The 144,179-nt window shown below is 39.9% G+C and overlaps 2 protein-coding genes across 9 annotated transcripts; one reads left to right on the top strand and one right to left on the bottom strand.

Moving 5' to 3' along the window:
* Nucleotides 1–8,023: 8,023 nt before the first annotated feature.
* Nucleotides 8,024–103,385, top strand: RUFY3 (RUN and FYVE domain containing 3). 7 transcript variants are annotated; one of them, XM_040237023.1, is made up of 19 exons: nt 28,951–29,789; nt 48,349–48,402; nt 68,081–68,254; nt 69,031–69,148; nt 69,972–70,073; nt 74,921–75,044; nt 76,076–76,137; nt 77,398–77,463; nt 79,499–79,568; nt 83,783–83,875; nt 86,065–86,148; nt 88,380–88,547; nt 89,259–89,356; nt 93,709–93,828; nt 95,541–95,640; nt 96,615–96,679; nt 99,130–99,157; nt 99,938–100,009; nt 101,941–102,423. In XM_040237023.1, exons 1-19 carry the CDS (start codon nt 29,612–29,614, stop codon nt 102,082–102,084), a joined length of 1,920 nt encoding a protein of 639 aa, XP_040092957.1. In that variant the 5' UTR covers nt 28,951–29,611; the 3' UTR covers nt 102,085–102,423. The 7 variants fall into 7 exon arrangements, 6 of the variants coding, with proteins under 6 accessions (XP_040092959.1, XP_040092956.1, XP_040092960.1 ...); XR_005720535.1 differs by lacking the exons at nt 28,951–29,789; nt 48,349–48,402 and adding an exon at nt 8,024–9,356 and having other exon boundaries at nt 93,709–93,894; nt 101,941–103,385; XM_040237022.1 differs by lacking the exons at nt 28,951–29,789; nt 48,349–48,402 and adding an exon at nt 8,985–9,356 and having other exon boundaries at nt 101,941–103,385.
* An 8,718-nt stretch (nt 103,386–112,103) lies between these two features.
* GRSF1 (G-rich RNA sequence binding factor 1) lies at nt 112,104–134,161 on the bottom strand. 2 transcript variants are annotated; one of them, XM_040237029.1, is made up of 10 exons: nt 133,730–134,161; nt 131,146–131,302; nt 129,857–130,012; nt 129,331–129,474; nt 126,842–126,977; nt 125,071–125,255; nt 124,040–124,161; nt 122,579–122,714; nt 122,162–122,237; nt 112,104–117,539 (listed from the first exon to the last, which is right to left on the bottom strand). In XM_040237029.1, exons 1-9 carry the CDS (start codon nt 134,087–134,089, stop codon nt 122,188–122,190), a joined length of 1,446 nt encoding a protein of 481 aa, XP_040092963.1. In that variant the 5' UTR covers nt 134,090–134,161; the 3' UTR covers nt 112,104–117,539; nt 122,162–122,187. The 2 variants fall into 2 exon arrangements, with proteins under 2 accessions (XP_040092963.1, XP_040092964.1); XM_040237030.1 differs by lacking the exon at nt 133,730–134,161 and adding an exon at nt 133,462–133,565.
* Between the last annotated feature and the right edge of the window lie 10,018 nt (nt 134,162–144,179).

A 144,179-nucleotide genomic window follows, 5' to 3' on the forward strand; every position in this document is an offset into this window, starting at 1 on the left:
TTGACTAGATGGACCTTTGTTCGCAAAGTAATGTCTCTGCTTTTCAATATGGAGGGAAGAGTGAGTGTGGCAATATAAGGAATGTCAAACAAGTTAAACATTTATCCAGAGGCAAGGGTGAGGCAAGGGTGGTGGGTGTGTGCTAAATTGCTTCAGTGTTGTCAGATTCCTTGCGAGCCTATGGATGTCTGCCAGGCTCCTCTGTCCATGGGATTCTCCAGGCAAGAATACTGAAGTGGGTTGCCATGCCCTCCTCCAGGAGATCTTCCCAACCCAGGGATCGAACCTGTACCTCTTGTATCTCCTGCTTTGGCAGGTGGGTTCTTTACCACTAGTGCCAAAAGCAAGGGTAGGAAGATAATATGGGAAAAGTGGGGGAGGGTTAGATCAGTAATGATCTTAAGGAGCTTAAATAATATTCCTTAGATAATATAGAGAAGGCAACCACGGTTTTTAAGAATCAGTCCAACATAATTAGATCAACCTTCAGAAAAGTAAATTACTCATTCTAACTGCTGTACACCAATGGAGTTAGATTAAAAATAGGGGGATGAAAACCAGCTAGGAGTCCTCTGCAATAACACAGGCAAGAAGAGATGAAAATTTCAATTAAAACAGAGGACAGATTCAAGGAAAGATTTGAGAGAAATTTCGAAGGAAACTTGGAAAAAAAGAATGAAAATTGGAACAAAGTGTGGGAAAAGCCACAACACAAAGTAACAAAGGTCAGCAAAAGCAAGTAGCCACATAGTTTCACCAATTCTATTAAGATATTGAAAATCTAAATAGATACAAAATAATGATAAGCTGCTCTAGGGTGCCTCTCAAGTTCCACAATATACTCAACACAATTTTGCTGTGAATAGATCATTAAAAAGATATAATTATCAATCTATTAATAAAATAGTCATTCAACATTTTATTTCTATTATAAAAGTAATATATTCATTATAGACTTCCTAAGAATGCAGAAAAGGAGAAAAATGGAAAAATACATCCATATTTCTACCACCCAAAGAAAAGGGCCATTGTTTGATCTTGATTAAATATATTGCTTGGGTTTTCCAAGTGGCACAGTGGTAAAGAATCTGCCTGCTAATACAGGAGATGCAGGTTTGATCCCTGGGTTGGGAAGATCCCCTGGAGGAGGAAATGGCAACCCACACCAGTATTCTTGCCCCCAAAATTCCATGGACAGAGGAGCCTGGTGGGGTATGGCAATGGGGTCATGAATCAGTGGGGTCAAGAGTTGGACATAACTGAGTGATGCACAAATATATTGCTTAAGAGAAATATATTTCTTTAGAGTCCATTGTACTCTTAATAAACAGGGTGACAATATACAGCCTTGACGGAGTCCTTTTACTATTTGAAAGCAGACTGTTGTTCCACGTCCAGTTCTAACTGTTGCTTCCTGACCTGCATACAGATTTCTCAAGAGGCAGGTCAGGTGGTCTGGTATTCCCATCTCTCTCAGAATTTCCCAGTTTATTGTGATCCACACAGTCAAAGGCTTTGACATAGTCAATAAAGCAGAAATAGATGTTTTTCTGGAACTCTCTTGCTTTTTCCATGATCCAGCGGATATTGGCAATTTGATCTCTGTTTCCTCTGCCTTTTCTAAAACCAGCTTGAACATCAGGAAGTTCAAAGTTCACGTATTGCTGAAGCCTGGCTTGGAGAATTTTGAGCATTACTTTACTAGCATGTGAGATGAGTGCAATTGTGTGGTAGTTTGAGCATTCTTTGGCATTGCCTTTCTTTGGGATTGGAATGAAAACTGACCTTTTCCAGTCCTGTGGCCACTGCTGAGTTTTCCAAATTTGCTGGCATATTGAGTGCAGCACTTTGACAGCATCATCTTTCAGGATTTGAAATAGCTCCACTGGAATTCCATCACCACCACTAGCTTTGTTCGTGCTTATTTAACTTCTATGCTGAGTACATCATGAGAAACACTGGACTGGAAGAAACACAAGCTGGAAACAAGATTGCCGGGAGAAATATCAATAACCTCAGATATGCAGATGACATCACCCTTATGGCAGAAAGTGAAGAGGAACTAAAAAGCCTCTTGGTGAAAGTGGAGAGTGAAAAAGTTGGCTTAAAGCTCAACATTCAGAAAAACGAAGATCATGGCATCCGGTCCCATCACTTCATGGGAAATAGATGGGGAAACAGTGGAAACAGTGGCAGCCTTTATTTTGGGGCTCCAAAATCACTGCAAATGGTGACTGCAGCCATGAAATTAAAAGACACTTACTCCTTGGAAGAAAAATTATGACCAACCTAGATAGCATATTCAAGAGCAGAGACATTACTTTGCCGACTAAGGTCTGTCTAGTCAAGGCTATAGTTTTTCCTGTGGTCATGTATGGATGTGAGAGTTGAGCTGAGCACCGAAGAACTGATGCTTTTGAACCATGGTGTTGGAGAAGACTCTTGAGAGTCCCTTGGACTGCAAGGAGATCCAACCAGTCCATTCTGAAGGAGATCAGCCTTGAGATGTCTTTGGAAGAAATGATGCTAAAGCTGAAACTCCAGTACTTTGGCCACCTCATGGGAAGAGTTGACTCATTGGAAAAGACTCTGATGCTGGGAGGGATTGGGGTCAGGAGGAGAAGGGGACGACCGAGGATGAGATGGCTGGATGGCATCACTGACTTGATGGATGTGAGTCTGAGTGAACTCTGGGAGTTGGTGATGGACAAGGAGGCCTGGTGTGCTCTGATTCATGGGGTTGCAAAGAGTCGGACACGACTGAGTGACTGAACTGAAAGAGTAGTGAGCTAGGAGAACAACCTTAACATTAGCAGAGAAGATTTCCCACAACTAAAGACATAAAGAAGGAGCCACAGTGAGACAGGAAGGGTAGATATGCAGTATAGTCAGGACCCATATCCCCTGGGTCTGGTGACCCACAACAAGAGGAATATTTTAATCACAGAGGTCTTTCCCCAAGAGTGAGGAGTCTGAGGCTTGCATCAAGCTCCCCAGCCTGGTTGTCATGGATCAGGAAGATGAGCCCCCAGCATTTCTGGCTTTTAAAACCAGCAGGGCTTATGTTCAGTAGAGCCAGAGGCTTATAGGAAACAAACTGGACTTTTAAAGGGCATGTGCAATACCTCACATGTTCCAAGTCCCAGCACAGAGGCAGTAGTCTAAAATGAACCTGGATCAAACCCAGTTAGTGAGGCTCAAACCTTGGTGAGGCAGGAGGCAACTGGGACTTCCCTTTGAGATAGAGACACTGGCAGCAACCATTCGCGGAGCTCGTTATACTGTGATAACATCGGTGCTGTTAAGTTCAACTTAGGAATCCTCCCTCTAACTTATTAGCACCAGAGACCCAGCCCTGCCTTACAGCGGGCCACAGCAGCCACACACAGCCTTGAAGCTGAATGGCCGGGGGCCAGCGCCTCCAACCGTACACCCGCAGGAGTCATTTAGAAGGGCACACACCGTCCACGTGGAGCGGGCACCGCTAGAGCGTTCTGGTGACCAGAGGGGAGCATGTTGTTGGACTTCACATGGTTTCTTTTACAGAAGGCCACTTCTCAGAGATCAGGAAATGCAGGGAGCTCCCTGGTGTCCAGTGGTTAGGATTTGGCGCCTTCACTGTCACAGCCTGGGTTCAACCCCTGATCGGGGAACTGAATTCCACAAGCTTCACTACAAGGCCAAAAAAAAAACAAAACCAAGATCAGGAAATTTAACAACCTACCTGACACATAGGAAATAAGCATAGGGAGTTGAGGAGACAGAGGCAAAATGAGGAGACAGAAGCATATGTTCCAAACAAAGAGGCATAACCTCAGAAAAAACTAAGTGAAATAGAGATAAGCAACCAACCTAATAAAGTGTGTGTGTGTGTGTGTGTGTGTGTGTGTTAGTTGCTCAGTAGTGTGCCCATGGACTGTAGCCTGTTAGGCTCCTCTGTCCATGGGATTCTCCAGAGAATACTGGAGTGGGTTGCTATTTACTTCTCCAGGTGATCTTCCTGACCCAGGGATCAAACCCAAGTCTCCTGAATTAGCAGGCAGACTCTTTACCATCTGAGCCACCAGGGAAGACACCAACCTGGTAAAGAGTTCAAGATAAGACCACAGAGATGCTCACCGAACTGGGGAGGAGGGTAGAGGAACACGGTAAGAATTTTAACAAAGAGAAAACATACAGAAGACCCAAACAGAGCTGAAGAAGATAATAACTGAAATAAAAATATGCTAGAAGGAATCATCAGTAGATCAGATGATACAGAGAAATGGATGAGTGATCTAGAGTAGTGTTACTCAAGCCAAACAGAAAAAAAGTTTTAAAAATTAGGATACGTTAAGAGACCTCTATGACAGCATCAAGCATACTTTTATAAGCATCCCAGAAGAAGAGAAAGGGGCAGAGAACTTACTTGAAGAAATAACAGCTGAAAACTACCCTAACCTGGGTAAGCAAACAGATATTCAGGTGCAGGAAATAGAGTCCCAAACATGATAGGCCCAAAGAGGTCCACACAAAGGCACATTAAAATTAAAATCCCTGGAATTAAAGATGAAGAGAGAATCTTAAAAGCAGCAGGAGAAAAGTAACTAGGTACATACAAGGGGACTTTCATAAGGCTGTAAAGTTTTTCAACAAAAACTTTGCAAGCCAGAAGGCACACACACACACACACAAACCTACAACCAAGAATACTCTACCCAGAAAAGTTATCATTCAGATTTGAAGAAGAGATAGAATTTAACAGACAAGCAAGACCTAACAGAGTTTACCACCATGGGAAATAGATGGGGAAACAGTGTCAGACTTTATTTTTTGGGGCTCCAAAATCACTGCAGATGGTGACTGCAGCCATGAAATTAAAAGATGCTTACTCCTTGGAAGGAAAGTTATGACCAACCTAGATAGCAATTCAAAAGCAGACACATTACTTTGCCAAAGAAGGTCCGTCTAGTCAAGGCTATGGTTTTTCCAGTGGTCATGTATGGATGTGAGAGTTGAACTGTGAAGAAAGCTGAGCAGCGAAGAATTGATGCTTTTGAACTGTGGTGTTCAGTCCTGGGTGTTCTGGGTGTTCTTTGGAAGGAATGATGCTAAAGCTGAAACTCCAGTACTTTGGCCACCTCATGCAAAGAGCTGACTCATTGGAAAAGACTCTGATGTTGGGAGGGATTGGGGAGGAGGAGGAGAAGGGGACGACAGAGGATGAGATGGCTGGATGGCATCACTGACTCGATGGGCGTGAGTCTGAATGAACTCCGGGAGTTGGTGATGGAGAGGGAGGCCTGGCGTGCTGCGATTCATGGGGTTGCAAAGAGTCGGACACGACTGAGCGACTGAACTGAAATGAACTGAAACCAGTTTTAAAAGAAACCTTAAAGGGACTTCTCTAAGTCAAAAAGAAAAGGCTGCTACTACTACAAATATAAAAAGTATGAAAGAAAATTATCTCACCTACATGTACTGAATGTGTGAGAATGGAAAAGGTATTCCATTCAAATGGAAATTAAAAGACAGCTGGGGCAGCAACACCTGTATCAGACAAAATAGACTTTAAAGCAAAGACTGCAAAGAAGGACATTGAGTATGATAAAAGAATCAATCCAACAAGAAGATGTAACAATTATAAATATATATGCACCCAACATAGGAGCACCTAGATATATAACCCAAATATCAACATACAAAATGAAAAGCTGACAATAATACAATAATACTAGGGGGAATTTAACAACCACTAGGGGGAATTTTACGTCAATTGACAGAACATCCAGACAGAAAATCAATAAGGAAACAATGGCCTTAAATGACACATTGGTACAGATAAACTTAATAGCTATTTATAGAAGATTCCTTATGAAAATAGCAGAATATACATTCTTTTCAAGTACATATGGGATAGATCACACGCTAAGCTACAAAACAAGTCTCAATAAATTTAAGAAGACTGAAATTTGAAAAAGAATATCATCCCTCCCCAAGTGATATCTTTTTTCCTATCACAGTTCTAAAAAGCTTAGCCTCACTTGGACTGCAAGGAGATCCAACCAGTCCATTCTGAAGGAGATCAGTCCTGGGATTTCTTTGGAAGGAATGATGCTAAAGCTGAAGCTCCAGTACTTTGGCCACATCATGCAAAGAGTTGACTCATTGGAAAAGACCCTGATGCTGGGAGGGATTGGGGGCAGGAGGAGAAGGGGACGACAGAGGATGAGATGGCTGGATGGCATCACTGACTTGATGGACGTGAGTCTGAGTGAACTCCGGGAGTTGGTGATAGACAGGGAGGCCTGGCGTGCTGCGATTCATGGGGTCGCAAAGAGTTGGACACAACTGAGAGACTGAACTGAACTGAAAAGAACATCCATGACATTGATCTTATAAAATTTTTAATATATTCTGTGTCCATCCTTAAGATCACCAAAAGGTTTCAGAAAACCGAACATGAATAACTAAAAACAAAATGCAAATAAAATTGAAAAACACCTTTTGCTTTATTTCACAGCAAAATTAATAGAACTTGATTCTTACAGTGGCTTGGATTTTAAAACAGTATAGGAAGATGTTCACTTCAGAAAGGAGCATCAAGATTAGCCTCATTTTTATAACCTGAGCTTCCCTAAATGTTCTAGCTAACTCAGCCCTATATGTCACTAATCCTTATGTAGACCTGTGATTATAATATTGATCCAAAAGCATAAGAAACTAGGAACCTGAATATCATCCACCTTTAAAGAAAATGCCTATAAACAGTCTTGCCTGTAAATTTTAAAGGACTCATATGTCAGCTGATTTCTATATTCATTGTATATAGAATGTACATGGTGAACTCTTTTAGCTAATTCATTGTAATTGATGACATAAAGCATAAATAGAACTGTTTTAAAAGTAAAGAGGCACAAAAGACTCAATATACTGCAAGATTCCATAGCATATCAACGTTTCTAACACCTGTAGGTAACCTGGCTAACTGGAAAGGAGAAAGCTGGTAATTTAGACTAGATAACATTTTATAGTTTGTTAACTTGGTGACTCCCTTGGCTACAACTGGCCTTTCTCAAAAGTCTGATCTCTTTTCTTCTACCTACAATGGGATTGGTATATATTCTTGTTAAATTCTTTACTGAAAAACTGCAAAATATCTTTGTGAAGGAACCTGAGAAGAATATGATACTTATAAATTTCTGCATGCAAAAACATGGTAAGAGAGCCAGGTAAGGATCATTTTGTTATACAGAAGAAATGAGCACAACATTGTAAATCAACTATATTTCAATTAAAAAAAAAAAAAAGCAGTTAAGAATGGGTAATAAAATATCTGGAATGTTATAGTTTTTCTCTTCAAGGTATTATAGTTTATAATTCCTAAAAGGCAATGTTATTTTTTATCAAGACTCCACCCTCAGACAGAAAAGGAAAGGCCCAGCAAATTTCCAAAATGCTACAAATAGGATGAAGACGCTTTCACCCATTTTGTTTTTATTATTGCAGGTTGTATGCTGTTTTAATAAAACAATAATACGTAGTTAATAATAACAATTATTTCACCCTATTCCAGAACAGGAATCCAGGTTCAGAGGACAAATAATTTAAGTAGGCAGTAGTAGCACTGGAATCAACAGGTCAGGAAAATGCCAGAAACTGAAAAACTACTAACTTCTTGAAGTTACCTTATAAACACCTCCTTTTAAAATGTTTTGTTCAAAAGATTTGGTGACCGTATTAGAAGTCTCATGATAATTTGTCGTAATTTTAAGAGTGATTTTCAGAGAATAACAACAACAATAAAAAGGTTTACTTTCCCTTTCAGAGAGGGATAACTACAGAGGGAAAGGCAGACCAGAGAAAGAAGGAAAACCAGGTGGACAAAATGTTACACAACAGTGATTTTTAATTACGAGTCAACATGGATTCTATGCCAGCATTTTGCAGCCTGAACACAAAGCTAAACAGCTGGGAAATACGCGGGCACGTTCACGGAATCTAGCGTAAGGAATAACAATAGTAACTGGAAATTGTCTTTATTCAAGAAGGAAACGTTTATTTATGGGAATTACTGGATCAGTAATCGTTGATTCAGATATTAAAGATAAAGCAACAGTGGCCAATTACTATCGAGACACGGGTGATATGAAAGTGAGAACTGTCGACTTGTAATAGACGCTTGTCATATAAATTCTAAGCTGTTTGGTTTAAAACGCATTCATGCGCACCCGGAACACCGGAAAACCAGGGAGTTAAAGTCAAAGCAAATACAAGATTTTTATACAGGGCACATGACAGCGAACAATAGAGGTGGGGGAAGGTGGACACCCACCTCTGGTTTCTCACATAAAAATCTCATAAATCAAAACCTTGAATGGACGGTTCAAGTTATAGTATGTGCAAGGCAAAGGGTACCGTTTAATAAGAGGGTGGGGGGGGGAGCGGGTAGGTTCCTATTTAAAATTAGCTCTCGCCTCTTCTTCAACCCAGATCTTTGTGCCTCCGTGCTACTGATGAAGTTGGGCGGTTACACATACAAGCGCCGCCAGCTATTTCGCCGGGTCTCGCATCGTTCAAGCACCGGGGTTACACACACCTGACCGCTTAGGAGGGCCGTGCCGGGGGCGGGTAAGGACCGGGCTCCGGGCGCCGTCTCCTCCCCCGGGTCGGGAGGGAGCTCAGCGCCGCGGGAGCCGGGCGGAAGGTGGGCACTGGGAAGAGGAGGAGGTCGCCCCCTAGGGGAGCCGCGCCGCAGGCCCGGGGCCGGGGCGGGAGGGGCGGGCGGGAGGAGGAGGCCGGTAGGGAGACCGCGCCGTCGGGCGGGGCCGGCCCTCCAGCTGGCTCGGACCCCGGCGGGGCGGGCCGTAGACGGAGCGGCAGGGCCCGGACGCCGGCCCGTAACCCAAGGAGAAAGGGGGCGGCGGCGCGGACGGGACGGGGCGGCGGCTGCCCGCCGTGACCCTCTGCTCCCCCGCCCAGGTCCGGACGCGAGTCGGAGGCGGCGGCGAAGGAAGGAGCCAGCATGGCTGAGACCTCGCCGCCGCCCACCGCCGGCGCGGAAAGTTGTAGCGAGGAGCCGGCGAGGGGTGGGAAGCAGCGGCCGGAGGAGCCGCGCCGCGCTCCAGCCGGGGGTGCGGACCGGGAGGACGAGGCGGGGCCGCCGCTGGCCTCCCCCGCGGGGCAATCGGAGCCCGGCTCTCCGGTGGCCGCCCCCTTCTTCCTGCTCTACCCGGGCGATGGAGGCGCCGGCTTCGTAGCGCGCCCGCCGCCGCAGCAGCAGCGCTCCTGGAGGACCCCGCCGTCGCCGGGCTCCCCGCTGCCCTTCCTGCTGCTGAACTACCCGAGCGGGGGCGGCGGCGGCGGCGGCAAACACCGTGAGTGGCGGCGGGGAAGGGAGATGCCGGCCGGGAAGGGAGATGCCGGCGGGGAAGTGAGATGCCGGCGGGGAAGGGGGGCCTCGGCCGTGAAGGGCCAGTCAGGCTGCGCGGAGCTCCGCCTCCCGCTGGCTCCCCGGAGCGGAGCGGGGCGCCGGGCCAGCGGGGAGGAAGGGGCGCTGGGGGCGGCTCTCGGGAAGCTCGCGTCCCGGGGTGCAGGGGTGGCGGGGGTGGGGGGGACGGCCGCGGTCCGGGCGCCGGACTGTTTACCTCCGAGTCTCCCCAGGCCGCAGGCTCCCTCCCGGCCTCCCCACCATTCCCCTCCCGGGCCGGGCGTTAGTCCTTGCCAGCCTCCCACGTGCTCGCTGATCGCAGCCCCGGGTTTCGGGTGGGAGTCGTCCCCGGAGGAGTCGAGGAGGGGGCGGCGCCCGGAGCCCGGGCCGCGGGCAGGTCAGCCGGCTACGGGCTCCCAGCGCCGCGGCCGCCGAGTAGGTGTGGCTGCTGAGCCGCCGCCGCCGCCCGCGTGGCCTCGGTTGGACCACTGAATTTTTTACGAGCGTTCAGTCTACACGCGTAAATATCACAGATCTGTCCTCCCACAGTGGGAAGAGAAATCAGGAACTGTGCGCGGGGTGATGAGAAGGGAAAGTGTGGCTTGGGGAGGGCACCTCTCGGGATGATCTCGTTTGACAGGAAGAGGCCTCCACCTTTTTAAGAACACTGTCACCGGAGCCCTGTGAATGCAGAGGACCCACTTTGTGCTGGATCGGTCCAGAAATGTCTGGCGCTCCTTGCTAGTGAGCGCGGCCCTAGAGTAGGCAGTGTGTACACAAGACTTGCGGGAGTGTGAAGTCTGGTTTAAGACGACAGGATCTTAGAGTGTGAAAATGAGACTGAGGAAACAAGACATGAAATAATTGCCGAAAACTTGGCTTGTTTGAGTTCTGAAAAGGGAGACTTGCCTAAGGCGAAGAGAGAATCAGTCTGTGTCTGTCTCAGGTCTGTCTCAGAGCTAGAAATTTCTTTTTTAGCACCAAAGCAAACAGTTAAAGTTCTGCACTGCCAAGAAACCCTGACATTGCCCTTTCTCCCTCCGATCCGTCCCCTAGAAAAAGATTAACATTAGTTGAATATTTTCTGTGTGCCTGTGCTGCGATGATCATAGTTAACCCTCACATCGCTATAAGTCAGTATGCCGCTTTTTCAGGTGAGGAAGCTGAAAATCAGTGTGTTTAAGTGATTTGTCCTAAGTAACAGTGTGAGAGAAGGAATGAAGTTGACCAGGTTCTTTGCCTACCGAGTCCAACGCTCTTTGAGCGAAGAACAGATGTCCAAAACTGATTGGATGGTTCTTTCCTAAATTAGGGTCCATTGGGTTCACCTAGAGGGAGTCCTTTGTTAGCGTCTCTGTTTTACTTACCTAGAATGGGGGCCAACACTAACCATTGACTAAGAGTCTTAGTAAAATCTTCCTTTGGGTGTTGCAGTAATCCACTAATCTCCAAAAGGGAGTGTCTAATATAACTAATATTGTCAGAAATGAGTCTTTTTATAAGCAGAGGAGGTGAAGGTAAGAATATTCTCAACACTAATTTTCATCTTCTAAGTAATCTGCTTTCTGATTTGTTCTTTAAGCACTGCCTTCTACTTCCTAAAACTGTATTTTTGTATACTGCTTATTAACCACTCATTGTAGAATAAAGATCCTCCTCTCAGTTCTTTATAACTCTGTGTTAACAGTTGTGGTAGAAGGTATAATGTAGAAAAAATTTTCAGTTATTGGCCAGTATCTGTTATGGGCATTACCTGAATTTCAGTTGATTTTTTGGATTCCTTCCTCTTACAAGGGCTGACTTTTTTTAAAAGTATTTTTGGAAAATTGGGGCCTTAGCTTGATCAAGATCAGCAGTGAGAATTTAAAGCTTAAATTTTGTAACTGTGATTCCTTGGTCCCTACCTTACAGTAGGAGATATGTGGCATAATTTGTCCGCACATAAAGTTCTCCTGGTCTTAATTTCTGAAATAGTTTATACATGTGTAAATACCCAGAAAAATTATTGGGAAAATATGTGTCCCACTTAACACTTTTTATAGACCAGTCACTGAGGGACAGTTTATATTGTAAAAGATCACTGATACTTACATTATTCAACTATACATTATCTTAAAGTGGTTCTTATTTTGTACTGTTTTTATTTTTACCTGTTATTTTAATATATACTTTAGAATACACATACTTGGAAAAAGGAATACCCTAGCTATTAATAAAAATACTTCCTTGTTGCTATTCTATAGAGTCCGTGCAGTATTGCTTTGTGTAATGTACTTGGATATCAGAACCTGGGGTCTTCTGATCCCTCATTTGAGCAACCTCAGACCAACTGTTTTTAAAAGACTTCTCACTTCAGTTACCAGGGCAAGTACTTAGACTCAACCTCAACCTCAACCTAATGAATATTTGCCTCTTAAACACCAAATTTTTAACTCTTGCTAATGTATTTGCCAGAATTGTATACATATACAATAATCTTGACAGGGTGTGTATTAAGATATTTTTTTTTTCTTCATTTTAGAAATCTTGACTGTACTCAGAGATTTAAAAAATTAACCTTTACGTTTGTGTTCAGGAGCTTTGTTGTAAATGACACCGATGAAGAATAGCAAAAATGTGTGCAGAGGAAGTAGCCTAAAATGTGTAGGAATCATGATATATAAGGTTTCAGTGTAAAATCTTGCAGGATATATGGTCTATAAAATAACTCAATGAGCTTAAATGCAATATGAAACTTTTCTGATGAGCCTTTTCAGATTGTGTCAGATTCTGACTCTGTGTGCTAACAATCTGCTAAATTTTTATCCTTCTAGCTTTTAAGTCTCAAAATTCTATCATGCCTTTTTTTTTTTAAATAAAAATTACAAGTAATGCATGCATCTGTTCTTACTCTTTAAATGTTTGATAGTGCAAAAGTACCTTGAGCACCAAAAAAATTAAAAAGTACATTGAGCACGAAGTGAACTTTCCTCTTGTGGGCCCTTAAGCCCTCCTGTCCCCCGACTTCTTCCGTCAACACCATAGTTTATTATCAGAGAATACCACCTTTGAGTTTGGTGAGTCTTCTTCCGGAACTTTTGCAGGCATTCACAAAACTGTGTATGTTCATATTTCATGGGGCATTCTCCCCCTTGGCATATGACTGTTCATTCCAATTTTTCATCAGCTCTCTGAGAAGGAGCTTCTTGCATGCCACAGCCCAATATTTTTGAAACCGAGTCCCCCTAAAACACAGTTCTTATGCTGAGCTTATGGTTAAACCCTCTATTGAAGATTTCATTCTCTTTCTTGTCCCACAACTGTTCCCCTCAGGATTAAAGAGTATCAAAGAAAAGGGGGGATTGAAACCAAGCAGGACCCTATGGGGCCTTTCCAGGCACAAAAGTCATTCTGTGTCTCCCATTTCTTGTTTGTAAAAAAAAAAAAAGCCTTTAGACTCTTAGGCCTTTCCTGAGTGCCAAAGAGCAGACTCAACCCAAGGACAGGTTAATGAAGAGGCCAGTAGAGTCACAGGATTCCATTCCTAGTTTCTCCTGAAGGGATATAGGTAACAATCTGACACATACCTTTGAATTGTTCTGTGGAAACTAAGACCCCCACCCAGGTGGAAGATGTCCACCACATGCAGATCTCAAGCATAGTAGACCCCAGACTGGTTGGAACCAGAAGGTTGAGATTCCTGAAACAGAAGCATGTTATCAGCCAATCAGAAGAAGGTTCTTGAGCTGATCATGCATCCTGTGACCCTCTCCTCTTGCTGAAAGCCATCCAGGAGTTCAGGTCTTGTGGGCATGAGCTGCCCATTTTGCTTGCTTGGCATCCTGCAAATAAACCCATACCTTGTTTCAAACACCTGTGACCAGAGTTTGGCTTTCTGTGCCAAGGGCACACCAATAACACTTTTATTTTTATTTTATTTTTTTGGGTTTTTTTCCTAATAACACTTTTAATGCCTTCCTTTTCCATCTTAACTTTTGAGTTGTCTTGTGGGTAGACAGAATGGACAAGAGATGGCTTCTCCTTCCTTAGTCGGAAGGAAAAGGCACCCCTGCCATCTGCATGGTTATCAGCTTCTGCTGACAGCTCTTTTCCTCTTTCAGCTCTCAGAGCCACCACAGACATTTGTGTTTAAGGCAGTGCCATGCAAATAGCCCACATCTCTGCCTTTTTCTCTCTCAAGTACAGCAGGGTACAAAAAAAGTCACACTCTCATAGAAGCAGTTTTCTTTCTGTATTTGTGTGTGCTGTTTTGAGATGGGAGGAGGGCTAGGAAAGGAATAGAAAGAAGGGAGAAAAAGCCTTGGGGAGGACTGGCAGTGTTACTATGACTACCCACTTCAAAGTTGAGTATAAGTAACAGTGAATGCCTTGGTTGAGCCCTGGAAAGTGCAGAGGATGAGGCTTCTAGAAGCATTCAGCTGTTTTTCACAGAGGCACTTTAAGAGTCCATGATTTAGGGAAGGAATTTTCGTATTTACATATAAAACCAGGAATGTGTATTTAAGGGGAGAAAGTCAATTTTATGTTCCTAGTTTCGTACACACATTTACTGTATAAAGATATGTATATATTATATATATAAATGTGCATATATACATTATTTGTATATGTATGTATTCATTGACTTTAGTTTATTCAATACGGATATTTCTATTATTATGTCTCTCTCCTGTTTTCATTGTTCAACAGTACTGTAGAAAACATTATACCTGGTTAGGAGTTGAATACACATTAATCAGTTCATCTGGTTTTTGCTTTTTAAACTTTGAAAAGACAAAAGTGCTTTTTCTGGTTTTGCAAATATAGAGGCCTCTGCCCCAAATGCAGAAGTATGAAGGGAAGGGTCCAGCTATGAGAACGGAAAAGTTTTGCGCATTTACCTCATTAGTAGGTTTTTGCTTGATTTGTGACTTTTAAAAAGAAGCCTTTTCTTATAATCAATGTAAAGCAGTGCCTTTCTTTACAGCCTTGTAATTCACAAATCTGTAACCATCAGCTCTTTTCCAACTGTGTTCAGAATGCAAGGAGCCACTTTCTGATCTATTAAATGCTGTTTTGTCAAATGGCAGTTATAAGGACTCATAAGAAAAGGGGGAAAACCTCAGAAATGCAGCATCTTCAGTGTGTAATTGTTTGTAGCTTGGTGACTACCAGAGACCTGTAGTTTAACTCTTGACCTTGCTCAGTTGCTGAGTCCTGTCCGATTCTTTGCGACTCCATGGACTGTAGCCCGCCAGCCTTCTCTATCCATGGGATTTTCCAGGTAACAATACTGGAGTGCGTTGCCATGCCCTTTTCCAGTTTAGTCCTAAAGAGTATCTATTAATAAATCCCAATGGGTCCTTTCTACACACAGTTGAAATGACCTGGGATCTTGAGCATTTCAGGCACTGGGTTGTGCCCCAGTTCCTGCCTCATGACTAAATTAGCTGTCTGTTGCCTCCTGATGTAACTTTCATCACCACTGCTGCCTAGATTGTCACAGTTGTCTCCCCAGCCATCTTCTCCCCTTCTTTTTGCCTACTTTCTTTTCTTTTACCTGCTCTTCTGGCCTGGCATTATCAAAAAATCCTGTTAGGCTTTTAATGGACAAAGCAACAGTTTCAGAATATTAGATGTAATCTCTAAGCCTTTGACTTTGTTTTGGCTGCTCTGCTAGTGGTAATTGTGGGTTCGTTCATTCAGAGTTTTCTTATTTCTTAGTTCTGATCTTAGCTTCATTTATAGGATCCTAAAAGGCTGTTCATTAGATGACAAAAATTTTACTGTAGTTCTATAACCCAGACAATTATTATTATTTTTATTCTCCATACCCAGACAATTTTGAATAAAGAATGTGACTAGCAAGATAGTCATGGTACTTGCTGCTGCTGCTGCTGCTAAGTCACTTCAGTCGTGTCTGACTCTGTGCGACCCCATAGACGGCAGCCGACTAGGCTCCCCCGTCCCCGGGATTTTCCAGGCAAGAACACTGGAGTGGGTTACCATTTCCTTCTCCAATGCATGAAAGTGAAAAGTGAAAGTGAAGTTGCTCAGTCGTGTCTGACTCTTAGCAACCCCATGGACTGCAGCCCACCAGGCTCCACCATCCATGGGATTTTCCAGGCAAGAGTACTGGAGTGGGGTGCCATTGCCTTCTCCGAGTCATGGTACTTAGTGGCTACCATTTCTATGAACAGAATATTTTTATGTGCTAGGCAGGCAGGCAGATACTTCACATGTATCAGTACTTACCAGTTTGGGGGGTTATATTTATGAGGTATTTCTTAGAATTTCCATCAGATAGAAGAGCCAATACACACTCACTTAACAATGAAAGCTGAAAAGAAAAAATGGGGAGGAGTAGTGCCTATAGAATTCATACAGGGAGATAGATGGGTGCAACAGATGTTTGTCATCGGAGTATTTGACTCAATCTCTTAAGTGCCTGATCGAAACTATTACATAAAATAAATTCTGATAGTAACCTTGGATTTAGAAGATTATATTCTGGAGATACTGATTTTTTGGTTTTAGGGAGCTTATCTCAAACATCAACACACATCAGAATCACCTGGAGGTCTTGTTAACAGAGATTTCTGGCCCTGTTGCTAGAAGAGAGAGAGAGAGAGAGAGAGAGAGAGTGTGTGTGTGTGTGTGTGTGTGTGTGTGTGTGTTGTTTTCTGTTTTTACTGAGGTATAATTGACATTTTTTTATTTTATTATATTTTTTTATATTATAGTTGATTAACAATGTTGTGTTAGTTTCTGGTGTACAGCACAGTGATTCAGTTATACGTATACGTGTATCTGTTATTTTTCAAAGTCTTTTCCCATTTAGATGATTACAGAATATTGAACAGAGTCCCCTGTGCTGCACAGTAGGTCTTTGTTGATTATCTGCTATAAATATGGCAGTGTGTACATGTCAATCCCAAACCCCCAATCTAACCCTCTCCCCACCCATCCTCCCTTGGTACCTATTATTGACATGTTAGTTTCAGGTACACAACTTGATAATTCAATATTTGTATATATTGCTTTTTTTTAAAACTGAAGGATAGAGAATGAATTCACATTCCTGAATAGTCTGGGTATCCAAAGCTCATGTAGTTAATCACAGTATGCTCCCTCACCAAGGCCTTAAAGAAACCATTTTGGAGAGAGGGCAGTAAAAAAAGTTTCTGGGTGGGAGCGACAGCAGAGGAAGGGTGACAAAGAAAGCAGCTTTTCAGACTGAAAGAATAGTATTGGCCTCAAAGCATGTTCACCAGAATGTATTTTGTCTCACATCTTTTCCCTTTGTGATTTTTTAAAATTTATTTATTTTTAAGTGGAGGATAATTGCTTTACGATATTGTATTGGTTTCTGCCATACATCAACATGAATCAGCCATAGGTATACATATGGCCTCTCCCACTTCAACCTCCCTCCCACCTTCAGAAGCTAAGAGAGCATATTTTTCTAGTGTAGGTCATAGGTAGTAAAAAGTCTAGGTGGATGATGATAAGAGTTTAGCCTTATTAACTGGATGAAATGGTGATAACTCCTTGTCAGCTAATATTTTTGAAAATTCCTGAAATAATTAAACAAGTTGCGTAAAAAACATGCTGCTTCTCTGTCATTGCACAGGCAACTGGTAGCCATCATAAATAAAAGTAGAATCACATTTTAATGAACTTTGCAGAATATCACACCTGTCACATTTCTACGCAAATCTTATTAACATTATAATGTCTTCTACAGTGCAAAGTAGCTCAAATATGAGCTTTTAAATTTATTCTGGGAATAATTTAATAGTATACCAAAGCATTAAAGAATTAACTTGAAATTATGTGAAAAGAAATGCTTTTAGATTTACAAAAGTAGTGGTACTTGAGAGGGTACATATCAATATGGTCGTGTCCTCTACTGTAGGTATTTGAATAACTGTGCAAAGTTAATTCATAGTCTTCCTAAAACATAACAGATCAGGAAACAGGCGCTGCTGGGCCAAGATCTTACTCTTTGCAAAGAACATCTTAAGTGTGTGGTTTTAGACTTGCTCTATACAGAGTAGATATGAAACTCCGCATGTGTCGGGAGAGTGTCGTGAATGGTGGGGCAGAGATGGGAAGTTCTGAAACCTCACAATCCATAAGGAAAGGAGAGACTGGCAGACTGTGACAAGTGGCACATAGGAAGCAGAAGAAATTAGTTGGTTCAGCGTGTTACCTTTTAAAATGAGGTTCCTCTCTCTAACCATACAATTGTTTAGGGACTCTCCACAGACATTTACCTGCTTCCCCTGCCTTTTTTTATGAACTTAGGAGATACAGTCACTGGATGTGAAGGCTTGGTAAAACTCTGACCCCTCTCCTCTTCCTTCCTCAAGGCTCAAGAGATACCCTAGCATACCCTTTGCTCAATCACCTTTTTACTTTCCTCTACCTTAGCCCCTTGAACATTGATCCTTACTGACTTTTATTTCATGTGATGATAGGTTTTTATTTATATTAGAGTATAATTGCTTTACAGTGCTGTGTTAGTTTCTGTTGTACAATAGCGTGAATCAACTATGTATATACATATATCCCCTTCCTCTTTTTTTTTTTTCCCAGAACTCTCAAAGGCAAAATCACTTGTGAAAATGATGATAACAGCTGCCATGTACTGACTGTCTGCTTTGTGCAAAGTGCCATGCTGAGCATTTTACTTACGTTACTTCATCTAACTCTGAAGTAGTTAATAGGAGTATCCGCATTTTGTCAGTGAAGAAACAGGTGCCAAAACAAATACGTTGCCAAGGTTACTCAGCTTCTAAGTGGTGGACTAGGATTCACTGTGGGCATTCTGACTTGAGTTCACATGCCGTCTCCCATAACTGGAATCACATTCTAAACTGGAGGCTCCTCCTTAGGCAGCAGTGGCCCTCAAGTTTCTTGTTATGCCCAGCAAAGCCCTATTTACTAAAAAAAAAAAAAAAAGAATGAATATGAAATTCACAAGATACCAGTGTGATAGAAAAAACGGTTATATATGTAAGTAACACTGAATTAGCCACATGTGTGACAGGGACTTCGGAATTCCTTAAACACCCATAATTTTCTGTTTCTTGTCTATTGCCTTTGTTCTTTCTTCATATCCATAGTGACTAGCACATAATACCTTATACATTGTATGGCATCATCGACTCAATGGATATGAGTTTGAACAAACTCCAGGAGATAGTGAAGGACAGGGAAGCCTGGCATGCTGCAGTCCTTGTGGTCACAGAGTTGGCACAACTGAGCGACTGAACAACAACAATACTTGTTAAATGACTGAATTTGTTATGTATAAAGGAATAAAGCCTGTGTTATAATGAAGTATCTTTTGGGGCATAAATATAGCTTGATTTTGTAGAACTTGGGGTTTTCATGATTGAAGTGAAACAGGAGGGTGGAAATATACCATTGCAAAAATATAGAGTACTTTAAAGTTTCATATCTATACCAACAAGTATCTGTTGAGAGTCTGGTATTGGGAAGGTACTGTTTTAAGCAAGTGTGTAATGGTGTGCAAAACAGGCCAAGTTCTTACAAAGCCTGTGGTCTTCATGAAGCTAGTTATTTCCTTTTTAATACCTAAATAAATTGAGATAAGAGGAGGATAAAATTCTCAAAATGGCCTACTAAGCAGTTGGTAGCTTTATATCTGTAAATTATTACCTCCTGCCACTTAGCCATGAAATCCACTTTAGTTATTAAGGCAGGAGTTATTTTTGTCTTATGTTGGTTAATTTTAACAAGAAAAATGGGCATTGTAATATTACTCCTGGTGGTGTTTGGCAGTCATAGTCTGGCAGTCATGACTCAGCTTCTCAGGTATATTCACTGTATATAATATCATTCTTGGCTAATATCTAACCAGGTAGTACTGAGCTTGCCAAATGCATAAACCTAAACTTGCAACAATCTCAACATTAGCGGTAAATCTAACGGAGCTTTGTCTGGGAGAGGGAAGGAAGTGGAGGGAGGATGGGAGCATGTGACAAAGTCATGATCATTCAATTGGATAATCATAATTTAGCATAAACGTCTTGTCTTTCCCACGTGTCATCATGATAATAATTCATCAAGGAAACGCTTTTGTGCTAACAGCAATCAGTGAAATTTGAGGGAGGGTAAAACATTTCTTCTTAATTTGTAAAACCATGACCCAGGAAGCCTTGGAAAACAGAACTTGTGAGCTTTACAAACTGATTTAGTTGCACAAGTTGATTAATTTTAAGAAGCGCTATTGTGTGTAGAACAGGAACTCCGTAATAGGAGTAGTCAGCTAACTATAAAAAGAATAAGTGAAGTGTTCTCTTACCTTCAAAGCTGTTGGAGAAGAATTGGCATACCTACTAGAAATCTATTTCTGAAAAGCATCTAAATAATATCATTTAAAAATGAAAATTTATTAGAAATAAGCCAAATGCTCACCAGCGTGAAAATGGGTAAAAAATTGTTTATATATAGGATGGACTATTACCTTATAATCAGCAGCCCAAAAGGTAAAGTACAGCTACACACTACAATATGGATACATCTTAGAAAATGCAGTTTTGAGTGAAAGTGTATAAATCGTTCAGTCATGTCCAACTCTTTGCAACCCAATGGACTGTAGCCTGCAAGGTTCCTCTGTTCATGAAATTCTCCAGGCAAGAATACTGGAGTGGGTTGCCATTCCCTCTCCAGGGGATCTTTCTGACCCAGGGATAAACCCCCAGTCTCTGACACTGCAGGCAGAATCCTTATGGTCTGAGCCACCAGAGAAATCTTAGAAAATGCAATATTGAGTGAAAGGCTTAGATTATGTATAGTAGGAAGCCCTTTTTGCTGAATTTAAAAAACTGAAGCTGAAATACTACTTGAAAGAAAGTGTTAGTTACTCAGTCGTGTCCAACTCTTTGTGATCCCATGGACTGTATGACCTGCCAGGCTCCTCTGTCTGTGGAATTCTCCAGTCCAAAATCCTGGAGTGGATAGCCACTACCTTCTCCAGGGGATCTTCCTGACCCAGGGATCGAACCCAGGTCTCCCACATTGCAGGCAGATTATTTACCATTTGAGCTAGCTGGGTAACCAAGATATTGTTTAGGCATCTATTATTTGTAAGAATAGTTTTAAAATAAGGTAATGGTTTCGGACAAAGCTAGTGGAGGTGATGGAATTCCAGCTGAGCTATTTCAAATCCTGAAAGATGATGCTGTGAAGTGCTGCACTCAATATGCCAGCAAATTTTGAAAACTCAGCAGTGGCCACAGGACTGGAAAAGGTCAGTTTTCATTCCAATCCCAAAGAAAGGCAATGCCAAAGAATGCTCAAATTACTGCACAATTGCACTCATCTCACATGCTAGTAAAGTAATGGTCAAAATTCTCCAAGCCAGGCTTCAGCAATATGTGAACCGTGAACTTCCAGATGTTCAAGCTGGTTTTAGAAAAGGCAGAGGAACCAGAGATCAAATTGCCAACATCCACTGGATCATCGAAAAAACAAGAGAGTTCCAGAAAAACATTGATTTCTGCTTTATTAACTATGCCAAAGCCTTTGACTGTGTGGATCACAAGAAACTGTGGAAAATTCTGAGAGAGATGGGAATACCAGACCACATGACCTGCCTCTTGAGAAATCTGTATACAGGTCAGGAAGCAACAGTTAGAACTGGACATGGAACAACAGACTGGTTCCAAATAGGCAAAGGAGTACGTCAAGGCTGTATATTGTCACCCTGTTTATTTAACTTCTATGCAGAGTACATCAAGAGAAACGCTGGACTGGAAGAAACACAAGCTGGAATCAAGATTGCCGGGAGAGATATCAATAACCTCAGATATGCAGATGACACCACCCTTATGGCAGAAAGGGAAGAGGAACTAAAAAGCCTCTTGATGAAAGTGAAAGAGGAGAGTGAAAAAGTTGGCTTAAAGCTCAACATTCAGAAAATGAAGATCATGGCATCCGGTCCCATCACTTCATGGGAAATAGATGGGGAAACAGTGGAAACAGTGTCAGACTTTGTTTTGGGGGCTCCAAAATCACTGCAGATGGGGACTGCAGCCATGAAATTAAAAGACACTTACTCCTTGGAAGGAAAGTTATGACCAACCTAGACAGCATATTGAAAAGCAGAGACATTACTTTGCCATCAAAGGTCCGTCTAGTCAAGGCTATGGTTTTTCCTGTGGTCATGTATGGATGTGAGAGTTGGACTATGAAGAAAGCTGAGCGCCGAAGAATTGATGCTTTTGAGCTGTGGTGTTGGAGAAGACTCTTGAGAGTCTCTTGGACTGCAAGGAGATCCAACCAGTCCATTCTGAAGGAGATCAGCCCTGGGATTTCTTTGGAAGGAATGATGCTAAAGCTGAAACTCCAGTACTTTGGCCACCTCATGAGAAGAGTTGACTCATTGGAAAAGACTGATGCTGGGAGGGATTGGGGGCAGGAGGAGAAGGGGACGACCGAGGATGAGATGGCTGGATGGCATCACTGACTTGATGGACGTGAGTCTGAGTGAACTCCGGGAGTTGGTGATGGACAGGGAGGCCTGGCGGGCTGCGATTCATGGGGTTGCAAAGAGTCGGACATGACTGAGCGACTGAACTGAACTGAACTGAATGGTTTACACAAAATTCAGAAGTAGTTGTCTCAAAAGGGGAGGCAGAAATTCAGAAATTCAAAAGAGAAAAGTGAAAGTCGCTCAGTTGTGTCCAGGCCAGAATACTGGAGTGGATAGCCTTTCCCTTCTCCAGGGAATCTTCCCAACCCAGGGATCAAACCCAGGTCATTGATTAGAACTTGGTACTTTCACTGCTGGGACCTGGGTTCAATTCCTGATCCTCAGAATAAGATCTCACAAGCCACACTCCATGGCCAAAAAAAAAAGAGGGAAAGAAAAAAGGCCCACTTGTTAAAAACCTAAACTAGCTACATAAAGGTGACTAAGTCATGCGTTGGAGAAGGAAGTGGCAACCCACTCCAGTATTCTTGCCTAGAGAGTCCCAGGGATGGGGGAGCCTGGTGGGCTGCCGTCTGTGGGGTCGCACAGAGTCGGACACGACTGAAGCGACTTAGCAGCAAGTAGAATATATAGTTTGTAAAACATTAAGGTGTAAAGTATGAAAGCTGATAACATTTTTCTGTTCTTCAAATCTTAACTTTGTTGAAATTGATGTTTAGGAAATTTCAAGAGTACCTTGCCTGTGTTACTTTGTTTTTGCTTTTATTTCCTTTTATTTTCCCTGTGATCCTTGGGGTGAAGTGCTGAAGTTGCAAAGTATAGAAAAAAACATGGACTTTAGGGGCATTCTAGAAGCCGCTGGAAATCCCAGATCTGCCACTTGTTAATTGTGTGATCTTGGACCAGTTACATGGCTCCACTTGGCTTCCTTGAATGTAAAGAAGGAATATCAGTATCTACTTTGCAGGAGTCTTGTGAGGACTTGCTATAATATTTATGTATGAAGCACCTAACAGAAAAAAGAAATCCAATAAATGATAGTAACTTCAGTTCAGTTCAATTCAGTCGCTCAGTCGTGTCTGACTCTTTGCGACCCCATGAATCACAGCACACCAGGCCTCCCTGTCCATCATCAACCCCTGGAGTTCACTCAGACTCATGTCCATCGAGTCGATGATGCCATCCAGCCATCTCATCCTCTGTCGTCCCCTTCTCCTCCTGCCCCCAGTCCCTCCCAGCATCAGAGTCTTTTCCAATAAGTCAACTCTTCGCATGAGGTGGCCAAAGTATTGGAGTTTCAGCTTCAGCGTGAGTCCTTCCAATGAACACCCAGGACTGATCTCCTTTAGGATGGACTGGTTGGATCTCCTTGCAGTCCAAGAGACTCTCAAGAGTCTTCTCCAACACCACAGCTCAAAAGCATCAAATCTTCGGCGCTCAGCTTTCTTCACAGTCCAACTCTCACATCCATACATGACCACTAGAAAAACCATAGCCTTGACTAGATGGACCTTTGTTGGCAAAGTAATGTCTCTGCTTTTCAATATGCTATCTAGGTTGGTCATAACTTTCCTTCCAAGGAGTAAGCGTCTTTTAATTTCATGGCTGCAGTCACCATCTGCAGTGATTTTGGAGCCCCCAAAAATAAAGTCTGACACTGTTTCCACTATTTCCCCATCTATTTCCTATGAAGTGGTGGGACCAGATGCCATGATCTTCGTTTTCTGAATGTTGAGCTTTAAGTAGTAATAATTTTTCCACATTATATAACAGGGACACTGGGCATGACAGATCAGTCTTTGTCTTAGGAGCTGAGTAAATATACTTTAAAGGAACATAACTACTAACTTTGAAAAATGAATCTCATTTGCTTTCAATCATAATGTGGAAAATTCGAGCTGTGCAAGCAGCTAGAACATAGGTATTATTCAGATCATTATTTTGAATTTAAACTTTACATAGTCTTGTTAATTTTGTTTTACAGCCACAGACTGTACCCCAGCCCCTCACAACTATTTTACAAATATATGCTGTTATTCACAAGTGCACTCACAAATAGTCTAATACAGCTTATAAGTAGTATGTTTATGAGAAAGAAGTTCAAAGTTTGTATGTCTTGCCAATGACTTAATATTGCCTTTATGTTCTAAGCTAATATGTTTACATAGTAAAGACCCAAATGTGAAAACATGACTAAGCAATAATTTAAATTACTTTTATTTATTGGAGAAGGAAATGGCAGCCCACTCCAGTATTCTTACCTGGAGAATCCCATGGACAGGGGAGCCTGGCCTGGCAGGCTACAGTTTGTGGGGTTGCAAAGGGTTTGACACAACTGAGCGACTGAGCATAGTTCTCTATAAATTGTGCTGGTTTTCATAGTAAATGTATTGCTTATGAACAATGAGCAATTGTCATGTTGAAGATTCAAGAGTGTTTACCTGCAAATAGGTGTAACTTTGTAGAAGTACAGGTTTTCGTGCCCATCCACAGTTCTTATTTCTGAAATAAGTGTTAACACCTCCTCAAACTGGTAGATATGGGAAACTCAAGGGTAACCAGTACAGATTTTTCTCTCCTGGGCAAAAAGCTTTAGTTGCTTTGGACTTCGCTCCCTGTGTCCTCCACCTGAAGAGAAGGACCTTGGAAGGAATGTTAACCAAGGTACTCTGCTTGTTGACATAGATGTTCTTTTTTTGCTGCTCTGTTGTAATCAGGCCAAATCTCCTGTTCAGGGTTAAATAAATGCTTTATTGTTTGATTGATGGGAAGATTGTCCGTCACTGTTTGTGATCTGCTGGATTCATATGTTGGTGTACTGTGCTTAGTCACTCAGTCATGTCTGACTTTCTGCGACCCTGTGGACTGTAGGCTCCTCTGTCCATGGGACTCTGCAGGCAAGAATCCTGGAGTGGGTTGCCACTTCCTCCTCCAGGGGATCTTCCCCACCCAGGGATCAAACCCATGTCTCTTAGGTCTCCTGCATTGGCAGGTGGTTTTTTTTACCTGCTGGTACCACCTGGGAAGCCCAACACAGGCAATCCCAGAGCATTCAGATTAACTTATATATTCACTGTCCTATGTTTCAATAAGGTATCAGTGACCTAGAATCTTGATGTCATATGTACAGATAGCCAGGGCTGTTTGATATTGTGGTTCCAGGAACAATTTAGTGTATCTTTGAAGATTTTCTATTCAGTTCAGTCACTCAGTCATGTCTGACTCTTTGCGACCCCATGAACTGCAGCACACCAGGCCTCCCTGTCCATCACCAACTCCTAGAGTTCACTCAAACTCACAGCCATCAAGTCGGTGATGCCATCTAGCCATCTCATCCTCTGTCATCCCCTTCTCCTCCTGCCCCAGTCTTTCCCATCATCAGGGGGTCTTTTCAAATGAGTCAGCTCTTCACATCAGGTGGCCAAAGTTTTAGAGTTTCAGCTTCAACATCAGTCCTCCCAATGAACACCCAGGACTGATCTCCTTTAGGATGGACTGGTCGGATCTCCTTGCAGTACAAGGGACTCTCAAGAATCTTCTCCAACACCACAGTTCAAAAGCATCAATTCTTCTGTGCTCATCTGTCTTTATAGTCCAACTCTCACATCCATACATGACTACTGGAAAAACCATAGCCTTGACTAGATGGACCTTTGTTGGCAAAGTAATGTCTCTGCTTTTGAATATGCTGTCTAGGTTGGTCATAACTTTCCTTCCAAGGAGTAAGCACCTTTTTTTTTTTTTTTATCCATAACTTTCCTTCCAAGGAGTAAGCGTCTTTTAATTTCATGGCTGCAGTCCCCATCTGCAGTGATTTTGGAGCCCCCAAAATAAAGTCTGACACTGTTTCCACTGTTTCCCCATCTATTTCCCATGAAGTGATAGGACCAGATGCCATGCGTGATCTGTTTTCTGAATGTTGAGCGTTAAACCAACTTTTTCACTCTCCTCTTTCACTTTCATCAAGAGGCTCTTTAGTTCCTCTTTACTTTCTGCCATAAGGGTGGTGTCATCTGCATATCTGAGGTTATTAATATTTCTCCCGGCAATCTTGATTTCAGTTTGTGCTTCATCCAGCCCAGCGTTTCTCATGATGTACTCTGCATATAAGTTAAATAAGCAGGGTGACAATATACAGCCCTGACGTACTCCTTTTCCTATTTGGAACCAGTCTGTTGTTCCATGTCCAGTTCTAACACTTGCCTCCTGACCTGCATACAGATTTCTCAAGAGGCAGGTCAGGTGGTCTGGTATTCCCATCTCTTTCAGAATTTTCCACAGTTTCTTGTGATCCACACAGTCAAAGGCTTTGGCATAGTCAATAAAGCAGAAATAGATGTTTTTCTGGAACTCTCTTGCTTTTTCCATGATCCAGGGGATGTTGGCAATTTGATCTCTGGTTCCTCTGCCTTTTCTAAAACCAGCTGAACATCTGGAAGTTCACGGTTCATATATTGCTAAAGCTGGCTTGGAGAATTTTGAGCATTACTTTACTAGCGTGTGAGATGAGTGCAATTCTTTGGCATTGCTTTTCTTTTGGATTGGATTGAAGATTTAATGACTCCTTAACTACGTTTAAAAGTGTTGCATGTCATAAAATTCAAGCTGTAAACTATCTCCCTTTAAGTTTTAATATATAAAGATGGAAAATTGTCTGGCTAGAAAGGAATTGTGCTATAATCAAATGTGAATGTGTTAAATGAAAGCTTATATTCTGCATTTGGAAATTAAGTTTAGTCTCTAAGTTGTGTCCAGTTCTTTGAGACCCCATGGACTGCAGCATGCCGGGCTCCACTGTCCTCCACTATCTCCTGGAGTTTGCTGAAATTCATGTCCGTTGAGTCAGTAATGCTATCTAACCATCTCATCCTCGGCCGCCCCCTTTTCATTTGCCTTCAGTCTTGCCTAGAATCAGGGTCTTTCCCAATGAGTTGGCTCTTTGCATCAGGTAGCCAAAGTATTGGAGCTTCAGCTTCAACATCAGTCCTTCCAATGAATATTCAGGGTTGATTTCTTTTTGGATTGACTGGTTTGATATCCTTACAATCCAAGGGACTCTTAAGAGTCTTCCAGCACCGCAGTTTGTTGGTACTCGGCCTTCTTTATGGTTCGACTCTCACATCTACAGATGTGATATACATGACTACTGGGAAAAAACCATAGCTTTGACTATCTGGACTTTTGTCAGCAAAGTGATGTCTCTGCTTTTTAAAAAGCTATCTAGGTTTGTCACATGTGGCTCAGCTGGTAAAGTATCTGCCTGCAATGCGGGAGACCTGGGTTCAGTCTCTGTTCTGAGAAGATCCCCTGGAGAAGGGAAAAGCTACCCACTCCAGTATTCTGGCCTGGAGGATTCCATGACTATACAGAGTTGGGTGTGACTTTCACTCCCACAGATTTGTCATAGCCTTCCTTTCCTAGGAACAAGGGTCTTTTAATTTCATGGCTACAGTTTGCTTCCTTGAAAAAGTGATCTTAAAAAAAAAAAGAAAAAGTGTTCTGATCTTACTGCTCCATACCAAGTGCCTGCCATGTGGAGTACTCTTAGTGAATATTTACTGAATGAATGAAGGAATAGATCTGTTCCAGATGTAGAGGTAATGTTGGAAGAGATTTAAACAGAAAAGAATAAACCTACCTGGAATATTTTCTTTTCCTTTTAACTTGCTGATTTTCTTCCTGATTATAAATAAGTATACTCGTATATGCATTCTTACATTTTGCCACTTTGCCTTCCCTCTAACAGTGTGAAAATGCCTGTTTACCCACAGAATCTGGTTCTTAGTATTTTTTCCTTTGAGTTCAATCTCAAATTAGGGTGGAGGCATTTACAAATTTTTTTGTATTTGCTGTAAACACTTTATTCCAATACGGCTTTCCTTTTCATTTACTTTTTAAAGAATTTTTGTTGTTGTTGAAATATAGTTGAATTGTAATGTTGTGTTGTGTTCAGATATACAGCAAAGTGATTCAGTTTTTATATATATGTAACATTTATGACATTTTAATAAACTCAAGAAGATATTTTTCTTTCAGTTGTTAGATATCCCTCTCATTAGAAATCCTAGAACAGAATAAATTATCTTGGGACATATTTCTTGAAATTGTATGTTCCTTCTTAAAACCAGACCCTCCAGCAAAAGAAAAAAAAATTGTTTTCAACCATCCAAAGCATTTTCAAAGAAAATCTCTGTCATCCCTTATCTCTTTGTTATTTTTGTAACTCAGAAAACAAGTACCTAAGTTTTCACTTCCAAGGCATAAAGGCCTCATTAGATAATATAGATATGTAGATAGGTAAACTGGTTGATTGGTTTAAGATAATATGATAGGACTTCCCTAGTGGTCCAGTGGTTAGAACTCCACACTCCCAGTGCGGGGAGCACAGGATCAATGCCTGGTCAGCAAACTAAGACCCTACAAGCCTTGTGGTGTGGCCAAAAGATAGAAAAATAAAATATGCAAAATAGAGACCATATGATAATGTGCGCTTAGGATGTTCCAGGGTGGGAGAAATTTTAAGATATAGCATAGTTTTATCCTCTTATTAGAAACAGTCTAATGTAGAAACTTGGTGAATACAGCAGTGTCAGAAGTGAAGGAGGGACTGCCATAAATCAGGAAGGATTTAACTTCTATGTTGTTGGTTTTTTTTTCCTGCACTTCTGTCCAGTCTGAAAAATTAAGTCTTTGTACTTTGGAGAAGAAAATTATGAATGCCTGAAAGTATATTTAAATAAAAAATCTGCTTTAGTTTTTTTTAAAACACCACCTTTAGCAGAGCAAAGAATTTTGATAGCTAAGTATATAAAGATAAAAGAAGTGAATTATGTGTTTGTTAAATTAATCTAACTACCTCTTTTACCATTTTTGCTGTGCAGCGTTACCCAGTATTAATTGTCCTCCTGTTACCCAGCCCTTTTATCCTACAGCAAGGGGAATTGATGAGAATACGTGCATTGTGTTATGTCTGATCACAGTTTGACTAGCACAGTCTGGAAGTGGGTTGTGCACGATGAGAGCAGGCAGCCTAATTGCTCTCCCTGCATCAGCAGCATCTATAAAGCATCCTGGGAATTGCTCGCCCTACGTTCAGAGCAGCTGGTCACATGAGCTTGAATTTTCAGTTCAGTTCATTAGTCAGCCATTTTGGTCAACACCCTGCTTACTGCGCACAACCAATCCTATTAGAACTCAGCATCCCGGCTCCTCTGAGCAGATCCTGGAAGTGATTTCTGCAATTCAGGATTTTTTTTTTTAAAGCTAAACAGAAAATATTGGTTTATTTTTTGTTCATTTTTTTCCTTTGTATTTTTTTTTTCTGTAAAAAGAAGGAGGATTTTTCACTTTCTCATACAGAGGCCAGTTTTTTTTTTTTTTTTAAAGCCAACTAAGGTAGCATCGACTGTGCAGGATTTCAAGCCTCTGCCTCAGCTGAAAAAGGGGGTAGGGAAGGGAAGATAACAGGAGAGAAGCTGGAAGAAGATAAGCATCATCTTATTTTGCTATGTGGTAGGAACTGCCTCTGAGAAAACATAGCATAGAATTATTTATCTTGAACACTTGGTGCTTAAAGGATAGGTATTTTTCCGTCTTTTTTTTTTTTTTTTTAACCCTCACCTGCCCCTTTTCTTGAGAGCTTTGTTGCAGAGCTTTGGATTTGGGGGTTTTTGTTGAGGAGGGTTTTTATTTATTTTTGTTTGGTGTGTGTGTGTGTGTGTGTGTGTGTGTATTGTGGTCCCAGCTGAGTCATCATGTCTGCTCTGACGCCTCCAACCGACATGCCAACCCCCACCACTGACAAGATCACACAGGCTGCCATGGAGACCATCTACCTTTGCAAATTCCGAGTGTCTATGGATGGAGAATGGCTCTGTCTGCGAGAGCTGGATGACATCTCACTTACACCTGACCCAGAGCCTACCCATGAAGGTATGGTCAGAACCCGTCCTCCAGTATCTCACCAGCATCCTCATTGTTAATCAGGCTGGGAGGGTCAGGGAGAGGCAGGAGGAACCCATACTCTAAACTAGCTAATGGCCCTGAAAACCTTTCATCCTTAAACCTACCACCAGCTCCCCTTCTCTACTTTACTGGGGGAAAATATTTTTTCCCTGCCCTCTGAGGTATCCTTTCAAAAGATGCTGGTGCTTGCTTAGAGTTCTTTGTCTTGAAGGCTCTAAAGAACATTTGAGATCACTTATCACATCTGACCTAATCAACCAATGGAAAAGCTATTAATTCTGATTAGATGCTAACATTATAGAAATTATAGTTATTTTTAATAGAGTAAGGTAAAATTGCATGACTAATTAATTATAGGAGTGTACGTGATATAGTTGAAGCACTCACAAAGGGTATCCTATCATCAGGATATAATGTTAAACAGGCTGTGATATCTAGAAAATACATGGTCAAACATTCTTTCTTTAAAATAATATAGATTGTAAGATTAGATGAGAAAGCAGTTTTACATTCAGTGCTTATTTAATGAATATGGTCTCAGAAAAGCATAATACCTTAAAAGGTTAAGCATGATTGATAAGGTAATTCCTACCCATGGAACCTATTAGGCATTGCTTTTTATAAGTTGTTTGTGGTAACTGTTGACCCATGTGAAATCTCCACCGTCAGTCCCTTTGAGACCTTTGTAGTCTCTTGACTTGTGACTTTCTCCCAGAACCTTTTCTAAATTCTGAGAGGCTTTTATCTTCTACCCCTAAATTTTGTGAACTTAATACCATAAGGAAGAAAATTAATTTGAATCAAATTGTTTTGTACTTTTGTGTACTGGCCTCTTAGCTAGGGTTTGTTCTCTACCGTTAAAATAATGAAGAAAGAAATGCTCACATATGAGAATAAATTTTACATAAAATCTGCCCAGTGTTTAGGCATACTGCAGGGCAGAGGGCACAAGGTCAATTGCACCTAGCAGTTGGGTTAGAAAAAGTGATTCCTTGTCCTTGACCAAGCATTGCAATCTTATCATGACTCAGATTTCACTCTTTGTGTCTGAAAAGGATTTTATTTTCCCAGTTAGCCGCTTTTAGGGAGGGTTAACATCGAAGCACAAAGCAGTCATTTGGGTGTGTCTTTAAGGGCAATGTTTAAGTGGTTTCTAAGGCCCTTTGCACCCTTTAACAATTGGTTTGTCTGTTGGACAGCTTCCTTTGGTTCTGAGTTTCAGAATGTGCTGCATGGCGGTCAGGAGACATCAGCTGGAGGCAGTTACAATGCCAGTACTGTTTAGAACAGCCTCTCGAGCTTTAAAAATCTTTAGGGAATAAAAGTACATTTTGAGAATGCTACCAAGAAGTCTTTTCAGCGGATGCCTCAGTCTGCATATTTTGTTTTTTAAAATATTTATTTTGAAAGTCACACAATATCATATATTCCCTTAATTATAAAATTTAGTGTGTCATTGTCTTTAATTTTGAGCAAACTTAATCATTTGAATGGGCTTCCCAGGTGGCTCAGTGGTAAAGAATCTGCCTGCCAATGCAAGAGACACAGGTTCAATCTCTGGGTCAGGAAGATCCCCTGGAGAAGGAAATGGCAACCCACTCCTGTATCCTTGCCTGGGAAACCCCATGGACAAAGGAGCCTGGTGGGGTACAGTCTTGTGGGGATCAGGAAGAGTCGGACTCTACTTAGTGGCTGAACAACAGCAACAATCGTTTGCATACCTATTTGTTTTTTGAGCAAGATTCCTATGAGTAAGCAAAAGTGAGCTGCTTGGTTCACGTAAGCATTTGTAGTGGTGCTGTTTGAATTTTCTGTGGAGAAATCTGTAATGGAAACATGAGGGCTGCACCCTAAGCTCAAGTGACACATCCTTGGGTTAGAGGAAACAGACAAATAGAAAGTTTTCAACACCTTAGAATCAGCTGGAGAAGGGGTGGAGGAAAATAGAGAGAGGCTGGCAATGAATTTTGGAATTCTGCCTTCAACTGGGTAAAAGAAGCAACAATTTCAAATTATTAGTACTAGAAGTAATACAAGAAAGTCCAGGCCCGAGAAAACATCCATAGGTTTAGTGATCTAGGAAGGCAGGTAAATAAAAGACAGGGATTTTATTCTACGGGCTAACTCTGGATGTCTAAACAGTGACTTAAACCCAAGAAATGTCTGCCTTAATAGTAATGCTAGAGACAGTTGTTGAGTGTAATTTAGCTATTAACCTGTAAGTGGTGATTGCTGGACCAGTGATAACAGGAACCTGACTGTGTTAACAAAAATGGAGCACTTGGTGCTCAGACACAGAGAGTGTGCACAGAACACTCCCCAGTTGGTTTGTAGACAGAAGGAAGGACATTTGACTGTGCACATTCCGCGCCGGGGCCCCGACTCCCATGAGAGAAAATGGGCAAAAACGTCATGTATCTTCTTAAGACGATAATCTCACTGTGGCCTCATTAGTAGAAGCTTTGAGTTTTCCAACTTTTAGTTTTCTGAAAACAGCTCTTGTCATCACTCTGCTGCCCACAGTGTAGACCAGACCCAGAGTTTCAGCCCACCTTAACTCTTAAATACATGGGAATAAAAACTCACTTCATTAGTTCAGTACTTACTGGTGGTCAAGGAGATCAGCTATCTCTCATTTCTTTTAGTACACTTTGGTAAAAACCTGGAACAAATGTCCAAATCATTGATTGCAAGAAGAAGGTTCAAGAAAGGCTTCATCCAGGAAGTGACACTTGGACTAGGCTCCACCTTGTATGATAACTGTAGAATCACAGGCAGGTACTGTTATGGGTGGGGACTGGAAGGGACATTTCAAGCAGCACACAGTGAGATGCTGGGCTGGACTATAGTACGTTGTTTGGAGTGGTAGCCACAATAGTAAGTTAGGAGCATTAAGCAAGATATTTAATGTAAGTTCAGTTCAGTTGCTCAGTCATGTCCGACTCTTTTGCGACCCCATGAATTAGCACGCCAGGCCTCCCTGTCCATCACCACCTCCTGGAGTTTACTCAAACTCATGTCTGTCGAGTCGGTGATGCCATCCAGCCATCTCATCCTCTGTACCCTATAAATGTTAGTTATTTGTGTAATAGTTATTCATGGGGCAGTGGTTTGAGCTTCAACAGTTGTAAGCCCCATTGTTAGATCTCTTGCCTTTTTAGTATGTATTTCTAGTTTTGTTTCTGTTTTTGTATCTAACCGTTTGGAATAGTCTAAGCTCGTTGTTTGCCGGACAGACTAAAGGTGGTTAGTAGCTTAAATTTACATTTCAGCATTGCCCTTTCTTGGGCCTTTGCAAACAGGAAAACAATTAGTTAAAAACAAAAGTCAGTTATCAAGAAATACTTGTTTTCCCATTAACTTTCTTTTAAAGAAGAGGAATCCGACATTGAGAAGTGAAACAGATCAGTTTAGTACAGTAAAATAGTCCATTTGGTTACAAAGGTAACTCTTAAGATTTGAATTATTTTTTGACTTAGAAAATACCTTTTTCAAATACAGATAGTAAGAGGCAGACTACGAAGAAATGATACAGCAGCAGACACATTAAGAAGAGAACCTCTGGTCAAGACTTTGATTTTCAAGTTACAGCCTGTGTGTGATGACCAACTTCAGACACACTGTTACTGCATAAGTGTCCAGTTTTCCCCTGGTGGTCACATTTTGCTTTCGTGTTCATTTAGAGTATCTGGCACTTACACAGTAATGTATAAGGAGTTAGCTTGTATGTAACATCTGTGACTGTAGTAATGGTACTGTGCTACATGTAAGGATCCTGTACTACTGTGCTATACGTGTTTAGTCTGTCAGTTGATCAGAAATATTTATTGAGCATCCCTTGATGCAAAATCCAGTTCTAAAGACTAAGAAATAATGGCCCTTGCCCTGAGTGAATTCACACTCAAGGAAAAAAGATGAAGCGATGTCAGAGGCTGCTGTAAAACAAGTATGAACTACTTAGTTGCAAAAGGACAATCATGTTTTGTAGGAACTGGACATGGAATTCTAATCCATAGTGACCATACTTCCCAAGGGACAGTATGGGTGTAGATTTCAGATCAGACTTTCCCATATAGTAGGGAATAATCTGCTGATTATAATAAGCAAGGAAAATAATCCCCTGAAGATGAAATAGAAAGTGTTTGTTTTTGGTGACTACTGAAAGTGTCTGGTTCTGAGATAACTACATTGACATTTACTAATGTATTTTTACTCATTAATATCATTGCACAAGAGTAAAACCCCATTCTGCCTGGGAACTGCATATATTTTAATGAAACAAGTGCATGACCCCAAATGGCTGTTGACCAAGAAACTTCATAGCATCAACTCACTACAGTCTAGTGCAGGGCTTCTAAACCTGGGAAGATGATCTGGAAAATTATATATGAAATTTTTTATCTGTACTTTATTTTTCCTGGGGAAGAAAAAACCTTAGGGACCATTAGAACCCCCAAAGAAAATAAATGTTTAGAAAATCATACATAATTTTAATCATAAGATCAGACCCTCGGCCCTTCATTCAGCACACACTTAAGTATCCCACCTATAATTTATGCTCCATGCTATGCTAGGTCCTGAGGTATAGCACAGTGCCCAAGCCTGCTACTCTGTATTTTCTGAGCTTATTGACAAGCAAGAGGTGGGGTGCTTCAACAAGTATTGATAAAATGGCTTCTCAGGTGGCTCAGCGCTAAAGAATCTGCCTGCCAACACAGGAGATGCGGGTTTGATTCCTGGGCTGGGAAGATCCCCGGATGAGGAAATGGCAACCCACTCCAGTATTCCTGCCAGGAAAATTCCATGGGCAGAGGAGACTGAAAGGCTACAGTCGATAGGGTCACAAAGAGTCGGACATGCCTGAGCATCCATGCATGAGTGCTATGGTATAGAGCCAGGCATGTTTTATTAGGAAGGTCCAGGGAAATTTTCCAGTTGAAGTAAGTAATGTTTGAACTAAGACCTAAAGGATGTGCAAGAGTTAATCTGATTATAAACTGGAGGCAAGGGACGTTAGAGGTGGGGAATGGGGAGGAGACAGCATTTGCAGAGACCCAGATACCAGAGCTGAAAGATTTTCAGTCTCTCCAAATTTTCTTTCCAGTAACTTTTCACTTCTTTGAGAAGAAATACTAATAAAACTACATGCTCTACCAGGGACAAAATGTTAGGGTTAGTGATGAAATAGTATATTTCTTCTTTTCTGATTGTGTATAATGTTATTTTTTAACAGTAAAATCTGAAGTGTTTTAATAGTGAATAAGTTCATTAGTGTGTGTGTTTATTTCCATGCTTTAATAAAATAAGTATATATTAAATCATTATATAATATGTGAATTTTAATAGCCTTCTTGAATAAGACTTAAATAAGAGTTTCTCCCAATTAACAGAAAAATAAAACAATCATTACTCCTAATACTGAATACCAGTAACATGCAAGTTTGTGAGAAGACTTTCTATTTTCACATATTTATGTGTGAACCTTCCCTTAAATTTTGTATGCTGAACATGTATTTTCTACTAAGAAAATTATAAACCATGTGAAGCTCAAAGATTCTTAAATGAAACTGCTTTAACTGAAGTTGATGAAAAATCAAGGCTTCAGTTATTTTCGTAAGTAAACATATGTTAATGATATCCAGAGTATCACTTAGCTATATATAAATCATCTTTTCTGCATTTGTGTGTGTGTATGTATGAAATTATATAAACTGGATTTAAGGCATCTAGCTATCATAGTTTCCTATTATGATTAAACAAATAGTACTATATGTGTTAGGGCATAAAAGAGAGAGAGGTTCTCTTTTCCACCACAAAGACTTAATTTTGTCTTCCCTTTCCATTTCCACAACTACCAGGATCTAACTCTGTCACATTCAGATTCCTACACCTACTTTCAGCTTTTCTCCAAGCCATTTCTCTTCCTGTTATACAGATTCATCCTTTATAAAATTGCCAGGTAATTCTTCATGAAAATAAACTTTTCATTCTTGTACAAGAGTCTGTTTCAGACAGTCTTTATATTGAATGTAGAATATTCTTGAAAAAGTGATGGCGACAGTGGTGTAGGAAGAGATGCTGTCTTTTATTGAGCAGCTACTTTTTGCCAGGAACTGTTTCCTCTAAGTAATATTTATATGTATTACCTCATTTAATCCATACAAAAACCCATTGAGCCTAGGTACTGTCATCCCCATTTTACAGATTGACAGAGATGTAGTAAGTGGTGGAGCTAGGACTCGTTTGGGCAGCCTGGATCCAACCTACATGCAATTCTCCTATCCCAGAATTCATTGAGTGTAAGTCCAGCAATAGACCTGCACATAATAAGGAACGTCTTCTTCCCAGTCTCTGGTGACATATTTCCATCCGTTTTACATACAGTGGAACATGGCGTTGGCCAGCTTATGTTCAGGGAGCACCCAAATGTGGCCAGAAGCAGGCTGTTTGGGGCATACTTGGCAATTGCCATCAGTTAAATTAGCATTTTATCCACTTGTTTTTTTTTCTTTTTTCTCTTTCCATCCATTTTTATAAAGTATGTGAAAATATTTATATGATTGTACAGATGCTGTCAAACAATAAAAATAATACACTGCTGAGACTGACCTGGTGGGCAGGTGGCACCTGTATGTGCTAAATTTTAAATGTTTTTCAAATGAATGTGCAAAGTGATGTGGAAAGCTGTTTGTGGTAGCAGTAATGTTCGTGATTATGGATTGTCAGAAACAATAACTATGTTGAATCCTTATTCTTTAGCCAACTATTCCCATGCCCTTCTTTGGGATAATTTTACTTATCAAATGTTTTTTTCAAACTCCTTCTCAGTACTTGCCTATTTCAACCAGGCTGTGATTCTGTACTTCACCGAAAAAGTGATTATTCCTGTTGTTAATACTATTTCTGCTTTAAATTCTTCTCACTGACATTAAATTAGAAACCAGAAAGGATCCCTGACTCCCTTCATCCATGAACCTTCTTTAACAAGTCCAGTATCCTTCATCTCCTGAATCGTTGGGTTCTGTCTCCATCACTTGATTGAATACACTTGAAATCATCCTCTGATGATTTATTTTAGCCTATGTGATTCATACTTTTATAAAATTATACAGAAAGTTCTTTAGGGCAAAACTTTTCTTTTGTACCATTAAGAAGGCCTCATATTACTGTATATACTATTTATGGTAGCTATCTAATACACTTTTTTTTGTGTGTGTAATCAAGTTTTATTAAAGTATAAAGGAGATAGAGAAAACTTCTGACATAGGCATCAGAAGAAGGTAGAAAAAGTACCCGCTTGTTAGTGTTAGCAATGGAGTTATATACTCTCCAGTAAATCCAAAGAATGTCTGGAGGTTGTAAAGACCTCACCAGACCTACTCCCATAATTTACATTTTAAGATAACAGAATTAGCCAGAAGGTTTAATCCAGAGACTGTCCTCAGGCATAATACATTGTTATATAATCCTAAGGAATGTAGAGAAGGAAAAAAGTTTGTCCTTTCTTCCTATTTGAGAATTCCAGACCCCTCTCTCCTTGGGGACCCCTAGACTTATCAACCTGCCTAGGAAATGACTCTCTCATTCCCCCCCTTTCTTTTAGGAGAATTATGTTGCCTAGGGAAAAGGGGCATCGTTCTGGTTCCATAACTGCTTCCGAGCTGAGAAGGGGGGTTGTCCCTAAATTGGCGAGGCAATATATTCTCCTAACCCTCATATTGAGGATATCTGATCCAGGGGCCCCAAACAGTAGTTGGAGGAAGGTGCAGCAGTAGCAGGAGTTTGAGCAACGATTTGTAACTTAAAAGCTTTGATGCGGCTAGAAATAAATCCAGTTATACCATTACAGATGTAAGGCAACATAGTCATTAAAACAAGTTAAAATCAAAATTAAAAGACACATTAAGTCCATAGTTAAAGTGCAATGTATTGCACCAGTCCATTTTAGGGTTGGTAGATGTCATCAGATGAAGAAGAGGCATCACATGTGATTGTTGTCGAAGGTATCCACAGACTTGGAGAAAGTCCTTTCCTTGAAGTGGAGATGTCCACCACGGGAAGCCTTCCACTGATGAAGAGAATCTTTATAACCTCCTTAGCCTGTTCACTACGACAGAGAAAAGCCTCAATCCATCCAGTAAAAGTATCTACCCAAACTTGTAAGCAAGAATATCCATTAGCTTTTGGCATATGAGTAAAATCAATTTCCCAGTCCTCTCCAGGATACTTCCCACTTCATTGTAACCCAGATTTTGCTTCCAAATCCTGTTCAGCAGTCACCATGGCATAACCTGATTTACGCTTTCCATCCTTGTCCTGAAGGATCCCAGATGAGCCCCCAAGATGAAAGGTTGTTGTTGAATTACGACGCCAGGATTCTTGGCTCCGGGAGGAGAAGAAATCAATCTGGGGCCAGAGAGGAGGCTTGATCGCTCAGAGCTTTTGTGTAATAAAGTTTTATTAAAGTATAAAGGAGATAGAGAAAGCTTCTGACATAGGCATCAGAAGGGGGTAGAAAGAGTACCCCTCTAATACACTTTAAGTGAGTGAAGTCGCTCAGTCTGACTGTTTGCGGCTCCATGGACTGTAGCCTACCAGGATCCTCCGTCCATGGGATTTTCCAGGCAAGAGTACTGGAGGTGAACTCAATGCCCATATGGCACTAGTGGTAAAAAGTCCACCTGCCAGTGCAGGAGACCTAACAGACTCGGGTTCCATCCTTGAATGGGGAAGATCTCCTGGAGGAGGAAATGGCAGCCCACTCTAATATTTTCAGAGAATCCCATGGACAGAGGAGCCTGGCAGGCTACAATCCATGGGGTTGCCAAGAGTCAGACACGACTGAGCATCTGAGCACTCACACACAAATGCCCCATAATCCCCAGAAAATGGTCACTTTTAAAAGAAAAGACTATTGTAACATCTTACCTTCCATTACACACAACTTAGGGTTTCTGGATATTAAAAAAATTTTTTTTGAAATCACTTAGCTCATAATTCAGACTCATTATATTTTATTTTGAAAATAGAAGTTCAGTATAACAAGTAATTTTTTGTTGAACATATCTGTGAATAATGTTCAGTGCTGATGAAAATATAGGAAAATTCAGGTGCTAGTAGAATATTCATTGGCACAGCCTTTTTGAAAATCGCTCTATCAGTGTGAATTAGGTGCCTCAAAAATTAAGTTCCAATGGTTATACCAGACATGTATCTTAAGGAAATAATCAGAGATATGGGCAAAATATACAAGTATGTATAATCATCACAGTATTATGATTTATAGAAGCAAAACTTTAAATATAACTTAAATAACCTAACAGGAAAATTATTCAATAAATTATAGAGCATCAGTACCACAAACATTGATAATGGTGTTGTGGAAGAATATTTAGTGGTCTAGGGTATTGTTTAAAGTATAGTAAGTTTTGAAAGCTTTCTCCCAAGCCACATATACAGTGTGATCACAAATTGATTTAAATATAGATACATGTACACCCAAGTGAAAGGAAATGTACCAAAAGTGTAAAAAGTGGTCTTCTCTGGAGAGTGGAACAACAGAGGATTTTTATATTCTTCATACTTCTTCATGTCTTCCAAATATTCTTGTTATTGTTCAGTCACTTAGTTGTGTCTGACTGTTTGTGACCCCATGGATTGTGACACATCAGGCTTCCCTGTCCTTCACTATCTCCCAGAGCTTGCTCAGACTCATGTCCATTGAGTCAATGATGCTATCCAACCATCTCATCCTGTTGCCCCCTAATATCCTATAAGAAGATATATTACTATAATCAGGATACTGTGCTGTTTTTTCTTTAAAGAAAAAAAGCTTTATGAAAACTATAGTTGTGTACTCATCCGTCTGTCTACCTCAGAGTTAAGTATTTTCCGTGACCGAGTTTCCCACATCCACAAACAGGAACTAAAAGTCAGTCATGTCCGACTCTTTGTGACCCCATGGACTGCAGCATGTCAGGCTTCCCTATCCATCACCAACTCCCAGAACTTAGTCAAACTCATATCCATTGAGTCGATGAAGCCATCCAACCATCTCATCCTCTGTCATCCCCTTCTCTTCCTGCCTTCAGTCTTTCCCAGCATCAGGGTCTTTTCCAATGAGCCAGTTCTTCGCATCAGGTGGCCAAAGTATTGGAGTTTCAGCTTCAGCATCAATCCTTCCAAAGAATATTCAGAATTTCCTTTACGAATGACTGGTTTGATCTTGCAGTCCAAGGCACTCTCAAGAGTCTTCTCCAATGCTACAATTCAAAAGCATCAGTTCTTCAGTGCTCAGCTTTCCTTGTAGTCCAGCTCTCACATCCATACATGACTACTGGAAAAACCATAGCTTTGACTAGATGGACCTTTGTTGGCAAAGTAATGTCTCTGCTTTTTAATATGCTGTCTAGGTTGATCATAGCTTTTCTTCCAAGGAGCAAGGAGCGTCTTTTAATTTCAGGGCTGCAGCGAGTAGGACTGTCTATTTTATAGAATCATGTTACTGTTCTTTCCTTTGGCACGCCTCCTTTTGTAATCTGCTCTCAGTGAGATTACTGGAACATTTGTTGCTAGCAGCCGGTTAGCCTCAAGTTTACATGATCAGGTTCTCTGAGTTGTGATTATGTGCGTACAGGGCAGTCTTTGTGAAATTCTCACAGTGAATAGATTATAGATTCTATTGCCATCTCAGAAGCCTGCCAGACAAAGTTTTCTGGACAAGGTTCATTTCTTCTTGTTGCTCAGATCTGGAAATAGCCTAGCTAGTCTCCCTTGTATGGTAAGTTGCCTTACCCACTTGCCTCTGGGATTTTATAGAATCCTGAATTGGGGAGAAATATCAGCAGGGTTCTCTTTGCACCCCAATCCACAAATGAAGCAATAGAACAGCTCCGTGCTGCCTCTGAGCTGATGGTAACCTGCTCTCCCTAAAATTAGCTTTCCTCAGGTGTACTTTCAGTTTCTTCCCAGCTCCTTATTACTCTTGTCACTGGCATCTGCTTCAGGGCATGGTCATTAATCACGGTGCGTCTCTACTGTCTTTGCTGTATGTTGATGAGCTTTTTCTGGACCTTTTTTGGATGGAGCTTTTACTTTAATGTATGCCTGTCTTTGTAGTTCACATCATTAATAACTCTTCTGTGGCTCATCAGCTTCCAGTGCCAGAACGTCCTGTATCCTAAGGTAATCACAGACGTTATGTATCATTTTTCCAGAGGTAAATGCTGTGCCAGATTAGGTAACTAGTACTCAGTGGTGGAGCTCAGGAATTCAAGTTGTTGGATGCCCAGGCCTGGGCACCTGTGAGACCTGACTGGGAAGAGAGCACGGCTGTCATTTGAGAGAACCCACAGTATTCTCTGCTCTTCACTTGTTTAGTCGCTCAGTAGTATCTGACTCTTTTGTGACCCCTTGGACTGTAGCCTGCCAGGCTCCTCTGTCCATGGGATTTCCCAGGCAAGAATACTAGAGTGGGTTGCCATTTCCTTCTCCAGAGGATCTTGCCAACCCAGGGATTGAACCCTTATCTTCTTCGTTGGCAGGCAGATTCTTTACAACTGAGCCACCAGGGAAGCCCCCTCTTCACTTCTGGTTCTGTATTATTTGGGGTTTTTTGGTTGTGCCCCTTTTGGGGAAGGTAGAGAGTATAATGGGGCACGATTTTCCATTGTGATTGTACCAGCCCCCACCAGTCACTTGGATTGCTATGAAGTCCTCTTGAGTACAGGGAAGTAAATATTAAATTATTTCCCTTGCAGTTTTTCCTATTTGAACTTTGTCAGAGAACAAATAGAAGAATTTGATGAACTTAGAAATACATGTGTAGAGGGACAGTGAAACAGACTTATTGTGAAATAGCCTCTAAGTAAATATTTTTCCTCATAATTAAATCAGTGTATTAAAATTAATGGGGTTCTTCTAGAAAATACATTTAGTATTACTATGTAATATTTTAGAGAAAACAACTTTATTTTTCTAGTTAAAAAATAATATATTCATATTTAAAAGGTCACAGAATACAGAAAAGTAAAAAATATAAAATTCATCTACGATTCTAGCACCTATCAGTAACCACTAGTGAGATTTAGTAACCAGATTCTCTTTTTTAATATATACACATGGAGTTCATTTACAAACTCACACAATTTTATACACATAAGTTGTGTGTATACCTGTGCTGTGTGACCTGCCTTTTTTCTCTCCACATCAGTAGATGGAAATCCTACCACCTCCTTTAATGCCTTAGTTGTTTGGATGTGCCATAAATTCTTTATTCCCTTATTACAAGTGTTTAGGTTATTTCTAAATTAAGCTACCACAAACATTCTTGGTGTATCATTGTGTTTCTGACTTGAACAATTTTCATTTTTAGAAGTGGAATTTCTGGCTCAAATAGTAATGTGTTTTAATTTTTTATACACGTTTCCAAGCTGCCATAAACATTAAAAAAAATTTAACGCCATGGTATCATGAATGTTCCCATTGGCTACCTCCTTGCAACTCATTTTTATCTGTGACTGCTGTAGTTGGTTGTGGTTTCTCACACTGATTAAAATCTGAACTCTCCAAGGAAACAGTGTGGTTTTTTAGGACAGTTGATTCAGTAGCTGTAAACTGCGTAACATTTTATCTGTTTTTCTGTTTTCTTTAAGCTAGTGACAATGTTCTATGCAGAAGGGGATGAGTTTTACTTCTGATTGTACACTGAGAAATTCCATGCATCTCTAAGATTGCTAGCATTTACTTTCTGGGGTTAAAAAAGCTGCTGGGGCTTTTTTTTTTTCTTTCTTCTAGAGCTGTAAAACTTAGGATATTTCTAAGATATACTCTGTCTTATCTGAGAATGTCACCGTGTCCTGTTCTATGGGCAGTAGCTATCCAGCAATTCTTTAACAAGGGCAGGGTGTCCCACAGTTTAACTCATTTCTAACTCTGTTCCCCTGAAGATAGCATCAGATCCCACAGGTCAAGGGCTCAGATCGTCAAGACTACTCCCTGACCCCCACCACACACAGACTTTGACTGCAAGTGGCAGGTCCCCAGGTTACCCACCATTTCTAGCTGACTGGGCTACAAATCGGAGGTTCCCATGACCTTCTCTCTCTTGAATTCACTTATTTGCTAAACAGCTCATACAACTCAGGGAAACCCTTACTTATGTTTCTAGTTTATGACAGGACGTGTTGGAGGATACAAACGTACAGCCAGATGAAGAGACATGTAGAGTGAGGTCTGGAAGGCCCAGAGCACAGAAGCTTCTGTCCCTTTCTAGTTGATGTACATCACCCTCCTGGTTCATGAATGTGTTCACCAGCCTGAAAGTTTTCAAACCCCATACTATTGGGATTTTAAGGAGACTTCCTCATATGGATAAGGTGTTGTCACTCAGTTGTGTCTAACTCTTTGTGACCCCATGGACTGCAGCCTACCAGGCTCCCCCGTCCATGGGATTTTCCAGGCAAGAGTACTGGAGTGGGGTGCCATTTCCTTCTCCAGGGGATCTTCCCGACCCAGGGATCAAACCTGGGTCTCCTGCACTGCAAGCAGATGCTTTACCCTCTAAGCCACATATGACCCGTCATTAACTCCATTTTCAGCCCCTCTTGTCTCTCCAGAGAAGTGGGAGTGGGGTGCTGATAATTCCAAACTTTTAATTATGGGAACCAACTCCCATTTGAGAGATCCCCAGAGTAATCTCATTAGAACAAAAGATGTGCCTAGTGTTCTTATCACTTAGGAGTTTATTAGATTTCAGGAGCCTGTGTTAGGAACTGGAAGTTAAAACCAAATATATATTTATTATTATAAATCACAGTATCACAATAACTTAATATTACTTTTTCCAGGATTGTTTGTATTTCCCTGCTAATAGTTTTTTTTTTTTTTTACTATACTTTGGGAATAAAATAGACCTTGGCCTAACTTACTGGTTTATTATAACAGGACCTGTTAGCTTTTTTTTTTTTTATAAGTTAGCTTGATAGTTCCTTTGCTAATATTTATTATTATGTTATCAACCCAATTACTGTTATTTTTTTCAATCCAGTCTTCTCTATCTCCTTTAAATAAGTATGGCAAATACTTAGAGGACTCCAGTTTGTAGCCAAATCAAAATACAGGACATGCATTGGTTTCTTGTAAATGTAAAGTTGACATTTATTACCTATGATGCACTAAGTACAGGTACTCTTTAAGTAACAATTATGTTCACAACAGTCCTTCAGAGAGTTATTTGTGATCAGTGATTGGATTTCAGGAAGGATTTCCCCTCAAGAAACTGTAATAAACTTTCAAAAAGTAACACTCTAAATCAAAGACACTATGGAAGCACCCTAAATGTCCGTCAACAGATGAATGGATAAAGATGTTGTGTTTGTGTGTGTGTGTGTATATGTCTGTGTGTATATATACACACACACAATGGAATATCACTCACCTATAAAAAGGAATGACATTGGATCATTTGTAGAGATCTGGAAGGACCTAAGAGTGTGTCACACAGAGTGAAGTAAGTCAGAAAGAGAAAAACATATGTTGAGTCATATATGTGGAGTCCTTTTGTATAGCACAGGGAGCTCAGTGCTCTGTGGTGACCTGAATTGAGTGGAGTGGAGGGAGATCCAAGAGGGAGGGGCTAGATGTATGCATATAGCTGATTCACTTCATTGTATAGCAGAAACTAACACAACAGTGTAAAGCAGTTATACCCCCAATAAAATAAAAAGAAAAAAGAAAACACACCTAGCCTCAAGGAGACAGTGTAACTTGTCTCTAAACTGGACTGTAACTCAGTTGTCTATAGGACAGACCCTATAGTAATAATACTGAAGAGAGAGTATATCAAGAAGAGAGATCTCACGAGCATGGGTACATAAACAGTGGAGAGGCACTTTGTGGCTATTCCAGTGCTTCTCAGGAGGGAGGGAGCTTCAGCCCTCCCCCCTGCCCCCTCCATCGTTGAGAGAGAAAAGGAGTAGCTACGCAAGGCCCAGCATCAAAGCCAGGGCCTCTTTCCCCAGACACACTGTGTCATCATTGAGTCAGCATGTGCCATGAGAGCAACTTTCTTACAGTATCACTAAATTTAAGTCAAGTAAATTAGTCTGCTCGTTTAGCCAGGAAATAAGCTATGCTTCCTTGAAAACTCACAGCCTTTGTACAGTTGCAGCCTGTCTCTTGTCTCTTGACTTAAACCATGTCTTCATTCAAATGGATCTTAAAAATAAGGTGATAGAGACTGTTAGGAGCAGCATTTTACCATTTAATCCAAGTGTTCAGAGTGGAGTGGTGGTCCTGATGTTACGTTGGTCTCATGGGACCAACCCTGTGACAATCCACACTCCTTTCCTTGTGAGTCAGTGTTCTGAGTGAGAACTGAGTAGCTAGCATAACTTTGGAAGCACCCATTTACCACTTGACATTTAGAGTGCACGTCTGGCACAATTCTGATCGCCACAGCTCTGAACTATGCTTTGTCTAGAGCAAAATTTAATCCAGACCTTATCTTCTGTATCAACCAGTAAGGTTCTATATTACTCTTCTTTGTAATCTGTGAATATGTATTATGGCAAAAATTTAAGGTAATATAGCTTTTTAGATCAGGTGAAACATACTCGAGGCAACAAACTACTACTCCTCCAAAAAGGAAATGTTCTGGGAAAGAGACAGGAGTTGGCTCTGCTGCCACACCTCTTCGATTCATATATTAGATGCTTTCGTTTTTGTTATTGTTGTTGTTTTAACAAGTTGAACATATTCCAGAGGGCACAATTTTTTAAAGAAATCTTTTATCAATTCTTGTTTGGGGGTTATAAAAGAATATTGCGGTATGCATTCTTTATTACAGTACAATTCTAAGCATGCCAAGGTAAAGTGGGGAACAACTTTAAAAAGAGAAAACATACCTGTTACCTTCCAGGGAGCAGGGCTGTCTCTTTTAAACTGATTCTATCACTCTGGCACTCATGATTTTAAATGTTGTTTTAGAAACAAAACAAAGTAAGTCTGGATGGAACAGAAAAGTGCTCTAGATGAGACATGCCAAGGGCAAGTCAGAGAGACCTCTTGTACCCACCACCCATTTCTACCTAGAAATTCACTTTCCTGAGCTCTTCTTTGCATAGATCTTGGAGATTCTGTATATTCTGCTTAACAAGATGGACTTCTATTAGGTGAAAAATGCAGCTTTTGGTTAAAGAAATGCAGACTAAAATAAGAATAGTCACTGATTTTCACAAGGTCATATAGCAAGTCTATATAGAAAAATAGCATGATTGTTAGAAAAATAGGTTCTTATAAATCTTTAAGCCTACACAATATAAATCTGTAGCACATTATATTTTCAGAGGATTATACTTGAAAATCATATATGCAAAGAATCTGTATATGATGTATTTTAACACAAATTCATTGTAAAATAATAGAATTATGCTTTTTCTGTATGAGACACTTTCTGAGTGTTCTACACATACTGATCCACAATCATAAAATCTAGTAAAAGCTCTGAAAGTGTTTTTCATAAGTTTGCCTGAACTTATTTGGTGCTGAAATATGACCTAAATTTACTTGCAGCTATTTATAGTCTTTATTGATTCTATTTAATTTGAATATCCATTCATTTCCTGCAGAAATTCTAATCTGCTTGCTTGTGACATGCTGCCCCAGGCCTTGCTAGTTCTGCATGTTTCTTGGCCTCGGTATTGCCATTTCACCTTTCTAAAAAAATAAAATTCTGAATTTCAAAGTTCATTTGGCCAGAAAATAATCAGATAAAAGATTCTGGACTGATGTTTACTCTTTCACTCGTTGCAACAGTGCTGTAAGATAGATACTGTTCTTGTCCGTGTTTTATAGATGAGGAGACTAAGAAAAAAAGAGATAAAGTCTCTGGACCAAGGTCGTAACAGGCAGTGAGGGGTGGAGCTGGGATGTGAGCCTGGGCAAAATCATTAATGGAAAGACAATACAAATGTAATAGAATAGAGATGCTTGCTTTTTATATTAGCTATCTTTGGGTCTGACCTAACAATAATCTATATATGTAGTTTTCGTTCCATTTTCATCACATGTCACCTTACTAGATCCCCATCTGCTTCCCTGTTTTCTGAAGTTAAATTTAAACTTTTTATATATTTTTGGGTTTTTTGGTACATTTTTACAGGATAACTGACCATATATTTGACACTGGAATGTACCCTTAGACGCCACTTGAAAATCACTATGCCACATGAGAACCAAACTTAACCAGTTTAATTACAGTGATAATTTAATAAACTTGTGAGAATAGGACAAATGATAAATTTCTTTTTCTAGATGGTTATTTCAAGTTATTGCTTCAGATCCAATGCTGACTTCCATGATAATTTTTTTAAGAAAGAGGGCTTATCATGGGCAAAGTATTCTTTGCTCACTTTCTTAGTTTTGTTATGCTTTATCCTCTGAGAACTTACTTTTATTTGCTAAGTATTTATACATATAAAATTCACATGACTTTGTGAGTTTAAGTATGAATGTTGCAGTTGTGTGTAATGGTTTCAGAGTTTCTGAAGGATGAAGCTCATCCATTTTGTAAAAAATTTCTGTAGGTTCTCAAATTTTATAGAACAGATAATCTTACAGCTTAAGACACTGTTAGAAGAAACTATAATGAAGTCTCTTTTATGTTTGAAATCTTGACATTCTTGTCCTTTTGCCTCACATGGAATATTCTGTATATAAGAATATTGAATTTATAGTGGGGAAGGAAATCCAAAAAAGAGGATCTGTATACATATAGCTGATTCACTTTGCTGTACAGTAGAAACTAACACAACATTGTAAAGCAACTGTATGCTAATCAAATTTAATTTTGAAAAACATTGAATTTATAGCAAGAGGAAAGAGTACTATACATTAAATTGAGTAAACGTCTATCTTTACTGAATTATAAGTGATTTGTTTTGTCTTCAAAACAGCAATTTTTCCTTTATTTTTGTTTTGAGGAAGGAGAACCATCGGGGTAGAGGGCTTGGGACAAGTATTTAGATTGTTCTTTAATTATTTTTACTGTCTAAGCCACTATTTATTTTAAGAAAAGTCACTAGTTTTCCATCATGATATTTGGCTTGAGTCTAAAAAACACTCCACATGTGTTTCAGCTTCACGGAAGGTCAAAATAAATATTAAATGAGGTCAATGGTATTCACACTTAGAATGCAAATCTTGATTTTCGGTGGGAAAAAAAAATCTGTTACTTTTTATGGGGCATACATCTTTCTCTCCTCTGATGAGAAGCTTCGAAATTGTTAATCTTAGCTTTGAGACATGTTTAACAGTCACAGTTGATATCTCTGCTTGGTTAGTGTCGCACGGCTCCTTGGGTTCGTTCCCAGCACTTTTCACTGCTAATCTCCTGGTTACGCCCAAAGAGTTCTAGGAGTCCCCCTTTCAGTTACCCCTTTTGATACCTTGTTTTTGATAACACTTTTCTTTCTTGGCTTGCATGACATTTTATCTTTCTTTTCCTTTCTTTTTGCCGTTTGCAAAGACTCTTGGGAGGATTTGACAGATTTGGTGGAGCAAATGCGCGATGATACAGAAGGTGCGTGCCACACCAGCATCTTTCAGCTTTTTTTTTTCTTTCTTTCTTTTTCTTTCTTTTAATTTTCTAACCACCTTTTGATCGTTTTCCATAAGAGGAAGTGTCCACTTTAGGTTTTATTTCCCATTGACAGTAGCTGGAGCAGTAAGCATGTTTGCCAGATTGTCCATGCAGGTGCTTCATACAGGAGTAGGGTTTTCAGAGTCTTGCATTTAAAATCTTTATGGTTCCAAGTAAAGTGGCATTAATATGTTTATGCTGTTCCTTTAGGATATTTGTTAAATGACATGTTCAAAGGGGACTTTATTTCAAGATTGTATCGATTTTTTCTATGTCTGTTTTTTCATTTGTTTCTTAGGAAAATGTAAATGTTTTTATATCATTCATTTAAAAATGTATATATACATCTGTGTGTGTATATATATATATATGTGTGTGTGTGTGTATGTATATGTGTATATATATATATATATATATATATATATATATATACCTATTTCTGTGAATTCCACAAACAGTTTAGAAACAAACAGACCCCAGGAACTTCAAATATTTTGTCTGGAATGTTGCTCTGATTTGTAGATTTCCATCACAGTAAGCACCTTGAGCTTAGTCATCTTACAGCATTCCTTTCTGGTGGAATTTCTTTGACAAGTAGCACATACATTTTAATGCATGAAGGCTCCCAACCAGTAATTATTTTTTCCATAATTGGTACCTTACTTTAAGGAGCTCAAGGTGATTTACACTTTTTATAAGAAAAATTGAAGTCTGGCTCCACTTCACTGTATCATTGTACTTTCTCCCACTTTGGTTGGGCAACTGAAAGCCCCCCAGCTTCAGTGTACATTCTCTTAGCGCACACCCACCCACCACTCTGCCCACACTGGCCTTTCCACTGACTGCATGAGCTGCACTCAGCCTCCTCTCCTGCCTTGTTCCCATGACATCCCAACCAGAACATTCACTCCCCTTCTCTCCACACCCAGAAGCACTCCCTGACAGCTTTGACACAGTTCATTTTTCAATAAACTCAAGTCCTGCAGAACTTGGAGCTTAAGGTTTTTCACTTGTTCTCTCCTTCTTGTGTGTTTACATTCTTAGCTAAAGTGTAAAATCCTTGAGAGCAGAGACTGTCTTAAAATTCTTGGTACTCATATCAACTTGGGATAGTATTGTCCTTGGTAGATTTGGTCACACTGAACAAAAATCTAGGTCAATTTCTCTCTCCAATGATGCCCAATAGTTTCTTCTTCAGCACTTTACTTTCAATGAGTCAATTATCCTGAGTTTCATGCCATTTCCTAGAATCAAACTATCTATTTATTCCGTCTTAGGTTTTACTTTTAATATAGTTAGCTATATGTATTCTAAAGAAAAAAACAGATCAGTATTGTCTAGTCCCGAGAGTTTCTAGACAAGGAAAAAAGAGAGCCGTGTTGATTCATTCAGTGAGTACTGTCTACTATGTTATCTGCCATTTTGATTATGATTATTATTTACCAGACACTAAACAGGTTTAAGGTTTTGATTCCTTTAATAGACTTCATACATAAAAGCCAACAAATCTGTGTCCTTCTTAAGAGACTTCTTCTCTATGACTTAGTCCTGGCAAAATTCTGTTGCTTTAATATGAATTACTGCTGTAAGAATCAAGCCTACTGTGTGAGTCAGCCTCCTCTTTTTCATTTCTTTTTTGATGAAATTTTTGTGAATCATTAGCGGGGAAATCAGAAAGGGGAAAAAACAAGATATAAATTTTTTTGAAGTATAACTGAACTATATTGTATTAATTACTGCTGTACGGCAAAGTGACTCAGTTATACATATAAAGTGAACGTGAAAGTGAAGTCACTCAGTCATGTCCGACTCTTTGCGACCCCATGGACTATAGGCCAGCAGGCTCCCCCATCCATGGGATTCTCCAGGCAAGAACACTGGAGTGGGTTGCCATTTCCTTCTCCAGGGGATCTTCCTGACCCAGGGATTGAACCTGGGTCTCCCACGTTGTAGGCAGACGCTTTATTGTCTGAGCCACCAGGGAAGTCCATACGTATATATGGATATATATATGCACATCCTTTTTCATATTCTTTTTGATTATGGCTTACCATAGGAATCTGAATATAGTTTCCCATGCTATACAGTAGGGCCTTGTTGTTTATCCATTCTATGCATGCCAGTTTGCATCTGCTGATCCCGGACGCCCACTCCATCCCTCCGCCAATCCCCTCCCCTTTGGCAACCACCAGTTTGTTTTCAGTGTCCCTGATTCTGTTTCTGTTTCATAAATAGGTTACTTTGTGTCATATTTTAGGTTCCACAAATAATAAGTGATGTCACATGGTATTTGTTTTTCTGATTGACTTAGTGTGATAATCTCTAGTTGAATCCAAATAGCAAATAGCATTATTTTGTGCTTTTTTTATAGGTGCAAAGAACATTATTTCATTCTTTTTTATGGCTTAGTAATATTCCACTGTATGTATGTACCACATCTTATTTATTCTTTCCTCTGTTGTTGGACACTTAGGTTGCTTCCATTTCTTGGCTATTGTGAATAATGCTGCTATGAATATAAGGGTGCATGTAAGAAGATGTGAGTTGTATTACTTTGATGATCCCTACCAGTAAAGTGGAATATGCTAATGTTAGCCAAGAACCTTTTTACAGGAAAGTCTTACTGCAATATAGCTTAAAAAAGAAAATCAGAGTCAGGGAAGGAAAATGGCTTTACTTGTTAACTCTTTTGAGTCATTTCATCCTTGCCTTTTGTATAGAATTTTCTGCATCTTGTGTCTCGTTTCAGTTATATGAAATACTAGAATTTGTGTGTCAGGCTTCCCTGATGGCTCAGATGGTAAAGAATCTGCCTGCAATGCAGGAGACACTGGTTCAATCCTTGGGTCAAGAAGATCCCCTGGAGGAGGGCGTGGTAACCCACTCCAGTATTCTTGCTTGGAAAATCGCATGGACAGAGGAGCCTGGCAGGCTACAGTCCACGCAGCCGCAAAGAGTTGGACCCAACTGAGTGACTAACACTTTGACTTTCACTATGGAGTATTACCCACACTTAACACCCATAGCAGCTCAGGGTCAGGAGAGGAGCCTACAGTCAGACCTGGAGAAAGCTACTGATGTATGGTAGGCTCAGATCTTTTCAGGAGACCCTTCACTGCTGAGCTGCTTTAATTATATTTCTTATCAGTTATTATGGCTGTGTCATAAGCAGTGGCTTTTTAATAGGCAAAATGTTAACACTAGCTTCCATTTTCCTGAAAAACTGCTTTTTAAAATACCAAACTCTAGGAGGTCACAGATTTGAACTGTTCATTTTGGGGTTTGATTTTTCTTGTGTTTTGTTTTGATTTTGGCAAGATTGAAGGTTTTTCCAGTGAACTGATTTCGTACAGTGATGATTGGTTTTACAGTCAACGTGTCTATAACTTACGTCTGGTAGAATACAAAATGTCTTCTTAGGACAGAATTGTATCATGTTTACAACACTGATCAATTATCTCACATATCATCTCATTATGTGCTATTAATTCAGGTTGAAAAGTTTTGAAACTCACTAAAAGATTATGAAGACTAAACGCAATAATAAAAGCACATGGTTTACCCTCTTTAGTTTCTCACTAAACACTGAATTCCTATCTGTACTTATTACAAACCTTTTAAACAGATTCTGTATATTTGCAGTTACCAGATTACTCATCTCTCTGAGCACTGGGGTGGCTGGGATGTTATTTGAATTAGGGAAATAATATACTTGTGTGAAATAATACCTGATCAAGATAGCTTACTGGTCCCTTGATGTATTTCATGAGTTAAGACTTGATGTCCGTCACCTTGAAAAATGGAAGGACTATATCTAAGAGATTTGTTTTAGCATCTAGTACTGTATCATACATATGTTCAATGAAGGTTTATTTTTTTTTTTTAATTTTTATTTAGTTAGTTTTGGCTGCACTAGGTCTTTATTGCTGCATTATTTTTCTAGTTGCTGTGAGCAGGGACTACTCTTCTACTTGCGGTGCTTGGGTTTCTCATTGCAGAGGCAGCTCTTGTGGAGCACAGTCTCTCGGGCACATGGGGTCAGTAGTTGTGTCACATGGGCTTAGTTGCTCCGGGGCATGTGGTATCTTCCTGGACCAGGAATTGAACACAAATCCCCTGCACTGGAGGAGAAGGCAATGGCAACCCACTCCAGTACTCTCGCCTGGAAAATCCCATGGACGGAGGAGCCTGGTAGGCTGCAGTCCATGGGGTCACAGAGAGTCAGACACGACTGAAGCAACTTAGCAGCAGCAGCCCCTGCATTGGCAGGGAAATTCTTAACTACTGAACCACTAGGGTAGTCTCTGAAGGCTTATTTTAAATTAAATAAAATTGTTTAATTTATCTATGGAGGACCATAATACTTTTGAAAGCTAACAATTTTTTATTCTTAGTACAGCCTAAGCATTTCTAAATATTTAACACACATGAGCTTGTTTAATCTTCAGAACCCTATCATCATCTTATGGATAAAAGAAGTCAGGCCTGCAGAGTTAAGAAATTTTCACAGTGGAATACTACTCAGCAATAAAAAGGAACAAACTATTGATACCCTGGATGGATCCCTCAAGAATTATGCTGAGTGAAAACAAATAAAGCCAATATTAAAAGTTACATATTTTTTGATTCCATTTATATAACATTCTTGAAATGACAGCACTACAGAAATGGAAAATAGATTAGTAGTTGCCCTGGGTTATAACAGGGTAGGAGGCAGGAGGGAAATGCTTGTGGCTATAAAAAATCAAAATGAGGGATCCTTGTGACACAGTTCAGTGTCGCATCCTGGTCATCATAAGTTACTCTAGTTTTGCAAAATCTTACCTTTGGGAGAATTAGGTTAAGTGTACACAGTATCTCTCTATTATGTCTTACAACTGCTTGTGAAGCTACAATTATCTCAAAATGGTAAGTGCAAAAAAAAGAAAGGAAAAAAGAAACTTGCTTAGGGTTACACAGCTAAGGGAAAAGTTCAAATGCCAGCAAACTAGTTGCAGAGCTGTGCTCACCCACTATACCAAAGTTCAAACCTAGTTGACTCTCAAAAATACTTTTCATCAGAACTCCACACACACATCATTTATTTCTACAGAAGTTTCATGAAACAACACATAACCTTAATATATGGGACATACTATAATAAATCGACTTTTTATACCCCAGTAAGGAGTTGTGGCAATGGCACCCCACTCCAGTCCTCTTGCCTGGAAAATCCCATGGATGGAGGAGCCTGGTGGGCTGCAGTCCATGGGGTCGCTAAGAGTCGGACACGACTGAGCAACTTCACTTTCACTTTTCACTTTCATGCATTGGAGAAGGACATGGCAACCCACTCCAGTATTCTTGCCTGGAGAATCCCAGGGATGGAGGAGCCTGGTGGGCTGCCATCTATGGGGTTGCACAGAGTCAGACACAACTGAAGCGACTTAGCAGTAGCAGCAGCAAGGAGTTGTGAACTTTAGTTTGATAGTCCAGTTTCCTGTACTGCCTCTCTGTTATATATCCATTTTAGCTCTCGCTGCCAAGATATAAGCAAAGGAGCTCTTCCAGCATTGCCAGTATGTTGCGTTCTGTTCCAGCCTATAATTGTTGGCACCCTTTAAAGCCTGGGCCAGTGATCTTGCATCCTTCTATTTTGCTTCAAATCATCTCCTCTGATGAAAACATCTTATTTCTAATCATTGCACCCATTATCCCTTTGCTAGTAATTATCCAACCCCAAACTTTAGTTTGTATTTACAACTGTGTGATAAAAATTATTATAGAATGCTTCCACATCATTGGATCCTTTTTTTTTTTTTTTTACCCTTTACTTCCAAAACAGTTATTCAGTGTTTTTCATTTCCATTTTTAGCACAGTATTCCAGGCTCACAGGGTGAAAATGTTAGGTTATTCTTCACTCCTGTTTCCTTAACAGGTTAAGCCATTTTGATCCTCTCCCCAAAATTCTTCAAATTTACTTTGCATAATCCTTTAAGGAGCTTCCCAGGTGACGCTAATGGTAAAGAACCCACCTACCAATGCAAGAGATGTAAACGATGCGAGTTTGATGCCTGGGTCAGGAAGATCCCCTGGAGAAGGGCATGGCAACTGACTCCAGTATTTTTGCCTGGAAAATCCCATGGACAGAGGCTGGTGGGCTACATACAGTCCACAGGGTCGCAAAGAATCAGACACAACAAGTGACTTAGCACGCACGCAGTCATCCTCAAACAGGGTTTTAATCATATGACTTCCCTGCTCAGAACCCACAGTGGGTTCCCATTGCCTGCTTCTTGGATATGCAGGAAGTGTAGTGTTAACAGACCCGTCATTTAACTCTCCCCTTCCTGTTTTCTGATTGTCCCCAGCAAGAGCTCCCCCCTGTGTTCTTATCTCCCTCGCCTCATTTCACATTCCCATTCCCACCACGTGGAATACTTTCTCCCATGTTGTCTGTGAGTTTATATTTAGGTTCTGCCTCAAATCCTGTACTGCAGTTATCATGCGTTTATCTTTATATTGCTTTTGGTATTGTCTCATTTGGAGCACAGGTGTACTGTATTCCAGGAAGTTAAATTAAGGGTAGAGATTATTCCTGTATTTTGTCAAGATTGGGATTTACTATGCTTACAAACTAAAAAACCATCCTATTACTGTTTCTTGGATACTGGTCAAGGAATGAAAGACTTTATTATCCATGACACAGTGGGCAGTTCCTCTTGCATAAGAGTTGCACCTGGGCGCATCAGGAAGATGCTGTGTGCATGGTGTTTCTGTGTTGCAGCTGAGGAACACTGAGTTTGGGGAACAGATACTTTTATAGGAAGTGCAGGAAAGCCTCATCATCTCTCACGATGATCAGTTGCAGAAGCAAGCCAAGGAAATGGCCTGGGTAATAGAGCAATCAGGGCCTGGCAGTCTTGATACAACCCATGAAGACTTACAGTAGTGCATGAAGTCCCAGAACGGTTGTCCTCTCTCCATATCTTACAAGTTAGATAAAAAGGCATGAGAAATTTCCCCAGCATCACTCAGGGGATGTGAGAAAGACAGCTCTAACTCTTCTAGATCAGAGATCTAACTGTTCTAAGTCACAGTGTGCCCCCTAATATTTAAATTGTTTCTATGGAATAAATTGAGCAGAGCAAAGAACTCTTGAATTTGTACTTAGCACCTAAATTTCTTATGTTGCATAAAAACAAAGCAGATTGACAATTGTCCCAACTTCTAGATGTTCCCAGAAATAATCTGGGTATTCTTCAGTGGTGTGGAAGGAATTCTTCAGGTAAAGGTACTTGAAGAAGCCTGGGAAACTTGCCGAAACTAAACTTGATTATAGTACCCTATAGGAGCCCAGTGAAGAGGAGATCAGTGTGATTTCCTAGGGAACTCTTGGACAAGCTGGATTAGAAATGAACATCTTTTAAAAATTAGAAATGATTACCTAAAAGAAAGCAGTGTTTTCCTCTATTGCTCACAATGTTCTGACTCTGAATGCGGGTTTTTTCTTTTTCTCACACCCACCAGTTCTCCAACATCACTTCAATTCGGACTCTATCTCCCTAGGGTTAACACAGGCTCCACAAGATGCCCCCTCACTTTCAATACGGATCACAAGTCTAAGTTGTCATCAGCATTCACTCCCTATTCACCCTTCCTCCCAGTTCCTGACAACTATACTGACCTACTTCATGTTTCTATAGATTTGCCTCTTCTGGACATTGCATATAATGTTTGTGAAGAATTGGCATTAATTCTTTAAATGTCTGGTGAATCTCAATAGTGAATCTGGTTTTGGCCTCTTCTTTATGGGATGTGCTTTTTATTATGAATTTAATATCTTTACTTACTGTAGTTCTATTCAGATTTTCTATTTCTTCTTAAATCAGTATTGTCCTTGGTAGATTTAGTCACACTGAACAAAAATCTAAGTCAGTTTCTCTCTCCAATGATGCCCAATAGTTTCTTCTTCACCACTTTACTTTCAATGAGTCAGTTATCCTAAGTTGTCACCCATGCTCTCATCCACCAGCTCTAAGTTAGAGGTTTTCATGGCCCCCTCCTCAAGTTTTATAATTTGCTAGACCAGTTCACACAACTGAGGAAGAGTTTACTTGCTAGATTACAGGTGGTTTCTAACATAACACAACTCAAGAACAGCCAGATGAAAGAGATGCATAGGAGCACAAAACTTCCCTACCTTCTCTGGGCACATCGCCCTCCCATCACCTCAGTATGTTCAGAAGCTCTCTGAACCCTTTCATTAGGTTTTTATGGAGCCTCATTATGTAGGCCTCAAATGATTATGATTTAATCATTGATTAAAACCTGGTTCCTTGTAGCTCAGATGGTAAAGAATCTGCCTGCAGTGCAGGAGACCCAGGTTCAATCCCTGGGTCGGGAAGATCCTCTGGAGAAGGGAATGACCACCCACTCCACCCATTCTTGCCTGGAGAATCCCATGGACAGAGGAGCCTGGTCGGCCACAGTCTGTGGGGTCACAAAGTCAGACACGACTGAGGCACAACTGAGCGACTGATAATACTACTACTCTTATGATTGCACTCTCCAATCTCCCGCCTCTCTCCCCTCCCTGGATTTGTAGGTGGGAAGTGATGGCTGAAAGTCCCAACTTATCGCACCACTGGTTTCCCCTGGCCACCAGTCCCCCCAACACCCCCACCCCTCACCTCACCCCCCCATGCTGATAGGAGGCTTTCTAAAACTCACCTCACTAGCATAAACTCTGATTGAGAGGAAGTTGTTAGGAATAACAAAGATACTCCTTTTACCTTTGATGTGGAGCTATTTCAGGAACTAGAAAGAAACAGAATATAACAAAAGATGCTCCTATGGCTTTTATCACTTGGAAAATTATTAAGATTTTAAGAGCTCTGTATTAGGAAGTGTGGACAGAGAGAGAGATTGATTGATCTCTTTATTTCACAATACCTGATTAAAAACGAGTAAGAGTATACAGGTGAGTGGCTTTGGAATACTAAATATCCAGAAAAACTTATTCATTTCAATGCTAATGGCAGTCAAAAGGGAATTTTTTTGTTATGTTCAGGGAAGAAGAAAACAGCACTAAATTCTTACTGGAGGCTAGCAGGTAAACCATGACCTGAAGCAAGAGAAAGCAGAAACTTTTTAATTATGGAATTTTCCAAATACATAAAGTAGAGAGAGTAACATAAGAAACTTAACTTTTCCATCACTCAGCTTCAATTATTATCACTGTATGCTGATCTTATTTCATCTATCAGCCCCCACATTTTTCTAGAGTATTTTAAAGCAAACTCTAAACATTGGTTTATTACCTGTAAATATTCAGTACCACACCTAACAAAATTAACAATAATTTCCTAATAGTATGTACTGTTCAGCCCATTTTCAAAGTCTGTTGTCAGTTTTTTAAAATCAGGATCCATATGCTATATTTTATGTCTCAAGTTTTAGTTTTTTTTTAATTAAAACTTTATTGAGGTATAATTCATATATCATTAAGGGTTACCACTTTAAACTGTACAGTTCAGTAGTTGTTAGTATATTCACAAAGTTGTACATTCATCACCACTGTCTAATCCCAGAATATTTTCTTCGCCCTGTAAAGAAACTCTGTACCCATCAGCATTCACTTCCTATTCACCCTTCCTCCCAGTTCCTGACAACTATACTAACCTGCTTCCTGTTTCTATAGATTTACCTCTTCTGGACATTTCATATAATGTTTGTGAAAAATTGGCATTAATTCTTTAAATGTCTGGTAAATTTCAATAGTGAAACAATCTGGTTTTGGCCTCTTCTTTACAGGATGTGCTTTTTATTATGAATTTAATATCTTTACTTACTATATAGATCTATTCAGATTTTCTGTTTCTTCTTGAGTCAGTTTTGGTAGTTTATCTTTATTAAAAATTGTCCTTTTTATCTAGGTTATCTAATATGTTGGCATACAACTGCCCACACAATCCTTTTTGTTTCTGTGAGGTCAGTAGTAGTGTCTCCTCTTCGTTTCTAATTTTAGTAATTCTTTTTCTGTTGGGCAGTCTATCCATTTGTCAGTGTTACTGATCTTTTCAGAGTCAACTTTGAGTTTCATTGGTTTTTCTCAGTAGTTTTATTTGCTGTTGATTTCTAATCTTTATTATTCTTTTCTCCTTAGGGCCTTCTACTGATAAATGTATTTATTGATTGCCCTTGAGGAATCTATCTATAAAATCATGGAATTAGGACATACTGGAGCTAGAAGCACTAGTTCACTGCTTCACAAACATCAATGTGTATACCGATTGGTTTAGGTTTTGGTTGAAGTGCAGAATCTGATTCCGTTGTAACATTGGGGGGCAAGTTTTCCCACTTTGCTTCCAGGCAATGCCAATGTTGATGTTCTAGGACCACACTTGGAGTGGTAAGAATCTAGGTCATTTGGTATCAGAGTTGTTAGTGGGGTTTTTCAAGCCATGTTGTTTCTCCCCATTCCAGGCATATTAGTGTGCCCCCTGCTTGAGAATTAATGCTGTGATTAGTTATGAGTGATACAGGTATGTGATGTCTCTTAAAAAAAAAAAAATTACTGAACAAGTAATTTTACAGTTGAGGAAACTGAGGCCTCAGAGAAGTAAGGTTCTCTGCCTGGCATCATATAATAAGCTAAGTAGCACAGATGATTCAGGTCAAATAGAGTAAGGCTATTGGGTGGATATAGTCTTTCTGCTGATAAGGCTTAATTTTACCAAAGTATATCTTTGAGTATGCTATTACTAAGAAAAGGTAGCAATCAGGATAAATAAATTTATTTTATTTATTTATTTTTTAGCCCTACCACACAGCATGTGGGATCCTAGTTCCCCAACCAGGGACTGAACCCATGTCCCCAGGAGTGGAAGCATGGAGTCTTTTAAAAAAAAAATTCATTTTAACATAATGTAGGAACTGTCAAAACTAGGTCTGAAAATATTTCAGGCGGGTAAACTGACAACATGGAAGCATGTAGTCTTAACCACTGGACCACCAGGGAAGTCCCTCTAGTTAAATTTTCTTAACTCCTTTAACGGATTTCAACCCAGAGAAAATATTATTTAAGTGAATTTCCTTTTTATTATTCTTGAGTAGAAGCTTATTTGATATCTCAAATGAAATTAAGGAGAATAGACACAGATATAGATACATAGATAATCTAAGGGCCCTAAGACTTTATTGATTATTTTTATTTTTTTAATTTATTTTTTAATTTTAATTGAAATATAATTGCTTTACAGGATTTTGTTGTTTTCTGTCAAACCTCAACTGAATCAGCCATAGATATACATATATCCCCTCCTTTTTGAACCTCTCTCCCATCTCCCTCACCATCCCACTCCTCTGTATTAATACCGAGCCCCTGTTTGAGTTTTCTGAGCCATATAGCAAATTCCCATTGGCTATCTATTTTACATATGGTAATATAAGTTTCCATGTTACTCTTTCCATACATCTCACCCTCTCCACCTCTCTCCCCATGTCCATAAGTCTATCCTCTGTTTTTCCATTTTTTCTATTGCTGCCCTGTAAATAAATTCTTAAATACCATTTTTCTAGATTCTGTATATATGTGTTAGAATATGATGTTTATCTTTCTCTTTCTGACTTACTACTCTCTGTATAATAGGTTCTAGGTTCATCCACCTCATCAGAACTGATTCAGATACATTCCTTTTTATGGCTGAGTAACATTCCATTGTTTATACGTACCACAACTTCTTTATCCATTCATCTGTTGATGGGACATCTAGATTGCTTCCATGTTCTAGCTATTGTAAATAGTGCTGCAAAAAACAATGGGATACACATGTCTTTTTCAATTTTGGTTTCCTCATATACCTATGAGTGGGATTGCTGGGTCATATGGTGGTTTTATTCCTAGTTTTTTAAGGAATCTCTATACTATCTTTCATATTGATTATTTTTAGATGAATATTGAGTAAAAATTCATAATTCTTTTATATAAATTTGTCATCAAATTAGTTAAATGGTGTTTTATTACAAGGTCTTTTTAGTACTTTCAGTAATTTCTTTCACTGTAATGGGCAATTCATTTTATGCTTAATTTTATACTCTTAAGAACTGTTACAACAGAAGTTCAAAATAGCTTTATTTAGGAATTATTGGTCTTCAGTCATTTTGAACTTCAAGTAAGCTTTCCTGTCAATATCTTTCTGTTAGTTGGTCATTTTAAATCTCATATTAATGCTTTTAGGTATCATTGGGAAATTTCTCTATGACAACTGTTTTAAGATAAAAGTTAAGATAAAAGTTATTGTTGTACTACATATGAATCATTCCCACTTTACCAAAAATTGGGTATGATGTAGCATACTTAATATTAACATAATGTTAAATATAATTTACTTTCCTTCAGTTATTAATAAAACATTTCAGTATTTCTCCATATGCACATTCGTCATTGCATTGTGAAAATGAAGATCACTGAGTCATGTCCAACTCTTTTGCAACCCCATGGACTATACAGCCCATGGAATTCTCCAGGCCAGAATACTAGAGTGGGTTGTCGTCCCCTTCTCCAGGGGATCTTCCCAACCCAGCAATCGAATGCAGGTCTCCCACACTGCAGGTGGATTTTTTACCAGCTGAGCCGCCTGGGAAACCCATCATTGCACAATAAAGAGGTAAAATAGGATGTTGGAGAGATGATTGGTTTGCAGAATAGTGTGACTAAATGTCACTTAGCGATGTGACTTTGGGTCCATTTTTGTTATCACTATTCATTAGATGAGCCACATGACTGTAAAATTTATGAAAACTTCCTCATATGGAAATTAACAGCCTTAAAGAGGTGTAGCCAAGACCCATATGCTCTTAAAAGGACTTTGATTTGAAAACCAATATAGTTTATTATAACTGCAGTCATTTCTACAGGGTTTCTTTAGTCCACTGCTCCTGCTATATTTCCCATCAAGACTGTTTATGCTGCTGCTGCTGCTAAGTAGCTTCAGTTGTGTCCAACTCTGTGCGACCCCATAGAAGGCAGCCCACCAGGCTCCCCCGTCCCTGGGATTCTCCGGGCAAGAACACTGGAGTGGGTTGCCATTTCCTTCTCCAATGCATGAAAGTGAAAAGTGAAAGTGAAGTCGCTCAGTTGTGTCTGACTTTTAGCACCCCCATGGACTCTGGCCCACCAGGCTTCTCCATCCATGGGATTTTCCAGGCAAGAGTACTGGAGTGGGGTGCCATTGCCTTACCACCATCCAAATATAGAAACAATCAAATAATCACCAAAACTAGAAACACAGAAGTTACTCTCCATTCTTTCAATCCACATGGTCATCAAGTCATGAAATCCAGACATTCTACCTCTAGAAGTCTCTCAAAGCCAACTCCCTCTTTTCCACACAGCACTCACTGCTCTAGTTCCATCCCTGATCATAATTTCTCTCCTCAGCTTTTGCAGTAAACCCTTACTTGCTCTTGAGCTCTGAGTTCTTAGTCCCTTCTGGTCCATCTTCTACAAGGCTGCTAGAACAGCTTCTCTAAAATTCAGATCTATGACATTACACCTCACATCAAAATCTTCACTGGCTTTAAGGTAAAATCCATGTTCCTTGAACAAAGTCCTTAGCATCTCTCCCTTACCTATTTCCCTTGTCTCATCTCACAGGTCTTATTTATATGTATCATAAACTTACTGCATTTTCTTCCATTTTGTTTTCCTCCACATGCCATGTTTTTTCATATTTCTGTGCCTTCACGCTAGCTGTACTTCATTTCTGCTCCTTTCATAGCTCTCCTCCTAACCCTTCCTTGCCTAATTTCTCTTTATCCTTTAAGACTGAACTTAAAAATCTCATTCTCTAGTGGTTTCTAGTGGCATCTAGTGGTTTCTATATATTAATTTTGTGCTCTGGTACCTCTGTGAATTATTGTGTTTCTGTAAAAATTTTAGTGTGATTTTCTGGGTGTAACATTAGATTGTATGAGAACAATAATACATGAGCCACGGTTTTACAGGTTATTTGTTTCTTTGTCTTCTCTGATTGCACTGGTCTGCCAACCTCAGTACAATGTTACATAATAGGCGTGGGTAATAGATATTAAACTTTTCTGGAGAATACATCCAGTGGCCGAGGAAATCGTATTGGACTTAGAGCTTGCCTGAAATCCTACATTAATATCATATCTACTGTCTTTACCAGCTGAGCCACCAACCTCCTGGACAAGGGAATGACGGGTCATTCCACTGGAGTGGGAATGACTACACACTCCAGTATTCTTGCCTGGAGAATTCCATGGACAGCCTGGTGGGTTACAGTCCATGGGGTCGCAAAGAGTCGGACACAACTGATCAACTCTCACTATCTTAGCTTTAAATATATATAAAATTTACATTTGATTCCATAAAATGGGTGTATATGGCTTAACATGAAGACATTTTAGTTGTCCTGTAATAAAGTTAATCTTTGTTGAAAACGTTAATGTTTATTCTGAAATTTCAAGCATTCGCTGTAAGCTGCCCAGTTTTGTTCTTTAGACATCTATTTACCCAAGTTTAATGAATAGTAAGCACTTCAGTGTTGAGGACTAGGTCTTTTATCTCTGGGTTCCCAGCATTAAATACAGTGTCTAACACCCAGTAGATGCTCAATATTTATTGAACAAATGAATGAATAAACAAAAGTTCAGTTTTGGAGAAATAGTGTTGAATGTTAGCATTGTGAAGAATTAAAATTTTAATTATTTTTTCTCATAGAAAAAGTATGACTAACAACATTGTGAAAGTTATGCATTTAAAAATAATTTTTGGTCTATACAATAAAAACAGAACTTTTAAAAACCTTTTATAGTTATAAGCCTAAAATAGAAAAGATCACATTATAAGTATTCAGCTCAATGACTTTTTAAAAAATATGTATTCATTCATTTAATAACTAACCCTTTACATGTTATTAACATAGATAACTTACTTTTCATGAAAACTGTATTTCTTCCCCCAAAATGTTGCAAGAAGGTGTCATGTGTTATATTTGGGGAAATTTGTTTAATGTTTGGCCTCAGAGAGGACAGCTAGAATCTTAATCTACTTCCACATTTCTTTTTTTTTAAATTAATTAATGTTTTAGGTCCCTATTGGCTATCTATTTTATTTTTTAAAGCACATTTTGATGTGGACTATTTTTTTAAAGTCTTTATTGAATTTGGCACAGTATTGCTTCTGTTTTATGTTCTTGGTTTTTTTCTTTTTCTTTAAATTTTTTTATTTTTTATTTTTTTAAATTTTACTTTATTTTACTTTACAATACTGTATTGGTGGTTTTTTTCTGTGATGGATGTGGGATCTTAGCTCCCAACCAGGGATCAAATCTAAACCCCCGACTTTGGAAGGTGAAGTCCCAACCATTGGACTGCCAGGGAGGTTCCTAGTTTGTTTTAAATAGAACAATGTGCATATGTCAGTCCCAAACGCTATCCCTCTGCCCACCTCTTCCTCCCTGGTAAACCTGGTAAACTTCTCTCTAAGTCTGTGAGTCTGTTTCTGTTTCGTAGATAAGTTCATTGGTATCATTTTTTTTAGATTCTGCACAGAGGTGATATCACATGATATTTGTCTTTCTCTGTCTGACTTCACTTGGAGTGATAATCTCCAGGTCCACCCATGTTGCTGCAGATGGCATTATTTCATTCTTTATTATGGCTGCAGCTCAGTGGTTTTTCACATACTCACCGAGTTCACAAAGCTAACACCATATCAAAAGCAGAACTTTACCTCCCCTTCATAAGTCCCGCCATACTCTCTTCCAGTCATTGCAGCCCTTTTTAACAGCATACATTAGTTACACAAAATCATTTTATACTTCAGTACAATTCAAGACAAGTAACAAACTGACTAGAGAATTTCTTATGACAAATCAAGCTAATGATGTAATATTCATCGTTAGTAGCCAGAGTTATAGAATGGAGAAAATTTATAAGTACTAATTATTTTCAGTAGTTAACGAGGAAACAGACTTAATTGTAATGACCATACTCTTATATACTGCTAACACAAAAATGTTGATAATAAAGCATGAAATAATCATTTGACTTTTGCATTAATTAAGTAATTAATAATGAGCAATAAATTCTTTTGAGCTTTTAGGTCTAGTTGTCAAATTACCCTGATTTTTGTTTGGCTTGCTTTCATTTGTTCAGAATAATAGTTCTCCACAGGGAGAAGATGTCTTTCAGCAGACTCTTGGCCATATCTGGAGATATTTGGGGTTGCCATGCCTAGAGGGTGCTACTGACATTTATAGGACAAAGGCATCCGTTATGGCTAAATTTAATTCACAGAACAGCCCCACACAAGAAGGAGTTATCTGGCCCAAAATATTAGTAGTGCCAAGGTTGAGAGTAATATTTCCTAAAGAATGGGAGGGCTGTTTATGTTTGATGCATGTTAATTCAAGCAGGTTATAGCAGCATACTAACGGGAGTCTAAAGTAAAGTATTGGGAATTTAATTTCCCTAAGCAAACTGCATTATTAGGAATTTAATTTCTTTCTGTAGTTTATGCATCCTAGACACTATAATCAGTTGTCTTAAATGTTTCTGCTACTGATTATGAGATGAGGCAATGTAGAAGAGCTGGTACCACCACTTTTGAAAAAAGCCTCAAAGCCTGGGGTTTTGTACTTGTTCCAAATCCAGCTCTCCCCATGTGACTGGTTGTCACCAGGTTGGAGTTAGGTTGTGTACGTTGACTAGCAGCATTGTTTAATTTTGTTGTTAGGGCCCTGAATTAATGGTCTGTTGGGGTCCTTTAATGGACCGGACCTCTGGTCCTTTAGTGGTCCAGAGTTGAGGATAAGAGAGTAAAAGAGAGAGAGAGGCTGATATTCCCTGGTTTACGCAGAAAACCAATAAAGTCCTTGACGCAGGGCTTGCGTCACTCACGAAGGCACAGGGCGTCCTCTCGAGGGGGTGAAGGCACAGTGCGCCTTCTCAAGAGGGTCTTGGAAGCCTGGGCAGGAGAGTGAGCACGATGGGTTTCTACGCTCCAGAGAATTAGCTGGAGAGAGAGAGAGAAAGACAGACAAACACGGGGACCCAAGCTCTGATGGAGCAAAGGTGTTTGATTCAACATAAGTGAAATGAAGTGAAGTCGCTCAGTCGTGTCCGACTCTTTGCAACCCCATGGACTGTATAGCCTACAAGGCTCCTCCATCCATGGGATTTTCCAGGCAAGAGTGCTGGAGTGGATTGCCATTTCCTTCTCCAGGGGACTTTGCCAACCCAGGAAACGAAACCGGGTCTTCCGCATTGTGGGCAGACGCTTTACTGGGGGAGCCATATAGCGTGGGTATATATACTGTCTTACAAGGTAGCTATTTTCAGCAAAGATAAAGATCAGAAGTCCAGACTTACCAATTATCAAGGAAACATAAGGCTATCCATATCAAAAAGAGAGGGTTGTAAATAATCACTTTTACCGTATGGTTCATAAAAAGGAAGAGGGTGGTAAATAGTTACTTATCACTGTATGGAAAAACCAACGAAAGAAATGCATGCATTCCTCAGCCCCGGGAGCGGTTTGCCACCCCTCTTAATTCCTGAATATTCAGGAATTAATAAGGAACAGAGGGATCATGACAGATCCAAAATAGCACACAGGAAGCCTGCTGTTAAATGCTTCCTGACAGTGGTCTACAGACCTGAGGCCAAGTGGTACCTTATGAACCACCAGATAACCCAACTCCAGCCATGTTTTCCTGCATTCAGTGGGGACTCCAGTAGCTCTCCACAGACATCCATGCAAGCCCACACACCCCTGCCCTATTCCTTTCTCCCAGGGGTTGTGGAAGGTCAGATACAGTACATTGCCCATAAATGCTGGCCATAGCGTTGGAAATTAATATCTGATAAAGTTCTTCATGGCTTTTTTTCAGGGATAGTTTTTGTGTGTGTATTTCATTGTCTCTTGGGAGATTATTCCATTCTTGACAAGTTTGACCTGTAGTGAACAGAGAAACCAGGTTTGAGCCATGGTCCTAAAACATTTATTGGTGTGCAAGAATTAATGGCAACATAGAAGTTCTGACCTTCCTAATAAACTATCCTCTAAAGAAATTACCTCGGAGAACAGTACAACAAACCAAAATTTGTATAAACCTCAAGTTCTTAAACTTAACGGAGAAGAAAGTGAGCTTAGAATTTGGCCAGTTGATTCTGTTCCATTTAAGCATGAAAACAGATGTAAATGAAAACATTGTGTGAAGAAAATTACCTGGAACAATTTGAATAAAATAATCTCTGCTTTGTTTCTATTATGGGAGCAGGGGCTTTTATTAGTATTACTTTTAGTCCTCCTAAAAAGGTAAAACATTTCATAGCTCTCTAGGTCTTTTCCAACTCATATGGAAATTTAACATATTTAGTGTTTGGGAGGATGCATATGTCATAGTGGAAAGTGCATTAAAGAGCATTTCATGCTATAATACATCCAGGTCTATATTCTGCCACTTAGGAAGGTTTGGCCTTGGATCTCTAAACTGTTACAGGCTGGCTTTAGCACCTGGAAAGGGGAATAGCACTTAAATGATGGAGTCACAAGAATTAAATAAGATAACTGTGTAAAAGAATGGTCAGCAGGAGGGAAGGATGCACGTTATTTGGAGTCCCTGATGCGTTTTTAAGTGAATGATAGTTGTCAGGAGCATGTGGTTTGAAGTCAGAGAGACAGAGTGTAGACTCTGGTTCCATCATGTAGTACTGGCTGTGCCTGGGGCCAGCTCCTTTATTCTCTGAGCCTCGTTTCTTTTCCCTATCAATCGGTGCTCTTGGTGTAACTGTCTCCTAAAGTGCAGTGAGGAGGTACTGAGGTCATCATTGTAAGAACCTACAGGACCAGACACAGGGTACGCACCTGTGGAACAAAGATGATTCAGACTTTGGTCAGGTAAAATGTGGTATTTTGTCCCTTTCCCCAGATGGTGTATTTGGTTGATGAGAGCCATGTTAAGTCTATGTTAAGTCTTAAAAATAATTTTGCAGTTGGTTAATTTCTAAGACCTCATTATACTGATAATGTTAATTAGTTCATTTAAGAATGCTCAGTTTAAATAATAATTCTACCTACTATAAATACTCATAATGCAAATAGCATGTTGGGAACAAAGTTTAAGCCCTTTATCCTTTTTTTCTACAGTGGCTTTATTTTTTTTGAGCTTCACAAGCTGTAGAGAATGGATGGGGCGGGGCCAGGGTAGAAGTGGCCCGTGTAGGCGCTGTGCAGTACTGAGTTATGACCAGCCCAGGTCAGGGTAGTGGCAAAGGTGGTGGTGAGAATATTAAAAGACTGTACTCAAGGTTTAAATTTTCATAAAATAAATACACCTTTTAGTGTTCTGCCAAGAATATTCCCAAGGAAGATTGGCATCTCTTTTTTTTTTTTTTAAATAGCAACTGCGTGGTGGAGAAGAACACAGCAACTATTACTATAATTTGGTGTCACTGCCTTGATTCTTGCCAAAACACCAGTAGTCTTACCCACTGTGACTTTTGCACCATCAATGCAGATGTCAACGTAGTGAAATTAGATTGAGTTTTTAGATGGTCTGTTTCCAGTAACCAGGCTCCACGCTCTCCCCCTTGGGTTTGCAGATCCTAATTATCTCATGGCTAACGAACGCATGAACCTGATGAACATGGCCAAGCTGAGTATCAAGGGCTTGATCGAATCTGCTCTGAACCTGGGGAGAACTCTGGATTCTGACTACGCACCTCTGCAGCAGTTCTTTGTGGTGATGGAGCACTGCCTGAAACACGGCTTGAAAGGTAGGCCATGGCCTCAAAATGAGAATGTGCAGGCACCTGTTTCCCAGCAATACATGTTCAAGAAGAGAAGCTTTCCTTAGGGAGCCAAAGAATAAGAAGCCTCTTGAATTCATATTAATCCACTGGGATACGACCTATGTGGGTACAGAAATATGTTTGACGGTATAAGCCTTAAAAAATACAGATCCTGAAAAGCTAGAGCTGGAAGCACTGTTACAAGTATCTAGTTCAAGATGACAATTGTGTTTCACTGGTGGATACAAGTCTAGAGTGGGGCATGATTTGCTCACAATCCCACAGCAAGTAGGGGCAAAGCAAGTGCTAAAACTCTGATGTCCTGACTCTCGCTTCCATGCTCTTCCTGCTTAACCATCAGCTTTCAAGGGCAGGACGTGGTGTTATTCACCTTTGCTTCTTTTCCTCCCCAATCTTTGATAACCTGCTCCTGAGTTACATATTCTTTTCCACTAGACTGTTTTCTTCACTAATACAACATAGCTTAAACCACGATATTATTAAAATATTTTATTGTTCATATACAAGTGGGCCATAAATTCCTCTTGAAAGAGGAAGAACTGAATCTTGGGAAGTAGGGAATTCTTTATTTTTATGAAATGTTATCAATTCTGAAAGCATGAATAATTTTAAGACTGATAATCTGGGATTAATTCCCTGAAAAACACACTGAATAGCTAGTAGGGTATGTGTGTATGTGTGTGTTAAGAGTATGTTTATGTAAAAAATATTAAACTACTGCTTTGTTTTTATCACCTTAGCTAAGAAAACTTTTCTTGGACAAAATAAATCCTTCTGGGGGCCTCTAGAACTGGTAGAAAAGCTTGTTCCAGAAGCTGCAGAGATAACAGCAAGTGTTAAAGATCTTCCAGGACTTAAGTAAGTTTAAGGTTGAATTCTATGTGTCAGGGAAAACATTCTCAACTACTTCCTTTAGGAGTGAGACTGAAGACAATGATGACCATAATAATGTATTTCATAACAATCCAAAATGCATAATATTGTTATGAATAGACATTGTTAGGAGGGCCCTGGTAATGTAGAATATTGAGAAGTGTGAGGGATAATTATTATTGATCTAAGAGAGGTTGTCTTCATGTTAAAATACCAAACATTCTCTTATTTTTTTCAAAGCACTTGCAGCTATCAGCTAGTAAGTCTCAAGAAATTAGATCTAGGGAGGTGGCATCTTAGACTTGACTTATGGAGTTTGAGAACCACGATTAAAACAGTTGTCAAGTGAACTGCAGGAACTGACTGATATCCATAACTTGCCTCGAAACTTGAAAAATAGTAGGTGATTACCTTCCCAAATTAGATTGGTCTAATTTTAATCAGGTAGAGTCTGAATGGCCTGTGTCCTCATTACGGTTATTTGGGTACTTACACGATCCACACTAAACTTAGGATTTACCAAAACAAGTCTGATCAGACGTTTTCAGTTTGGCCTCCCAGAGGTTTTCAAATTGTAGTCTCGTTCAGCAATTAATTCCTCGCAAGAGCATTTGTCCCAGCACACCCCTGGCCCCCACCAGGCCTCATAGAACTCCTCACATAGGAATGTGGTGACAGAGGGGCTGGGTGTCAGGAGCACCTCGTACACACACTGTACTGAGGGATCATTAGCTAGAGTAAATGAGCCTGTCCCACTGTGGCCTCCGTCGCTGCTTCTACTAGTTTTTTGGTTTTTGTGTTTTCGTAGAACACCTGTAGGCAGAGGAAGAGCCTGGCTTCGTCTGGCACTAATGCAAAAGAAACTTTCAGAATACATGAAAGCTTTGATCAATAAGAAGGAACTTCTCAGGTATGAAGATCTTCTTGTTGAACTTTCTCCTTTTCTCGGTATGTTCTGTATCATATTAGGTTGAATCATATAAATTTATCATTTTTGTGGATCAGAAACAGTTGATTCATGACAGTTTTACATAGGTCAGCTAATGCCTTCTCACACATCAAACACACACACATACTTAAGATTAGATGCTTTTCTATAAAGTGTGTTCTAACTGTTGCTGTGGCATAGGTATGGTCCTTCGTGAAACTTAACACCTTCAGAAAAACAGGAAAGGCTTTGACACCTTCACATATACCCAGGCTCTGTAAGACAAGAAGTTGACATGTAACATTAAATTCCAGTGCAGCACACAAAATAGTTTCAAGTTGGGTCATAGGTACAGATGGAAAAGAGAAAGCAATAAAACTTTTAGAAGACACATAAAATATACCAAAATTTCTCAAACAGGACACAAAAAGTTCTACCTATAAAGGAAAAAAAAAAGAATAAATTAGTTACCTTAAAATGAAGAACTTCTGTTTATCAAAAGACACTCTTTAGATTAAGAGTGAAAGGCAACTCATTACTCTAAAGGAGTTATTTGTGATATGTAATACATATATTCAACAAATGATGCATATTCAGGGTATATAAAGAACTCAGTCCTTCAATCCAAAAAGAAAAAGGCAAATGAGCAAATATAAAAATGATAAAGGACTTGAACAAATATTTCACAAAAGAAGAAATTGAAATGGCCAGTAAACACATGAGAAGATACCTAACTTCAGAGCCATTTGTACATATGAGTTAAAACAAGAGTGTGATAACCTCACACAACCACCAGAATGGCAAAACTGAAAAAGATAGATAATGCCAAGTGTTGGAGAAGATGTATAGTAACTCTGCTGGTGAGTTAATTAATATAGAAACTTAAAAGAACTGCCATCCTCTATAAAAGCTGATCATAAGCATTTCTTGTGACCTATCCCACTTCTAGTTATTATATCCAATAAAAAATGTATAGTTATGTTTAACAAAAGACATGAACAGGAATGTTCATATCTATTAGAATGTTTGTGCCAGCCCTAAATATTTATAATAGACCTCGAGTGTCTATTCACAGTAGAATGGGTAAGTAAATTATGGTGTACTCATACAGTGAAATACCATATAGCAGCTACACACAGCCATATGGATTAATCTGGTTTTGCTGGAAACCAGACATGGAAAATACTTGGAAAATACTCTGTGTATTATTCCATTTATATAAAGTTCAGAAACATACACAATTTACCTTTCATGATAGAAGAAGTCAAGAAAGGGCTACCATTGGTAGGGTGAGGGTACTAAATCAGGAGTAGAAGGGAGCATAATGTGGTTTTGGAGGTTCTGATAATCGTACTGTTTTTTAATATGGTGGTGGTTACATGGGTATGTTCTCTTTATGAAAACACAGTCTGCCGTATTGTATGATTTGTGTACTTGTCTTTATGTACCTTATAGGACTTTAATATTTACTGAAAGAAATACAAATATAGCATATTGCCTCTGAGAAATAGTATAAGAACAAGTAACAGAATTTGAAGACATGATTGAATTTTCTAAGAGTCTAGTTTCTGCAAGAAATTGCACTATGGATCCTAATATGGAGCGTTGTTTTAATGTTGCTGCAGCTGCATATGCCATTGATTGCTGTTTTCTTGCCTAAGAAAATTAAGCAAATCAGGAGAAAGAGAAACAAGAACCATTCGGGAAAGCTTATTTATTTCCATAAAGAGAAGGCTCAACTTTCCAAGGATCAAGCTTTGATGAGGTATAGGGTCTAGTGTTCAAGCTGTAGGTAGCTACAGGGGAGTAGAAAGAAAGTGAGAAAGTGTTAATCCCTCAGTCTTGCCCGCCTCTTTGTGACCCCATGGACTGCAGCCTGCCTGGCTCCTCTGACCATGGGATTTTCCAGGCAAGGATACTGGAATGGGTTGCCATTTCCTTCTCCAGAGGATCTTCCCAACCCAGGGATCGAACCCAGGTCTCCTGCACTGCAGGCAGATTCTTCACTGACTGAGCTACCAGGGAGGATACAAGGGAGTGTCTTCAATCAAAATTATTTGAATCAAAATTATTGATTCAAACTGAGGTCCAAAGAAGTTGATTTTTATCCACAGAGCACCAGAGTTAAATGGGTTCAGTCTTATGAACTAGACAGAACATTTGCAATCACTTTGACTCAGCACTTTCACACCCTTGGTATGTCTTAAGAGAAATGCATGTGTATATGTACCAAAAAACATGTGCAGTAGTGTTCATAAAAGTACTGTAGACTGTACAACTGAAAAGAGCAAACGAAATGGATGCATGTCCAGCATTGAAAGCAAATGACCTACCGTTGCATCAACAATATGTACAAATCTCACATATAAAGCACAAGGGAAGCCAGACAAAGGAAAATGTGTACTGTATGGTTTTGGGGAGAGAATAAAGTGTTAAAGAACCTTGTTCATTCCAATTCTTAGTTTCCTTCACAGGCTGTTAACATGTGTGCAGTTATCGAGAGAGATGGTAATTTATAGATTATCCATGTGCTGCTTTTGAAGCGTTTGACCATTTGTTAATATTTTTAATAGAGAATCAAAAAGAAAAGAGAAACTCACATCAATGAAATGTATTATTACCAGTCATTGAGGTTGACCATGAACAGTCGGTGCCAAGTGACTTTGTTGAAAACAACTAGATTGCAGTGATGTTTCAGTTATGATATCAAATTGGTTGAAATGAATATTTCAAGTCATTTCATCTGTATGTATGGATAATTTGGGTATATCATGAAAGAATATTTAATTATTTAGGGGTCTTCTAGGACTTTTATCCATTCAGAATCATTCAAGTACTTTATTTCTCTTTTACTTTTTTATTTCAAAGTCATTTTCAGCACATTATGCCTGGTCTGTGGAATTAGTCGTGGGAACAGGCCAAAACTAGCCTAACTGTTGATTGGAGAGAGTTGGCTAAGGAAAAGGGAGTTTTGGCTACAGTCATATGGTGGAATGGTATAAAGCCAGTATAAATGAAACTGCAGAAAATTATCTATTGAAATAGAAAGATACTCACAGTACTGTTAAGCCAAAAAGAAATTCACAATGATTTAATGGTATAATGCCCTTTTCATTGGAGAAGGCATTGGCAACCCACTCCAGTACTCTTGCCTGGAAAATCCCATGGATGGAGGAGCCTGGTAGGCTGCAGTCCATGGGGTTGCTAGGAGTTGGACAGGGCTGAGCAACTTCACTTTCACTTTTCACTTTCATGCATTGGAGAGGAAATGGCAGCCCACTCCAGTGTTCTTGCCTGGAGAATCCCAGGGATGGAGGAGCCTGGTGGGCTGCCATCTATGGTGTTGCACATAGTTGGACACGACTAAAGTGACTTAGCAGCAGCAGCAGCAGCCCTTTTAGTATCCCTCAAAAATAAGTATCAGTTCAGTTCAGTTCAGTTGCTCAGTCGTGTCTGACTCTTTGCGACCCCATGAATCGCAGCACGCCAGGCCTCCCTGTCCATCACCAACTCCCGGAGTTCACCCAAACTCATGTCCATTGAGTTGGTGATGCCATCCAGCCATCTCATCCTCTGTCGTCCCCTACTCCTCCTGCCCCCAGTTCCTCCCAGCATCAGGGCTTTTCCAATGAGTCAACTCTTCACATGAGGTGGCCAAAGTATTGGAGTTTCAGCTTCAGCATCAGTCCCTCCAGTGAACACCCAGGACTGATCTCCTTTAGCATGGACTGCTTAGATCTCCTTGCAGTCCAAGGGACTCTCAAGAGTCTTCTCCAACACCACAGTTCAAAAGCATCAATTCTTTGGCGCTCAGCTTTCTTCACAGTCCAACTCTCACATCCATACATGACCACTGGAAAAACCATAGCCTTGACTAGATGGACCTTTAGTATATGTCTCCATAAATGATCTGAAACATTATATATCAAGGTCTTAACAGGTCATTGGTGGGTAGAATTACAGGGTTTCTTTTATACCTCTTTTTCTGCTGCTTTTTTTTTTGTTTGTTTGTTTTTGGTAATGAAAATTGATTTTATTAAATAAAAGATAACAAGCATTTTAAATCATCCTCAACCTATTATGCATGCTTGTTAGGCAACTTCTGCTAATTAGCCAAAAGCAAAAGAATGTAACTAGTTTGACAGTTACATTTTTTAAATGTTTATTCACTATGTTAAAGGAATGTGGTACTTAAATGGAATTTAAAATAAAGCAGATCTAGGGAGGAAGGATAATTAGGAGTTTGGATTGACATATACACACTATTACATATACAATAGATAACATGGACCTGATGTATAGCACAGGGAACTCTACTCAATACTCTCTAATCACCTATATGGGAAAAGAATCTGAAAAAGAATGGATATATGTATATGTATTACAAAATCACTTTGTTGTATATCTGAATAACATGATATTGTAAATCAACTATACTTCAATATAAAATAGAAATTAAAATATGTATATTTAATAAAATAAAAACTAAAGCAGATCAAATAAAAAGGTAGTTTTTAAAAACAAACTTAACAGATTTTTTTAGATGCATGAAAGATTGAAAAATTATCCCCTGGTGCATTGCAAATATAAATGTGTAAGAAAGTATGAATGCTCACTTCAGTGAAAACACTGTTCTGATCACTTTTCTTTCAGCTGGACTATTTTCTAAAGTCTGTTCATGTACCTGTTATCTAAAATGAAGTATCCAAGTAGTATCATAGGTGACCATATTTAACCACAAGACAAATGCTTTACTCCTTATCTCATGATTACATCTCTGGATTCTTGAGGTTTTATTACATAGAGCATTCCATGGATTTCTCTTGCAGTGAATTCTATGAACCCAATGCCCTCATGATGGAAGAAGAAGGAGCTATAATTGCTGGTCTGTTGGTGGGCCTGAATGTCATTGATGCCAATTTCTGTATGAAGGGAGAAGATTTGGACTCTCAGGTATGAGAGAGATACTTGGTGGTCTAGTGTGTCACTCTGACTTATCTCAGAATTTGGATTGATCAGATTATACCAACCAAATTAACAGAAATTCTGAGTCATAAATAGAATTTTCTTTAATTTTGATGTGAATATAAAAAATTATACATAATGAATATTTTTCAAATTCTTGTCTTAACAGTGATTCCCATTAAAAATATTTTGCACAGGTTAAAAAAATATATATATATATATAGCTACGTGGTTCAGTGGCAAACATACACACAGACACGTATACACCAAAATATATACACAGGAATTTAATAGTAGAATATTTGAAAAAAGCAAAAGAGAAAAAAATGTTAAACCTTAATTAATTAATTTATTTAACATTCAGTAAACCTTAAATTTGGGCTTCCCAGGTACCTCAGTGGTAAAGAACCTGCTTGCCAAGCAGGAGACTCAGGTTTGATTCCTGGGTCAGGAACTGTAACTGTAACTGGTGGGGTCACAGAACAGTCGGACACCACTTAGTGACTAGAGCCCACCAGGCTCCTCCGTCCACGGAATTCTCCAGGCAAGAATCCTGGAGTGGGTTGCCATTTCCTCCTCCAGGGGATCTTCCCAACCCAGGGATCGAACCCAGGTCTCCTGCATTGCCTGCAGGCTCTTTACTGACTGAGCCACAGGGGAAGCCAAACAAAACCTTAGGTTTATGTTAAGTGTTCTGTTGACTTTCTTAGTCATCCTACTGACTTGATCTTGAGTCTTATAACCCTTGTCAATTCTTGATTATAAAAAGCATTGTTTTTTTATTAAAATTTCCTAGTAATTGTCATGACTGTAATGCTGTTTTTAAGTGCCTAGAAAGAGACATTGTGTTTGTTGTTGTTCAGTTGCTAAGTCATGTCTGACTCTTTGCAACCCCATGGACTACAGTATGCCAGGCTCCCCAGTCTTGCACTGTCTCCCAGAGTTTGAGCAAATTCATATGTATACGACTTGATAAAAGTATCTAATTTTATATTAAATTGTGAAAATTCTCTCTGTAGGTTGGAGTTATAGATTTTTCAATGTATCTCAAGGATGGGAACAGCAGTAAAGGTAGTGAAGGGTACGTGCAAAGAAAATTTGTTTTCTTTTTTTCTTCGATGTTGTTTGATAGTATTTAAAGTTTACAACAGTACTGCTTTAAGAGATTTGCTGAAATTATTTCTGATGATATATCTCTAATAGAGTCTTATAAAAAAAAAATCTATTGTGCCTGCTAAACCCTAAAAGGGGTTTTTAGTTCAATGGATTTTCCTGGTATGTGGTTGAGGGGCAAATAAAATAAAAAGTATTATAAAGGGAATCTAATGCTCCATCTCTCAAAAGTAGCATTTGAAAACATGGTCTTCTTGACCAGAAGAACTGTATTCTCAGTTTGCTTAAAATTTGCCCTCTGACATGTGCATCATGGGATTATGTAAAATGTCAACGTTACGGGGAGCTGAGTATATGGGAACTCAGCACTAAACTTCTGTAACTCTAAAATGATTTTAAAATTGAAAGCTTTTAAAATATTCATACGGTACCTTGCAAATTAGCAATCACAAGCTTACCCTTTACCCATTATAAATGTGGCAGGTGAAAGCATAATTAGCCTGAAGTGTTTAACCTTAGGCATTGAACTAAATTATATTGCTTGTCCTTTAAGTAGTCCTAGAGGTATGTGGCCTTCAAGTTTTCATTCAGTTGAAAAGTCTGTCTGTTTAACTTTTGTCTGTTCTAGATTAGCTGTTCCCAGAAGTGAACCTCCTTTTTCCACACTTGATTTTCTCATGTAATAGTAAACATTTGATCTTTGTGAAAGCCCTTTAAACAATTCATTGTGAAACCAAATAGCATTTAAAGGCAAATATATTGCCTTTGAGAACAATTATTATTTCACCCAAATAAGCTTAATTTAATTCCTATGACAAATGGAAAATTGTTCTTATAAATAATACTAGCAGGTCGCACAGAGTCGGACACGACTGAAGCGACTTAGCAGCAGCAGCAGCAGCAAAGCAGAAAAAAAAAAATCTTTGAATTGCAAGAAGATAATATTTTTTCTTTAAATGCTTCTAATAGATTATACATTATACCTGTAACCTAAGTTATTAAGGTGTGTAAGCCATAAGAAGGGCTTTATGAATATGCTGGGAAGGTCTTCACAGTTTTAAGCCTCCAGGTCTCTTGTGTCAAGGAAGTTCTAATCAGGCCTGTCTTCTGGTTCACTGTGTCAGCCGTAATTTCCTTCCTATGTTTTATGAAAATATTGGAGTTGGGACATCTTGGTATTTCTAATGTTATTTACTTTTTCTCTATTTTTTATCTTTTTTCCCTTCAGAGATGGCCAGATTACTGCCATTCTGGATCAGAAGAACTATGTAGAAGAACTCAACAGACACCTGAAGTAAAGAATGAATAAATATTATTACTTTCTGGGGATTTTGGTGTGGGGGAAGGGGAGGGAAGGATAAACTGACGATGAGCAGTTAGGAGAAATTCAGACAATACTCAACAATATATATATAGGATTCCTGCTAGCACAGGTCTGAGCCTAGGCACTGGATATGTGGCATTTACCTGTTCTGGTGGCCTTTAATGAAAGGCAATATAAAATTAATATATAATTAGAGTTTTAGTGATTATATAAACATACTCAGTGAAGAACTCTTATTTGTGCCATAGACACTTGAAATTGGAGGTCTTGGTTCAGTAGATCCAATCATGTATTTCAGGACCATGTCTTAGGTGAGGCACTCACTGCTGTAGTACCTGTAGATTAATGATATCTCATTGGTCCCTTATATTTTTCATATAGGGGATCAATAGTATTAATTTACCCTCTTTTCATCATCACTACCATTAATTTACCAAGTGCTCACCAAGTATTTTTCATGACCAGAACATAAAATAATCTCTCCTCTCCTGAGGAGAGCTGTCCAAAATTTATTGGTATTCTCAAGTACATTTGGAGAAGAAAATGGCAACCCACTCCAGTATTCTTGCCTGGAGAATCCTATGGACGGAGGAGCCCGGTGGGCTACAGTCCACGGGGTCGCAAAGAGTCAGACACAACTGAGCAACTTCACTTCACTCAAGTACATTGATGGTCTAAAAACTGTTGAATAATTCATAAGAATTAATATATCCATTTAATTATCTGATTTATAGTTCTCTTATCAAAGATAATCATTTTAGTTTAAGTAAGACCTAAAATGTGATTACACCAGTATCAGTATAAAGTACAGTCTTGGTTCCATCTAGAAAACTCAAAAACAATTTAAGTACATTTTTCCTGAGGACCAAGTACTAATAATGACTAACAGTGAACTCTGGAGATGTTAGCTTAGCAAAGATACGGTTACAGTTGACAATGAACGTGCTGTGCTATGCGTAGTCACTCAGTCGTGTCCAGCGCTTTGCGACCTCATGGACTGTAGCCCATCAGGCTCCTCTGTCCATGGCGGTTCTCCAGGCAAGAAGACTGGAGTGGCTTGCCACTCCCTCCTCCAGGGATCTTCCCAACCCAGGGATCGAACTCAGGTCCCCAGCGTTGCAGGTGGATTCTTTACCATCTAAACCAGCAGGGAAGCCCAAGAATGCTGGAGTGGGTAGCCTGTCCCTTGTCTCCTCCTGACCTGGGAATAGAGCCAGGGTTTCCTGCAGTGCAGGCAGATTCTTCACCTGCTGAGCTCCCAAGGAAGCCCCTGAATTATAAATACGACAGTGTTATTTATTTTTTCAGTGCTTCTGTTTCTTCATCTATAGGTGGAGGTGCCTAGCACATGGAGTTGTTGAAAGGAGTAAATGAAATAGTGCAAGTTAAAGCGTTTAGAAGAGTGCTTGGTGTGTGTCAAGCACGTCATAATTCATGTAGCCTATTATTATTATTAAATAAGTAAACCTTGAAGTACAGTGTAGTGCATGCACCTTTTAATTTCATCAACAAATGCTTGTTAAGAAATTTCCCTGGCTGTCCAGTGGTTAAGACTCTGTGCTTCCACTGCAAGGGTCGAGGGTTCAATCCCTGGTTGGTGAACTGAGATCCCACATGCCCCGTGACCCCCACAAAGAGCCTTTGGGTGTGTTCATTTTGACCTGGGGGATGAGGCTATTTATAGCCTGAGAATAAGCCCTAATTGACTCACTGACAGAGAAGTAACCTCTCAGGGGCCAAATACTTTGGCTGGATGGTTAATATGAACAAGATCTGAATAAACAGTACTTTTCTTCCTAGGAAAAAAAAAACCCCACAGATTTTAGTGCCAAGAATGTAGCAGGTAAGACACCCATCACCTTGTAAGCTGTCTTAGAGCCTGTAAGCCTATTGAGAATTGTAGACAGTAAACAATGAATGATAAGTATGATGGGTGTTTTAAAAGAAAGTACAGGATATTGTTCTGCATCTCAAGAGACTGTTAATTTTTTTCTTCTCTTCATAGTGCTACTGTAAACAACCTTCAGGCAAAAGTGGATGCATTAGAAAAATCCAACACTAAACTGACAGAGGAGGTAAGTGTTCTAGAAATTGTTCAGTTGACTTAATAGAATTTAGTAAAGTGCATTAGTGGAAAATAGTTTCTCTGAAGCCTTAGAAATATAGGACTTGATTTTTCAGATAATATCTACCCTAGTACTCCTTGTTCTGACCAAGAGTGGCCAGCTGGCTTATCTCAAGTATCTCAGTTATCCAGTTGGACTATGTAGGGTTACAACTTGGTTTGATCAAATATTTTGCTTTCTTGTGTGAATGTTTTGTCTGGTCTAGCCTAGAGTTAATGTTTAGTAAGATAATGTGTCCGACTCAGTCGTGTCCGACTCTTTGCGACCGCATGGACTGTAGCCCACCAGGCTCCTCTGTCCATGGGATTCTCCAGGCAAGAATACTGGAGTGAGTGGCCATTTCCTTCTCCAGGGGATCTTCTCCTGCATTAGAAGCAGACACTTTAACCTCTTAGCCCCCAGGGAAGAGCCTTTTAAGATAATGTTTTCATCATTTATTTATTCATTGAACATTGTGTATGTGCCAGAGATAGACAAAGACTCACTTCTGCCAGGCATTGATTTGTGTGTACTGGATTGGCAAGTTCCCCCCTTCACAGGTTTTATTTTCTCCTTGGGGTGATAGGGTGATGAGGTATATAACCTAAAGAACACTGATCAGAAGACCAGTAATTCTGGCTTACATGTCATGCTTTAACATGTCATGTGCTTCTGAGCAAGTAAGTCACTTGACCCTCAAGAGACCCAGTTCCTTCTCTGGCAAAGTAGAGTGTTTCCCCTTTTAGCCTCACAATTACCCTGAAGATCAGATAAGAATATACATGTGAAAACTTTTTTAAAAGTCCCTAAACTAAGAATTAAAATATAATGTCACAGTTTACTTCTGATTAATATTTTTTCCCTAGCTTACCAACGATATATTTTTTTCTTCAATAGCATTAAATGTTTCTGTGAGAAACCTTAAATAAAACTTTTCAGGGGGGTGGGAGGGGGGTTCATGTTTGGGAACGCATGTACACCTGTGGTGGATTCATGTCAATCTATGCCAAAACCAATACAGAATTGTAAAGTAAAAATTAAAAATAAATAAATAAATTTAAAAAAAAAAAACAAAACTTTTCAGATGACGAAGACTTCATCTTCTGTTTTTCAAATTCTAACTATCCTATAGTGAAATAAAGTTGGTTAAATACAACAACATAAATGGACCTGGAGGCTATTGTGCTTAGTAAAATAAGTACGAGAAAGACAAATCCTGTATGTTATCTGAATGTGGAATGTAGACTCTAAAACATGAATCAAAAATGAATATAAAACGAAACAGAAACAGACTCAGATAATAGAGAACTTGCTAGTGGTAAACAGTGGGGAGAAGGCAAGATAGGGGTAGAAAATTAAGAGGTACATCTATTATGTATAAAATAAATAAACTACAAGGATACATTATATAGTAAAGGGAATAGGGCTTCCCTAGTGGCTCAGTTGGTAAAGAAGCTACCTGCAATGCAGGAGACCTGGTTTCGATTCCTGGGTCAGAAAGATCCCCCGGAGAAGGAGATGGCAACCCACTGTAGTATTCTTCCCTGGAGAATTCTGTGGACAGAGGAGCCTGGACAGCTACAGTCCATGGTATCACAAAGAGTCGACACAACTGTGCGACTAACTTTCACTTTCAGAGGGAATATAGCCAATATTTTATAATTTTAAGGTTATAATATATGAAAGTATATTATCTATTGTATATACAAAAGTATAACCTATAAAAATATTGAATCACCATGCTATCCACCTGAAACCAATATAATGTTGTAAATCAGCTATACTTCAAAAAATAATCTGGTCTTAAAAAAACAAGTTAGGAACTTCCCTAGCGGTCCAGTGGTTAACACTCCCGAGTTTCCACTGTGGGGTGTATGGGTTCAATCCCTGGTTGGGAAACTGAGATTCCACTTGATGTGCAGCATGGCCAATAAATAAATAAATAAAGTAAAAACAGAAAAGCAAGTTAAAGCACTAGTTAAGAAATGCCATCTAATCAGATTTTTTTCACAACTAACATTTTCACTGTTATGACTTTAAAATATCTCCCTTATTGCTCAGTTCTGTGGACCTTATGTTTGGACATAGATTGTTAAATTATATTAAAACTTTAATTTATGGACACGATCCTTAGAATTTTATCCCACAAGGCTTTTGAAACATTCTGCACAGAAATTTTCTACTGTGATTCTACTGCTGGTATATTGGGGCAATGTGGGATAGCAGTTAAGCATGCTCTCCACAGCTAGGCTCTTTGGGTTCCTGTCCCTGATCTGGTGCTTGGTAGCTCTCTAATCTGGGGCCAGTTACTTAAGCTTCTGTTCTTTGGTTTACTTACCTGCAAAATGGGGCCAAGAATGATAATAAAGTTTTTGTGTGCATTAAATGATGTTAATATATAAGGGCCTGGATAGTGGGCTTCCCTGGTGGCTCAGCTGGTAAAGAATCTGCCTGCAATGCAGGAAGACCTAGGTTCGATCCCTGGGTCAGGAAGGTCCCCTGGAGAAGGGAATGGCCACCCACTCCAGTATTCTTGGGGCTTCCCTGGTGTCTTAGAGAAGCCTGATGGGCTCAGTCCATGGGGTTGCAAAGTCAGACATGACTGAGCGACTAACACTTCTGTAGATCAGTGCCTGACACATCCATCATATGCACTCAGTAAATAAAATTGTTGATTTTATTTCCTAAGTCATGGGACTTGTCTTCTTGGCCTAAGTTTATTTTACCAGCAAGATTAATCATGAGCAAGTACTGTGTGTAGACTTTATAAATAACAGATAAGGCTAATAAGGTCTTCCCTCTCTCATTTCCATCTATTTTGGATTTAAAGGGACCAGGTAAAAACAAAAACAAAAACTAAACCTAGAAAGACCTCTCTTCCCTCCTGAAATCTGAACTAGTAGAACAAAGGTAGTGCTAGTGGTAAAGAACCTACCTGCCAATGCAGGAAACGTAAGAGAAACGGTTCAGTCTCTGGGTTGGGAAGATGCCCTGGAGGAGGGGGTGGCTGCCCACTCCAGTATTCTTACCTTGAAAATCCCACGGACAGGGGAGCCTGGCAGGTTACAGTCCATAAGTTCGCAGAGAGTCAGATGCGACTGAAGCGACTTCGCGCGCAGGACAAGATGAAAAGAACTGAGCAGATGAGGATAAGTAAATATCTACTTGGTGTTGGTAAAGCTGCCTTAGAAAGTCCACTTGAGTCTGTCGTCATTGCCAATGCTTCTTTGACCTTGGAAGAAGCCATCCGAGATGCGCTTGGATCAAGAGAGCCAACCTGCTTGCACAGTCACTTCTTTACACAGTTTAGGCCCATGGAGCAGAGAGAGAAATGGGCTGTCAGACCCACCTTTGGAAAGCTCACCAGAGCCTGGCTGCTGTATTTACACAGTAGAACAGGAGCCAAGCAGAGACGACAAAAAGGGAGACCAGCGTGGCTGAGAGGAGCTGCTCAGCGCCTTTCCCAGCCTCCTTCAGGCCCCTCACCATTCTCTCAGGAGCTAATCTCCACACATACAGAGAAGGAGAGTGTTTCCACCGCATTCTTCCCTCCCTTGGGACAGGGTTATAAACGTCTCCCCCAGAGACACACTGCCAATAACATTACCTTGTCTTTAGGCACTGAAAAGAAACAGGAAAATCTCTTCGATGTTTAAAGGCATCTTTTCGAGTGAGAACTTTGGTCTTTTCTTTTTTTTTTTTTTTTCTTTAAAAAAATTTTTGGCCATGCCACAGGGCATTTGGGCTCTTAGTTCCCTGGATCAAACCAGCCCGCCTCTGCATTGAAAGGGAAGAGAGCCTTAACACCACTGGACCACCAGGAAAGTCTCTAAAACAGGTCTTAAGGAGGGTGTGTAAGATGGGTCCCAAAGGATGAGGTGACCTTTCAAACATTTTAGAAATAAGTTTCGTAGCTAAATATAATTATGAGTGACATGGGGACACCCTTGAGGTAAATGATCATAACTTAACATTTTGTTACTGGAAAAACAAAAGTTTTTACATAAAAAGCAGTAATAGGAGATATTTGTCTTTCAAGATAGCTCTCCTAAGTTTTTGTGGGGTTATAGATAGTTTTCTTTCCTTCTAGAATACCTAAGCATGAAAATCATGTCCTTGCAGATCATGAATTATCTTATTCTGTGTTTAATAAAGAAAGATTATTTTCAAAATTTTATCAACAGCTTGCAGTTGCAAACAACAGAATTATCACCTTGCAAGAAGAAATGGAACGAGTTAAAGAGGAAAGCTCCTACATATTGGAATCTAATCGGAAGGTGAGAGCATGTCACTGGGTTAACAGTGGGGGCGGGGGTGGCTGGGTGGCACCCTCCAGAGGACTGCTTGGAAGCAGTGAGCCTTTGCATATGTTAAGTATCTTAAGTGCACTGTTTTCCCTGAGACTGGGTGCAAAATTGCTTGAATGATGAAGGTTATGAGAGGTTGATGCCTCTCTCCTATCGACACTGCTTGGTTTCACCACCATGTACATCTGTTTAGAGACTTCAAGAAGCGGTCTAATTCAATGTCTTTTTTTATATACACTATTGCATTTTATATACATTATATACATTTTTATATAATGATATGTACTATTTTTAGAAATAATGGTACTGTTTTATAAGTATATCTCTGATATCACTGGGAAAGAGTTCCCATATAAATGAATTTTCTACGTAACTCAGTCCCTTTTATATATGTCTCAACATATTTTGCAAACCTTTTGTGTACTGCACAATTCTGCCTTCTTACGGTGAAGGCAATGACACCCCACTCCAGTACTCTTGCCTGGAAAATCCCATGGATGGAGAAGCCTGGTAGGCTGCAGTCCATGGGGTCGCTGAGGGTCGGACACGACTGAGCGACTTCACTTTGACTTTTCACTTTCGTGCATTGGAGAAGGAAATGGCAACCACTCCAGTGTTCTTGCCTGGAGAATCCCAGGGACGGGGGAGCCTGGTGGGCTGCCTTCTATGGGGTCGCATAGAGTCGGACACGACTGAAGTGACTTAGCAGCAGTAGCAGCAAGCCTTCTTAAGTAGAGGATATAATTTACTCCATGTGGCCCTTTATGGTGACTGAAGATCATAGTTATCAACATTGCAATTCTGTACTACTGCTCAAGGGGGCTATTGAAACTGATAGAGCTTCTAGAACCTATACTCAAAATATTCCCAGATTCCTTTTTTTTTTTGCCTTTTATTTCATTGGCATCTTTTATTTCTTACTGCTGTTAGCATTACTCTTTTTGAAAATGTCTCCCTACTCCTTAGCCTCATGTTTCTAACCTACTATGACCTAGGAATCCAGAAATCCAGTTTTTAAAATTGTTCATGAAGAGTAAGTACCTAGGCTCTGAGTGGGGACCAACATGAATAAAAAGAAAGTGAAGACGCTCAGTCACATCTGACTCTTTGAGACCCCATGGACTGTAGCCCGCCAGGCTCTTCTGTCCATGGGATTTTCCAGGCAAGAGTACTGGAGTGGGGTGCCATTGCCTTCTCCAGAGGATCTTCCTGACCCAGGGATTAACCCGGGTCTACCCCCATTATGGGCTTCCCTGGTGGCTCAGAGGTTAAGCGTTTGCCTGGAATGCGGGAGATCTGGGTTCAATCCCTGGGTCAGGAAGATCCCCTGGAGAAGGAAATGGCAACCCACTCCAGTACTCTTGCCTGGAAAATCCCATGGAGGGAGAATCCCTTGGAGGGAGGAGCCTGGTAGGCTACAGTCCATGGGGTCACAAAGAGTCGGACACGACTGAGCGAGTTCACTTCACCCGCATTATAGGCAGATGCTTTACTGTCTGAGCCACCAGGGAAAGTTTGACTTTAATGCATGGATTTTGTAAAACAAAACAAAACAACTGTGACTGCTCAGAATTTTCTGATGAACTGTTCCTTTCCCTGGTGGCTCAGCTGGTAAAGAATCTGCCTGCAATGCAGGATACCTGAGTTCGATCCCTGGGTTGGGAAGATCCCCTGGAGAAGGAAACCGCTACCCACTCCAGTATTCTGGCCTGAAGAATTCCATGGACCCTATAGTCCATGGGGTTGCATAGAGTCAGACATGACTGAGCGACTTTCACTTTCCTTCATCTTTCACTCTTATCTCACTGTCTGGGTGGAGATACCAGATGTGAGATCTTTGGAGGAGGACTGTATAACTGTTTGAAACTTTGGCCCAATTTATAGTTTACAGTGAATGCTATTTTGTTTCATAGAGGCTGATATTTTGAGACTTCTACCACTTGGTTTGGTAAGCTGCAAGGACTTGAAACAAAATGGCAGAAAATTCCCAGTTCAGCTTAGAACATTTATGGAACCTCTGCAGTTTCTTTGTTGTCTTCGTTCATTGTCATATACGCTTTGGTGTGATCATTTTCCTTACTGGATAGCAGTGCTAGTGTCCGATAACTGTTGGATTCTTTAAATCCTCAGATGTGTACTGTTTTACTTATCTTTCCAAGGGTCCTAAGCCAGACCGGACTTCAGAAGGGCAAGCACTGAGTGAAGCCAGGAAGCACTTAAAGGAAGAGACACAACTACGACTGGTAAACTTTGCTTTTATGGCCTCATAGTTCAGCAACATGTTAAAATACCCCCACTTAGGGGTTCTATCTCATAGATCAAGGGAATATCAGTAGTAGTCTAACAAATTTTATGGATCCTGTGAATTTTTTTCTCATTCTTTTAACCCATATTCCCTACAGTGTTTCCTCAGTCCTTGTTCTGAGTATTCTCAACAACCAGTGGAATTTTGCCAATCTTCATTTTTAATTTATTTTTGCTTTATAGTTTGTGTTGCAAAAACGCTAGGTATATAGAACCTACGTTTTAAACTATATGATCTCTCTTACTACCTCATTCCTCACCCGTGCAAAGACATGGCTCCTCGGATAGGTCAGCTCCTCTTCTCCTTACTAAGAGTCATCAGCATAGACTTGTCCTCTTTTACTCTTAGTTGTTATTTCTTAATTTATTCTTGTTTTTATACCTAAATAGAAAAATATGACATCAGTATTAGTCTTAAGATATTCATAGAAATTTATATATATATACATATATAAGAATGTATAATAAGGACTGAAATACTTCTGCAATAGATTTTATCCAAATATTAGTATAATAATAAACCTGTGTCTTCCCAGGTGGCTCAGTGGTAAAGAATCCACCTGTCAATGCAGGAGACATGAGTTCGATCCCTGGGTTAGAAAGATCCCCTAGAGAAGGAAATGGCAACCCACTCCAGTATTCTTGCTAATGTTACTTTAGCAATGTTATTTTAACATCCTTGAAATAATTATCATTTTCCTTCTATATGTTTATAGACTCAGTCTCAAAATACTTTCCATAAGGAAGGTCCTAGAAATAATGTATGTCAGTGTTTTAAGTCACGGTTTGAGTTGCCTTCTGTCAAGGTCACCATGTACAGTGGAGTGCTTCAGTTAAGGAGCAAATGAAAAAATGGTACAAAAAATTTTCCACTTTCCCATGCCACATTATGATAAATGTTTGTTAACAGAGAAAGAAACCAAGCAAGTAGGCAAGGTTCTAGATGTGCTCTGGGCACAGCGTGGATGCAGAAGAACCTCAGGTCTTTGTATCTGTGATCATCCAAATAACACGGCAGTAATAATGGTTGAAACAAAAGCAGGCCTCATGTTAAGTGAATATAAAAGTTCAGTTAGCCACTATATTTATTTATTTTAATAATAATAACCAAGGTTTATTTGACTTTGTTTTATGCTGAGAACTTCATATAAACATACATGCATCTTTTTCATGTAATATTTTTAAAATTTCAAGATGATAGAAGTAAATGAGCACAAATTTATTGCATCACTTTCCCTTTCAGGACACTGAAATAGATCCCACTTAGTGTCAAGTCTAAATTGCTGTTTTACTTTTTAGGGACCTGTATATCACCTGCATCTTCATTCTAATAGTCATTGGACATTGAATTCATTTCTCTTAGTTTCATGAAGTCTTCCCTTTTTATTCATCCAGCCATACTGACCTCCTTTCTCAGTTAGACCATATATACAAAAAGCAGAGTATCAGTGATTAAATACAGAGCTCTGTGTTCAGCCTATTTTTATGTTTGAGTTAGCTGCTATATTTGAAATAGATAACCAACAAGGACCTACTATAAAACACAGGAAATGCAGCTTAATCTGTAAAAATGGAAAAAGAATTTGAAAAAGAATAAATCCATGTACATGTATAACTGAGTCACTTTGCTGTACACCTGAAGCTAACACATTGTTAATCAACTATGCTCCAATATAAAATAAAATAGAAAAAAACTCAGCCATATTGACAGTTCCCAGTAACTGAGATGTTACCTTGAGGACCCAAAGTATCTTTTTGGTTCCTTGGGATATTGAAGATGTCAACAACCTCCAAACTAAAGAGAATTCCAGATGCTTAATTTTGTGCTGGCTACTGTAATACTTCATATTTTTATAACAGGACATGACACAGTTATTTGTTTTAATATCTAATGATGTGCCTCAAGTATGTGTGTATCTTAGGCATATTAGATAGCTTTACCTTTGGCCTACCATGTTTTTCAGATTTGTAAATTATCAGTAAATATTACTATAATTATCCTGGTTATTCTTATTCTTAGTGTTAATGTCTCTGTATTGAATGATGGTTTACATCTGTTTTGCCAGACTTCAGACCTGAGAATTTAGGTCTGCCTTTTCCTGCAGAAATTTGTTGTTTGTACATGGTTGAGGAAAGAGAGAATAAGTAATTTTTTTCCTTCTGGGGGCAGGATGTTGAAAAAGAACTGGAAATCCAGATCAGCATGAGACAGGAGATGGAATTGGCTATGAAGATGCTGGAGAAGGACGTCTGTGAGAAGCAGGACGCCCTGGTGTCTCTGCGGCAGCAGCTGGACGATCTTAGGGCTCTTAAGCATGAGCTTGCCTTCAAGCTGCAGGTACGAGAAGTACAAGGAATGGGCTCAGTGGCTCCCTAAATCCCAGGGCTTCCCTCTGTCCCTCTTCTTCTCTAGAATCGCACTTTAAATACAAGAGGAAAGAGTGGTGTCACTTTGAGGCTGAAAAGTGAAAGTGTTAGTCACTGAGTCATGTCTGACTGTTTGTGACCCCATGGACTGTAGCCCGCCAGGCTCCTCTGTCCATGGGATTCTCTAAGCAAGAATACTGAAGTGGGTAGCCATTTCCTTCTCCAGGGGATCTTCCCAACCCAGGGTCTGAACCTGGGTCTCCTGCATTACAGGCAGGTGCTTTACCGTCTAAGCCACCAGGGGAAGCCCTAGCTGCCAGTAAGCCACTTTAGGAATCAGACCATCATAGGATCCTGTGTGCTTATTCTGGAAAGCCACAGCTGCTTTTCGCATTGCCGCACCTCCTCTCAAGTCTGACCTACCAACTGACTTCTATAGATAAATTGATGTATTTTCTGATGTTGATTTTTGAGACAAAACTGCAGATAACGACACTAATATTAAATGTTGCTTCCTGCTTTTCTCTGTTTGGGAATTAACTGATAGACAAATATTAATATAAAGCATTTCTATTTCTTTGCTTCCCATTTATCATTCGGTTCAAAAGGCACGTGTGACTTGTTTCAGGATTTTATGTTCTATATCAATGTAAACATCACTCATAATTCTTTTCTGTAACAGAGTTCAGACTTGGGAGTAAAACAGAAAAGTGAACTGAACAGTCGCTTAGAAGAGAAGACTAATCAGATGGCTGCTACCATTAAACAACTGGAACAAAGGTAAAATTGCTGTTTCTCTAGTGAGACACTTAGGGCATTCAGTCCTGGAAGTGAAGAGAACATGCTGTGGATTTGACAAACAGAGAGTATGTGGAAATCACCCAGCTTAACACCAGGCATCTTAGTAGAAAGCAAGCCAATTAAACGTTGTTTTTTAAGATGTGACTAAAAACCATTTCAGTGTCGTGTGTTAGAGGAGGGATACGTACAAGGATGAAAGGACCTTTAAATCTGCGTGTGATTCTGTTTCTGTCTATACTGAAGTCTTTGAAGACTTTAGTGCTAGGTGATGGAGGGGCACTGTGAACCTCTTTCCCTCCTTTTTCATCTCCCTATTCTCTCTGCTTTCTCCTCAACAGTTCTGTAGCTTCCGCTGTCACCTCCTGCCCACAGTGCTTAGATCTGTTGGTCTCTACTTCTGTCTTCCTTCTGTATTTTCATCCCCTGATCAGCTATTTCCCACTAGTACCTACAACTCAGTCTGCCCAAAGTACATCTTCTTCCTATGCTATTCTTTTGTCTTTCTGTCTGAAATCACCACATTCTTGCTAGTGACTCAGCTGCCAGGAGAAATGGCTAAGGCTTCAAGATTAAATGAGCCATAGTACCCATGGTCATGAAAACTTTGCTACCTGTAACACCCACTGATCACCCTTCTTGCACTTGAGCAAAACTACACTACTAACTGGTCCCTGGACACACTTCCCATTTTCCCCATCCATGTCTTTCCTAATTGTTGTTGTTCAGTCATTAAGTTGTGTCCAACTCTTTGAAACCCCATGGACTGCAGCATGCCAGGCTTCCCTGTCCTTCACTATCTCCCGGAGTTTGCCCAAACTCATGTCCTTTGAGTCGATGATGCCATCCAACCGTCTCACCCTCTGTTGTCCCCTTCTCCTCCTGCCCTCAATCTTTCCCAGAATCAGGGTCTTTTCATTGGAAGAGAGCCAGTGTTGGCTCTTCACATCAGGTGGCCAAAGTATTGGAACTTCAGCTTCAGCATCAGTCCTTTCAATGAATATTCAGGGTTGATATCCTTTAGAATTGACTGTTTTCTAATAGTTTCATCAAATAGAAATGTCCTTCCTCTTTTCACTCCATTGTTCTTCAGATACATTTTTTTATGTTCAGGCTAAAATGCCACTTATCCAAAGCTTCCTCTGATACTTCTTCCCAGCTAAAAATAAACTGCCAGTTTGTCCTTGTTGGAATTCCTGTAGCCTTATATCTATACCTAGCCATAATGCTCATAGCACTTCTCACTTCCTGTCTTATCGTATAAACCTTTACATATGTGTCTTATCTTCTGATGAGAATCTGAGTTCCTTGAAGCTAGTTAACTGTACCTTTTAGGTTCCCTTGTTGGATCTATCACAGTGCCACGTGTCCAAAGCATTCATTGAGTAGACATGTGAATGAATAGGTGAATGGATGACTTCTTTTATTCAAGTGGTTCTTGACCAGGGTAGGTCCTGAACAGCACTGCATATTATTGTTGACTCAGAAGTTAATTGTAAATTAATAAATAAGCTTGAAACCTCTGGCCTGGCTGATTGTAAATGAAAAAGTTATCAGTCTATCTCAAAAGTTGTCTAGGTACTTGCTCATAAAATTTGTATGTTTATGATTTAACAAATCAATATCAGTGTTCGTAAATTGTGTTTTTGAAATGTGTCAGATTATTTTTCAGTGGATTTTTGTTTTGGTATTTAAAGCAGACAGAACTGAAATAATGACTTACCTCTTCAGGTAGTAAGCTGACTTATTCTCTTGCTGTTTTGTCTTTCCTATTTATTCATTTTTTCATTCCCCTTTCACTCCATTTTTATTTCTGTTTGTATTAACATAGTGAAAAGGATTTGGTGAAACAGGCAAAGACCTTAAATAGTGCAGCAAATAAACTGATCCCAAAACATCATTAGGCATTTTACAGCTGGTCACCTCACAAGTTGGATATCACGACTTAATTGTAAAAGGAAGAAATCTGAAAGCTATTGCATTTACACTCTGATTCTATATAAAATGTCACCAAAAATTGACTTTGAATTTGCTGGACTTAAAAAAAAAACAGTTTGATATATAGGCTGTGTTTTTTCCTTCTTCTTTATTTTCTCCCCAGAGGTAGCAAATTTAGTATAAGTTCTTAATTAAATACCAAATAAACTTTGAGAAATTACTTCTGAGTTGACCAATATATAAACACCCCATTAAAAAAAAAATCCTAGGGAATGGAAGCTCTGTACATACATGATTGATGCCTTTACAACCCAGTCCCCAATCATACCAGTTTCTAGGTACAGTGTCTGTCAGTGAGCCTGTTCTGCCGTTGCGATGTAATGAAGTAGAGGTGACGACCACACGGTTTTGGACTCTCCTAAAGTAGTTCTGTATCTCTTAGGCCATGACCCCTTTTCACTTTGGTTATCTAGGTTTAATCCCCAAGCCAAGGATAAGTACTTAATATTTCACTACAGTCCTCCTCTCCATAACCGAGATTGCTTGCAACTTTTTTGCCTTAGTGACTTCAGGGGGTAAAAAAACAGCATCCTCCCAGTTCTTTAAAGTCATAGAGATAAATTTAGTGATTAGGTAACTTATGATAACATAATAATATGGAAGCTTGGGAAAACCCTCCTAATATTTGTCATCTTCTACCTCTGCCATTTTCCTGCAATTCTACTTCCTATTTAGGTAGCTCAGAGAAAACAATTTTAATACAGACACTCCTCTCCTATATAAAAAAATATGCTACACACTTTTCAAATCTATTCTGCTTTTCCTTTTGAAGTAAAGATGACAAGGCATGGACCTGAGTAATGGTTCCCTGCCTCTTGTTTCTTGCTGACAACCTCTACTTAAGGGTTTCTATTACTTTTTCTTCAGAAGGGAATTTGCTTAAGTTTTCAGAAAAATAACAATCTATTAGAAAACCATTTCAGAGTAGGAAACAGACAAATTTAAATAAACTTGTATTTGTTATTATTTAGTCTAAAAATAAAGATTCCAAGTAGGTATTCATAAACAGTAATTAGCAGGGCTTCTTTTTCTAAGTGACCACAGATCTAATCCTTCCTATTATTATTGTAATAATCCTATAAATACTTTGATTTTTATAATGACTTGATTTGGGGGGACAGGCATTACATAAGCCTTTATTCCTTCAAAAAAGGCTTGGCAAAATTTTTGTTTTCCTCTTTTTTCTCATTCTGATGGGATTTGCAGCATTTCAGCTGCTTAAGTGGGGACAAAGATAACCCCTTTGTTTCCAGCTGTTGAAATTCTTTATCACCTTAGAAAAACCAGAATTAAGAGGGTAAGATAGATTTTTATAGGTGTGTTTTTTTATAGGTCCTTGCAGACTTGAGCCAAAGTCAAGTCAAAGAGCCTATGGCCAACCTCATGGAAGCTCCTGTGCTTTTGCACTTAGTTTATTTCTTATAATTTTGCATCTACTCTTATCTTCATCAACCTTTTATGGTGATGAGTTGCCTTTTCTATGCGTATTTGGAAGGAGTGCTCAAACACCAAAATAAAACATTTTAAAAGACTACACATAGCATGCTTCCAAATTCTATTAGAGACAGCCCCAGATACTTCACCTAAACATACTTTTTATAGGTGCAAAGTTATAGGATATATGGGAGAAAACATTGATCAGAATCTTCCAGAGAATATGGTCAGGAATCTTAGGCAGGCCCAGTGCTAAAATCCATGCCCACTTAGTCACACACTATGTGGTAGATATGGAAAAGGAAAGAGATGGCCAGAGTCTGACAAAGGCTTTTCATTATGTAAAAACCCGAAGCCTGGGTAAAGGTTGATGTATAGTGTCCAGTGATTTAATATACTTTGTGGTTAAGGAAAGGGACAAGGAAGATCTAATTCCATATCGTAAGAAGGTAGTTGCCCATTTGCAAGTTCCAGTTATGAGTATAAAACAGAAATATAAAGTACCAAACCTATTAGGAAATAAAAACAAAAAAAAAGTGGATTTAACTTTAATTACTGTGTACTTGAAGTTGGCTTTGGTATGGATTTTCTAAAAAGTGATGTTTTATTGTTTATCATCTAATGGCTGTAAACTGTAGTACTAGAATAAAAAAAAAAAAATGGAAAATCAGCTTTTCCTCTGCCTGGTTCACCTTCATCTTGCTTTTTTTCCTTAAAGAATTTGTTCCTCCTCCATCTTTTTTCCCCCCATAATTTCTTCCCATGTCCTGCAGAGTTTATTTTCCTCTTTCTGTATCTCCATGCCTTCTTCCTTGGGTTGTTTTATTTTGGGTTGTGAACTTGGTCTTCCTCCCCACCATGGCTTTTGTTTTTTATCACACGTTCATATGGCTCACATCCAGATTGCGCCAGGCTGAGCGAGGCCGCCAGTCTGCTGAACTGGACAACCGGCTCTTCAAGCAGGACTTCGGAGACAAGATCAACAGTCTGCAGCTGGAAGTGGAGGCGCTCACCAGGCAGCGGTGAAGAAAGCGCAGCTTTGCTGGCCAGGGCGGTCGTGGGAAGTACTGACGCTAGACAGCCAGGGGGTAGGGGGGCGTCTCCTGCTCCGGCCATTTCCATTCTGTCTCTGCCATGTCCTTTTCGTCCAGAACTAGAATTCAGAAAGCTTCATGTTCACCAGCATTCCCCACATCTTGTCAGCATCTTTTGCTACCAAAGAAATAGGAAATTAGAACCCAAGATCCCAGATAAATCGGATGGAGTAAGAGACCGTAATGGCCAACACAACACTAATAATAACAGGATTTCCTGAATTCTTACTGTGTGCTGGATACTTTACTAAGCACTTTATATGCATTTTCTCCTAACATCTTCCCTTCAACCCTGTTTGTGATCTCATCTCCCCTACTTTCAGATGAAATGGAACCTTAGAGGGGTTAAATTGTCCAAATTCATATAGCTAATGTGTAGCCACATTCGAAAAGTATTTCTCTGACTCCAAGCCCTTAACCATTCTTCCACGCACGTGCATGCTAAGTCAGCATATCGTGCGTGGGTGCTAAGTCACTTCAGTCGTGTCCGACTCTTTGTGACCCTATGGACCGTAGCATGTCAGGCTCCTTTGTCCATGGGATTCTCCAGGCAAGAATACTGGAGTGATTTGCCACACCCTCCTCCAGGGGATCTTCCCAACCCAGGGATCAAACCTACGTCTCTTTATATCTCCTGCATTAGCAGGTGGGTTCTTTCCCACTGGCACCACCTGGGAAGCCCATTCTTCCATACCACCTCTCAAATGAGACTCAACTCTGTGCCAAAGGCACCGATTTCAAACAAATATAAGTTTGTTGTTGGATATTAAAGTACACAGCTACTAAGGACACTAGTGACTGAGGGTGTAACTGGGGATTGACTGCATAACTGTAAAGAGATAGCTAATTAATGTAATGGGACTTACGGCGTCAGTGCTTTCATACTGTATCTTGAAATTTTAGAAATACTATCTTTCAGTTATAGTGAATCCTACCAGCATTCAGTTTACCACAACTGTTCATTAAGAGTTAGTATTAATTGTCAATACTCAGAGTAGTGCCCGCAGGCACTGGGAGATCCTAAAGTAATTCTTAATCATCTCAGGAAGCTTAAATACGTTGAATGTATTCTACAGGTTTTATTGTATTGTATTTTACTTTAAAACCTGGTTGTCCATTTATACCTGGTATACAGGTGGCACTGGTGGTAAAGAACCCACCTGCCAATGCAGGAGACATAAGGAGACACCGGTTCAATCCCCTTGATTGGGAAGATCCCCTGGAGGAGGGCACGGCGACCCACTCCAGTATTCTTGCTTGAAGAATCCCATGAACAGATGAGCCTGGTGGGCTACAGTCCACAGGGTCGCAGAGTTGGACACGACTAAAGCAAGTTTGCACACATGCACTTTAAAACCTGGTTGTCCATATATACATGGTTGTTTTTATTGTTGTTGTTCAGTTGCTAAGTGCTAAGTCGTGTCTGACTCTTTGCCACCCCATGGACTGCAGCATGCCAGGTCTCCCTGTACCTCACTGTCTCCCGGGATTTGCCCAAGTTCATGTCCACTGAATCAGTGATGCTGTTAATCAAGTATTAAAATTTAATTACTGAATTCTAAGAAAAGGGTTTGGCATTCTTTAGAAAACAGTACAGAAATCCAAATTTTCATCATTTTTTTTTCTCCTCCCCATCCCAGGAATCATCTTGAGTTAGAGCTAAAACAGGAAAGAGAAAGAAGGTTACAAAACAGCAGGAGCATCCCAGGAAAGGGATCCCAGAAGCCAGAACCCAAAATGGTAATGCTTGTTATTCCCTTGTTCCTTTACTTAATTTTTAGAGGTTACCCTGATGGACCAGGCTGTTTTCTCTTATGGAACACGTTTCATTGCTATGGCCTTGAGTACCTAGGTGGTAGGCAGGTGCTGGGGTAAACACACGGAGGCTTGATTCTAAGTCTGCCTCTAGGACACTCTAACTTGAATTCATTTGGAAAAGGAGATTGATAACCATAATTTCCAGTGACCGTCTTTTCGTTGTTGTTCAGTCACTAAGGCTTCCCTGACCTTTACTTCTCTGTCCTACAGTGACCCTCTTAATCCTTTCAATTTGTTAAGATTATTTTAGTATCTGATATTTTTAATAATATGGTAGCCATCCCTCCCTAATCCTCAATCCCCCTTTAACAGAATTGTCTTAAATGTTGATTTGCTTCTGTATACCTTTTTCCAAGTCATGGAGATTTCAAGTTTAGCATACTTAAGGTGCTTCTCTTGGGAAAATTAAAAAAAGAGGGAACTAGGCTTGGGAAATGGGAAATAACAGAGTGGTTTAAAGAGCAGGAGTAGAAGCTTCTAGAGAATAGTTAGGAAAGAGTCCTCTAGCACCTATAGTGGTGAGAGAGCCAAAATTGGATCATCCCTGGGACCCAGGAAATAGGGTTTTCTCCTAAGAAGCAACTGATACCTTGAGCCCATTTTGTAAGTAAATAGGATATATTCTGAATTTCATTTCAATCTCAAGAATTAAAGAAAGTATCTACTCTGAAAATCATTTGTTGCAAGTCCTATCCACATAATTTGTTAAGAAACTACTCGGAACAAAGAATAAAGACAAATATCTTGAAAGTTAAATTCCTCCCCTAACCTTAAAAAAAAAAAAAAGGCTGCTTAGCTTCGTACCAAGCTAGGACAACACAGAAGAAAACATCTGCATGGTTAAACTTGTTTAGCAGTCTGAACAATTAATAAACTGGGTTGTTTTCTTTTGGCAGGATGGAAAGCACAAAATCCAAGAAGAAAATGTTAAACTAAACAAGCCCCTGGAAGAAAGCCACAGGTGTTTATTAATAAAGCTCTTTTGGAGTGGTGGGACAGAGGGGACTTTTCTTATACATTGGCAGTGACTCAGATCAGATACTGACTTGTAATATTAATATTCCAGAAAGACATTTTAAAGGGAAAGTGAATAAGGAATAAACCAGATAACACATATTGAACCAAACCCGTTTAGTCAGTTTCAGAAGAAAGAAAGGTGATCAGGCTGTCTTCTGATTCTTTCCTGGTTAATCCCCAAACTATCACTTAAAAGATTAGCTCTAATCTGATCTCTACTGGATCACCAGGACAAGTGAATGAAAGACAAATCATAGCATTTCCTGGGTTCTTAATGGACTTGAGCATGACCTGCTTCCCCCTTGTGCTAAGTGAGTGGTAGCTATGTTTCAAATAAATTCCTTAATTTCCCTTATGTTTTTCTCTTAGAGAGAAAAATAGTCTAATTTTATTTTTCTTAACTTTTCATCTCATTTGCTTACTGAAGAACATGGGATCACTTCCAGGAAGTTGACTTTTAACAAATTACTTTAACAACAAAACATTACACAGTGCCACTATATTAAAAAATGAAGGAGGTCCAACTATATGACATTCTGGAAAAGGCAAAACCAAGGAGATAGTGATTGCTAGGGATTAGGGGATATGGATAGATGAATTGGTAGAGCACAAAGGATTTTATAGGGCGGTGAAATATGACACTGGGTACATGTTTTGTCCAAACCCACAGAATGTACACCACCAAGGGAGAACCCTAAGGTAAACTGTGACTCACAGTGTGTCAGTTTAGGTTCAGTAACTGTTAGCATCGGGTACCATTCTGGTGTGGAATGTTGATATTGGGGAAAGGTGGGAGGTCCAACAGAATATATAAGAAATCTGTGTCCTTTCCGCTCAGCTCTGCTGTGAACCTATCACTGCACCAAAAATTAAAGTTGATTATAATGACAACAATAACAAAAGATTCTTATCAAGGAAAGATACCACAGAGGAGTTTTGAGAGACCTATACAGTATACATTTTTGGCAGCTGAATCTGTCCAATCTTTGATGCCCTAAGAATGAGATAATATGTCATCTGGAGCAAAACTAGCTGCTGGAGAAGATAAATCACACAATCCAACAGTAGGATGATTTTGCAGGTGCTTAGCCTAAACAGTCCTTCCTTGCCTCCAAGGCTAGAGTGATTCCAATACCTTTAAGCTTTACTCCCAAGAGAACATGGTCTGATCCAGGACCAGCCTTAAACTCCAGTCCATCTAACATTACAGATCAGCATGGGCTGTGGGAAGGAATTAGACCATAAAATTAACCAAGGCTTAAAAGGGCCTTTCAGAGTCAGCTCATGCCAGACAAAAATCAAGTCATTTACTTTCAGGAGTGTCTTACATGCCAGGTTCTGATTTTAGGCCCTAGAAATAAGAGACAATACAATGACTATCCCTTGGTATCCAGGGTTCCAGGAGCCCCTTCAGATATCAAAATCCATGGATGCTCAAGTCTCTTACAAAAAATGGCCTGGTGCAATGAACATAATGGGCTCTATCTGTGGGTTGTGCCTCTGGGATTTAACTAACCACAGATGTGGAACCTGAAAACCGGGAGGCGTGAGTATACTTACTACCTTATATATGTATTGTACTCTGCAGCTTAAAAAATGTGTCACATTCATTGTCTCATTACAAATTTACTTCTCCTTAAAAAAGCTCAATCATCCACTCCTTTACAGGTGAGAAAAATGAGGCACACAGAGACCCAGGTTGCCTCTGTTTCTCATGTCTTCCTTTGTCTCTGCACTAAATAATAGCTGCTTCCAGGGCCTCGCCTGGCGAAAACTGCCATCCTAAAACATACCCAAGTTTCCTTGGATTGTGGTCCAAGGAACTGCTGCCAACCTGGTTATATTGATGGTCACACTGCCATTCAACTTAAGAGAACTGGAATCATTATAGATCTCTGGTCCATTTTCCCCAGAATTGAATGTGGGCTTTGCTTCTCTTGTATAAGTTCTGTTCCAAGTTGGGGCAATTGGGGTTAGTTCAGCTGGTATCATGAAGAAATAGTTCAATCTAAATGGATAACTTGGGAGAAGGGACTAATACATGACATATGAGAATCGGCAGGTTTCCATAATACTAGATAGGAAAAAAAGCTATTAAAATGCATGGCCTTAGCCACTGGGGCTTTGTAGGTTGGGAAACATGAAGACTATTTTCTTGCTAGTTGGAAGGAAACAAAATATAACTCTAGTCTATTTTTAAACAGGAACCTAGACTAATATAGGATCTTATCCTAGTAATAGATAACCAAAATTTCCTCTCCTCGGAGGTTAACATTAATAATTACTTTGGTCCCAACAACATAAAAGAACCATGGTATTGCTTTCTCTGTACTTTTAAAATGATAAAGGAAATATAAGCCACTGTTAGTTACTGTTTTTACTTTCCTGTTATAGGCTGCAGTCTCACCCTGTGGATCAGCAGGTAACTGAGTCTCCTGTCCTAAAACGTCTTGTAAAAAATTAGGTAGGTAGTTGGCTGGGCCCTGCCTAGTTGTAAACAGGGCAGCAAGGGAGGTAGGTGAACGCATACAAGTCTCTGTGCCCCATCCTTTTAATATCCTAAACATGCATTTCCCCGACACTCTCACAGCAAGTAGGACAGTTTTGAGCAATTTACTAAGTAAAACAGCAGTGCTCACTCCCTATTTGAGATTCTCTTTGACTTACTGTGAGACCTCAGAGAGCTCACCAGACCTCCCTTGCCCTTAGCTTTCCCTTAAATAAAAGGAAGAGGAGAAATACCTCTTGATCACTTGGAAATAAGCAAACATCATCAGTTAAGAAATACATTACAATATATAGTGGTAACTCCACGAGAAAGATGATAAATGCTACTATGTCTGAGTTACCACGGTCTTTTATTTACGAGGTATACTGAAGCCTACTCCCTTCCATTCCTCATGACAGAATAATACAAAAGGGATGGAGCTTTTTACATTTATATACATGAACTTCTTTATATCAGTAAAATTGCATGTTACTTTATTATAAAAATTAAGAGGGTCAACAAGGATAATGATATTATCAGAGTTGTATTAAGGTGGTAAGACTATATATATAATATATATATATGTAACTTGTTTTTCTAGTTTCCAATAGTCTGCAGTGTGATTATATTAATTATGTAACTAAAAATGCATATTCTGAAAATACTGATATTTCTGGGGCTAAGGGAGACTAACCGGCTCACTGTGTGGTTTAGGATCAGCCATTGCCCTCCGAAAAGCCACAGAAGTATTGTCAGCTATGCCAGGAAGACTGCGGCCTAACAAAGGTAATGGTGAAAAACAGGTTCTTCATAGGGACGCCCGTTGCATGACTAGCTGCTGCTGCTGACAGGGACTTCGCCATGTAGAGTGCAGAGTCGGGGGGAAGTGAAAGGAATGGCAGTGGGTGTGCACCTATTAAAGTCATGTCAGTAAATCCCCATTTGAATATTAAATGCAAAATTTACTACATAATTTAAAATAAACAAATGTATAAATTTGTTCATTACAAAAGGATAATGAACAAAGTGTACGTGAAGTCCTGGTCTCGTTAAGCTTATGTCCTTTGTGCTCTCATTTTATGAAGAGCCTTGGGCTCAGAGGTGTCACGTGCATTTCCCAGTTACTGAAAGCTCAGATGCAGCCTGACTTCGGCTTCAAAGTCTGCACTCGTTCCAGTACGCCATCCTGTTTACAACAGAGAAGACAGGTTAGGGAAGGGAATTCTTTGAACTAGTTGGGGAAACACCCTCTGAAAGGAAAACAAGCTCTTTCCACCAAACCACTTGTTTTCCCTTTGGATCCTCAAGGGTCTCTTTCTGAGCACCTTCCCAGCTTGTCATTCTAGAGTCAGCAGGGTGAAGGAAGCACGCAAGGAAGAGTAAGGATCTTTGATGGCCACATCTGTGCCTTGCTCACAGTAGGATCCCCCAGTATCTAATATGTGCTCAGTTCATAGCAGATGCTCAAGAAATGTTACAGACAAATGAGTGTCAGGAACAAGTGCAGAGAGGAGATGGAAACGTGCCCAAATTCTACGTTACAACCTACGTGCCAGCATCTGTGATCATGCTAAAATTTTAACAAGCAAAATTGTAGTATGACCTAGTCTTAAATTAGCAGAAACAGATAAAGATGGACTGCCTTTATAGAACTGGAAGCTGTAGTTAGAGAAATGTGTTCTGAAACAGAAGAGGCTGCTAATCTAATTCTGGCTTTTCCTGTCTAAGACCTGCAAAGTAATTGCAATATGTCAGAGGAAACATTCCTCCCAGGCTTTCGAATAAGATTGATTCCCCCCTACCTCCACTGCACCCTCAGAAAGATGAATTGTTTAGGGGGAAAGGAGCATTATTTATGGGGAAAATTATTCTTCACAGCCTTTATATAGGGAACCTTGGAGCTGTGTGTGCACTGTCCTGTCACTCTTTGTGACACGGCCATAATGACCCACGTGCTGTCCCACAGTTTGGCTACTAAAGACTCCAAATGCTTAGTCGCTCAGTCGCTTCTGACCCTTTGGACTGTAGCCCACCAGGCTCCTCTGTCTAGGGAATTTTACTTAAGTGGGTTGCCATTTTCCTCCCCTAGAAGATATTCCCAGCCCAAGTATTGAACCCGCATCCCTTGTGTCTCTTGCGCTGCAGGCAGATTCTTTACCCGCTGAGCCATCAGGGAAGCCTTTGCTTAATAGGTTAATTTCCCAATTAGAAAGGAGGCAGGCAGCTGTGCTCTGCTGCACTAATATCCCAAAAGATGTGCTTGCAGAGCATCACAGGAGAACATTAAGCACATCATGTATTAGAAATTATGCTTTTAGTTCATGCTCAGCAAAGTTTCTAAGTATTTCGCTGGTTACCAGACCCACGGCTAGGTCATCGCCTGCCTTATTTGGAGTATGCTTAGGTAACAGCAAACTAATTTTAGAACTAGCCCACCTAAAAGTGAATATAAATGGAAGTATATATTCTGAAAATAAACAATTTGTGTATTATCTGTTCACGTGAACTCTGTGGAAGTGCTTCTCTTCATTTAGATCTAAGAACTAGACTGACACTTTGCAGACAGGCCATTTGGTCCGATGCTGTGTGGCATACAGCACGTGCTCAGCCAGTATTTTATTGGACGTTGAGCATACGTCATATTTGGCCTTCTGCATTCCATGCATACCTATGCCCTGCTCTTCTGTTACCCGCCTGACCTCGCTTTCTCTTTGTAGAATGTATGTAGGAACTGCAGAGGAACCTTCTGTAACATCTGCTCCACAAACGAACTGCCTCTTCCTTCAAGTATCAAGCCTGAGCGAGTTTGCAATCCCTGCCATGAGCATCTGATGAAACAATATTCCACCAGTCCATCATAAGATGGAGGCCAAGATCTGGACCAGAATGTATCCACCCACGTTAGATGTCAGAATCCCCTAGAGCAGACTTTAGAATCAACTCGAGTTGATAGGTATGGTTTAAATAAACCAGGTCCAGGAAGAAAAGGCAGTGGTTAACAGTGCTGGATTTGTGTGTTTTCTCTAATGACTGTATGAATAAAAGTTACTCATTTGAGCCTCTCTCTGCTAAATCTAAACAACTTCACTTTGAAGCATTGATCTTGTAGCTTGTCTTTGGAAGGGCTATTCATTTTTATGAATAGTGATATTAATACTGAGCTGCATGTTAAAGGAGAGAGGGTCCTTAGTGAATAAAAAGGAAAATGATCATCCCGTTATTATATATGGAGATTCAAGAGGGAGAGATCATTGTTAACCGAGATTGAAATGATGGAGGTTACATGTTCTCTCAGGTGCTGCTAGACATAAACATTTATTTCCTCTTTACCCCTACCACCTACCTCTTCTTTAAAAGATCTCTACCAAACTGTGAACCCAAACTCAGGGAAAAGAAATTAAAGAGTAATATAAATTTTGAATGTACTTAAAACAATATTATAATGTATTCTAGTTTTAGGACCAGAATTTTCTAGTTCTGGCCTACACATTTTCACTATCAAAATAAGGAGGAAGAATGTTTGCTGTTTTTCCACTTAGTGACTTCAAAAGTAAATACCTGCCCTTTTCAGGATCTGCTATGCAACAAGCCAGCTCTTCCCCAGTCTCCCTCCTCTCTGGGTCATGGAAATTATAAGGGGTTTTAAAGATAGGGTTTGACTTTTGCAAACAGGAAGTACTAAAGCAAAGCCATGTCAGGTTTAGAGTGAAGAAATTTAATTTGTCCATGGCTGAGAATAATTAGCTGAGAATATTTGTTGAATTCTTTTGTGAATAAGGGATTCCTTATTCCAAGCCAAGATTCAGAACTGGTAGACAGGTTTTTTGGAAAGTATGATACTCAAAACAGTTCTTAGCAACAAACCCTTTGGGGAAAAAAAAGACATGCATTCAGCAGGGGAAGGCAGGAAATGGTCTATGCTCCTTTGATTATGTTGCACGTACATAGATTGTTTGATTCCAGTTAAGACCTAAGAAGATAAGATTCTGTTAACTGGTTTAGAGTTATGGGGTGGAAACATCCTGGAACTATGATATTTGATAAATCCTGTTTCCTGAAAAGAGTGACAGCCCAGGAAAGTTGTTATTCCAGAAGTCTGACCTGTTACTTGGTGGATATAATTTTTAAGAGTCCTGGGGAAAAATAAAATTTGTAATTCCAACGTCATTTGTTGTCATTTTTTCTCTTTAAATAATATCTATTGCTTGTGATCCTCCATCTTCCTTATTTTTGACTACATATATGCGTCGGCACTGTTCTAGGTTCTACAGAAAAGGGGGGGGAGTTATCCTAAATTAGCAAAAGTTATTTTACAATTAGTTTTGAACTAAATTGAAGAGGCCACTCTGTACATGGAATGTAAGGAGGAATAACTAGCCACTTGAGATTTATTTTGGAAATACACATAAGCTGTTTAGTGTTTCGGTTATTTTTTTAAAACCAAAGCTCCAGAGTTATTAGTGGATATGCCCACAAAGCAAGGGGACCAAGTCATGAATACATTGACTTAATGATAGGCCTTTCTTCCTTAAAAATTGTGCTTTCCACTGTTTACAATAGTATCACCAAGAATAACATATTAGGAATACACTTAACCACAGAAGCAAACGACTTGTACACTGAAAACTAAAGCACTGCCAAAAGAAGATAGCAGTACACGGAAAGACACCTTGTGTTCATGAATTGGAAAACTTACATTATTGACCAGACCTATTAATACATCTTTGTTACCCAAATGTTACTGACCAGAGACATATAAATACATTTTTAAAGAGTGATACAATTAACATCACTGTGCAGAGTTTTTAGAATGTAAAATTGATCAAGGGTTCATTATACAGCTTAAGATTGTCATTATCATTCACATTTTACTGTTAGGTTTTTGTTCCTACCTTGTGTATATTATAAACATAAGTTTATTAGCATAAAACTTTAAAAAATGACACGTTGTGAAGTTCTGAGCTAAGAATTTTTCTGTGGTTTTATGCAGGTACTTTTGATTGTCCAAGAGACATATATACTAGTGTCTCAGAAGATGGTATTCTTCAGAATATAGTTGATTCAGTTGATGTGAATGTTACACACACACACAAAGCCTTAGTGACTGATTCTAACACACAAAGTGAAAATGAGACTCACAGCGCTGAAGATGACTTTACAGGTATGTCAAGTATAACTATTATAACCCACAAAGTGTTATAACACAATTGTGGGCCGGCCAAAATAAAAATCGCTGACCACAGGCTTGAAAAATTCCCTCAGTTGATAATGAGTTTATATCTTTTGAATGTCAATACTACCTCAACCATCTACAGATTCAGTGTTCAGTTCAGTTCAGTTGCTCAGTCGTGTCTGACTCTTTGCGACCCCATGAATCGCAGCACGCCAGGCCTCCCTGTCTGTCACCATCTCCCGGAGTTCACTCAGACTCAACATCCATCGAGTCAGTGATGCCATCCAGCCATCTCATCCTCTGTCATCCGTCCCCTTCTTCTCCTGCCCCCAATCCCTCCCAGCATCAGAGTCTTTTCCAATGAGTCGACTCTTCACATGAGGTGGCCACCCCTATCAAAAATCCCAATATCTTTTGCAGAAATAGAAGCATTTATATGAAACCTCAAGAGGTGCCTAAACAGCCAAAATAATCTTGAAAAAAAAGTTAAATGTCTCACACTTCCTGATTTCAAAACTTACAGAGCTACAGTGCTGAGGGCAGCATGGTAATGGCATACAGACATAATGACCCATCAGAGTAGAGAGCCTAGGACTAGACCTTCACATCTACACTCAAATGATTTCTGACAAGGGTGCCAAGACTATTCAATGGAAAAAGGATAGTATTTTCAAAACTGATACTGGGAAAATTAGATATGCACATGCCAAAAAAACTAAGATGGACTTTTATACCATATACAAAAGTAACTTGAAATGGATCAAAGGTCTGAACATAGATCTAGAACTATTAAATTCTTAGAACAAAGAGGAGGAAGATTCATGACACTTGGTCTGGCAGTGACTTTTTTGGATAAGACCAAAAACGCAAGCAACGTAAGAAAATATGGTCAGCTTTGTCAAAATAAAAAAAAAACTTGCAAAGAAACTGGAATCCTTGTGCACTGTTTTTGGCAATGTAAAGTGTTACAGCCACTACAGAAAACAGAATCGCAGTTCCTACGGAAATTAAAAGTTCCATGTAATACAGCAGTTCCACCTCTGGATATATATCCAGAGATGAAAGCAGGGTTATACCCACGTTCATAGCCGCATCATTCACAATAGCCAGAAGGTGAAGCCACCCAAGTGTTCATTGATCAGTGAATGGATAAACAAAATATGGTGGATACATTCAGGCTTAAAAAGCAAGGAAATTCTGACACATACTACAACATGGATGGACCCTGATGTGAGATAAGCCAGTCACAAAAGGACAAATAGGATTCCACTTATGTGGAGTATCTAGTTAAATTCACAAACAGTAGACAGACAGACAAAGAGGTTACCAAGGACTTGGGGAAGTGAGAAATGGATAGGGTTTCAACTGGGGGGAGGGAATGAAAAAGTTCTGGTGATGGATGGTGGTGGTGGTGTTCGTACAATATGAATGTACTTAATGCCACAGAAATGTACACTTAAAAATGATTAAAATGGTAAAATGTGTTTGTATATTTTACAACTGTTAAAACACCATGCTTTTAAAACAGCAATTGGATACAGAAAATAGATATGTACGTGTATATGCGTGTGTACACACATATATCCCCATCTGCTGAGGGTCTGGAAGCTGACGCCCCAGTAGCAATGGGTACATCCAATGCCTGGTCTTTCATCAGAAACCAAAGTTTGGTTTATAATACCATTCTTCAATAAAAGGAACCAGGATTCATTGGAGAAATAGCTGATTCTAGGTCTGGGGCATCTTGCAACACCAAAAAGTAAGGAAGTGCTATTGAAAAAAAAAAAAAAGGAGGAAGGCATAGCAAAGGTATACAGGAAAAAACTAGAAGCTTCCAGTGGGTAAAGCTGAAAAAATGCAAGCAAATTAATGTAGGAGTATTACCCAGAGAATAAATCAGTCCATATTAATATTAGATTAAATAAATGACAGAGAAGTATCATGTCTCCTACAAAGACATTTATGTAGCTACTATTCCTTCAAGAAGTGGAGCTTACCTCCTCACCTTTTGAATATGGGCTGTGCTTAGTAATTGCTTCAAAAAAGTAGAATATAGAAAGAGAAATAAACGGGCTTTATAACCAGGGAAATACTGTTTCGGCCATATGATCAAATTCACATGGGTGGTGATGTCATGTTGATAACAAGAATCCTTGATGTGAAAGCAGTGAGAATAATTCCTTTGTATTCTTCCTCCCAAAACCAATAGACCTAGTCTAACCATGAGAAAACCTTAGAAAACTTTGAGGGACATTCAATGAAATATCTGACCAGTACTCTGAAAGTATCAGGTCATCAAAAACAAAGACTGAGTTTAAGGAAACAGGAAGACTAACATAATGTGGGATCCTGGAATGAAAGATACTAGGGAAAAGCTAATAAAGTCTGAACGAAGTGTGGAATTCAGTCAATGGTTATGTATTAACATTAACCATGACAAACGTGTGGTAGCAATATAAAATGTAAAGAGGGAAAATAGGCCAGTGTTTACAAGAATTCTACTGCTTTTGCAACATTTTTGTGTATCTCAAACTATTCTATTCCAAAATAAAGTTTATTTAAATTTAAAAATTTGTGCTTTCATACTCCAAGCAACTATAGATCAGACTGTACAGAACTTGACTGAACTCCCTAAATGCAGTTTATTTCCAAATAGAATCTGAGGATTTTCCTCAGCATGAAGATTTTAAATCAGATCTGTAGTGCAGCACATGGCTCTTTGTTTAGTGAAGTTATAAAAATGATAATTTGAAAAGATACATGCACCTCAATATTCACTGCAGCAATATTTACAATAGCCAAGACATGGAAGTAACCTAAATGTTCCATTGACAGATGCAAGGATAAAGATGTGGTATATATACACAATGAAAAATTACTCAGCTATAAAAAAGAATGAAATAATGCCATTTTGCAGCTACGAGGATGGACCTAGAGATTATCATACTCAGGAAGTAAGCTACATAGATACAAGACAAATATATGATACTGCTTATTTGTGGAATCTAAAAAAAAGGATAAAAATTAACTTACAGGGACTTTGCTGGTGGCACAGTGGTTAAGAATCTACCTTGCAATGAAGGGAACTATAAATGAGATCCCACATGCCACAGAGCAACCAAGCCTACACTCCACAACTAGAGATCCCACATGGAGCAACAAAGATCCCGAGGGCCACAACTAACACCTGATGCAGCCAAATAAATACTTAAAATATATATATACAAAATACAACACAAATAGACCTGCAGACATAGAAGACAGTGATTATCAAAGGGAAAAGCAGAGGGGAGAGATAAAATTAGGAGTTTGGGATTAACATCTATATACTACTATATATAAAATAGGTAACCAACAAGGGCCTACTGTATAGCACAGGGAACTATCCTCAATACTTGGTGATAACCTATAAGGAAAAAAGGATACATAATATTTATCCATACAGATATACACGTATAACTGAACCACTTTACTGTATACCTGAAACAAGCACTTTTAAATCAGTTCAGTTCAGCTCAGTCGCTCAGTCGTGTCTGACTCTTTGTGACCCCATGAATCGCAGCACACCAGGCCTCCCTGTCCATCACCATCTCCCAGAGTTCACTCAGACTCACGTCCATCGAGTCAGTGATGCCATCCAGCCATATCATCCTCTGTCGTCCCCTTCTCCTCCTGCCCCCAATCCCTCCCAGCATCAGAGTCTTTTCCAATGAGTCACCTCTTCACATGAGGTGGCCAAAGTACTGGAGTTTCAGCTTTAGCATCATTCCTTCCAAAGAAATCCCAGGGTTGATCTCCTTCAGAATGGACTGGTTGGATCTCCTTGCAGTCCAAGGGACTCTCAAGAGTCTTCTCCAACACCATAGTTCAAAAGCATCAATTCTTCGGCGCTCAGCCTTCTTCACAGTCCAACTCTCACATCCATACATGACCACAGGAAAAACCATAACCTTGACTAGACGGACCTTAGTCGGCAAAATAATGTCTCTGCTTTTGAATATACTATCTAGGTTGGTCATAACGTTTCTTCCAAGGAGTAAGCATCTTTTAATTTCACGGCTGCAATCACCATCTGCAGTGATTTTGGAGCCCCCAAAAATAAAGTCTGACACTGTTTCTACTGTTTCCTCATCCATTTCCCATGAAGTGATGGGACCGGATGCCATGATCTTCGTTTTCTGAATGTTGAGCTTTAGGCCAACTTTTTCACTCTCCTCTTTCACTTTCATCAAGAGGCTTTTTAGTTCCTCTTCTGCCATAAGGGTGGTGTCATCTGCATATCTGAGGTTATTGATATTTCTCCCGGCAATCTTGATTCCAGCTTGTGTTTCTTCCAGTCCAGCATTTCTCATTATGTACTCTGCATAGAAGTTAAATAAGCAGGGTGCAGGGTGACAATATACAGCCTTGACGTACTCCTTTTCCTATTTGGAACCAGTCTGTTGTTCCATGTCCAGTTCTAACTGCTGCTTCCTGACCTGCATACAGATTTCTCAAGAGGCAGGTCAGGTGGTCTGGTATTCCCATCTCTTTCAGAATTTTCCAGTTTATTGTGATCCACACAGTCAAAGACTTTGGCAGTCAATAAAGCAGAAATAGATGTTTTTCTAGAACTCTCTTGCTTTTTCCATGATCCAGTGGATGTTGGCAATTTGATCTCTGGTTCCTCTGTCTTTTCTAAAACCAGCTTGAACATCAGGGAGTTCATGGTTCATGTATTGCTGAAGCCTGGCTTGGAGAATTTTGAGCATTACTTTACTAGCGTGTGAGATGAGTGCAATTGTGCGGTAGTTTGAGCATTCTTTGGCATTGCCTTTCTTTGTGATTGAAATTAAAACTGACCTTTTCCAGTCCTGTGGCCACTGCTGTTTCCCAAATTTGCTGGCATATTGAATGCAGCACTTTCACAGCATCATCTTTCAGGATTTGAAATAGCTCAACTGGAATTCCATCACTTCCACTAGCTTTGTTCATAGCGATGCTTTCCAAGGCCCACTTGACTTCACATTCCAGGATGTCTGGCTCTAGATGAGGGATCACACTATCGTGATTATCTGGGTCATGAAGATCTTTTTTGTACAATTCTTCTGTGTATTCTTGCCACCTCTTCTTAATATGTTCTGCTTCTGTTAGGTCCATACCATTTCTGTCCTTTATCAAGCCCTTGTTTGCATGAAATGTTCCCTTGGCATCTCTAATTTTCTTGAAGAGATCTTTAGTCTTTCCCATTCTGTTCCTCTATTTCTTTGCACTGATCGCTGAAGAAGGCTTTCTTATCTCTTCTTGCTATTCTCTGGAACTCTGCATTCAGATGCTTATATCTTTCCTTTTCTCCTTTGCTTTTCACCTCTTCTTTTCACAGCTATTTGTAAGGCCTCCCCAGACAGCCATTTTGCTTTTTTTGCATTTCTTTTCCATGGTCTTGATCCCTGTCTCCTGTACAATGTCATGAACCTCTGTCCATAGTTCATCAGGCACTCTATCAGATCTAGGCCCTTAAATCTATTTCTTATTTCCACTGTATAATCATAAGGGATTTGATTTAGGTAATACCTGAATGGTCTAGCAGTTTTCCCTACTTTCTTCAATTTGAGTCTAAATTTAGTAATAAGGAGTTCATGATCTGAGCCACAGTCAGCTCCTGGTCTTGTTTTTGTTGACTGTATACAGCTTTTCCATCTTTGGCTGCAAAGAATATAATCAATCTGATTTCGGTGTTGACCATCTGGTGATGTCCATGTGTAGAGTCTTGTGTTGTTGGAAGAGGGTGTTTGCTATGACCATTGCATTTTCTTGGCAAAACTCTATTAGTCTTTGCGCTGCTTCATTCTGCATTCCAAGGCCAAATTTGCCTGTTACTCCAGGTGTTTCTTGACTTCCTACTTTTGCATTCCAGTCCCTGTCATCCTAATAACCCCCAAATGTTCTCCTGGGTCAAATCTTAATGAGTCTTAGACTTTCGTTAGCTTGGGGATTGTCCATTATTAAGGTCTTCTATTTTATTCTCACCATTCCTGAGGACAGCTGATTTTGTTAACACATTAATTTCTTTTGTATATGAGATTTGTGCAAGCATGTCAATCTACAAAATCAAAAATTAAGCATCTGATAAGAACTTCTACACCTATGATACAAGACAAACTATATTCGAAGAATGTATCACCTTGAAATGTAAACTTAGTTAAAAATAGAACCAGTGACCAGCTGTAAGCATTGCTGAGGATATAAGCAAGCTTGGTAAAGATAACTCGGGCCTCCAATGGGCAGGTAGGTTGCAAAAACCTGCTCAAGTCTCCAGACTGAGATAGTACCATGCCATCTTGGGATGCTACTTCTCAGCACAATGCTGCTGTGCTAAGTTACTTCAGTCGTGTTTGACTGTGCAACCCGATGGACAGTAGCCCACCAGGCTCCTGTCCTTGAAATTGTCTAGGCAAGAATACTAGAGTGGGTTATTTCCTTCTCCATCTCAACAGTATCATTCATATTCAATTATAAGGTCTGTCACCAATAGTTTGTTCTTGTAAATTAGAGGTTAAAAATTAACCCAACATTACCACCTGTATTCCCCTATTTGTTCTCTTGAGGGGGCAAGAAATGGAATTATAGCCAGCCTACTAGAAATTCCAAGTAACTCAGCTTATTACTTCTGGTCTATATTTCCAAACGTCATTAAGTGACAGAAAGATTGAGAGCCTCTTTATTTCCGTTAGAACAAAGTGAGTTTTCAAATCACAAGTCTTTATATTTGTGAAATTTCACAGGCTTCAGATTTAGTCTGGAACACTTGAAAAGCTTATTCTTAAATGTACTATAGTGATGTTTCTGAGTTTCTCAGAGTAGTCCATATCCTAAGAGTCAATTTGGCTACACATCTTCATGCTTTATCACCAGGTGCTTTCAAAATCATTTCACTGGAACCTCCTAGTTCTGACACAGAACCGAGAGGCCATAAAAAAGGGAGATTTTAAAAACCTACCATGTAATTTCTGCCATGAAAAGCAAATAAAGTGACAAACTGGGGGGCGGGGGAGGGTGTGTTTAAAGCCCGCTCATTGTGAGAAAGGCTCTTGCCACTTAATTAAGAAAAAGACCACACACAGTAGCAAAGAGATCATTTGACATCACTGAAAGGTGATGAATGAAATTCAAACTGAGCCTGTGGAAACCTCTAAAGGTTCACAGCATTTCTCCAATAAATAAAATGGAAAGGGAAACATAAAAGAAACAAAAAACAGGAACTTCAGTTTAAGATATTTGGTCAATGAGCTTACAAAAATATGATTAACATCACTGACTGGGAAAGTAAATTAAAACCTTTTGTGTCTAATTTTACACAGAGAACGGCTAAAATTACAGGCTGGAAATATCAAATGGTGAGGATGTGGACCAAATGGAACTGTCATATTGTCTGGGATATCTAAAATAGAATGATCACTTTGGAAAAGGGTATGTCAATTTCTAGTAAATTTAAATATATATCAACCTTGGGACTTCCTCAGCAGTCCAGTGGTTAGGATTCCACACTTCCACTATAGGAGGCACAGGTTGAATCCCTTATTGAGGAACTAAGATTTCATATGCTGTGTGGCATGGCTAGGAAAAAAGAAAAAAAAATATATATATATATATATACACAAATTCAGGATATTCCACTAAGTACTTACCCAAAAGAAATTAAAACGTAGGTCCACAAGAAGCCTTGCACAAGATGTTCATAGCAACTTTATTCATGATAGCCAAAAAATAAACAGCCCTTCACCAGACCAGTGAAAAATTAAACTATAGCATATTCATACAGTGAAATACTACTCAGCAATGAAAAGGAACAAAGAGCTCACACACAAAGATGAACCTCAACAAATGCAGAGTGGGAGAAATTTACATAAGAATATATAATGATTCCATTTACAGGCGAAACTATGGTGAAAACAAAATCCTAACCAGAAAGGACGGAGGAGGAACAGGAACTGACTGCAGAAATGTTCTGATGTGATGGAAATGCTCCATAGCTTGTAAGGGGTTTGGGTTAGAGTTATGTATCAACACTCATCAAAGTAACATTTGTTCACTTCACTGTACATTTTACCCCAAGAATAAGAAGTCTACTTAATAATATGGATGCTACAAAGCTTAAGATTCAAGTACAGATGTCTACAACTTGGACACACATAAACAAAATGCACTGATGGTTGCATAAATACATGAAGAAAATATGGTAAAATGTTACTTCCAAAATCTAGGTGGTAGTATGTATAGGCATTCAATTTTTCCAAATATTTGAAGTTTTTATTAAAATTTGTTATTAAAACATGTTGCCGGAGAAGGCAATGGCACCCCACTCCAGTACTCTTGCCTGGAAAATCCCATGGAGGAGCCCAGTGGGCTGCAGTCCACGGGGTCGCTAAGAGTCAGACATGACTGAGCGACTTCACTTTCACTTTCATGCACTGGAGAAGGAAATGGCAACCTACTCCAATGTTCTCGCCTGGAGAATCCCAGGGATGGGGGAGCCTGGTGGGCTGCTGAGTCACACAGAGTTGGACACGACTGAAGCAACTTAGCAGCCAAACATGTTGCAGAGGAAAAAGAGACATAATAACCACTGCAGAGTATGGGCTGTTGCTTAGATCCTGATTCAAATGTACTTTTTAAGAAATTATTTGATAAGAAATTAGTATTTTTAGGAGTAATGGTTATTTTTAAATTTGGGGGGGGGGTTGAGCAGCATGTGGGATCTTAGTTCCCTGACCAGAGCTTGAACCCACCCCTCCAAATTGGAAGCACAAGTCTTAAGCCAAGAAAGTCCCTAAAGTCCTCTTTTTAAAAAGAAATATAGGATATATATATATATGTTCAGAAAAAATGGTGGTATCTTGAATCTGTTTTAAAATTAATGAGGATAAGTAGATGGGGATTATAAGAGAAAAAGAAATATGGGGAGAGGCTATGAAGACAAGTTCATACAAAAGAAAATCCAAAAGCCTTTAAACATGAAGAAATTCTACATTGTAAGAGAAAACCATTGTGTATTTTTAACCTTGGCAGATTGGCAAAGAGTAGATTGCTAATACACTGTTTGAGGGGGTTGTGGAGAAATGGGAACTTGCATTGCTGGTGCAAACTAAGAAAAAACAAGCTATAGATAGAAACTGAATTTTAGATATAAGTTTACAAGTGCACATGCTCTGACCATTTATCCTATAGAGAAATTTATGCATGTACAAAATGACCTAAATTTATACAAGGTAATTCATTCCAGCATTAAAATAGCAAACGACTATAAACAATTTATATGTTCATCAGTAATGACAGGTTAAATTATAAATTACATCCATACTGTATAATCATTTTAAAAAATGAGAAAGGATTTTATGTACCAATATAAAATATTTAGGATGTATTAAATGGGAAAAAAAGGTAAATAGTAATATACTATATTTTTAAAATAAATGAAAATGCCAATATTCACCTATTATACAGTAAAATCACTGGAAGTTTAGAAAATATAACCATGATGACATGGTTGCCTGAGAAGAGGAACTAGGTGGCTGAAGTATAGGATGGAAGTAGATTGTTCACTGTATACCCTTTCATATGTCTTGAATTTTATTTCCTTCAAAAAGTAAAAACACAAAATTTTTAAATTATCCCATTTATTCTTGTATTATCAAGGCTTTAGAACCAAATTAAATCTTCCTATAGTCCTCTTCCTAAAATTCAGTAAGGAAACTACCCAACTAAAAACCTGGGCAAAAGATCTGAACAGACAATTCACCAAAGACAACATGCCCATGCAAATATATGTAAGGATGTCAATATCTTACGCAATTTATGGACCTTCAAATTAAAACTAAATATCACTACACACCTATTAGAATAGCTAAAATTCAAAACACTGACAACACCAAATGCTGGCAAGGATGAGTTGCTACAGGAATTCTTATTCATTCCTGGTGGAAATGCAAAATGGTACAACCATCTTGGAAGACATTTTGGCAGGTTTTCACAAAACTAAACATAGTGTTACCATATGATCCAGCAATCACACTCCTTGGTATTTACCCAAATGAGCTGAAATCTTATGCATACACAAAAAACCTACACACAAATGTTTATAGCAGCTTTATTCCCTTAGTACAAACTTCAGAGATTTATTTTCTAATCTGCTGAATTCAAGCAAGGAAAATGTATTCCTACTACATTAGAGCAATTTTTTTTCCTAAACTGCTGAAACTTAGGCACTTTACTGCTGAGATATGACATTCTACTAATTCAGGTCCTATCAATTGAATGTCAACCCTTTCACTTAATTTAGGGAAAATTCTCAAAGTAACAGTATGTTTTAAATTATGATAAATAGGATGTAACCCAGAGAAAAATCTCCCAAATGAGAATCTGCTAAGGCAGGGGGTCTCCAGCCCCTGGGCCATGGAGCACTCCTGTTAGGAACTGAGCCACAGAGCAGGAGGTGAGCAGAAGGTGGGCAAGCCAACAGGAAAAGCTTCATCTACAGCCATTCCTCATTGCTCACAGCAACACCTGAGCTCCCCCTCCTATAAGATCAGCTGCAGCATAATAAATGCAATGCCCTTGAATCATTATGAAACCATCTGTGGAAAAACTGTTCCACAAAACCGGTCCCTGATGCCAAAAAAGTTGCAGACCATTGTGCTAATGGACTGTAGGGCAGAGGATGCCAATAGAGCATGTTAACTAATAATTAGCAGGGTCACTTCCTCAAAATGTCACATAATAGCAGTGGCTTTCTTCTGGTTCTTCCTGGCCACACTGAAGAAATACTGAGGAGGATTCAGAGCCTTTCGCTCAGTAGTGGATTCAGTCTCCCTCTGCACCTGGCAGAAGCCTCTCCACCCAGACATAGAGGGACAAGCAAAACGGTTCTGCTTCACTCTCTGCTAACAGTGAGTATATCAGATCAGAACACAGTCTTCAGCAGTTTTCCCCTTGGTATCTATATGCTCCTTATCAGTATCCACCCCCTCCCCCTTGTAATTCTTTTGAGCAGGCCAAAGAAGGATACAGGTAAACCTCAACACATCCAATCCCACTATTTTTGACAGCTTTACCACAGAGGAGATTATAAAGACACAAAGGACCCAAAGCCAAGAGCAAATTCACTGCCACTATTCTTTCAATAGAAAATGATGATGCACAAACCAGTTTTGTCACATTTTCAGGGGGGCAGGGGGAGTATGTCTTTAGATTGGATAAAAATAAAAATTACTTTTATTCTATTATGTGCTTTTCTCTTTCCTGCACTACATTTGCCTTGTCAGCTATTACTAACACAAATTATGAGCAATAACCTATTAAAGGGAGTATTGAAATGCATTACATGAATTCATGAGATGACTTCCCAAGAATGCACACCAGTTTTTTTTGAGAACCTGGCCACTAGTACAGTAAGAAGATATACCCCTTCAAGCTTACCCACCACAGAACATCTTAATGCTTTTGCTCTCATTCTTTTCTAAGAGTTGTACAGAGAGAGAAATATCATATTCTAACAGCTCATACAGCTACACACACCAGTTCACATAGCTCAGTACACTCAACCACATATGAAAATACATTTCTATCTAGGTAGTAACATGGAAGATGTTAAGCTGGTTGATTGAATCACATTCTTATAGGATAAAAACAAACACAACTAAAAATTAACCATTTCTTCTTATATTAATAGACCAGGACTTGTAACAAAAATATATTAGGTTGATTCACACACTCCAAAATAAATACTCTTAGGTAATCTTCAGCCTGAAACAAGTCTTCATTTATTGACTACTTACAGTACAGCGATTTCATCTTAGCTGGTATTCGAAGATGGTTATGTTTTAAGTGAGAGAAGACATAATCTCTCTTTCAGATACCACCTCTCAGAAATCTGGGCTAATTCAACTTTAAGAACTAGAACTGCATCTCCTGGTAACCACATGACAGTTGTCACCCTGAGAAGAGGAACAAGGCAAAGAAACTATACAGAACTTTGATTCTCCTACACAGGTGCACATAAAGTTAGTTTATTAATGACTACAGTTTGAAGCCAGCCAATTTGATCCAGTATTTAAATAACAAGCTGTTTAATATTAAAGCAGAAGGTACTGCCACAATGTGACAGAAATACAGCTTTACCCATAAACCTTTCACACAATTATACATTAAATGCTATTTTTATTTAAGCAAGGCACCCCTACTTGTTCTAAAATACGGGATGTGCTACCCCACTGAAAAAGCAAATGAGGAGACAAGATTTTTTCCTACCTAGAGCTGGTTTAAATTCAAGTGAAGCCATTAATGTCCTTACAAGTCAGGACTGTTACGACATGTCACTTCACAGTTCTCAGACTAACACACACCTTAAGGTTTACCCAAAAATCAAAACAAGATGATTGGGGGTGGGGGGGCACTGAGATGAGGAAGGGATGGGTTAGACAACTTTTAAGTTGAGACTGTAATTCCCTCCTTAATCATACAGGCACCAATATTAAATGCCTTTAGCACAAGGCTGAAAAAGGCAAAACATTTCTAAAGACATAAAACTGCCAAATTATTGTCATTTACACTAACGTGGTATTTTTTTTTTTTAATTCCTACCCCATCTAAGTAATCAAATACATCTAAAATTAAAATAACTCTGCAAAACTATAATGGTTCAAGGGCCTGAAACCTTACCTTGCTTTGGTGAGCATTTGGCTAAAATAAATCAGTATTTTATTCCATGAAAAGTTTTACATTGTATCTCTTAATTTATAGGCAAAAACCAAAACCTCAAACGGATAATTTTTAAAATGGGAGAAAGATTTTGAAGGACAGTGCTGAATAAAAATATGTAGCCTTCTGGGTCACAAATCATCTATGAAAACAAACTTCAATTATATAAAATAAAGACCAGATTTTTAAAACAGATCCTGAACAATTTAAACAAAAAAAACTAAATTCGAGGTTTGTATCATAATCCTAAACTGAATCTTTTTCTCTGAACAGTCCACTATGGAATTTTTCTTTTAAGCAATTAATCCAAAATCTTGAAATCGCTTTTCTAGCAGTTGCTGCTAAAAACTGGAACTTTAGATCCCAAGTCCAAGAAAGACGTGCAAATGAAATGCTTCTTGCTTCATCCTGAAAATGAAACAAAAAAGTTGCACATTTTTACTCAAACTAAAAAAGTGCTGCACACATTCCCATATCATTTAAAACTACAAATTCAATACCTTTTTCCTTTCTGATTTACTGCAAGTTATCTAATAAACAACTAAGGTAAAGAAAAATAGTTAGGCATGATTGTTTGCAGCCTGGTAGGAAGATAGCAGATTTTCAAGGCTGAACACAAAATATATTTTACACAGATTTTAGCTAATGTAAACATATTTAAGGCCCACAATTGTGGGATTTTATATCCAAAAATGGCCTGTGACTATAGTAAAGAAATTCCCCATGTGTTTTCAAGATATTACTACAGTTAAATGATTTAAAGGAATGCACCACTACATGTAGAGAAATGATCACAATACATTAATTATGGGGGAAAAGATACCACATAGCACTGAGTCAGGGAAGCAACATCAAAACATATTTACTTGATTTGTCATAGATAAACCTCTATGAAATCTATGTACTTTCTAGGAAAACAATTTTCATGACACCATTTTCGGAAAAGAAGCAGTAGTACATTCAGTTCAGTTCAGTTCAGACGCTCAGTTGTGTCCAATGTACAACAGTAATACATTAAACATATATAAATCCATGATACACCCTGGTTTCAAACATGTTTTAAACACCTTAAAAATACCTTCAGTTCAGTTCAGTTGCTCAGTCATGTCCAACTCTTTGTGATCCCAAGAACTGCAGCACACCAGGCTTCCCTGTCCTTCAACAACTCCCAAAGCTTGCTCAAACACATTCCCATCAAGTCGCTAAAAACATCCAATCATCTCATCCTCTGTCATCCCTTTCTCCTCCTACCTTCAATCTTTCCCAACATCAGGGTCTATCCCAATGAGTCAGTTCTTCACATCAGGTGGCCAAAGTACCGGCGTTTCAGCTTCAACATCAGTCCTTCCCATGAATATTCAGTACTGATTTCCTTTAGGATTGACTGGTTGGATCTCCTTGCAGTCCAAGGGACTCTCAAGTCTTCTCCAACACCACAGCTCAAAAGCACAATTCTTCAGTGCTCAGCTTTCTTTATGGTCCAACTCTCACATCCATACATGACTACTGGACAAACCACAGCTTTGACTGTACGGACCTTTAATGGCAAAGTAATGTCTCTGCTTTTGAATATGCTGCTTAGGTTGGTCATAGCTTTTCTTGCAAGGAGCAAGCGTCTTATAATTTCATAGCTGCAGTCACCATCTGCAGTGATTCTGGAGCCCCCCAAAATAACGTCTGTCACTGTTTCCATTGTTTCCCCATCTATTTGCCATGAAGTGATAGGACCAGATGCTATGATCTGTTTTCTGAATGTTGAGTTTTAAGCCAGCTTTTTTCACTCTCCTCTTTCACTTTCATCAAAAGGCTCTTTAGTTCTTCACTTTCTGCCATAAGGGTGGTGTCATCTGCATATCTGAGGTTATTGGTATTTCTCCGAGCAATCGATTCCAGCTTGTGCTTCTTCCAGTCCAGCATTTCACATGATGTACTCTGTATGTAAGTTAAATAAGCAGGGTGACAATATATAGCCTTGATGTACTCCTTTCTCAATTTTGAAACAGTCTGTCGTTTCATGTCCAGTTCTAACTATTGCTTCCTGACCTGCATACAGATTTCTCAAGAGGTAGGTAAGGTGGTCTGGTACTCCCATCTCTAAGAATTTTACATAGTTTGTTGTGATCCACACAGTCAAAGGCTTTGGTGTAGTCAATAAAGTGGAAGTAGATTTTTTTTGGAACTCTCTTACTTTCTTGATGATCCAACAGATGTTGGCAATTTGATCTTTGGTTCCTCTGCCTTTTCTAAATCCAGCTTGGACATCTGAAGTTCATGGTTCACATACTGTTGAAGCCTTGCTTAGAGAACTTTGAGCATTACTTTACTAGCATATGGGGTGAGTGCAATTGTGTGGTAATGAGAACATTCTTTGGGATCGCCTTTCTTAGGGATTGGAATAAAAACTGACCTTGTCCAGTCCTGTGGCCACTGCTGAGTTTTCCACATTTGCTTCCACATGCGACATGGATATGCTGACATATCCCCTTGAGTGCAGCACTTTAACAGCATCACCTTTCAGGATTTGAAATAGCTCAACTGAAATTCCATCACCTCCACTAGCTTTGTTTGTAGTGACACTTCCTAAGGCCAACCTGAATTTGCATTCTAGGATGTCTGGCTCTACGTGTGATCACACCATTGTGGTTATCTGGGTCATGAAGATATTTTTTGTATAGTTCTTCCATGTATTCTTGCCACCTCTTCTTAATATCCTCTGCTTCTGTTAGGTCCAGTTTGTTTCTGTCCTTTATTGGGCCCATCTTTGCATGAAATGTTCCCTTGGTATCTCTAATTTTCTTGAAGAGATCTCTAGTCTTTCCCATTCTGTTGTCTACCTCTATTTCTTTGCATTGATCACTTAGGAAGGCTTTTTTACCTCTCCTTGCTATTCTGTGGAACTCTGCATTCAAATGGGTGTATCTTTCCTTTTCTCCTCTGCCTTTCACTTCTTTTCTTAGCTATTTGTAAGACCTCCTCAGACAACCATTTTGTCTTTTGGCATTTTTCTTGGGGATGGTCTTGATCATTGCCTCCTGTACAATGCTATGAACCTCTGTCCATAGTTCTTCAGGAACTTTGTCTTATCAGATCTAAACCATTGAATCTATTTGTCTCTTCCCCTGTATAATCATAAGGGATTTAAGTCATACCTGAATGGTCTAGTAGTTTTCCCTACTTTCTTCAATTTAATTCTGAATTTGACAATAAGGAGTTCATGATCTGAGCCACAGTCAGCTTCTGATCTTGTTTTCACTGACTGTATAGAGCTTCTCCATGTTGGCTGCAAAGCATCAACTTGATTTCAGTACTGACCATCTGGTGATATCCATGTATAGAGTTTTCTCGTGTGTTGTTGGAAGAGGGTGTTTGCTATGACCAGTGTGTTCTCTTGGCAAAACTCTGTTAGCCTTAGACCTGCTTCATTTTGTACTCCAAGGCCAAATTTGCCTGTTACTCCAGGTATCTCTTGACTTCCTACTTTTGTATTCCATTCCCCTATGATGAAAAGAACATCTTTTTTGGGTGTTAGTTCTAGAAGGTCTTGTAGGTCTTCATAGAACCATTCAACTTCAGCTTCTTCAGTATTACTGGTTGGTGCACAGACTTGGATTACTGTGATAATGAATGGCTTGCCTTGGAAACAAACAAGAGATCATTCTGTCATTTTTGAAACTGCACCCCAGAATTGCATTTCAGACTCTTTTGTTGACTATGAGGGCTATTCCATTTCTTCCAAGGGATTCTTGCCCACAGTAGTAGATATAATGGTTCAGTTCAGTTCAGTTGCTCAGTTGTAACCGACTCTTTGTAACCCCATGGACCACAGCACACCAGGCCTCCCTGTCCATCATCAACTCCTGGAGTTTACCCAAACTCACGTCCATTGAGTCGGTGATGCCATCCAACCGTCTCATCCTCTGTCCTCCCCTTCTCCTCCTGCCTTCAATCTTTCCCAGCATCAGGGTCTTTTCAAATGAGTCAGCTCTTTGCATCAGGTGGCCAAAGTATTGGAGTTTTAGCTTCAACATCAGTCCTTCCAACAAACACTCAGGACTGATCTCCTTTAGGAAGGTCTGGTTGATCTCCTTGCAGTCCAAGGGACCCTCAAGAGTTCTCCAACACCACAGTTCAAAAACATCAATTCTTGGGCACTTAGCTTTCTTTACAGTCCATGTCTCACATCCATACATGACTACTGGAGTTAAATTCACCCATCCCAGTCCATTTTTAGCTCACTGATTCCTAAAATGTCAATGTTCACTCTTGCCATCTCCTGTTTGACTACTTCCAATTTACCTCAATTCACTGACCTAACATTCCAGGTTCTTATGCTATATAGTTTTTTACAGCATTTGACTTTATTTCCACCACCAGTCACATCAACCACTGGGTGTTGTTTTTGCTTTGGGTCTGGTCTCTTCATTCTTTCTCAAGTTATTTCTTCACTCTTCTCCAGCAGCATTCAAGCACCTACTGACCCGGGGAATTCATCTTTCAGTATTATATCTTTTTGCCTTTTCACACTGTTCATGGGGTTCTCAGGGCAATACTGAAGTGGTGTGCCATTTCCTTCTCCAGTAGACCACATTTTGTCAGAACTCTCCATGATGACCTGTCCATTTTGCATGGCCTTACAAGGCATGGCTCATAGTTTCACTGAGTTAGACAAGGCTGTACCTTAGAACTAAGAAATGTGAGTCAATATTTTAGGAAGACAAGCTAATATGAGGCACATTTTCAGTGTATTATAATATAATATACAGCTACTAAAGGTGAAAAGTTCTTTTTAGGCACACAGCATGGTGAGTGCTGGGAATGATGCAAAGAGATTCTAATGGGAAAATCAAGCCACTGTACAATCATAATGAATTCTATTTCCCAGGAAAATTTCATTTCTTATAGTGAGGCTTCAATCATGATTAGTTTGATCTTTATTAAAAAGAGGATGGTTTTACATATTACAAAGTAGTGAGTTAATGATTAATTTATCAACTGAAAATAATTTCCACAATTGTACCTGTTAAATTTACCTTATTATCTGGAATCCTTTGAAGTTTTATTTTCCTTTCGGACATGAATTCAGGAACAATTCAATATACCTATGGTCTGAGAATAACATAAAAGGGTCCATTTTTAAAAAGTTACAAAGGCAGAAGTAATACTGTAGCCATTTTTTTGAGTTTAGCCAGCAATTCAAACCCTCTGTCCCACCCTTTCCTTAGTTAAAAACGAAAACAAAACAAAACCTAACTGTGGATAGAAATATTCAGAACAGTAAATAAACAAATAAATGCTTCTCATTATAAGGGGGAGTTTTGTCTTCTTTACATTTATTTAATAGTATTAGCAGAATACAGTTCCCCCATGAAAGACTTCTGGGTAAACTCTACAAGAGAAAAAGCGATTTGTTGTCAAAATTGATAACAAAAATCATGGGTGGCACTTACGAACATGGGACCGATCCTTGAGCATAGCTGCAACAGCATCCTCATGGGTATCGAAGTGCACATCAGCTTCTCCAGTGGCCTTCCCACTGGAACTATATTCCATGGTGATTCTAACAGGCTTCAATGGAGCAAAAAACTAAACAAAGAGAGCCAAAAGGAACATAATGTTACTAGGTCCAATTTCTACAAGTCTGGCGGCCCTGCACTTTTCTTTCAGACTCTAATTCATACATCTAATAAATTTATTTTTAGGAAATCTCTTTAAGCAACTATGTAATTATACATCTACCACTTCATTTGGCTCTTCTGATCATCTTAGAACTCAAGGTTATATTTCAAATATCTGTTCACAGAGAACTTACACTATAAATACAATAATATACAAATAGTTTTCAAACTTTCCTTTATACCAACAAAGACTAATTTTATTATTCCTCCCACATACATCCTTCTGTGTTTCCAAAAAATCACCCATCAAAAATACTTCATTTTTTAATAATCGTTCATTTTTACCATGTTTTAATCAGATATGGAGCTAATAATCATTTTCTTACCAGCACCACCTAAACAGAGCTACCACACTGAGTGGTTAATATTCCAAACCAAAGCAACAGAAAGCAATTCTTTAATGAGACTGCAACCTTCATTTGAGTAAAGATATGATTTGTATCAGGCTTTTTGAAATAATGACATTTCTGATGATGCACTGCTAACTGAAGGCTCCAGCTTTGGATATACCTTAAGTATACATCCTCAAGTTCAGAAAATCAGTAAGTACTTTGTTGTTTCGTATCTTTTCATTTCATATAATATCTATCATAAAATAAAAATACCTTAAAAATTTCTTTTCTCAAAAATCAGGGAAGCTGGATGCAAGAAGGTTATATGGTCTACTGAAAGCTCCAAGCATTTAGGAGAAGTAGATTCATGTCTAGTAGATAATTACAATCTGAGAAAAGCTCTGGGTCTTTTTTAAAACTCAAAAATTAACTGACTGAACTAATTTAGAGAAAACCAAGCCTTTTTACTTTGAATACTAAACCTATACCATATTATTCTATATCTGTAAAATCGTTTTATGCATTATAGATAAATGACTTTAAAATGTAATAAAACCACACTTCTCAGCCAATGAAAATAAAACAAGCTTCCAGAGTCATGGAGATGCCATCTTGCTCTACCTTTCCCAAGTTAAAGTTAGTTAAGTCGCTCAGTCCTGTCCGACTCTTTGCAATCCCGTGGACTGTAGCCCACCAGGCTCCTCTGTCCATGGGATTCTCCAGGCAGGAATACTGGAGTGGGTTGCCATTTCCTTCTCCAGGGGATCTTCCCAACCCGGGGATCAAACCCAGGTCTCCTGCATTGCAGGCAGAATATATAACCTCTGAGCCCAAACAGAAGTTCAAAACTTCAGAACTGTTATTCAAAGCTATTGAGATTGGATATCTTACTGCCACACACATTTATAATGTCTTGGGCATTGGCTTGGAAAGGCAATCCTCTCATGTGGACAAAATGTAGTGAAGACGTAGTTCCAAAATCAACAGCCTCTGGAAGCTTTTCTGACATCTCCTTAGGCGATTCTGAGAAGTGGAACAAAAAGCACTGTCAGGAACATCAAAGCTTCAGAGTTATTAACAGACTGCAATTATGAATGATTTTAATTTCAAAATCCTCAATTCCTCTTCAAATAGTAAGGAAGAGGGCTTCCATTTTAAAAGCCAATCATCTGAAATTTCCCCCACCTAACAGATATCACTTGAACACTTAGAATGATTTTGTGTCTCAAACCATTACCAGATTATAAAGAACGTATCTTTTTCTAACAACAAAGAGAAGGAAAAACAATTATGAATGAAAAATAAAGGAGAGAAATTTCCTGGGTTATAATCACTTAAAAAAAATTAATATGGTAATGGGTTATTTCTAGGGCACAAACTTAGAACGTATTATCAAACTTTCAAGATTCTAAACACTGTTTTGGGATTAAGAATCAAAAGAATAATTAAACAAAGAGGCAGACAACATTTCTTCCTTTGTCAACAATCCTGCTCTCTTACACACATCTTTTCCCAGCTTAAGTTTAAAATGACAAACTTACTTCTTTTTGTTATAAATGTGAAACCTGGCTTTTGACACAGAATCTACAAAAAAATAAGTAAAGTTTTTAAAAACCTGTATCTTCGGCCTGTACAGTCAACCCTTCATACCCTGTATGTGGAACCTCTGGATACAGAGGGCTGACTATCAGACTTGAGCATTCATGGATTCTGGTATCCATGACGAGTCCTGGACCCAATCCCCTGTGAATACTGAGGGAAGACTATGCATTCACAGTACACACTACACTCAAACACATATTAAGTATTTAACTCAATACCCTTTATCCTATATTATTAGTGTCATACAACATGGTCATAAAAGTTTTTTTTTAACAAATATCAAAACATACAAGGCAGACCCAATGAATTTCAATAAGAGGCAAGTCTTACCTATTTCCTTCTCACTTTCAAAAGCTGTCATGGGTCGGATATCCTCATTTACTTCATGCTCTTCAAAGACCATTTCTGGCTCAGTTATATATTTAGCAGTGGGAGAAGATGCTATTTTCTTTCCCTTATGAGAACCAACATGTGTTCGAACTTCATTCCTTCTGCTTGGAAATATCTCTATATATCTATGACAAAACAAAAGTGAATATGTGCAAATGGTACCAATTAACTTCATAGTGAACTCTTTTAAAATAAAATATGCATACATATTTCCAAAGTTCAACAAACATGGGTGTCCAAAGATAACAAGTGGGGAGAAAAGTAAGAATGGACATAGACATTAGCCCATGAAAAAGTACTCTCAACAGACTAGGTCAATGATTTAATCCTCCGCAAGATAACAGTTTTCTTTTACCAATGTTTTCTACCCCATTTCACTCCAAAAGGACAAATATGCAAAGGTCAACTGTATATATAAAAAGAATCTGTTAAGAAGGGTTTTGTTATTTTTTTAATACAGTTAATTAATAATCTCTTGAGGTCTTACAAATCATTTCTGTGAAAATTCATCATATCTGCCAAGACATTAAAAGTCACTGTATATGAGGAGCTAACTTGCCTCAGGACTTAACTAGAGGCTAAGGAGAATTCATGAAATGTCAGTTAGAACTTGTTTTCTGTATGGCTGTGGAACTATTAAATTCAGGCTTCTGGAACCAGTTTCCTTTTTCTGAACAATGCTTTTCCAAATTAGGTTATCAAGCTCAAATTAGAGGAGTCATCTGCATTTACAGACCTAGACGGGCAACATTTCTTAAATTTACTAAGGAGATTTACTGTGCTCATGCTTAGTTGTGTCCAACTCTTTGTGATCGCATGGACTCTAGCCCACCAGGTTCCTGTCCATGGAATTTTCCAGGCAAGAATACTGGAGTGGGTTGTCATTTCCTCCTCTAGCATGGATAGATCTTCCCAACCCAGGGATGGAACCCCCATCTCTTGCACTGGCAGGCAGATTCTTTACCATTGAGCACCTGGGAAGCCTCTATAGAGTATTCATATCAAAATGTTAACCTGAATAAATCTAAGATTTTAACATCTAGTTATCAGGAAATAACACAGGATACAAAGGAGTAAGTTAGAGGACACCATGAGGAAGCAAAAATATAAATACAGAATGTGAGACACTATACAGGACCACTGACTCAATTTCTTCAAAAGCCAACTGGATTTTAAAAGGGGTGGGTGGGTGAATTCCCTGGTGATCAAGTGGCTAGGACTCAGTGTTTTATTGCCGTGGACGTGGGTTCAATCCCTAACTGGGCAACGTAGATCCCACAAGCTACGTGGCATGGCCTAATGGGGAAAAAAATAATAGAAAGGAGTAGGGAATAAAAAGGGAAAAGGGATTTGCTCAAACTTAATAGAACTGGAAGCATAATAATCAAACACAACGTGTGGACCATGTCTAGATTTTGGTGGGGAAAAACAAGGCAACTAGAAAAAGACACTTTGGGTATAAATAGGAAAATGTGATTACAGACTGGCATTAGATAATAAATATTGAGATCATGTTAAAAAAAAAAAAAAGACATAAACTGAAAAAGCAGATGTAGCAAATATAACAAATGTTAACAATTTATTCATCTAAGTGATGGTCATTTGATAGCTCATGTCTGTATTGAAATAATTTTACAGTCATGTTACACTGTGTTTATCAAAATGACCCAATGTTTGATCTTTCTACATCATTACTATCAGCTTTACTCACCGGTTGCCAATTTCTTCCCTGTGTTTCAAAAGGGCTTGGCTGGCCATTTCTGGTTCTTCAAACTGCACATAGGCTTCTCCTGTTTTTCTTCTCCCTCTATAATCCATGACAAAAGTAATGTCTACTATATTCAGTCCTAGGTGTCCAAAAATTATTACAAATTAGTGCTGCTAACAGGAGCTTTTTCAGTCTTATGACTTAATACATTCAATCACATACTAAAAACTTCTTTTATAATTTTATTAGTAAAAATTGTGCAGCTAGTTTGCCAGTCTCAAAGCCTATACCCGCCTAAAGGGAAGAAAATTATTATGCAGTCAAAAGCCAATAACATTGACCTATTCCGAGAATGTTTAGGGTCCAAGGAGTCCATTTAAAACACACAACTCTTTTTTTTTTGCCATTAATTACACATTAGGTGAACTAGAAATTTAGACTAACATCACTGCTGATGCATATCTTACTGCTAAGAATTAGATAATAATGCTTTTAAATCATATAAACTGCTGTCTTAGACAAATACAGCCACTTTTATGAAAGAATGTTTTCCTCATAGCAAAAAATAAAAACTTCACATGAAATCACTTTAAAATATGATACCCTCAAAGATCAGCACGAATGGTCAAAATACTTATATAATCTATAAATTTTGGAACTCCAAATGAAGACTTCTCCCCTAAACAAGTGGGCCTTAGGAAGCATCACTGTGAACAAAGCTAGTGGAGGTGACGGAATTCCAATTGAGCTATTTCAAATTCTAAAAGATGATGTTGTGAAAGTGCTGGACTCAATATGCCAGCAAATTTGGAAAACTCAGCAGTGGCCACAGGACTGGAAAAGGTCAGTTTTCATTCCAATCCCCAAAAAAGGCAATACCAAAGAATGCTCAAACTACCACACAATTGCACTCATCTCACACGCTAGTAAAGTAATGCTCAAAATTCTCCAAGCCAGGTTTCAACAGTACATGAACTATGAACTTCCAGATGTTCAAGCTAGTTTTAGAAAAGGCAGAGGAACCAGAGATCAAATTGCCAACATCCGCTGGATTATCGAAAAAGCAAGAGTTCTAGAAAAACATCTACTTCTGCTTTATTGACTATGCCAAAGCCTTTGACTGTGTGGATCACAATAAACTGTGGAAAATTCTTAGAGGTGGGAATACCAGACCACCTGACCTGTCTCTTGAGAAATCTGTATGCAGGTCGGGAGGCAAGGGTTAGAACTGGACATGGAACAACAGACTGGTTCCAAATAGGAAAAGGAGTATGTCAAGGCTGTATATTGTCACCCTGCTTATTTAACTTATATGCAGAGTACATCATGAGAAACGCTGGGCTGGAAGAAGCACAAGCTAGAATCAAGATTGCTGGGAGAAATATCAATAACCTCAGATATGCAGATGACACCACCCTTAGGAAAGAAAGTGAAGAGGAACTAAAAAGCCTCTTGATGAAAGTGAAAGAGGAGAGTGAAAAAGTTAGCAGCTTAAAACTCAACATTCAGAAAACTGAGATCACGGCATCTGGTCCCATCACTTCATGGCAAATAGATGGGGAAACAGTGAAAACAGTGGCAGATTTATTTTTTTAGGCTCCAAAATCACTGCAGATTGTGACTGCAGCCATGAAATTAAGATGCTTACTCCTTGGAAGAAAAGCTATGACCAACCTAAACAGCATATTAAAAAGCAAAGACATTACTTTGCCAACAAAGGTCCATCTAGTCAAAAAAATCGTTTTTCCAGGAGTCATATATGGATGTGAAAGTGGGACTATAAAGAAAGCTGAGCACTGAAGAACTGATGCTTTCGAACTGTGGTGTTGGAGAAGACTCTTGAGAATACCATGGACTGCAAGGAGATCCAACTAGTCCATCCTAAAGGAAATCAACCCTGAATATTCTTTGGAAGGACTGATGCTGAAGCTGAAATTCCAATACTTTGGCTACCTGATGTGAAGGACTGACTCATTTGAAAAGACTGTGATGCTGATAGACTGAAGGCGGGAGAAGGGGAAGACAGAGGATGAGATGGTTGGATGGCATCACCGACTCAATGGACATGATTTTGCATAAACTCCAGGAGTTGGCGATTGGTCAGAGAGGCCTGGCGTACTGCAGTCCATGGTGTTGCAAAGAGTCAGACACGACTTAGAAACTGAACACAACTGAACTGACTGACTAGGAAAATGTTCACCTAAGATAAAAGGAAACAACGGATGGAGAAGACTGTTGCTGTTGTTTAGTCACTTAGCCGTGTCCAACTCTTTGTGACTCCATGGGCTCTAGCCTGCCAGGCTCCTGATTATGGGATTTCCCAGGCAAGAATAGTGAAGTGGATTGTCACTTCCTTCTCCAAGGGATCTTCCTAACCCAGCGACTGAACTCAAGTCTCCTGCACTGGCAAGTGGATTCTTTACTACTAAGCCACTAGGGAAGCTCGGAGGAAGATGGTATGAGGTCCCAAACATTATATAACTGAAAAGCACCTGCAAAGAAATCTACGATGTCTTTCTCGTTGCAACTATAAGGAAGTCCTCTCAAGCGAACCACGCCATCATTTACCACAGGTGCAGATTTGACATGCAGGCTCTTCATTAAGGCATCCACATCTTCATTGTTTATCTCATAGACTAAGCAAAAGAACACAAAACGTATGCAAATTTTACATAACAAAGAATCCATTAAAAAAATAATCACATTGGGTAGATTATATAAGAATCTAAAAACATATGTATGAGTACTTCTCTGGTGAAAATAAATGACATTTTCAGATGTTTACCATGAGCCAGCTGTAACATCACAACATCAGAGGTAAACTTTGACAACATCCTCATTTTACAGACAAGAAACAGAGATTATTTTTGGCTTAATTTTCCCACCTTGGAAAAGGGTTATTCATAGTATCTAACTACTTCACTATTCATAATATTTAACATAGGATCAAATGAAACTGCCTTGAAAAGTACAGTTTAATGTAATGATTCCAAAAAGCAAAAATATGACTTCACGTACCTTCCACATACCGCTGCCCCATGTACATGCGGTGTTTTTCTAAGGCTTTTTGCACATCCTGCTCTGACTCCATTTCAATTAAGGCATCACCCCTTCGTTTCCCATCTCTATTTAAGAGGAAGTGAATTCCATTCTCACCATTGCGAATTCTGCAGTCTGAAGTGAGTAAAATCAATCAAAACCAGAAATCAATGTTTTAGCTCAATCATATCAATACAAGTAATCAGATTTGCAATCTTCCAACAACAAAATGAAGCAGGATCCAAACTGCCCGCCATTTTCCTTACACAAACCCTCAGCACCAAAGGCATCCAAATGCTAATGATGGTGGTAGTCTCTTAAATGTTCCGTGTGGAAAAGATAAGCAAACCTTAGCACATAAGTTTATGACCTCATGATCAGTAAATGGCAAATCAGGCTAGGCTCGACACAAAATGTGATTAATATGTTCTTCCAAATGTTCCTACAACTGGTTTGACATCATTCAAGGAATTAAAATATGGTTAGGTTAATGCATAAGTGGCTTCTTTGTTATGACCATATCAATAAGAAGTCTAAAATATCTCCTATCAGAATAATTTTGCAACATAATTTAACTTTTCCTCTTTTTCATTACTAAAGAAAAGACATCCCCGAACTGCACACTCCTTATACTGGGAACGAGTTGAATATGCAAATGCAATGCACATCAGGGACTTCATATAGTATTACATGTTCATTTAACACGTAACATTTAAGTCAGCATCTTCTAGAAGCCTCTTAAGCAGCAGGAAAATGAAAAATCTCAGGAAGATACAAAAGCTTAAAATCAGCCATAAATACATAAACCTTCAAACATGTTATTAAGGGAACAACAACAACAAATGTATGTGTTACACAAAGAGCTACTCAAGTATATTCTCACATATTTCCACTAACAGGTTATGCACACATTAAAACTTCTGAGAAAACTGGTTTCACAGCATATAGTTTTAACATTAAAATTTTTGCTATATTTAAGGTCTTTAATCTGGTATATATGACAAATAATACATATGATGTCCTCAGAATGTGACAATTGCCATCCATCAAATAAGATGTCTACAGCACAGTCTAATTTGGATTTTATGGGACTATCTTTTACGCAGATGAAATTACAACTTTTTTTCTGGCCACACCATGTGGCATGTGGGATCTTAGTCCCCCTCATCAAAGATTGAGCCTGTGCCCCTGCAGTGGAAGCAGAGTCTAAACCACTGGATTGCAGTGGAGTCCCAAAGTTACATATTTAAAACATACATAAAATATACCTGAGAAAAAGGTAAGCACATCTTCTACAGTGCAAGACCACGGCAATCCTTGAGCTCGAATGAGATAAACATCATCCACTTCCTCTCCCAACTTGGACGGAGGCAATTCATACTCAGGGAGAGGTGGAAGATCCTCCAGGTAGGTAGTTTTGGATTCCTTCCAAGAGAAATGAAGAATTGCAGAACTATTTCTTGAAAACGTACTTAGCAAATGTTTATTTCTACAAAAACACTCTGAATGTTATTCTTTAGGGACAATTAGTTATTTCAGAGGCCAGGAAAATTCACAAATCTAACTCAAACTGTTCTGGCTTACACTGCACATCCTAAAGCAAGAAGCATACACAGCCTAATGGCTTGGCAGAACATAAATTTTATTCCAGGCTTGTTTTTAAATTTATCAATCTTTAATTACACCTAATACTGTTTTAGTTAAGGCAGAACAAGAGAGGTCCCTTCAATTTGACAAATATATAAACACCTCCTAACCACAGTAGGCCATAAATAGGCCTCCATCTCAAAAAGCTTACCATGTAGCATAGGACAAGGACACAGACAAGATGTTTTAAATGTTATAGTTACGATAAAAGAGATTACAGAAATTGAAAACAGAGCACAAACAAAAGAATCAAGACAAGATATGAGATGAGCACTGAAGGCAGACTAGAATTCTGAGAGCAATATATAAAGGCCAGACAGTCCAGCCTGAGAAGTAAGGCGAACAAACAGTAGGAACAGAAGCCCATTTGCAAAACAGCAATAATTGCATTTGGCTAAACTGCAGGGTGCAATTAGGAGCCAAAGAAGATGAGCTGGCAAAAGGAACTGGGTACCACACAGCAGAGGGACTTGAGTGTTAAGCTCAGTGTGTGTCCTTAAACTGGTAGGCAAAGGGGAGCTAATAAAAGACATTTAGGAGTGTATAAATCAACAAGTCAGCAGGATGCTTGGAAAGATTAACCTGTCAACTGGTATGTCAGGTCAACTGAATAAGGAAAAGATCATTAATCACAAAAGCAGTAGTGTGAGGTAACTGGAGCTTGAGACACATCCAAAAAACTCTATTTTACCAGACTAAACAAAAAGTGGAACATAACAAGGTTCTAACAAGCACCACAACCATAACCAAGGACAACTCAGGTTTTAAGACTTGCACTCTACTAGGCTAAGGAAACAGATTCCTTTGTACCATCCTACCATTTACAAGAAAACCTGTCTAATTTTAAGAAGTCAGTGATAAATGTAAACGTGTAGCTGAGGCCTAATACATATTCAATAAGAATGCAACAAGCACTACGATTTTCAACAAGGGAAGACAGGCTTTAAGTCAAGTGACTTGCACTCTACTGAAGAGAGATACTTCACGCTTTTTTATGTTCCCATCATTTTCACGAAGATTTACACATAATTTTAAGAAATCAATAATGTAAGCACAGTATAATACTAGTAAAGGCTCGACACATATCATTATATTAGCCAAATTCACAGAAAAAAATATCAGAAAGAGAGAGCAGCCAGGTCACAAAGGCATACTATTTTCTTTTAATCAAAACAACATTCCCCATTTTCCCAGAATTCCATAAGCATCACAAGCTTTTACAAAAAAGGGCAGCAGAAACTATTGGGCCCGGATTCAAATCCATTAGCTCAGCCACTGGCAGACAGCAGCCATGCTGATCAGCTTCCCAGTTTCCCTAAGTTCAAGGAGAAGCACAAACTGAATTAAGATAAATATGACCCAAGGCATCAGGAACATGTTAGTCAAAAAAAGTGTGCTGACATTTCCCAGACACCACGTTAACAAGCAGAAGGAAAGCATCCTATAGGCACAAAATATCTGCAATCCGTACACACTCACTAAAAAAACAAGTAAATTACTGTAGACTCACTTCTGGGTCCCCAAGTCATCATCAGCCCCAGACGCCTCCTCTCCTCGGCCCCCCTGCTCCCATATCGGTCTCCAAGCTGTCCTTCCCACCGGCGGTGACCCACGGTCCTAAAGGACCTTCCGTCAGAAGAGGCGGAGGTGACCTTCAGTAACTAGGGCAATCCGCCTTTCCCCCGGGACTCGAGAGCGAGGACAGCGCCGGGGACCAGCCTGCTTCTGCCCCCCACCCCCCACCAACCCAGCCCACGCGAGTGCGGGAAGCTTCGCAGCAGCGGACCGCGAGGTGCGCCGAGGACCGCCCAGGCCTAGTGCTCAGGCGACACATAAAGTCTCGACCCTCCGGGGGTCCAGCTTCCCAACTTCACGACCGGGGGGCGGGGAGCGACAGGGATGCGCGGCGGGGACGGAGACCGCCTCACAAAACCTACCATAGGCCGGCGGGAAACAAGGCCTCAACATTCACCCCCAGTCACACTTACACTGCCCAACCGACCACAGACTCGAGAGGAGAACAAAAACAAGGAGAAAACCCGAGGCCTGGGAAAAGCGTCCCTTGTTCTGGGGCCCAATAGGAGGACTGGGCGGGCGGGGGTGGGAGCGGAAGGGGGGTGCGGCGCGTGCCGCGGAACCCCGCGCGCGCCGGCGAGACGCACGCCGAGGGGCGCGGGCGCGCGGCCCTTCTCGGCACCCACGTACCTGGCTGTAGCCCCGGGCCGGGCCCGCCGCAGCCGCCGCCAGTGAGTGCGGCAGCAAAGGGGAGCGCAGGGCTGGGTACGAGGCGGCGGCCGCGGCGGCGGCGGCGGACGCGGCCGCGGTGGGAGGGCCCGCCAGCCTCCCGGCGGTCACAGGCCCGCTCTGGAAGGCCCGCGTCTGAGAGGCGGCGGCCGCGGCGGCCCCGAGCAGCAGCAGCAGGCGGCGGCGGCCCGAGACTCCCGAGGGAAAGGAGCCGGCGGTCGAGTAGAAGGGCAGGCAGGCGGCGCCGGTGCGCCGGCAGCTGCTGCAGTTGCAGCCGCAGCCCCGGAGCAGCGCCCCGAGCACCCAGCGCGTCCCGGCCATGGACTCGGGAGGCGGCGCGGGGCCTGAAGGCGGCTGCGGCGGCAGCGCCAGCGGAGAGGAAGTGGAATCCAGGGCCGGGGAGGGGTGGCCAGGCACATGCGCCGCCGGCACCGGGGGCAGCGGCGAGTCGGGAGGAGGCGGAGGAGAGCTCGCGGCTCCGCCCGGTCTCCGCCCTCGGGGCGTGGCTGCCCGCGGGTAGGGAGGGGCCGGGGACCGGTCAGACCCGCCGGCGGTTGCTTCACTTTGTGGAAACTGAGGCGTGAAGAGTACTTCCGGTTCTGAGAGGGCTGCCCGCGGGAGACGCCCGAAGTCGGGCGCTTTCTCCCGCCTTGTGAGGTGAGGTGCTAAAGCGCCGCTTCTGGAGGAAATTGTGATACTCTGGTTATAATTGATAATGCCGGCGGAGATTTAATAACGCTCCCCCTACCCCCCGCCCAGCATGGGTTATGTGCGGAAAGCCAACTTTATTAGTTATAATGAAATCTGTAGATAGTTACATGCTAATAACGTGTATAGATATTCTTCCGGTGTTGGAAAATTCACTCCAGGCCACTTAGCTTTTATGGAAGACCCACATTAGTACCTATTTTTGTTAGCAGAAAGCTGTGATTTTTTTTTTTTTTTTTACTTTTATGTGAAAAGACGAAAATTGAAAATAACAGGGTTTGTTTTGCAGCAGATAAGAGGCTGAGGTGGCATCACCACGCTTTCTCTTGGGAAACTACTCAACATCTCCCTGCCATAGCTTTGAACTGCGTCTTTGAGCGTCTGTGCTTTATCGCCTTAGCAAGACGTGTGCTGGGGTAATTGCTTGCTCCCTTTATGCCATTTTGGCTTCCAACAGGTTTCATAGGAACGCTCTGCTTTCCAGTGAAGTGTGTGTAACAGATCAGAGGGTCCCCCGAGGATTCAGTGTATTCACGAATAGACAAGCAGAGGTTTGCGAAGGACTGCTTGTGCTGTTTTCCTGTGGCTAGAACCCCCTCAGGTTTTGTTTTGTTTTTAATAAAAAATAATGCTTCTAATTATTTAACCTCTTACGGTACTTACATAACAGAAACTGACAAATCCATGATGTTTAGTGGCTAAGGCCTATCCGACTCTTGACATGCCATGGACTATAGCCCACCAGGCTCCTCTATCCATGTAATTTCCCAGGCAAGCGTCTCAGGTTTTAGTAGGGAAAAAAAAAAAAAATCAGAGAGTGAAAAATAGAAAAAGCTAAAATTTAAAAACTTTGTTGTGGAAAATCTCAAAAGGGTGATAAATTTCTAGACTTTCAGAAATTCACCACCACTCCCAACCTTTTTTTTTATCCTTAACTGGAATATTTTAAAGCAAACTCCAAAGATCATGTCAATTACCCTTTCAGTATTCATCTTAAACTTACGACATAGGAAAAAATGACATTCAGATTAGTTGCACTAAAAAACAAAATTCAACAGAGTATAATTTAAAGATCTTCCTGGCTTTATTTAACAATTCATGAATTGGGCAGCATCCCATCTAGCAGGTTGGATGGTAAAAAGGAGTTCCCTTTTGTACAGGAGCTGTATAAAATGAAAGAGTTTTCTAAGCAGAAGAGGGCAGGACAGAGAAATTATACTAGCAAAAAGTGGACTGGTTGTGCCAAGGTCTCTTTCTTTTAGCCCGTAGTTGGGGTCTATCAGGAAGATTATATCCCTAGTAGGGACAAGGTAATTCCTGACTGACTCATTTAAGATTCTATTTCTGGGAAAACAGAAAATGTGAGGCTTAGCATAAGTGACTCCATTTTGGCCCTGTTGTCTCATTTTTAATAGTAGATGTAAAGTTTCGAGATGATTGCATTTAAAGTTTGAGTTGTTTACTCTGGCCTACTTTTAGGAGGAAGTTCAGTATTTCCTAGAAAACCCTTTCCTCACCAAAAACAAAAGTGAACAGAAAAAAGTCTGACTGGCTTGGCTTTATGGACCTGGAGTATTAGGAATCCTAGAGATTGTTTTTTCTTAGATCTCTCATTCAAGAAAGAAAATGGGTTAGCCCTTCTTGACAGATTATCACTACTACAAATCACAATATGTGGACATGTTAGGGATTCTGCTCATATTTAGTCTTGGCTTCATCTTCTTTTTATTTATTTTTGGCTGTGCTGAGTCTTCATGGCTGCATGGCTTTCTCTCACAGCAAGCAAGGGCACTCTCTAGTTGCAGTGTGCTGGCTTCTCAACGCCATGGCCTCTCTTGTTGCTCAGCTCAGGCTCTAGGGCACGCGGGCTTCAGCAGTTGTGGCACGTGGCCTCAGTAGTTGTGGCTCCCAGGCTCTAGAGCACAGGCTCCAGAGTTGCGGTGCATAGGCTTAGTTACTCTGTAGCATGTGGGATCTTCCTGGTTCAGGGATCGAACCTGTGTCTGCTGCATTGGCAGGCAGATTCTTTATTGTTTGAACCACTAGGGAGGCCCAAGGCAGCAAAGGAAATATAGGTCAAAAGTGGGCTATGTTTTGCTTTGTTTGGATTAAGTTGAGTGAGAGTAATGTTGAAATAATGATGGGAAGGGAGTCTGGTGATAAAAATTTAGTTGCGTAACTAGAAGAAAGTAGGCATAATTGGTGTGTGGGGTCCTAGAAAGGTGAAAGGAGAGGCATCCAAGCTCAGATGCAGAGATTAAATAGGAGAGAGCACCAGCACCTTGTCTATGATAATTTAATCATAAAGCATATGAACATATTCTTCTAGTATGGTTATTTAGCACTTACTACAGTACTAAATGGGCTTCCCTTGTGGCTCAGCTGGTAAAGAATCTGTCTGCAATGCAGGAGACCTGGGTTCAATCCCTAGGTTGGGAAGATCCCTTGGAGAAGGGAAAGGTTACCCACTCCAGTATTCTGGCCTGGAGAATTCCATGGACTATGTAGTCCGTGGGGTCATAAAGAGTCAGACACTGAGCGACTTTCACTTTCACTTTTCACTCTCACAGTACCTACCAAATGGGCTTCCCTGGTGGCTCAGATGGTAAAGAATCTGCCTGCAGTGCAGGAAACCCAGGTTTGATCCCTGTGTCAGGAAGATCCCCTGGCCACCCACTCCATTATTCTTGCCTGGAGAATCCCAGGGACAAAGGAGCCTGGTGGGCTATAGTCCATGGGGTTGCAAAGAGTCGGACACAACTGAGTGACTAAGCACGGCATGGCACAGCACAGTACTGACAGGGTGTCAGCCTGCTTCTCTGACAAGAATTTCAGAGGTAGAACTAGTCTAAATTGGTAGAAAGATACACTCTGGATTTGGGGGAAAGTAAGGAAAAGGAATGAGAAAAACAACCGCCTCCCATCAATAGGAATGTCTTCAAAAGAAACCCTCTTGGCTCTAAAGAGCACATTATTAGGAGCTGGGAAAGGAGCTAGAAGGGGACAATTGTTCTTGATTACTAACAAGTAAATGAAGGGACTCATTTTATTGTCTGTGCCCTTCAGTTCCAAAAGGTGAACATACTTTTCTTCTGATATGCAATGAAGTTGAGTTAATCTCAAAGGATCCCACCCCACAGCTGCCTTTGCATTTGAAAGAAACAAAAAATCATGAACCATGGATGTCAATAAGCCTAGGGGGGCAAAAGGAAAAGGAATTGAAGTCAAGTACCATAAAGAAACAGTGCCCATTTGTGTAACCTGTGATTAAGGTGCTATTCATCATCCAAGATGAAAGGAAGTTTATTACATTGAGTAGATACAAAAGAACTTCAGGAATTGAAGCTACCAGTTACTTCCAAGGAAAGACAAAGGTGCACTTTATCACCACTATCACTGCTTCATTCTTTTATCTGACAGGAAAAATTGATCCACTGGATCCACAAGTTCAAAGATTTGTTTTTGATGCAATGATATGTTTCTTAGGTTAGCTTTGTCATTTGGTTTATATTCACATTAATAAGACCGTCAGTTCAGTTCGGTCGCTCAGTTCTGTCCGACTCTTTGTGACCCCGTGGACTGCAGCATGCCAGGCTTCCCTGTCTATCACCAATAAGACCGTGGTAACCGATTTTTATCTTTTACATAAATTGCATTTGGATAATCATTCTGTGACAGAGTAAAAATAATGATTGACATATGACAGACCAAAAAACCTCCAAGTACTGCAGCTTCTTCACTTATTAAAATTAACCTGTTAAAATTTAAGTATCTGGGAAAGAGAATAGCTAATTCATTGTTTAAATGAAATATACAGTCCTGAAATAGTAATTTTTTAAAAAAAGGATTATTTTATATTAGTAGTCCATTTTTTCCCATGGCAAATATTTTTAAATTAACAAGACTGGAAGCCAGAGTCAGGATGTAGTGAGGATCAGAGTCAGGCCATAGAGAGGAAAAGAGACAGGATGTAGTGAGATAAAGAGTCAGGCCATTGAGAAGTAACGAATCAGGATGTAGTGAGGACCAGAGTCAGGCTCTAGAGAGGAAAAGAGTTAGGATGTACTTTGGTAAACAGTCAGGACATTGGTTCATTTCAGTTCAGTTCAGTCCCTCAGTCGTGTCCGACTCTTTGCCACCCCATGAATCACAGCACGCCAGGCCCCCCTGTTCATCACCATCTCCCGGATTTCGCTCAGACTCATGTCCATCGAGTCCATGATGCCATCCAGCCATCTCATCCACGGTCATCCCCTTCTCCTCCTGCCCCCAATCCCTCCCAGCATCAGAGTCTTTTCCAATGAGTCACCTCTTCGCATGAGGTGGTCAAAGTACTGGAGTTTCAGCTTTAGCATCATTCCTTCCAAAGAAATGCCAGGGTTGATCTCCTTCAGAATGGATTGGTTGGATCTCCTTGCAGTCCAAGGGACTCTCAAGAGTCTTCTCCAACACCACAGTTCAAAAGCATCAATTCTTCGGCGCTCCGCCTTCTTCACAGTCCAACTCTCACATCCATACATGACCACAGGAAAAACCATAACCTTGACTAGACGGACCTTAGTCGGCAAAGTAATGTCTCTGCTTTTGAATATGCTACCTAGGTTGGTCATAACTTTTCTTCCAAGGAGTAAGCGTCTTTTAATTTCATGGCTGCAGTCACCATCTGCAGTGATTTTGGAGCCCCCCAAAATAAAGTCTGACACTGTTTCCACTGTTTCCCCATCTATTTCCCATGAAGTGATGGGACCGGATGCCATGATCTTCGTTTTCTGAATGTTGAGCTTTAAGCCAACTTTTTCGCTCTCCTCTTTCACTTTCATCAAGAGGCTTTTTAGCTCCTCTTCACTTTCTGCCATAAGGGTGGTGTCATCTGCATATCTGAGGTTATTGATATTTCTCCCAGCAATCTTGATTCCAGCTTGTGTTTCTTCCAGTCCAGCGTTTCTCATGATGTACTCTGCATAGAAGTTAAATAAGCAGGGTGACAATATACAGCCTTGACATACTCCTTTCCCTATTTGGAACCAGTCTGTTGTTCCATGTCCAGTTCTAACTGTTGCTTCCTGACCTGCATACAGATTTCTCAAGAGGCAGGTCAGGTGGTCTGGTATTCCCATCTCTTTCAGAATTTTCCACAGTTTATTGTGATCCTCACAGTCAAAGGCTTTGGCATAGTCAATAAAGCAGAAATAGATGTTTTTCTGGAACTCTCTTGCTTTTTCCATGATCCAGCGGATGTTGGCAATTTGATCTCTGGTTCCTCTGCCTTTTCTAAAACCAGCTTGAACATCAGGGAGTTCACGGTTCACGTATTGCTGAAGCCTGGCTTGGAGAATTTTGAGCATTACTTTACTAGCATGTGAGATGAGTGCAATTGTACAGTAGTTTAAGCATTCTTTGGGATTGATTTTCTTTGGGATTGGAATGAAAACTGACCTTTTCCAGTCCTGTGGCCACTGCTGAGTTTTCCAAATTTGCTGGCATATTGAGTCCAGCACTTTCACAGCATCATCTTTCAGGATTTGAAACAGCTCAACTGGAATTCCATCACCTCCACTAGCTTTGTTCGTAGTGATGCTTTCTAAGGCCCACCTGACTTCACTTTCCAAGATGTCTGGCTCTAGATTAGTGATCCCATCATCATGATTATCTGGGTCGTGAAGATCTTTTTAGTACAGTTCTTCCGTGTATTCTTGCCACCTCTTCTTAATATGTTCTGCTTCTGTTAGGTCCATACCATTTCTGTCCTTTCTTGAGCCCATCTTTGCATGAAATGTTCCCTTGGTATCTCTAATTTTCTTAAAGAGATCTCTAGTCTTTCCAATTCTGTTGTTTTCCTCTATTTCTTTGCATTGATCGCTGAAGAAGGCTTTCTTATCTCTTCTTGCTATTCTTTGGAACTCTGCATTCAGATGCTTATATCTTTCCTTTTCTCCTTTGCTTTTCGCCTCTCTTCTTTTCACAGCTATTTATAAGGCCTCCCCAGACACCCATTTTGCTTTTTTGCATTTCTTTTCCATGGGGATGGTCTTGATCCCTGTCTCCTGTACAATGTCACGAACCTCGTTCCATAGTTCATCAGGCACTCTATCTATCACATCTAGGCCCTGAAATCTATTCCTCACTTTCACTGTATAATCATAAAGGATTTGATTTAGGTCATACCTGAATGGTCTAGCGGTTTTCCCTACTTTCTTGAATTTAAGTCTGAATTTGGCAATAAGGAGTTCATGATCTGAGCCAGTCAGCTCCTGGTCTTGTTTTTGTTGACAGTATACAGCTTCTCCATCTTTGGTTGCAAAGAATATAATCCATCTGATTTGGGTCTTGACCATCTGGTGATGTCCATGTGTAGAGTCTTCTCTTGTGTTGTTGGAAGAGGGTGTTTGCTATGACCAGTGCGCTTTCTTGGCAAAACTCTATTAGTCTTTGCGCTGCTTCATTCTGCATTCCAAGGCCAAATTTGCCTGTTACTCCAGGTGTTTCTTGACTTCCTACTTTTGCATTCCAGTCCCCTATAATGAAAAGGACATCTTTTTGGGGTGTTAGTTCTAAAAGGTCTTGTAGGTCTTCATAGAACCGTTCAGCTTCTTCAGCGTTACTGGTTGGGGCATAGACTTGGATAACTGTGATACTGAATGGTTTGCCTTGGAGACGAACAGAGATCATTCTGTCGTTTTTGAGATTGCATCCAAGTACTACATTTCGGACTCTTTTGTTGACCATGATGGCTACTCCATTTCTTCTGAGGGATTCCTGCCCGCAGTAGTAGCTACAATGGTCATCTGAGTTAAATTCACCCATTCCAGTCCATTTTAGTTTGCTGATTCCTAGAATGTCGACGTTCACCCTTGCCATCTCTTGTTTGACCACTTCCAATTTGCCTTGATTCATGGACCTAACATTCCAGGTTCCTATGCAATATTGTTCTTTACAGCATCAGATCTTGCTTTATCACCAGTCACATGCACAACTGGGTATTGTTTTTGCTTTGGCTCCATCCCTTCATTCTTTCTGGAGTTACTTCTCCACTGATCTCCAGTAGCATATTGAGCACCTACTGGCCTGGGGAGTTCCTCTTTTGGTATCCTATCATTTTGCCTTTTCATACCGTTCACGGGGTTCTCAAGGCAAGAATACTGAAGTGGCTTGCCATCCCCTTCTCCAGTGGACCACATTCTTTCAGACCTCTCCACCATGACCCGCTCGTCTTGGGTTGCCCCGCAGGCATGGCTTGGTTTCATTGAGTTAGACAAGGCTGTGGTCCTAGTGTGATTAGATTGACTAGTTTTCTGTATGATTTCAGTGTGTCTGCCCTCTGATGCCCTCTTGCAACACCTACCATCTTACTTGGGTTTCTCTTACCTTGGGTGTGGGGTATCTCTTCAGGGCTGCTCCAGCAAAGCACAGCTGCTGCTCCTTACCTTCAACGAGGGGTATCTCCTTACTGCCGCCATTCCTGACCTTCAACCTGGGATACTCCTCTACTGGGCAGCAACTGCTCCCCGGGTTGCTCCTCCCGGCCGCCTGCCCTGGCCTCGGGCGTGGGTGGCTCCTCCCAGCTGCCACCCCAGGTCTCAGGCTCAGGACGGCTCCTCAGGGTCACCGCCCCTGGCCTCCGGCGAGAGGTGGCCTCTCCCGGCCGCCCCTGGCCTGGGACGCGGGGTGTCTCCTCCTGCCCGCCACTGACCTCAGACACGGGGTAGCTCCTCCCAGCCGCCGCCTCTGACCTTGGAGGCGGAGTGTCTCCTCCCGGCCGCCGCCCCTGACCTTGGACTCGGGGTAGCTCCTCTCGGCCATTCCTGCGCAGTCGCAGCCTGGCGTTCTAGGCCGCTGCCCCTGACCTCGGACACAGGGTAGCTCCTCTCGGCCACGCTTAGCGCGCCGCCGGCCCTCGCAGCCGCCTGCGCTTAGTGCATCAGGACATTGGTGCTCTGAGACAGTTCAGAGGGATAGGGTGAGGAGGGACGTGGGAGGGGTTTCAGGATGGGGGGAAACCTGTAAAACTGTGGCTGATTCATGTTGATGTATGGCAAAAACCATCACAATATTATACAGTAATTATCCTCCAATTAAAATAATTAATTTTTTTAGAAGTCAGGACATACAGCACAGTAGAGTTAAAATATAATGTCTACACAGTTATCACAAAGAACTGATTTACTCCAAGATATATAAGGATGTCAAAAAGGTGAATTCTCTATGGATGCTGAGTTGGTGCTATTGGGTAAAACACTGACCAATCTAGCTGCTGCTGCTGCTGCTAAGTCGCTTCAGTCGTGTCTGACTCTGTGCGACTCCAGACACAGCAGTCCCTGGGATTCTCCAGGTAAGAACACTGGAGTGGGTTGCCATTTCCTTCTCCAACCTAGACAGCATATTAAAAAGCAGAGACATTACTTTGTCAACAAAGGTCCATCTAGTCAAGGCTATGGTTCTTCCAGTAGTCATGTATGGATGTGAGAGTTGGACTATAAAGAAAGCTGAGCACCAAAGAATTGATGCTTTTGAACTGTGGTGTTGGAGAAGACTCCTGAGAGTCCCTTGGACTGCAAGGAGAGCCAACCAGTCCATCCTAAAGGAGATCAGTCCTGAGTGTTCATTGGAAGAACTGATGTTGAAGCTGAAACCCCAATACTTTGGCCACCTGATGTGAAGAGCTGACTCATTTGACAAAACCCTGATGTTGGGAAAGATTGAAGGCAGGAGAAAGGAACGACAGAGGATGAGATGGTTGGATGGCATCACTGACTCAATGGACATGCGTTGGGGTAAACTCCGGGAGTTGGTGATGGACAGGGAGGCCTGGCATGCTGCGGTCCATGGGGTTGCAAAGAGTCGGACAAGACTGAGCGCCTGAACTGAACTGAACGGAGGATATTTAGAAAGTGGAATGATGGGCTATGGCATCCTCTGGCCATATTTACAAAGATCAGGTGGTAGGGCTTTGGATTGGTCAGGAACTGCGTAGTAGTTACGTCAACCAGCTTTTCCTAGAAGGGCAAAAGCTAGGGTGCAAACAGAGCCAAAGCTCTGAGCATCAATCACAGGATGCTGAATACCTGAGAAGCCTTTGTTAATAGCTCTCATTCTGAATAATCATCTCTTTAAAATAGTAATAAAGGAACTTAGTGTTTAAATAAAATTCAAGTCATACAAGATGATATAGACACACATATACAAGCATGTGTATAGACCCCTCTCACACACACACAAACGCACAGAAAGTAAGGTTTGCCTCTAACCACTGTCCTCCAGTCATCCAGTTCTCCTCAGATGTGTTCGCAATTTCTTGTGTACCCTTGCTGTGATGGTCTGTGCAGTGTTTCATCACTTTTAAATTTGGTAATTCTGCTATACATGGGATTTTTCACAAGTTTTCCACCTGCTGTGAGACGATGTCTGAAGATTGTGTTTCTAAACTGAGAGCAAAAGGAAAAGGAAGCACAATAGACAAATGAGCTCTAGTGTCACAAGGATCAAAGGACACTGGGGAAAAGAGGCATGAAAGAAAGGTGAATCTACTATGCTATTTGGAAGAATAATTTTTTCCCCTCTTTAACAATAATTTAATTAGGAAAAACAAGACTTCAGAGTCAAAGTCTTTATCAGACTCTTATCAGAGAGTCTGATAAAGTTCTGGTTATGTCACTGTCTAGCAGTGTAACGTTGGTCATTACTTAATCTCTCTGAGCTTTGTTTT

Source organism: Oryx dammah, unplaced genomic scaffold, assembly GCF_014754425.2.
Source record: "Oryx dammah isolate SB20612 unplaced genomic scaffold, SCBI_Odam_1.1 HiC_scaffold_3, whole genome shotgun sequence".
Classification (NCBI taxonomy): Eukaryota; Metazoa; Chordata; class Mammalia; order Artiodactyla; family Bovidae; genus Oryx; species Oryx dammah.

Excerpts from the sequence above, each read along its gene's own strand:
- RUFY3 (XM_040237022.1), top strand. The coding sequence starts at position 9,005 with ATGGCTGAGACCTCGCCGCCGCCCACCGCCGGCGCGGAAAGTTGTAGC. Across the intron at positions 77,464-79,498 it reads GAACTCAACAGACACCTGAA|TGCTACTGTAAACAACCTTC; the intron begins GTAAAGAATGAA and ends TTCTCTTCATAG. Across the intron at positions 79,569-83,782 it reads ACACTAAACTGACAGAGGAG|CTTGCAGTTGCAAACAACAG; the intron begins GTAAGTGTTCTA and ends TTTTATCAACAG.
- GRSF1 (XM_040237029.1), bottom strand. The coding sequence starts at position 134,089 with ATGGCCGGGACGCGCTGGGTGCTCGGGGCGCTGCTCCGGGGCTGCGGC. Across the intron at positions 124,162-125,070 it reads TGAAAGTGAGAAGGAAATAG|AATCGCCTAAGGAGATGTCA; the intron begins GTAAGACTTGCC and ends TCCACTTCTCAG. Across the intron at positions 122,238-122,578 it reads CAAGGATCGGTCCCATGTTC|ACCATAGGTATATTGAATTG; the intron begins GTAAGTGCCACC and ends TGTTATTCTCAG.